Source organism: Notamacropus eugenii, chromosome 1 (genome assembly GCF_028372415.1).
Source record: "Notamacropus eugenii isolate mMacEug1 chromosome 1, mMacEug1.pri_v2, whole genome shotgun sequence".
NCBI classification, from domain to species: Eukaryota; Metazoa; Chordata; class Mammalia; order Diprotodontia; family Macropodidae; genus Notamacropus; species Notamacropus eugenii.
The window spans coordinates 7,113,010-7,225,769 of record NC_092872.1 but is presented as its reverse complement, the minus strand read 5'-3'; the positions used below and the strand labels follow the sequence as shown (position 1 = coordinate 7,225,769).

General features: G+C 50.1%; 5 protein-coding genes and 2 long non-coding RNA genes across 18 annotated transcripts; 2 read left to right on the top strand and 5 right to left on the bottom strand.

The window, feature by feature from the left end:
• Positions 1–6,110: 6,110 nt before the first annotated feature.
• On the bottom strand, positions 6,111–11,233 carry LOC140532730 (G-protein coupled receptor 22-like). Its single transcript, XM_072651530.1, has one exon. It carries the CDS (start codon positions 8,579–8,581, stop codon positions 7,283–7,285), a length of 1,299 nt encoding a protein of 432 aa, XP_072507631.1. The 5' UTR covers positions 8,582–11,233; the 3' UTR covers positions 6,111–7,282.
• A 5,155-nt stretch (positions 11,234–16,388) lies between these two features.
• USP19 (ubiquitin specific peptidase 19) lies at positions 16,389–43,810 on the bottom strand. 4 transcript variants are annotated; one of them, XM_072651471.1, is made up of 27 exons: positions 41,781–41,986; positions 39,087–39,346; positions 38,338–38,394; positions 37,998–38,129; positions 37,623–37,756; positions 37,193–37,501; positions 36,833–37,076; positions 36,435–36,591; positions 36,270–36,341; positions 35,889–36,004; positions 35,275–35,489; positions 34,986–35,181; positions 34,751–34,884; positions 34,128–34,286; positions 33,919–34,029; positions 32,287–32,397; positions 32,081–32,182; positions 26,793–26,933; positions 26,533–26,651; positions 26,139–26,276; positions 25,706–26,034; positions 24,923–25,033; positions 24,566–24,782; positions 21,017–21,169; positions 20,500–20,663; positions 19,588–19,766; positions 16,389–17,009 (listed from the first exon to the last, which is right to left on the bottom strand). In XM_072651471.1, the coding sequence occupies exons 1-27, from the start codon at positions 41,918–41,920 to the stop codon at positions 16,878–16,880; spliced, it is 4,332 nt and encodes a 1,443-aa protein (XP_072507572.1). In that variant the 5' UTR covers positions 41,921–41,986; the 3' UTR covers positions 16,389–16,877. The 4 variants fall into 4 exon arrangements, with proteins under 4 accessions (XP_072507572.1, XP_072507580.1, XP_072507568.1 ...); XM_072651479.1 differs by lacking the exons at positions 16,389–17,009; positions 41,781–41,986 and adding exons at positions 17,244–17,839; positions 43,546–43,810; XM_072651467.1 differs by lacking the exon at positions 16,389–17,009 and adding an exon at positions 17,244–17,839 and having other exon boundaries at positions 35,275–35,483; positions 41,781–41,989.
• Positions 37,076–38,074, top strand: LOC140532726 (uncharacterized). The gene is made up of 2 exons (XR_011976650.1): positions 37,076–37,156; positions 37,587–38,074. It is a non-coding gene; the product is annotated as an uncharacterized lncRNA (long non-coding RNA).
• Positions 43,811–46,279: 2,469 nt separating the features above from the next.
• Positions 46,280–66,802, bottom strand: LOC140532679 (laminin subunit beta-2-like). The gene is made up of 33 exons (XM_072651459.1): positions 66,520–66,802; positions 65,940–66,112; positions 65,471–65,603; positions 65,165–65,238; positions 64,590–64,778; positions 64,381–64,444; positions 63,658–63,860; positions 63,399–63,519; positions 62,584–62,772; positions 62,316–62,495; positions 61,750–61,862; positions 61,501–61,580; positions 60,970–61,102; positions 60,728–60,886; positions 60,167–60,294; positions 57,229–57,355; positions 56,824–57,016; positions 56,588–56,731; positions 55,784–56,015; positions 55,529–55,692; positions 54,934–55,158; positions 54,453–54,670; positions 54,073–54,169; positions 53,519–53,891; positions 53,153–53,337; positions 52,387–52,628; positions 49,927–50,130; positions 49,683–49,827; positions 49,399–49,606; positions 48,629–48,770; positions 47,579–47,755; positions 46,967–47,126; positions 46,280–46,617 (listed from the first exon to the last, which is right to left on the bottom strand). The coding sequence occupies exons 1-33, from the start codon at positions 66,590–66,592 to the stop codon at positions 46,481–46,483; spliced, it is 5,385 nt and encodes a 1,794-aa protein (XP_072507560.1). The 5' UTR covers positions 66,593–66,802; the 3' UTR covers positions 46,280–46,480.
• A 449-nt stretch (positions 66,803–67,251) lies between these two features.
• On the bottom strand, positions 67,252–100,145 carry LOC140532658 (laminin subunit beta-2-like). Of its 7 annotated transcripts, none has more exons than XM_072651390.1 (36): positions 100,092–100,145; positions 99,899–99,935; positions 99,366–99,509; positions 98,841–98,950; positions 98,510–98,691; positions 98,010–98,285; positions 97,339–97,527; positions 97,187–97,250; positions 95,327–95,532; positions 95,000–95,120; positions 94,720–94,908; positions 94,327–94,506; positions 93,678–93,790; positions 91,312–91,391; positions 91,045–91,201; positions 90,502–90,699; positions 90,219–90,377; positions 90,011–90,132; positions 89,777–89,897; positions 87,399–87,591; positions 86,628–86,771; positions 86,293–86,524; positions 85,982–86,145; positions 83,786–84,025; positions 83,387–83,607; positions 80,793–80,889; positions 80,101–80,473; positions 79,739–79,908; positions 79,422–79,657; positions 78,883–79,050; positions 78,594–78,732; positions 77,338–77,527; positions 76,374–76,515; positions 70,273–70,446; positions 69,720–69,876; positions 67,252–69,063 (listed from the first exon to the last, which is right to left on the bottom strand). In XM_072651390.1, coding segments are annotated over exons 3-36 (5,643 nt in total). In that variant the 5' UTR covers positions 99,368–99,509; positions 99,899–99,935; positions 100,092–100,145; the 3' UTR covers positions 67,252–68,929. The 7 variants fall into 7 exon arrangements, with proteins under 7 accessions (XP_072507491.1, XP_072507510.1, XP_072507516.1 ...); XM_072651409.1 differs by lacking the exon at positions 100,092–100,145 and having other exon boundaries at positions 98,010–98,083; positions 98,171–98,285; positions 99,899–100,057; XM_072651415.1 differs by lacking the exon at positions 100,092–100,145 and having other exon boundaries at positions 90,550–90,699; positions 98,010–98,083; positions 98,171–98,285; positions 99,899–100,057.
• LOC140532718 (uncharacterized) lies at positions 68,596–69,538 on the top strand. Its single transcript, XR_011976643.1, has 2 exons — positions 68,596–68,718; positions 69,259–69,538. It is a non-coding gene; the product is annotated as an uncharacterized lncRNA (long non-coding RNA).
• Positions 100,146–100,157: 12 nt separating the features above from the next.
• On the bottom strand, positions 100,158–111,998 carry CCDC71 (coiled-coil domain containing 71). 3 transcript variants are annotated; one of them, XM_072651506.1, is made up of 3 exons: positions 111,920–111,986; positions 105,178–111,151; positions 100,158–103,606 (listed from the first exon to the last, which is right to left on the bottom strand). In XM_072651506.1, the coding sequence occupies exon 3, from the start codon at positions 103,553–103,555 to the stop codon at positions 102,431–102,433; it is 1,125 nt and encodes a 374-aa protein (XP_072507607.1). In that variant the 5' UTR covers positions 103,556–103,606; positions 105,178–111,151; positions 111,920–111,986; the 3' UTR covers positions 100,158–102,430. The 3 variants fall into 3 exon arrangements, with proteins under 3 accessions (XP_072507607.1, XP_072507590.1, XP_072507597.1); XM_072651489.1 differs by lacking the exon at positions 105,178–111,151 and having other exon boundaries at positions 111,920–111,998; XM_072651496.1 differs by lacking the exon at positions 111,920–111,986 and having other exon boundaries at positions 105,178–111,695.
• Positions 111,999–112,760: the final 762 nt, after the last annotated feature.

Sequence of the window (112,760 nt, the reverse complement as noted above, 5' to 3'; positions counted from 1 at the left end):
CTAAGGACTGTATCCCCAAGAGATCGTGAAAATGGGAAAGGGTCCCACATGTACAAAAATATTTATAGCAGCACTTTTTGTGGTGGCCAAATACTGGAAATCAGGGGGATGCCCATCAATTGGGGGATGGCTGAATAAATTATGGTATATGAATGTAATGGACTACTATTGTGCTATAAGAAATGATGAACAGGAAGACTTTAGAGAGGCCTGGAAAGACTTACATGAACTGTTGCTGAGCGAAAGGAGCAGAACCAGGAGAACATTGTACATAGTAAATGCAACATTGTCACATAATCAACTATGAATGACTTATTCTCAGCAATACAATGATTCAGGATAATTCCAAAAGATTTATGAGAAAAAATGCTATTCACATCCAGAGAAAGAACTGATGGAGTCTGAATGCAGATTGAAACATACTACCTTCACTTTCATCATTTTTTGTGGTTTTTTCTTTTGCTCTGTTTCTTCTCTCACAATGTGACTAATATGGAAACTTGTTTTACATGATTGCACATATATAACCTATGTCAAATTGCTTACTGTCTTGGGAGGGGGGAGGTAAGGGAGGGAGGAAGAATAGTGGAACTCAAAACTTTTAAATGAATGTTAAGATTTGTCTTTACATGTAATTGGAAAAAAATACTATCAAAAATATTTATTTACTTATTTTAAAGTACTGCACTCAGTATGGCAGTAAATTTATAAAACTTAGCAGTGGCCACTGGATTGGAAAAGATTAATTTACATCCCAATCCTAAAGAAGGGTGATGCCAAGAAATGTTCAAATTACTGAACAATTGTGCTCATTTCACATACCAGCAAGATTATGCAAGCTAGGCTTCAGCAACTTGTCAAAGAGTCAGAGGAACCAGAGACCAAATTGCCAACATTAACTGGATTATGGAGAAAGCAAAGGAATTTCAGAAAAACATCTACTTCTGATTATATCTACTTAATTGACTACACTTAAGCCTTTGACTGCATGGGTCACAACAAAACGTGAGAAGTCCTCAAGTAGATGGGAATACCAGATCATCTGAGGAACCTGTATGGGGCCAAGAAACAACAGTTAGAACTGAACATAGAACTAATTGGTTTAAGATTGTAAAGAAGTACAACAAGGCCATATATTTTCCACCTTATTTATTTAATTTATATATGCAAAGTACATTGCGCAAAATGTCAGCTCAAGGAATCAAAGCTGGAATTAAGGTTACTGGAGAAGTATCAACAATCTCAGATATGCAGATGACATAACTTTGAAAGGAGAAAATGAAATGGAATAAAGAAGCCTCTTGATGTTTGATGTTTGAGGATGAAAGAGGAGAGTGTAAAAGCTGGCTTGAAACTAAACATTAAAAAACTAAGGTCCTGACAACTGATCCCATCAGTTTCCAGCAAACAGAGAGAGAAGAAATGGAAGCAGTATCAAATTTTATATTCTTGGGCTCAAAGATCACTGAAGATGGTGATTCCAGCCAGGAAATTAAAAGACTCTCCTTGAAAGAAAATCTATGGCAAATCTGAATGGCATACTAAAAAGCAGCTGACACAGGGCCATAGAGTTATAACTATGGTTTTTTCAGCAGCAACGTATGGCCATGAGAGTTGGACTAGAAGGAAAAGCTTTGCATTGCAGAATTAATGCTTTCAAATTGTGGTGTTGGAGAAGACTTTTGAGAGTCCTTTGGACAACATGGAAATCAAATCAGTCAGTACTTAGAGAAATTAATTCAGGCTGTTTACTGGAAGGTCAAATACTGAAGCTGAGGCTTAAATATTTTAGACCCACAATGAGAAGACAAGACTCATTGGAAAAGACCTTGATGTTAGGTAAGATTGAAGGCAAAAGGAAAAAAAGGAAGGCAGAGAATGCAATGGATAGATAATATCACAGAAACAACAAACATCAACTTGGACAGACTCTGAGAGATAGCGGAGGATGGCATGCTGTAGCACGCCATAGCATGCTATGGTTCATAGGACCAGGAAGAATCAAGCACAACTAATGTACAACTGAACAACAAAAAGGTGTTGAAGCGTTCTCCTGGCTTCCTATGAGCACGGGTATGAATTATTTCTATGTCCTCTACCCTAAAACCTGTTCAGTGATTGATACCTTGTGAGCCTGAGAGCTCATACGGTTGTTGTTTTTGCGTCTTTTTGGAGAATACCAATGACAGCACGTAGTAGGTGAAGCCGAGTTGCATTGTTGTCAGCCTCACTTTCTCTTTCAGAGTCATGGAAGTCCAGTGACAAAACAAAACTCAGGATGACTGGTGATGGCCAGGGTGCAGTGAATGAGCTTGGCATCTTTGATGTCTGTACCAAGCTCTAAGCACTCCACGGTAACTACTTTATCCGCCTTCATGGCCATTGGAACAAATTGTTCTCATTCACCCATTCCAACCAGAGGAAGTCTTCACATGCTTGGGGCAGACATCCCTCAATTCACTGAAGGCCCTCACCTGGGGCTCCAAGAATCTATAGCATGCCTAGCAGCAGGCATACCCTGGTAAAACCATCTTGGCAGATGGGTTTAAACAAGGTTGAGGGTAACCAATGGGCCTCAAAATCCTTGTACGGTAATGCAAAGTTGATAGCTCCCCTCAGGTGATTTCTGCATACAGGCATATCTTGGTTTTTTGTGCTTTGCAGATACTGTATTTTCTGCAGATTGAAGGCTTGTGGCAATCCTGTGCCAAGCGAGTCGCTCAGTACCACTTTTCTAAAAGCACGTGCTCACATCATGTCTCTGTCACATTTTAATAGTTCTGCAACATTTCAAACTTTTCCATTATTCTTATATCTGTTATGATCCATGATCAGTGATCTTTGATGTTATGGTTGGAATTATTTTAGGGCACCAGGAGCTGAGCCAATACAAGGCTCTGATCACTCTTGTGTGTTTTGACATCATCCACCCCCCTTTGCAGTCTCTTCCCCTCTCCTCAGGCCTCCCTGTTCTCTGAGACACAATATTGAGATTAGGTCAGTCCATAAGCCTCCAATGGCCTCTGAGTGCTCAGGTGAAAGGAAGGGTCAATCAATGCGTTTATCTTTGTCTTGTTTTAGGAAAGTGCTGCAGTCACCCCAGCCTTCAGCAACCGCTGCTCTGATCAGTCAGCAGCCATCAACGTGGAGGTGAAACCACGGGCAAAAAGATCATTACTCTCTAAAGGTTCAAATGATGGTTAAGATTCTTAGTAATATAGTATTTTAAATGAAGGTATATACAGTTTTTTAGACAAATGATTACCGCACACTTAATAGACTATAGTATGGTGTAAACATAACTTTTATATACACTGGGAGACCAAAAAATTCTTGTGACTCACTTTATTGTGATCTGGAACAAACCCGAAATAGCTTCCAAGCATGGCTACCCTGGCGTTGCCAGTATCCACCTATCTGAGAGGAGTCAAACAAGCAAGAAAAGTGAGAGAAAGATCTCCCAAGTGCACTTCGTGTCCAGAGGAAGCGTCCAAGGTTGGGACACACACCGTGATTATCTTTGTTATTCTTTGCAGCCTCAGCTCTTTCCAATTTACATCACAACTAACACTATTCTTACAAGAAGGCTGGGCTTTGTGCTTATCTGACATTTCCTACCCTTGTTTCCCTCTTATGTCCCTGTCTTTTATTGGTCATTGAGTTCCCTATATATGTGCCTACATTTCTTTTGGCAACTTCTTTTCTCCCTCGTAGACATATTTTATTTTCAAGTCTTGGGGATTTCATTTTTGAGATCTTCCTGCTTGTCTAAGGCTGATTTTCTTTGGGTCTTTGCAGGGCACAGGAATCCTACCTTTCAGTTTTATGTAATAGAATCTTTTCTGAGACCTGAGGAGGAAGGGGAGTGGGATTATACCTTCTCATTCAGTTAGTTCAGGAAAAGGGGATTTCAGTAGTTTGCTAGAGGGCAATTTCTGCTTCCAGGGCTCAGACTCAGAGGAGGGTGGCAAGGACTTCAGAAATTCACAGACTTAGAGCTCAAAGGGACCTTAACATTTACTCAACTCCCTGGAAATTGAGGTCCAGAAAAGCGCACTTGTCCACCCCATACAGGTGGATTGCTTTTTCTCAGGCTTTGGGTATTGTTCGCAGGGCCATTTTTAAATGATTAAGGTTGCAAAGCACTTTCCTTCCCTAGGAAAGTAGGCAGCACAAAGAGTATAATCCTCATTTTGAGACGGAATTAAAGCCCAATGAAGTTATTTGTCCATAGCTCCACATCTGACGAGTCTAAAACCTGAAATAAAAACCCAGCTCTTCTGACTCTAGGTTCGGTGCTGTTGATGTTTTAATGAGCTCCATAGCTAATATTTCTTGCTCCGCTGCTCTCAGTTTCCATGGTAGTCTCTTGGCCTAGGAGGTCATGCTCAGTTGTATCCAGGTATCTGAAAGCTATCTTAATAGATGTAACTTTCCCAGCTTCATAACCCCAATCCCTGTGTTTAACATACTTAGAACCTTTCGAGGAGTTTCTTGGAACTTTTCCCACTGAAAAGCCTCATAAAGTACCTAAGACACCCGACCTTGTGCCCTCAAGACCCATTATCCAAATATCTATAAAGTGTTTCCTTGAGTGCTGGAGGGAGATGTGAGGAGCTCTAGACCTGGTTACTTACCTAATTTTCCCTGTCCCACGCCCCTACAAAGTGGCTGAAGTTCCAGGGTCAATGTGACTTTCTAACAGGCTTCTGGCAGGATTTAGCTTCCAAAGAATAGGGCTCTAGGGAGTTGGAGTACTTAGTGATTCCAGTTCTACAGAAACCCATCAGTCTGGCAACGGTTCTTGATTGTGCCACAAGGGTGCGCCTGTGTGACATCTGTGGATATTCGAGAATCTGAGATGGAAAGGGGTGCCAGAGATCATGGTCCACCTTCCCTACCATCCAGGAATCCCCTCTAAAGTATCCCTGTTGGAAATCCTGTGGCCTCTGCTTAAATGTCTACCATGATAAGATACTCTCATTTGGGATGGCTGTTGGGACATTTTTCCTGATGCTGAGGTGAAATACGCCTTCCCATTCCCTATAGTTCTGTGTAGGTGTCTCCCCTCCTTTCCTCTGCTTTCCCTCCCTCCTTTCTTCTCCTCTTCCTTCCATCTATTCATGGGATATTACTCACCTCTAGGCACAGAGCGAGGGGGAATGGTGGGAGAACGCTAGGGCCGATGGGATTCAAGATTCATTCTTACAAACTGGATTCATCATGAAATATTTTGTTGGGCAAGGGCAACTTCTCTTTGCAACCCCCAGCCCCTCTTTTGCCCTCCTTCACTTTCTAGGTCTTCCTGGAGTGTTTCAGCTCTCACTTTTACCTCTCCTGAGGCAATATGACTTGTTTCAATTTAGCTGCACAGTTGAGTGACAAGGACATTGCCTGGGGATGAGTTTAATCTCAGTTCTTCTACTTAGGTCCCCCATGACCTTAGACATGTCACATTTCAGGGGCCACAGTTTCTTCATCCATAGTGAGGAGCTGAAATTGATGGTCTGCAAAGTCCCTTCTAGTTATCAACCTTTATCCCTGATTACATTTTAACAGGAATCTGCTTCTTTCCATTCTAACTCAGAGTAAGCAGACCTGGAAGATGAGGTGGGGTGCAAATTCAGGACCCACAAATGGCTATATAGTTTATACCTTCCCTGCCTCTGGAGGCCCCACTAAACTTCCAACTGGACCTTACCTATCCCCAAATCTACTTCTTCCAGACCATTCCCCAATGTCCTGCTGACAAGTGACTTTCCCCTAGAACAGTCTGAGATGTAGTGGCAAGAAGGGTCTAGAACCTAGAACTTCTGTCTTGACCAGAAGGTTCTTGAGAGCAGAGTTTGATCAACAGGATTTGAATGGGAAGTGGGGCAAGAGCAGCACTGACTGAGACCAGTGAAGAAAACTGTTGGGAGGAGGACAGCTCAGGTTTCTATCAACATATGCAAATTATTTTCAAAACAAGTCAGCTCCTCAGGTTTCATGGAGCTATTGTATGGTAAGTACTGGTTCTTTGTCCCCTCACAAAAAGGGAACCAATTGCCTCTATATTTTCCATACCACACCCCAAGGACCCAGAGAGAGGACAGAACTTTAGAAGAAGGGATGGTGATCAAGTTTATTTAGTTAAGAGGGGAAGGAGCAGATCCTTTGTAAGTATTTTGCAGAAAGACCTGGGGCCACCTCAGTCACCAGGGGAACTGAACACGACCAGAAAAGTCACACCAGACTGGACAATATTAAAAGTAAAAACTACATGTAGGGATAGAGTACTCCCCTAGGGCATTTACTTTTCTGGCCCAGATAGGGGAAGCAGCTGCCAAAGACCCTGGGCACCCCCAGTAAATCATACCCTCGAGGATTTGTACTGAGAGCCAGTCTTTAACCCTGGCAGTTTGGCCAAAGCAAGAAGGAACTTTGACCTGCCGCTATGTTGTTTTCCCTCCCACCATAACGGACAGCACTGCACCTTTTCCTTCTGGGGGGTGGGGGGTGGGGTGGTGTTGCTGGCAGAGAGAAGACAGATACCTGGCCCCTCTGGGACAAGCGAACCAAGGACAAGCGGGAAGACCAGACAGGATCTCACCCTCTAGCTAAACCTGTGAATGGGGAAGGGGTGACTCTAGGGCTGGTGACTCTTTGGGGGCAGGGATGGGGTAATTGAGGACCTCCACCTGGAGTTATTGCTGTGATAAGCCCGATCAGGGCAGTGGGTCTCCTGTGGGGTTTTCTTTTCCCTAGCCCCATTATTGCCTTAATGGTGTAGCTAATAGGGGCACCCCACCATCCCCCGGAAGCAGAGCACTACGTGGTGGCTAGGGACTTGTGAAACAATGGAGACTGTGCTTTCTTTGGTGATGGGTGATGGGGCTGTGCTGGCAGGAGTTAGAACTTAGAGGATGCTCTCCTCCAGCTCCCCTGCAGGTTCCAGGGGCCCAGGGGTGGTGGGTGCTGGTGACAAGTCCTGGGCCCCCCAGGCCACTCAGGGCAGGAGAGCAAGGAAAGTCTCCAGTCTGTGCTCATCTGCAGGACAGGGTCGATGAATGAGACCTTCAGCCAGTGGGCATCCACCTCCAGGGCAGGGACATTGGGCTGTGGCCCTCAGTCTGTGGGCACCTTTAGGTCAGAAAAGCCAGATGAATCCTGGGCATTCGCAGGGAAGATGCACCCAGATGAGGCTGTTAAGTCCATGGGCACCCTTGACCCAAGGATACTGGGGAAATCAGTTACCCTCACTCCACCGAGGCCTGCAGGGCAGAGGCAACGGTTGAAGTCCTCAGTCCGGGGGCTGTCCATCCAAGGCCAAACCATGGTCCCCGGCTTCCTCTGCCCTGCCCTGGCCTTTGCGCGTTCCCAGCCAGGAACTGCGCACAACGGCAGCAGCCGGAGCGGGCGGTTCGGGCCGCAAGGCGCACACGGCGTGCCTCCGGCCTTGGCTTCGCAGCGCCCGGCTGAGCGAGCGCCGAGGGAAGGCGTAGAGCAGCGGGTGCAGCACCGTGGTGCCATAGGCCGCCGCCAGGCAGCACAGCCGCAGGCGTGCCAGCCGCTCGCTCGGGCCCAGGCACAGGAGGAGCAGATTGCCCACGGACAGCGGAGCCCAGCAGCCCACGAAGGAGCTGACGATGAGCAGCGAGCGGCGCAGCACCCGCCGCCTCCGCGCCCGCCGGTCCCGGTGCCTGCGCACGGCCCGCCGCAGCGCCAGAATCACGGACACCGACGTTTGCAGGGCCGGCGGCGGGGGCGCGGGGCCCGGGGGCGGCGCCATGGGACTCAGCCCGCGGGCCTGTGCCGCCCCGGCTCCGCGGCCGCAGCCTCGCCGCCTCCCCCTTCTCCTCCTCCGACTGGCTCGCGCCCCGAGGCCCGCGCTCAGCGCATGGAGGACGCGCGCGTAGGTCACCAGCAGCCCCACGAGAGCCGCCAGGAAGGCGGGGATCTGCACCAGGAGGTGCCCCCTGCCAGCAGGCGCCCCTCGGCCGCCCGTCCCCACGCAGGACACGCCCGTGCGGTTGTCGTGGTCGGCGCCCGAGGCCTCGTCCCCCGCCCCCGGCGCCAGCCCGGCCTCCACGAAGGGCAAGGTGAAGGCTGCCAGGGACAGCAGCCAAGCGACGGCCAGGAGCACCAGCGCCCGGGCGGGCGTGAGGCGCCGGCGAGCCGGCCGCGCCGACATGTCGTAGCGGTCCAGGCTCACAGCGAGCACGCCGGCCGCCGTGGCCACGCCGCTGAAGGTGACCCCGGCCTCGTGGAAGCGGCAGAGCAGGCCGGCGGGGCGCGCCGAGGCCGGGGCGCGAGTGGGCATCGTGGGCAGCAGGAGCACGGCCACGCTGAGCGGGACACAGAGCGCGCAGATCAGAGTGTCCAGCACGTGCAGGCTGAGGGTGAGGCGGGCACTGGCCGAGGCCCGGGGGCCGGCCCTGGCTCGGTGCAGGAGCAGGGCGGCGGCATTGCAGCCCAGGCCCAGCGCGAGCTCCAGGAGCAGCACCCCGGCCAGCGACGCCCGGAAGCCCCCAGGGAGCGGTGCCCCTGCTCCCGGTCCGTCACTCGTCTCCAGCCCTGGAAGGTCCGAGTGGGGCTCCATGGGCCGGGCTCAGCATAATCCCGGAGCCACCTGGAAGGAGGGAAGAAGGGTAGGAGAGGGAGAGGGAGGGGAATTTGGCAGCACTGAAGCCCAGGAAAGTGGGCGCGTTCTTCCCCCTCTCCATCCCAGGCAATCAGTAAACACTTCATGGCTCCTGCATGAAGGCACTGTGCTAAGGGAAGTTCATGCTGGCGGTGGCTTAACCTTGCTGAACCAGAGTTTCATGTGTTGAATGACTATTGTGAGGAAAGTGGTTGTCAGCCTTAAGTCTTATTTAAATGGGAGTTACTGCTCACTGCAAAGAGTATTGGGAATTGGGAACCTGGCTCTTCCATTCTTTATGGTCTTTATGACCAGCTGCCTGCTTGCCCTCTGAGCCTCAGGCCAACTGTTTACCTAAACTGTAGAGCACAATGCTCTAAACAGAGCCCAAGGTGCTTAATAAATGAGCTGGACTAGCTTGATTTTTAGGTCCTTTTCTCCACTGGAAACTTCCTCCAGGAAGGCTGGGAGGAATTTCTATTCCCCTCATCCAAACGTGGACCTTCTTTTATTGGATTCTGACTTGGAACTTTAGGAGAGAAGCAGCACAGTGAGTGAGAGTCAGGAGGCCTGGGTCAAATCACAGTCTCTGAGAGTATCTGCAAAAGGGGGTGAAGATATTTTCATCACCTCACAAGGGTGTTGTGAGGAAAGTGCTGAGTAAACAATAAAGCTCTGTAGAAATGGGAGTTTGCTCTGACTTCTGCTTCCCCTCAAGATGGAAGCTCTCCAGTAGAGAAGCAAGGCCTCCCCAACCTTGTCTCAATCCTTCCTGAAACAGCATGCCTCCTGCTCTGGGAAATGAGAATGTAATTAAATGTCTGACTTCCTTTCCTTTGGCCAACAGCTCTGGGCTGCCCCCCTTCCATGGACCCTGATATCTGAAGCCACCTTTTGCTCTGAGAAAGGGGGTGGGCGTAGGACAGTGTGCTGTCTTGGAATTTTGAAACTGGTTGGCCTAAAAACCTCTAATTTTGAGTCCCAACTTTGCTACTAACTACTTGTTTGAATCTGGATGAATTATTTAACTTCTCTGGGTCTCAGTTTCCCTATCTGTAAAAGGAGGGGGTGGAATAGATGATCTTTAAAACTCTTTTCTACTTCTAACATCCTATCCTATGTTCTAAGGTCTATTCCAGTTCTAATGTTATAATTCCAGTGAAGGAACCAAGTGTCAGAATTAGGGAACATGCAGCAGCTGTTGCCCCATCTGGCAAGATGACTAAGTGACTCCAACTCCACCCCACCAACCTCCCTGCCCTGGCTGTCAGTTAACCAAGGGTAACTGGAGTAGGTATACTGACTTTGTCCTCTCTCCTCAAACACACATGGTCAGTTAGGGGTGGGAGGAGGGAGGAGAAAGACTGAGAATAAAGGACTGAGCTCCGGTCCCACCCACATCCTCACCTACACCTCAGATTACAGGCCCTTTTCCTCTAGTTTGGGGCCTCTCAGTGGGGTTCGATAAAGGCAAACCTGTCCTGGAGGAGGCAGCTCTCAATCTCTCCTGCAGGGCTCAAAGAGAGTATGTGTAGTTCTCTCTTCTGGCACTGCTGAGGGTGAGATGCCCTTGATGCATGGCCAAGGTCAGAAGATGATTCGCTCCTCCAGAGGCTCTAGTTTAGACTGGGTGTTTGTAAACAACCAAAAAGAGACACAGTTTCCAGTAGCCTTCTTTAATGGTATTCCCAAAGGGGCTCCCTTTGGGAAGCATCTGACTCCAAGACTACCTCTAGGGACATGAATTCAGAGCTGAGGGAAACTCAGGGCTGATTTCCTCCAATCCCCTTATGACCCAGTCAGGGAAACAGATCCAAAGAGAGGAAGAGACTTATACACAGCAAGTAAACGTCAGAGTCTGGCTAAGAATCCAAGTCTCCTTGACTTCCTGCCCAGGGTCCTCAGGATGTTTCCATTCCACTGAGCTGTGTCTAATAGATGAATTCCCAAAAGATTAGCCTCATCTGAGTTTGTGTTGGACATAAGCTCTCCCCTATCAACCTGTCTGGGTGATTCACCTCTCATTTCAAATCCAGATCAGAGCCCACCTCAGCAAAGAAGCTTTCCCTCATTTTCCCAGAGGCACCTTTTCTTCTTTCTCCCTTAAGCTCTTATCTGATTAATGAATCACTTCCTACTAGTTTACATATCCTGATCTCTAACAAAGAAGGGACCTACCCAAGGGTGGAGTGGTCTCTGGATCCTTACTCTAGTCTCTTTGGCTCCCTCACTCTTCTACAGCACCAAGGCAGGGTTTCCTTCTCAGGGGCAGAGGAAAAGATCACTTGATTTAGAAACACAGAACTTGGATTTAAATCACTCACTACCTGTGTGACCTTGGCAGTTCTTCTCTGGCTTCTTTCCTCATTTATAAATCAAAGAGTTGAACTAGATGGTCTGTAAGGTCTCTGCCAGTTTGAAAATCATAGGATCCTATGCCCTGAGTTGTCCCCTAGAATAGAGGTCCTTGTGCCCCATGGGTACCATCTTTGGGGTAGGGTTACCTTGGAAAGTCTCAAACTCAGGCTACTTACTATCCTGGTGGCTAAGTATCTAGGGCTCAGGCAAGGGGTTCACTCACCTTCCTTTCTTCCAACAAAAGAATGCTGCCTTGTGACTGGGGCGGGGGGGGGGGGGGGGGCGGGATTCTGAGAAATCAGTTTCTCTCATAACTAAAGATTGGGACATTTCAGTGGATGCTCCCCACCCAGCCCAGCGACCATTACACCTGGGCCCCCTTCTCAGCTGAGGCACATTTTTATTTATCCTTTGGTCACAACATAGGATTTCACACAACTACCCCTAATAGATGGGGCTCAATACCTGGGTCGGGGAAGGGACGCCTTAGACACGGGACAGGCAGCTCCTGATGATTGCTTAATGGTCCCCAGCAAGCTGGCTGCGCAAAGGGGCAGGAACTGACTTCGCATCTGGGGATGGCTCGCTAGGGGGATGGGGGCCCTCTCCTTGCCTTTGGTACAGTTCCCCCAACCCCTGTCCGGGGTCTCACCTGGGCCCACAGGCTCAGCTTCCCGCCGAGGCCAGTCCCGCCGGCCCGGCCCGGCCGCTGCCCACCGGGGGCTCCGGCGTGCCCTGCCTTCCTCTGGGCTGGTTCCACGGCCGCTGCGGATGTTCCCCCATCTCCGCTGCTGCCAGCTCAGCTCCGGCCTCTTGCTCTCCTCCACTCGCGACTCTCAGCTCCGGTTCCCTTCCCCACTCCGCCTGCGCTGCACTGCGCGCAGCCCCGCACAGCGCAGCCCCGCACAGCGCAGCCCCCGCACAGCGCAGCCCTTGCGCGCCCCCGCCCCTTCCCTGCGCGTGTCCGCGTCCCCGCGGCTCCCACACCACCCCTCCAGGTATTCAGTGCCCACAGAGCAGACAAGCACCTATATCAAGCCACGCCCCCCCTGCGGTTTGTGGGATTGGGGAACTGGGCCCTAGGAGCTTTGGGTTTGTTTTTCCATCCTCTGGGTGCCTTCTCCAGATGCTTAGGGCATCTTCCGCAGAGGCTTGTTGCTATAGCGAACCCAACCCTCCATCATTCATTCATTCGACACTTGTTAAGTGCTGGCTGAATTCGGAGCCACTAGCTGGGGAACAGAGAAAGCTTAGATAAGGCAGGACGACTGCTCTGAGAGTTTACAAGATGAGTGTGTCTAGCTCCGAGCCTCAGTCCTCATGAAGCTCAATCTAGTAGAGAATTCCGGACTTAGGGACTGTCTTGACGACAGCTTCATCATCCTGTGAAAACAGGGCATAGGATCAAAGGGCCAGGCCAGGCTTGGCCTTGACAAGGAGCAGGGACCATCTCACCAGCTCCCACCGGAGGGGAGGAGGTAGATGAAGATTGAGGGGGTTTTAAGTTTGGGAGCAACGAGGGATTACAGGTCGATGGTTAATCTTTTCAGTAAAGACGAGGTCTTTTGGTGATAGGGGTTGGACTGGCTTCAGGGAGAGATTTGGAAGAGCTCTACAGGGATGTGACAGGGAAGGGATAAGAGATGAAGTCATCGATCCTCTGACCTGATAGGGACCTCAGGTGGTTCAAATCTCTCTCTGAATAGGAATATCCTCGACAAATATCGAAATCCCTGATCATCTAGCCTCTGCTTGAAGACCTCCACTAAAGGGTAATTTACTACTGTGGTTACCCATTCTGTTGCTGGACAGCTCTAACCCTGGGAAGCTTTTCCTGACTTCAAGATAAAAATCTGTTTTTCTTATCGGGCTGTAGTTAGCATCCTGTTGAAGTCAGATAATATACTCTGGAAGTTACCTTTGGCTACAAGAGGTGAGGGAGGGGGGAGTTCAAGATATTCAGTTAACTTAGTCCAGCAAATTCCACCCTTTTCCTCTTTCTATTCCCCATTACAAGCCTTTATTACCATCTGGACAAGCGCAATACATTCCTACTCTTTCCAATTCATTCTCTCCATGTTATTATTCCTAGAATAATTTTTAAATTTCATTTGAAACTATTGAACTGTACTCATTCTGAATAACTTCTCACAAAAAAACCCCAAAAAACCTGTCCATGTCAGCCCTATGCTCAAAAATTTTCAATGACTTCCTGTTGCCCGAGTTAATTCTTTTGCCAACACCCTCCAGAATCCAGCATTCCCCTACTTTTCTAGCCTTACCTCACATTATGCCTGTATTCATTCTCTATACCAGAAAAACTGAACTATGTGTTCCCTTTCCAGACCCCTCTCCTGTACTTTCCTGAGGAGATGCCTTTGTGCCAAGAACTAGAATGTTCCCTCCCCTCAAATATCATTTCCTCCACTGAGCCTTCTTTGATTCTCCTCTCCTTCAAATTCAGCAACTTTCTCCCCGCCCCCCCCCCCCAAGTCTTCACGTATTTTGTCTGTCCTTTTCTAATGTGCACTAGACTGTGAGCTCCATGTGAACAGGGACTGCCCTACCTAAACTTTTCCCCTCAATGACCATCATTGTTCTTAACATGATTAATGTTTATTGAATGACTTTGTCCAGTTGAGCTCCATGACACAGGGAAGAGAAGCAGAGGAGACAGGGTAACGTCAAGGGGGCTCAGTCTCTCCTTTTAGTTTGTCTGGAGTGATCCACAGATGATGAATGAGGGGAAGGGAGTTCTCCCAGGTCTATGACCAACAGAGAAAAGCATCCCTAGTCTACATCCCTCCCTCCAAAGCCCACCCCACTTACAGCACTAATCACATTCTGTCTTTTACTGTAGTTCTGTCCTCTATCCTGTCTCTACCTAAACTGTGAGCTCCCCTAGGGCAAGGACTTCTCTGCCCCCAGCTCAGCACCATGGGAAGGATCAATGAATTTTTGCTTAATTAAAACGTACCCTGAACTCCCACTTTTGTTCATACATGTATGCTAAGCAGAACATAAGAACCTTCTCCCTCCTACTCCCATAAGCTGACCTAGGGTCTACTCCCAGTTTCTAAGAGCATCAAGCACAGGACTGGGAATGGAAATGGCAGTGAGGAAAAATAAATGCTTGTTTGCCTGAGTTTACCTCTCCCCCTAAACGCAACCCATATATCTGACAGATTTGTATATGCAAAAAAGCTTTTTATAACCAAGCAGTCAGTCACCGTTCCCACTCAACTCCGCCCAGTCTCCATGGACTGACTATACATATGCATGGCCACAGGAATGGATGTATGAGTAAGTTTCTCCTAACCAACACTTTTAAAGCAAATCTAAATCATTCAATCTTATCATTCCATACCTGTAATTATATATAAATAAAAATTAGCATTAGTTCTCAAAATTGAGAAGTTTGTGCATGCAGAAAGAATGACCAGCTTGGGACACTGAAACTAGACAAGACTTGGGATTATCACATTTAGACCTAGAAAGGACCTTAAAGGTAGTTAGGTGGTGAAGTTTATTAGAGGGCTGTGCTTGGAGTCAAGATACAAGTTCAAATCCTGCTCCAAATGCTTACTGTGTAACCCTGGCCAAATCACTGCCTTTGTTTGCCTCAGTCTCTTCAACTGTAAAATGGGGGTGATAATAGCACCGACCCTGAGGAGTTGTTGTGAGGAGCAAATGAGGTATTTCTGCATTGTTAACACAGTCCTTCCTTCTTCCCCTCTCATTTAGTTCAAGTTCTTTCTTTTACAACAGAGAAACAGGACCAAAGAGTGTAAGTAAGGAGACTGGCCAAGCTGAGATGCAAACCCAGGTCACAGGGTCTTCACTGTCTTCTGCCTCTGCCCCAACCTCTCATGTGCCCTGCCTGGCTTCCCTCAGGACCCCTCTTTAACACTGCCTTCTGCACAAGGCCCCCAAACGTTAGCTCTTTGTAGGGGTTTTGTGTAGAATCACAGACACTATGCTGTCTGGGCTGTGGAGTATATGCTTCCCAAGGGCAAGGAGTATTTCACATTTGTCTCCATATGCCCAGCATCTAGCACCTAGTGCACAGGAGCTAAAGAATATTTGTTGATTGACTTAATCACAAGATTTGAACACATAAAATCTATCCAATCCCCTCATTTGATGAATGAGAAAACTGTAGCCCAGAAAGATGAGGGGATTTTTCACCCAATGTCACCCAGGGACTGGAGTTATGGAGTTGGAATCTCAACCTGGGTCTTGTGACTACAAATCCATTCCTCTCTCCACAAAGTCCTGCTGCTGTAAGGAAAGATGTGCAGAAGATTCCTTCATAGGATGGAAGGTGGAGGTGGTGGTGGTGTTCTGACCCCCTGGGACCCCATTTAGGGTTTTCTTGGCAAAGATACTGCAGTAGTTTGCCATTTCCTTCTCCAGCTCTTTTTACAGATGAGGAAACCAAAGCCAACAGGGCTAAGTGACTTGCCCAGAGTCACTCAGCTAGTGTCTGAGACCACATTTGAACTCAGAAAGCTGCATCTTCCTGACTCCAGGCCCACTGCTCTGTGCACTATGGCACCACCGAGCTGCCAAGGTAGAAGGCAGAACTAGACAAACTACAAAAACCCCATCAGACTTGGGAGTCGAGAGATCTGGGCCTCAGTGCTGGACTTTGGCTACCTGTGTGTGATCATGGACAAATTCTTTTCTTTGTCTAGGACTATTTCCCTGCGAGGGAAAACGGACCAGAATATCCAAAAAGTCTCTCCCAACTCTAAATCTGATGAGTCTAACATACTACAAGGAACAAGTCCCTAACTGGGCCGGGCATCCCATACTCAAGAGCTCCTCCAATCCTTCCCCACACATAGCCTGAGGCACCTAGTCTAAGCTCTGGTTTGGGGATCAAGAGCTAGGTGTGAAGTTTGACTCTGCTTCTAGTAAAATAAAATCCCTTTTGTTCACAGCTTCTTAGCACAGTGCCTGGCACGTGGCCAACATTCCCCCTGCCCTTCTCCTACTTGGATCACTTCAGACAAGTGGCTTGATTTCTCCATGAAGTCAAGGAGTGACAGCAGCGGGTCTCAAGCCTTCTGAGTATGAGTATTCACTGACCATCAAATGATAGTAATTAAAATGTCACCTGCCCCCCTAGCCTCAAAGCCCCTCTCCTCATCTGTGAAGTGGGGTTCGAATAAGGTAACACACATGAGGCACTGCACACAAATATGCAGGGCACCCACGAGCCTTCCTGGCTCCCCCTTATGCTAAAGGGTGGGGTCATGCATGTCTTCTTTTCCACCCTGACCCCAAAGATGCTGGATGGAACCAAGGTTTCGGGAGAAGCTTGGAAGGAGGTAGGAGCAGGTGGTCCCTGGTGGTCTGGGGATGGGCAGTGCCAATGCAGCTTCCACAGAGGTTACAATAATTGAGGTTTACTTATTTATTGTTTAAAATATATTTAAACAGCAGCAATCACTTCCCAAATGCAAAAAAATTACAATATTTCAAATAAAATTAAAATGCAAATCGGAAAGAACTGAAAGTACAACTGGGAGAAATTAAACACAGAGGGCACAAGGGGCTGGGCTCGGAGCCAGGGAGGAATCCAGGGTCTTATTCGGGGGGCTGGTGTGTGTGTGTGTGTGTGTGTGTGTGTGTGTGTGTGTGTGTGGACATTGAGACGTGCAGGCTGACTGCAGGCAGCCTCAGAAGCCCCAAACCCTCCCACCTCCACCCCCCAAATGGAGCCTGGGTCCCAGTTAGAGGAGGGAAAGGCTGAGGGAAGCTGTTAGGAGCTAGGAAGGGGGAAAGCTGAGGGTGAACAAGGTGCTTGGCATAGAAGAAGGCCAAAGCCAGAAAGCCCTGCTAGAAACACCCTCCCCCCACCCAGGGCCCCCCCCCACCCAGGGACCTGCTAGTCGACTTCCTCCATGTTGCTGTAGGTAGGGGTGGGGCGATCCGTGGGGCGGGGGAACAGCTCTGCGGGCGTCATCGGGGGGCCCCCCTCAGGGTCCAGACCAGCCGTGAAGGGCGCAGGGCCCATTCCCTGTAAATGGAACATAATGCTGGGAGGGGCAGTATGGAGGAGGCAACCCCTCCCCCTCCAACAGTACCCAGGATCCTCTTCCTTCCCTAAGGTGTGGGCCCTCCCCGCTCCCACCAGTGAGCAATCAGGGTACATGAATTTCTGGGGATACTCTAGTACATTTTGGGGACATTAGGCGCGCATGGGGAAAAGACGCAATAAGAGGCACCAGAGGGAGGAGATAAGACACTGAGCCTGGGAACAATTTCACTTTATTGACACATTAAATACAGGAAAGTAGCTTGGGAATAGGGGGCATGGGAAGGGAAAAGATCTGGGGCTGGGCCTCATAGATGGAAGGCAAAAAGGGAGAACAGGATCCCTGCAACCTCAGGTTGATGCTTATGGCCCAGGGCTAAAGGTGGGGCCCAGCAGGCAAGTGGCCCAGGGGCACAGCTCAGGGTTGCAGGCATGAGGAACTGGCTGGGCAGAAGCCTATTCTCTCCTAGGGAAAGGTTGGCAGGCAGCCCTGAGATGTGAGTATACACAACACAGCCAGGGCCCTGAATCCACATTGGGGTCCAAATCCACTCCCCAGAGGGGCCAGCCTACAGGCAGGCAACTCATCTCCATCTGCTCTGGGACACCAGTGGATAGAACACATTGAGGACGAGTGCCACCAGGGCAGCCATGGTGCCCAGGACGAAGTAGCGGAGGCAGCCCTCATCTGGTGCGTCAGGGGCCCTCCTTGGTGGGGCTGCCCAGCCTCGGGGCCCCCAGTGGCCCAGGCGTCCTGAGGCCTCTGGCCCCAGCTCTTCCTCTGCTTCCAGCTCCTGCCAGATCCGGGAAGCCTGCGGTGTGTGGAAACTTGAGTCAGCACCAGGGAGCGGGAAGACAGGACAGGATGGGATGTGGCCCCTGTTGTCCCCACCCCCCAAAAGCCCTGAGCCCCACCCTGGCCACCCCAGGAATGGGTGCTGGGGCTGTCCACCTGCAGTCCCAGGGTCAAGCAGTCACAAGATAGGTGGTAGCCAACTGTAGTGATCATCTGAGGTGAATTTCAAGGGGGGCACAGGGCAATCCTGGAATGACTTTCTCCAGCACAATGTGTCTCACTCAGACAGTCAGAGTTCAGCTTTCCAGCCCCCAAGATCAAAAAGGATCCAGTAAAGCACTGCCCAGTTCTCCGGATGAAAGGAGTCTTGCTCACAGGAGACATCCCAACACAGCACAGCTTTTCTTCCCTGACCCAGATAATTTGGTCAGCCAGTCACAGTGTAGCTCTGCCCCATGCACTTGCAGGGCTTAAACAATCACAGCATGGTTTTCTTTCCCCCATAAGCCAAAGTTCCAATGACCTTGAACTATCATTGGTCTCTTCAGGTAGAGTTCTTGTTCTGCCCACATCTGGAGTTTCTCCTATGTGCCAGGCTTGGTCAGAGGGGATGGTCCCCTGGCATTCCCATGGAGCCCAGCCCAGTGAGGGAGGAGGTGGAGAGCAGAGTTGACGGATCAAGTTGAAGGACAGATTATGCCCACTGTACCCGCATGCTGTCAGAAGTGGCAATGTGTTGATGGCAGAGATGGTGAGTTTAGGCAGAAGGCTGGTGCCTCCCACTCCAGAGAGAGCTCAGATAGATCCCCTCCCTGGGAGGGAGAGGGAGAAAGCCCAAGGCCTCCCATGATCATAGCATCCCTATTCCTTAGAGCTCTGGCTTCAGGGCCTGTAGACTGAGGCTACTTCTCCTGGAGGCTGAGCTCCATGGGACTGAAGGATGTCAACCCCAGAAGGCTCAGCCTTAAGGAGCAATACTCAGGGTAAGGAAAGCAGGTACTCACCTCTGAGCAGGGGCAATCAGTGTGAGCGGCGTATGTGTAGACTAGTATTTAAACACTGTGTGTGTGAGTGTGTACGTATATGTATGTGTTGGCAGAACACATGATAAACATTTCAAGAGGTGCTCCAGCAGAGGCTGGATACACATGAGCATCTAAGACTGAGAGTCTGAAAGGACTGGAGTAATTTAGTCCTAGAAGCCCATCTTCCACCTGGGAGAAGTCTCCCTGAGTCAACATGGTCAGAGAGTGCATGTCTGGTGTGTCAGCGTGGGCGCATGAATGCACTGGCTGCCCTGCCAGGGGTCAGGGCTATTGGGAGCCTGGGCCCCTCAGAAGTTCTGCTTTCCTCTGTGGCCAAATCCCCAAGTCTGCGGCATATTCAAGGGCTCACTGGGGAGTACAATGGACACACAACCTAGGTCCCTCAACCCCATCGGGGATGCAAAGAAGCCTCTACTGCCCAGTGCCAACAGGGATAGAGCTGAGAGGATAGGCCAGGGAAAGATGAAATGAGAGATGTTTTGTCTGTGAATCAGGTACCAAAGCTCAATAGAGATCCCCAGGGCAGATGTCACTGCCCATCAGGCTCCCATCACCCCACCCATCAAGAGCAGGGCAAGACAAGGAATGATGTGGTCATCATATACCCCCCATCTCCTTCTCCTGACCTTCCCCATACACACACACACACACACACACACACACACACACACACACACTCTCACACACACACACCCCATCTTGCAGCTTCCCCTCTCACCTGGCTGGTGGCTGCCTCTGTAGCTGGGCCCAGATCAGGGTGGCGTTCACTAGAAGGGGCTCTTGGAGGCCTCTCCACAGGAGAGTTTCGCCGACGATAGAAGAGGACATAGGCATAGCGAGTCACTACCTGGCTTTCATCTACTGTGGTCACTGTGCTGTCATCAAAGAGTCTCCAGCCTTTGGGGGTGGGGAAGAATAAGGAGGGATGACTAGGAGCTGACACATCCCGGAACAGAGAAAGTAAGACCCACCTCTGATCCCTTTCCCAGGATATGAGAAAAGCAGTTCCTTAGCCCTGCTCTGATTCACTTTCTCCTTCTGAAAAAGGGGCACATGTCAGACTTCTGGGAAATGTCTTTCTTTATGCGGCAAAGACCAGGCAAGGGTGTAGGAGGCTCTGAATGAGCCTAAGTGGGAACCATGATACCTGGTTCACTTAGAGGGGCAAGAGACCTGTAAGACAAGTCATGTAATGGAAATGAGGGTTTGCTAAAACCTGAAGGAAATGGGTGAAGCAGTGGATAGAGCACTGGGCTGGGAGTCAGGAAGAGCTGACTTTAAATCTGGCCTCAGAACTTACTAGCTGTGTGACCCTGAGCAAATCACTTCACCCTGTTTGCCTCAAGTTTCTTCATCTGTAAAATGAGCTAGAGAAGAAAATGGCAAACCTCTCCAGTATCTGTGTCAAGAAAACCCTAAATGGGGTCATGAAGAGTTGCACAAGGCCAAACAACACAAACCCCCCAAAGCTGAGCCAAGGTCCCGTAAAGTACCAAAACATCAAGGCTTGGGGCAGATGGATGGAAGAGGATGGAAGTTCTAAACTACATCAGGGAACCTGTTCAAAGCCTTGGCTGGACCACTTTTGGGGTGAGGGGGTACTTCTCCTTAGGAAACAGGATACTCTCACCCACGTCACTTCGCTGGCTGTTCTTGTCACTAGGCAGGCGGGCATAAGCGGTGTAGTGGCCCCCAATCATGCCCCCGTAGTGGTTGATGACTGCATACAGGTCATAGGTTGGAAGCTGCCGGTCATCCTTCTGGCCTATGCAAAACTTACTCAAGTCTAGGTTCCTGGGATAGTAGAAAAGAGGTTGCCATGATCCCATGAGATGATAAGGAGCAGCTGGGAGATTTCTCAGACCCTTCCCAGAAGAGCTGCCAAATTTGACCTTTTCCTCTATTCCTTCATGACCCAGAGCCTGCAGGGGCTCTCTGGTCATGGCCAAAAAGCCACATTTTGCTATTTCTGTCCATGCACCATTCAGTCAAATACTTGGTAAATGCCTACTATGTGCAAGGCACAATTTCTCCCTGTGCTGCCTGATCCTTCGATAAGAGACTTCCCCATCCTGAGACAGAGTAAGTGCTCGAACCCCTGAGGATGGGATTCTGCTTCCTCCCAACTATGCCCCAAGGTTCTTTACCTGAGAGGGAATTCCACCATGTCATTGATTTTATCCCTCCAGATGAAGCTTCGAAAGGAGAAGCGCTTCAGCTGGATAATGAGTACATTCGGAAGGCGCCACAGCATTAGCTGCTTGGAGGCCTCTCTGTGCTGCTTACACTTGGGACAGTACCTGCAAAGAGGCAAGCGGAAACAAGTCAAACAATGCAGAGAGGCAAACATTGAATATTTACAGCCATGATGGGGTGGGCAATGTGTGTCCTAGGATCATAGGGTCATAGCATGTTAGAGATCACTGAGAATTCAACTCCCTTATTTTACATCAGAAAAAGAGACCCACAGGGAGGATAGGCTTTGCCCAGGGTCATGGAAGCAAGACCCAAACAGTCCAGTGCTCTTTCCACAATATTATATTGCACTCCAACACTTTACTCAAGTGAGTTTTCCTTCTGATTAAAAAAATTAAAACTTAGAAAAGAAAATGTAGGGGAAATCACTCTCCCCTCCACAAGTTAAAATTTTTTCTCTGGACAGGCTGATACCACAGACATAACAGGAACCATCATTTGAGGTATTTGTAGTATGCTTTAAGGTAGGCAAAATATGCAGCTCCAACCCTGAATTACTCTCACCTTCAGCATCCTTCATTTCTAAGTCACATGTTCCTGAATGTAAGTGCAGAAAAGCTCAAAAGCAGTCTGTGTGGGTTCGCTACAAATGTGGGTGACCCAATCCCCACTGGTGCCTCACTGAGGCAAGGCAAGCCTTCTGATTTCTCCCTAACTGATCTGTTAACTCATTCTCCACACCTTCCAAGCCTCTTCTCTCCCTTCTTCCCACTCTCTCAGCTAAGGACCTCACCTCATACTTCAATACCTCCAACCAAAAAAATGAAAATTGTAGCCATTTGGCTTCAAGCTCCTTCTTCCCTTCTCATTTCACATTCCCCTGACATCATCCCCCCACTGTCTTTTCCTTAACTCCAGACTTGGAAGAAAAGGTGGCTCCTACTGCCAACACCACCCCTTAGTACCACCTGTAGCCTTTATTCCATCCTAATCTATCTCCTCCGGCAGATTTAATCTCTTATCTACTGGGGCCTTCTCCGGTGCCCACAAACACTCCCAAATCTCTGCTATCCTTAAAAAAACCTCACTTGATCCTACCATACCCTCTAGTTATGGTCCCATAATCTGTTTTCTCATTGGCTAAACTCCTTGACATTTGCTTCTCTGCTTCCTCTTTTCTCTATTTTAAATTCTCTGCAATTTACTTTCTGATGTCTTCCTCCAAAAGAAACTGCTCTCTGCAAAGCTGCCACGTTCTCTTAACTGACAAACCCATCAGCCTTTGCTCACTCCTCATCCTTCCTGATTTCCCTTCATCCAGCATCTGGTCCTACTGACCCACTCTTCCTAAGTTCTGGACTTTCGTGACACTGTACTGCCACTTCTCCTCCCCACGTGACTCTGCCAGATCATACCTCCTTGTCACCCGGACTGGAGCTCTCCTCGAAGCCCCCATCTCAGCTCAGGAACTATCTCCTGGACATTCCACAAGCGTTTCAAACTCATCCAGGACAGAACTTGTCTTTACCATCAAACTCATCCCTCTCCAGAACTTCCCTAATGCTTACTGTTAAGAGGGCACTATGAAGCTGAGTTACCCAGTTCTGAATCCTTCATGTCAGCTTCTCTTCCTCGCTCAATAGAAGCCACCAATTGCCAACTTTTGTCATTTCCATCTTCCATTATTTCTCTCATATCTATTTCGTCTCCCCTCACGTAGCCACTGCCCTGATTTGGACTCTCATCACCCCAAACCTAACCATTTCCTTATCTCAAGTCTCTCTCCCATCCAATCCATCCTACAGAGAGCTGCAAAAGTAATCTTAAAACCTAAGTCTGACCCACTCAAAGCCCAATGTTTGGCATTTAAAGCCATCCACAACATGGCTCATTCCTGTAGTTGCAGTTTTCTTACATATTACTCTTCCTCCACACATTCTACAATCCAGCTGTTGTGGCCTGGGAGCTGCTCTCATACACGGAGGCTCCATCTTCCAACTCCATTCTCTTTTTAATGGCTATCCCTCATAGCTTAGAATCCCTGGCCTTTTTCAAGACAGAGCTTAGCTGACACTTTCCTAAGGAGGTCTTTACTGCTAGTGCTTTCCCATCCAAGATTACCACGTATCTACTTTGTATCTATCTTGCATATCCCTACATGTGCAGCCCATTAGACCAGGGCCCTTTGAGGGCAAAGTCTGCTCACTCTCATTTCTGGATGCACTAAGCTCAGGTCAATGCCTGGAACAGAGTAAGCACTCGATGGATGTCTGTGGCCTGCTTCCCTGCTTCATACCCGATATCTCATTTGCTTCTACCAGCAGCTGAGAGGGGTGAGTCACACCTGGAGATCATGGTCTTCATACAGTCGAGGTCTCTAGGCCAAGCCCCTTCTCTACCCCCACCCCCTACTGCCTGTCTCTTTTCTCTAGCACACTGCATATATGATGTGCCTTGTGCTTCCAAAGTTAAAATGACTTCATTTCAGCTGAGTCAGAAGACATTGGCTCAACTCCCGGCTCTGATCATTAGCTGTGCAGCTACAAGTCGAGGTACCTCTGGGCTCTTTCCTCATCTTTAAAATGGAGATGATAACCCTTGAACTCTCATCCTCCTCAAGTCATCGTGAAGGAAGTGCTTTGTCTTCTTAAGCACTAGGGCAATGGTGGCTGGGGTTACAGCACAGAGTAGTACACAAGATGAACTCAAAATATAGAACTGCCCACGCTTGTCAGAACCACTCTTGAAGTGAGGTGCTCCCTTTCCTGCTATGCTCTTTGTGACCTTTCCTTCTCTGGGTTCAAATTTTCTCATCAGTACAGTAAGATTCTATGGCCTTTTCTAGTTCTAAAAGCTACAATTCACTTTTTGAACCACATTTTACTCTACCTTGTCTATTCCCCCAACTATTCCCCTGGAAAAACTTTCTGCTGTGGCTTCATATGACCATTTTTCCTCTGACTAGGCTGTCTGTAGCAGGTCAGGTGTCCCTCAAGATCCCCTGCCAATCCGCTGCTCTCAATGTGCTTTTGAAGGGAGGGGTGCAACACATGGGAGTCCCTGGATAGTCCAGTCCATAGAGAGCTCCTCCCCCCAGAACATTTGCTAGAGAAGGGGGATTCAGATAATTCTCAAAGCACAGGAGCAGAAAAAATGTAACAAACACAATTCCAGAGACCCGGGCAAGTCCCAGCTCCTCAAAAGACCTTAGTTTCTCTATCTATAAAGTCAAGAGGTTGGTTTGGATAATTTCTAAGATTCCTTCCACATCATGCATGTTCTAAGGTCCCTCCCATGCTCTATCGTCTCTTCCAGCTGTTTTCTATTCTAAGTTCCGTCCCTGTGCATGTTCTGTGCTCTTCTAAGCTCCTATTTCTGCCATTTGTGTTCTAGAGTGTTTTCCAGTGGTGTCAGTCTGTGTTCTATGTTCTAAGATCCCCTTCCAGTTCAGCTCCTCTGGGCCTGGAGTTTCCAAAACCTCAATACCTTCCCACCCTTACCAGGCTTCTTCTGGGGCTAGCACCTCAGGCTTGGTGAAGAGATTGAGACACTGCTCCAGAGTAAAGTGGCCAGCCCTGGCTGCCTCACTGGCCGAGCTGGGATCTTCCACACACTCCAGCTCTTTGGAGCCAACCAGCACAAACTCCTTCAGCCGTTCATTGTTCTTCCACACCAAGGCCAGGCTGCAGTCATCCCCCAGCTCCAGGGGAGATTCACCTAGAGAAGGAGGGGTTCTGCATAAACTTTCTTAGTTTCCCTATCTTCACCAAGACCCCCAGTCTCTGCCCCAGGATTCCAGGCCTTGTCTGCTCCCCATCTTCTTCCCAACCCCTGGCCTATTTTGAAGCTTCAGGCACCTTTGTCTTCCAGCTTTTGTTCCTTATTGGTGGCATCAATTTTGTTGATAAAAAATGGGGGTGGATGGGCGCTCAAGACCTCAGCTGGGTGCTGGTAACCTGGCACAGCAGCTGTCAAGAAATTACACATATGAGAAACCAAAACCCCCAGCCTAATGTTTCATCTCTGGGACCCCAGGATTCATTAGGACTCAGCCTCACTCCTTTCAACTTCCACTACAACTGAGCTCAGGCTGCTCCTATCTTCTCTTACCTGGTATTCTCACCTCCGCTTTTCAAACTCACCTGCAGAGGTCATTGGAATTACCTTCCTCATGCATTACTAGCATCATGCCTGCCACCTCCTCACTCAAAAACCTTGAATGTCTCCCCACTGCTTCCTCAAGTGTAAACTGCTAATCTTGGCACTGAAGTCCTTCCAGAATTTAGGTCCAACCAATGTATTCATAATGACACTATTCTCTCTCATTCTCCATCCAAACAAGATTGTACACTCTATCCTCATCCTAACCTTTTCCTTCTCAGGGCATTTTTTCATATTATCCCCATATCTAAAACAGACTCTTTTCTCCATCTTTTCCTATCCACTGAAATTCATCTGTTAACTTTTGTCCCTTTGAGATGCAATCCAATTGATGCTTGCCTCCATGACGCTCTCCCTGAGCTTACACTAAGGTGGTATTTATCTTTAGTTATCAAGAAGATCCTTCTCTCAAATGAGGAAATCATTTCTCTTCTCCCAAGGCCATGGAATAAAGTCCTTCTTACTCATGAGTCTCTTACCTTCAGGTCTGAGCAACCTCTCCCCAGCAGACTCCTTAGAAAATCCCCCCTCGCTGGGCATGCTGACTGTTGACTCTGAGAGGCCTGTGTCAAGATTGGGCACAGAACCCCGGTCAGGGGGTGCCCGGCTCCTTGAGGCACCTGTGTCACCAAGCTCAGCCACTGTAGGGGACACTTGGGATTCTGGTGAGAGTCTTAAGTCCCGGTCCCCACCCCCTGCCTCCAAAATGCTCGGCACAGGAGGTGTAGAGCTGTTTAGCACCTGGGGGCTTTGTTCTGGGGAAACACGGCCTAATTGGAAGGGTGGCTGGAACACGCTCACTGAGTACCTAAAGAGAGAGTATGAGAAAAAAATTCAAAATTCATCACTCCAAAAGGCCTTGCTCCATCATCTCCTGACCTAAATGCACCCTGCTGGGATAGATGTACTCACCGAGCATAGCCCTCCAGCAGCTGGGCAAGGCGAGCATAGGTGAGGCGGGACTCAGGGACACTGATGAAGAAGGGGAAACCAATATTCTCTGGACGGCACAAGCCTTTGTGATCTGGCCAATGAGTCTTCTGACAAACCCTATGAAAAGAATAGGACAATTCTGAGTGCCTCAGTCTCATTTACCCAGGGAGGGAAAAGGGCAGCTCTCAGGTGGGAATGAATGTGATTAAACCCAGACATGTCTCGGGTGAAGAACAGAAGCAGAAGCCCTAGGCTCAGTGGGAGGCATCACCTCTGGGAAGGCCCAGGGGGCAACTTTGTTCAGACAACCAAGGTCAGCAGTGGATGGAAGGGGGCTGAGTGAGGGCCAGGTGGGGGTAGAGGGCTGCCTCACTGGTTGCAGTAGCCGACACGGTAACAGCGGGTACAACGCTTCAATTTCTCGTCTTCAGACTGCTGCTTCTTCTGGCAGGCAGCACACTTGGCAATGGGCACGCTGGGCACCTGAGGGCGCTGGAGAAGGATACACAAGACCCTGTCCTCAGCCAGCTCCACTTGTGGATGTGAAATCCCAATCTAACCTCCTTTTTTTTTTTTTCCCCCAATTAGATTTTTAATACCCTCTCCTTCTAACTGGGTAGTGGGCAAACCAACCTGCTGCACCTGCAGGACTACCACCCGCTCCTTGGCCAACTCTGGGGATAGTACTTCAAAGCAAAGGAGCAGATCAGTGGGAGAGACAGTGTCCAGTGAGTGTGATGGCAGGAATACACGGTGGAATCGGTTCTTAATCACCTGGTTCAGAGCAAGGGCAAGAGCACAAAGATTTCATTCAGCAACCCTACAGCCTCTCCCCAAAGCTACCAGTGTGGGGCAAGGCAAACCCTGATCGCCCCTAGGAACATGGACAGGATGGAACTCAGACTCAGGGATTCCAGGGACTTAAGAGCAAGGGAGGAGAGAAAGGAGGAAGGAAGGAAGCAGACACAGATGGAGAGAGAAAAGGAGGAAGAAGGGAAGGAAGGGGAGAGGACAAAGAGAGGGAGAGGATGCAGAGGGGAGATGGAGAGGAAGAGAAAAAGGGGGGAGGAGGGAGAGGGAAGAAGAGGAAAAGAAAATGGGGAGTCTCAAAGAGGAACAAGTATCTGTTAGAAAGTTGGCTGGTAATTTCTCATTTAGTTTGAAGCTGAGAGCTGGGATTCCTTTTTGCAGCCCAAACATTACAAAAGCAGATCATACTTCTATAATGCTTCAAAGTTTATCAAACATTTTCTTCCCACCACCATCTTCTGAGGTTGGTAGTGCAAAGGTTATCTCCATTTTACAGATCAAACTGAGGCTCAAGAAAGTTAAATGATTTGGCCCATGTTACACAGCTACTAGGGCCTCCAGTGAACTCTCCACTACACAGGGCTGCTCCCTGTCTCACAGTGCTCCTAATTCGTCCTAATGGTCAGAGGCCTAGGTAAGTTCCACAGTCTTATGGCTGGCTAATTCCCAGAACAGAATGGGGAGGCGGCAGAGGACAGGAGCATGATCCCTGGGTTTGAAACCAGGCTCTTCTATTTACAATCTGCATAACCTGGACTAATCCCTCCTTGTGTCACAATTGTGACACAAATCGTGTCACAATTTCTTCATCTAGAAATGAAGGAGCTGGATTAAATGATCTCAAAGATCACATTCAGATCACAAACTCAACTGGGAGCAGAAGGTACTCCAAGGTGAGAGTGTCAAGTCAAACTTATTCTGGGGATGGGGGAGTAACATGGTATGTGATGTCACTGGGACACCTGGATTCCAACAAAGGCTTTAAAGATCACTTCAGATCCCACCTCCAAGAAACCATTATGACCTAATCTCAGGGGAAGGCGTGGGGAAGGGAGGAATCACTAATAATTGATACAAAGTGAGACCTTTCTCGTCAAAATATAGCATTCTGTTCTGCATCTCTCTAATACACTTCTTAGTAGTATCACGCTTCCACTAGCTTCTCCTTGATGCTCTTTTCTCTAGATTCCTGCAGCACTCACTCCTCTCCCAGTGTTTTCCTGGCTATCTGCTCCTTCTGTTTCCTTTGGTGGTCAGACTTTGATCTAGGTTATACCCAATAACTGTACGACAGGTTCCCCAAGGTTCTGGCCTAGGCCTACTTCTCGTCTTTTTCTATACTATTTCACTTGCTCTCATCAGCTTCCATAGATTCAGTTATCATCTCTATGCAGATGACTCTTCAACTCAACATGTCCAAAACTGAACTCATTATCTTTTCCCTCCAAAGCCTCCCTTCTTCCTAACTTCCCTATCACAGGCAAGGGTACCACCCATCATCCCAGTCACTCAGGCTCACAATCTAGATGTCATCCTCAATTCCTTACTTTCTCTCCTCTCTTATAAATCAGTTGTCAAAGTCCTGTCATTTTTGCCTTCATAACATCTCTTGAATCTGTCTTCTTCTCTCCTCTGGTGCTGCCACCACCCTGGTACACAGCCCTCATCACCTCAATAGCATGCTGGTGGGTCTGCCTTCCTCTAGTCTATCCCTACTCTGCTAGAGAGTATGGGAGAGTATGATATATTAGAGTCAGTTCCTTGAGTTCAGATTAGCTTAGACCTATGGTATTTCTATAGAACAACCTCCCCTTAACCTTACTGAAGTGACATCATGGAGGACATCTAGCTTTGGCAGTGAGGCCTTACTGATATCTATCTAGCATCCTAGTGGAACCAGTCCAAGGTACTTTTGTCTTTGGCTGCCAGGTCTTTACTCATCAGTACATGCTAAACCTTCATTCATCTCTAACCTCCAGCCTCAGGCTTTGGCCTTAGGGACAGACTTTTAACCCCTAAATACTTTTCTACCCTTTTCTTCCATTGCCTCTCTAACTAGACATTCCTATATGGCATCCACTCCTTTTTTTTCTACCCTATCACACTATACATGTCACAATAGTATATCTTTGCTGATTTATTTACATGAGAAAAGAACAGATATAAATTCAGAAATGAAACACAAGGAAAGGACTAGTAGGAATGTATAGGAAAAAAAACTACTCAATTCTAAATTCAAGAGTACAACCACATAATCTCAGGACTGAGGGACTTTAGAAACCATTTAAGTAGAACTATACTTGAAGATGAATTACTCCTTCAACATTCCTAACAAATGAATATCCTGCCTCTACTTGAAGACATCTGGTGACAGGAAACTGCCACTACTTCCAGCAGCAATTCATTCTACCTGTGAAAGAATTCTAGCACCTTTTTCCTTCCATGTGGAGCTCAAATCTACCTCCCGGAAACTTCCATCCATTGTTTCTACTCTTGCTTTCTAAGCTGAGCTGAATAAGTCTCATCTGTTTTCTATATATTAGCCTTTCAAAGACATGAAGACAATAATCACATAAAGTCCAAATCTTCTCTTCACCAAATTAACCATCACCAGTCCTGGGATGGGACGGTCTCCAATCCCTTTACTGCCCTTACTTGGATGCCTTTTAGTTACCAACATCCTTCTTGCTCTAAAGCTCAAGTTAGGAAACAAGTTTCCAGACCTACCATGATCCATGGGACCATGACAGAAGACCAGATTGTGTGACTAATGTTTTATCTGTTATTGTACAAATAAAAAAAAATGGATGTTCTTTTCTTCTGAATCACATTCACAAAACAGAGTCTGTAGCAGCCACAAGCCAAGATTCTTGGATTTCTCAGCCTACCCAGTTGGATTTTATGGGTACAGGAAGGTTGAGAATGATCCACTGCTACCTAGACCCTGTCAATCAAAAGTCAATATAACGGGGTGAACAAACTTGTTTTTTAACAATTGGAAGCCACAGGATCACAGAACCTTAAAATATCAAGTCTGAAGGTCTCTTGGAGACCATTTACTCCAACTTCCTCACTTTACAAGGGAGGAAACTGAGACCTAATGAAGGGAAACAACTTGCCAATGGTTACATAAATAGTTAAGAAGTAGAACTGAGCTCTGAAATAAGGTCCCTCTAACTACAAACCAGGACTTTTTCTCCTATATGATCTGAGAATTACACTGATACTAGACCTGCTGGCATAGACAGGGTAGCACTGAGGGGGATGAGTAGAGGGCTTGGGAAGGCTAAACAGTCAAGATCAGTCATAGCAGGCACTGCAGATAACAATAGGAACAGAGTATCTCTGTTCTAGGTCAAAAGACACAAAGCACAGAGAAACTGAAACACATTATCACTAGGACATGGAAATTCTTAAGCCAAATCCAGAAAAATGAAGGTCCCCAACATAACATGACTCGAGAAGAAGAAACCAGTCATTTTCTGGTGGAACCTTTCATACAACAAAACTTGCTTATCTTCGGTAAGAAGTCAGCAGAGATCCCACAGACTCAGACCCTTCCTGAAAATTTGCAGGGGCGCCTGGGGAGCTGGATGTCTGGGCTGCTACCTTTAGAGGGCTGATAATGGCGTCCTCAAGTCTTTCTCAGCTCAGGAATTTTAACTCCTATTATTCTTATGGAGAAGAATGAGATATGGATGAAATGACAACACAATTAGACGGCTTTAGAGCCGGTAGGACGGTCAAACCCAAAGCAGTAGCTGTCAGTGTCAATGTTAATGTGGCAGAAGGCTTCATGCATGCCCCAAGGATCAAACATTTTATCAGTAGCCTGAATCAAGGCACAGATATCATGCTCACCAAATCTGCAGATGGCACAAAGTTGGCAGTATACCAACAACACAGAAAATAATGGCATTAGGATCCCAAAAGGTCCTGGACTGGATAAAGCAAGAGTTACTCATTTTTTAGGTCAAAAGACCCCTTGGGGATAGGTTTCAGGGGGGTCTGTGAACTTAGAAAAAAAAATTGCATCTTTATTTACATTAATCTCCAACCTGACATATTTCCTTCCACTATGAATGTATGCAACAAAATGGTTTTTGAAAAGGAGTCCACAGGCTTCACCAGACTGGCAAAGGGTCCATGCCACAAATAAAGGAAAGAACCCCTAGACTAGAGCACTGGACTGATTTTAATAAGATGAGATTCAATAAGGATAAATGTAAAGCTTTACACCCGAGTTAAAAACAATCAACTCCACAAATATAATATGGAGAATATAACAAGAGACAAAAGGGATTTTGAAAAAGATATAGCTGGGTTTTAGGGAACTGCAAGCTCAGGACAGCAGGGTGATGTGGTCAATCCAAAAAGGATCTACAATCTGGAGCCCATTAATAGGCACACAGTTACCAGGAACAGGGAAATGTTAGCAACCCTACACCCTTCTTGATGTCTTCAAGCAGAGTTGGGACAACCACCTGTGAATTAAGCTATTGTGATGATCCCTTTCATGTATGGAGGACAGACAGCATGGCAGCTGAGATCCCTTCCAAACCTAAGTACCTACAATTCTGTGAATTGACATCTAACCCACCCTTCCCTTCCCACACCAGCCCTTCTCTAGTTCTCAGTCCCATTAGAGGTTTCTTCAGTCTTTCTTTATACATGTCAGAAGTCCTGTCCATGGTTCTGATCACCTTCTTCTTCCTTGGGACTGTTCTTTATACCCACTAATCATGCTATTAACTAAGGACTGGGTTCAAATCCAGATTCTAAACATTTATTAACTGTGTGACTATGGGCAAATCACAATCAATAGGCCTCAATTTTTTTATCTCTAAAATAACAGTGACCTACCTCACAGAATCACTGTGGAAATAACAGTTTTAACACCTGTAGTTTGCATCCTATTTTAGGAAGATAAGGGATGCTCGTATGGAAATCCCAAATTGCTAATCTCAGAGCTCCTAGCCCCAAACTGAAATGGAAATACCCAAATATATTTCTCAAAGGGAGAAAAGGAATACCTGGGGGGGGGGAGGGGGCATTAACCTGAGGACAAGGATTACTGGAGGAAAGGCAGGGGGAGTTTCTTTAGGCCGAACCTCAGCTAGCCGAAGGCTCTCAGGCTTCACATGAACACTCTGGGCCAGGGAATCGAGCACCTCCATAGCACTGGAGTTCTCTTTGCTGATGCTCACCAGGAACTACAAGGAAAGAATACCAGAGTCAGAGATGGAAGGAGACAGAAGGCAGCATGGCTGGGGTGAGGGACTCTGGGTCTTGGAAGGGGGCTACAGAAGCTGCTCACCTTGACAGGCTTCTTGTGTGGCTCCTTGGCAAAGTAGTACACAGTGAGCACCTTCTGCTTCTGAGGCAGGGGGACAGGCAGGTACAGGAATGGGTCAAAAGTGATGGAGACCTGAAATCACCCAGTAAATATCACTGAACACCAAGTCACAGAAGCTGCTGCATGCGTGGGAACGGGCACGTCTTCCCAGTCTCTCCAGCACGCCCAGCGTATTCTTCCCGAATGGCATTCCTTGACTCAGGAACCCAAGATCTCAGAATCGGTGGGTTTAGAACAGAGAAGGAAATCAAGAGGCCATCTAGTCAAATTCCCTTAGTTTATAGAAGATGAAATGAAGCACAGAGATGATGATATTACTAGCTAACATTTACATAGTGCTGACTAGGTGCTGTATAACTGCTGTATAACATCTGATTCTCACAGCAGCCCTGGGAGTTAGGTGCTACGATGATCCTCATTTTAAAGATGAGCAAACTGAGGCAGACAGAAGTTAGCACTTTATTCGGGGTCACACAGCTGACAAGTGTCTGAGACTCAGCACTCAGTGCTCAGAGAGGCAGGCTGCCTTTTCAAAGGTCATACACAGACTGTACATGGGATCAGAATTCCAATGCTCACAACCCACTGCAGTGTTGACTCCCCCATGGCCACGCACTGGAGGCTTGGTGCTATATGGCCCTACCTCAGCCCTTCCTGTCTAGTACCCTTTGCTCTAGCAGGCCTGCTTTCTTCATTCCCCTCCCTGCCCACTCACAGTGTGATTTCTGCCTCCAAACCTCTTCTTCGGCTATTCTTACCACCCAGATATAACATGGATTAGAGCCCTGGATTTGGAGTCAGAGGAGCAGGGCTTGAATTCAACCCTGTACTTATGACCTACACACTTAGGCAAGACACCAGACCTCTAGGGCTGTTTCTTCCCTGTCAAATGAAGGGATGGGACAAGATGACCTTTAAGGATCCTTTCAACTCTACATCCTAATGATGCCTTCCTCTCTCTGCCCAGTCAAAATACTATACATTATTTATGAACTCTTGTCTGTTTCATTTTCTCTGTGAAGGTGTCACTGATGCCTGAGCCACAATGACGTCTCCAATCTCTTAGGATCACTGGACCTTAGATGTCAGATGACATCCAAGGGAGCTAACAACTCTAATGTTTCTTATTTTACATTTTTTTACTCCCACAGAACTTTTAAAACTTTTTTTGAATTAATGAATGTTAAGTCTTTCCATCCCACTCCCTCCCACCTAGGTGGTGTGGGGCGGGGGAGGAGAAAAAAACAAAACCTTTGTATCAAATATGTATAATCATCAAAAATTCCTATACTGGCTATGCTGAACATGTATGTCTCATTCTGCATCTTGAGTCCATCACCTCTGTGAAGAGGTCAACACTCCTCATTTTACAAAGGAGAAAACTCAGGCCTGGAGAGTTGCCCAAATTTAGACAGGTCCTAAGTGGAAGAGTTCTCTGACTTCAAATGCAGGTTAGCAGAGTGTCTTTCTACCTCTCCACAGAGAGTTGGGCACAGAACAGCTTAAAGTAAAATGCTTAAGTGCCTGACTGACTCTGGTCAGACTGATCCCAATCCCCTACTCTATCTAGACTCTTTGGTGAACCCTGCCCACCTTGGAACACACAGGGCACACAAGCTTTGACTTGTACTGTCCATGGAACAGATCCACAATGAATGAGTCATTCCTCATTTTGTGCCGTTGCCAGGCCTCCTGAGCAACCACCTGGAGAGAGGCAGAAAGAAGAGGGTTCAGCTGTAGGGTCTCTCCAGGTTATTCCCCCACACCTCACTCTTCAGTTCCCTGGCTGCAAGCACACTCACCTCATCAGGACGTCCATCAGAGTCCACAGTCTCTGTGTAGGGTTTATTCTGGATTCGGTTCAGGTCCTCATGCAGCCCATCCAACAGGAAGGCCATAAACTCCTGAGCATCGTGCTGAGCATAGCCAGTGAACTGGCTGGCCTTGCTCGCCACAATAGCCTTTGAAAGGAAATGCAAACTCTATTTCTGTTCCTTTCAAGACAACAAAGCCCTCCCCTTATAAGGGAGCCAGTGCAAAGGTTATTAGCCCCATTCATTTTATGGATGAGGAAACTAAGGCTCAGACAGGGGAAGGGAATTGTCTAAAGTCAAAAAGTTAATAAGCAGCGGACTCAGGATTCAGACCCAGCTCTCCTGGTTCTAAGCCAAGCCTTTTTTGTCACGCATCATATTGTGCCTTAACACAACACGATAAGCACAATCTCACTGCCAACATCAGGGTTAAACCAAAGCTATGTGGGAAAACAGTTAGGATAAGACCTGCCCTTTGCTTAAGTCACACAACCAGTAACGGAGAGCAGAGCCTCTCCTGTGGCTCTTTTGTGATTATCTTCCATGGGGTATATAAGAAGGGCGAGGGCAGATCACTTCGAGGCCAGAGGTCAGGGCATGGGGGAACTCACCTTCAGCTTGGAGGGCTGAAATGCATGGTGGGTGCCCTTCCATAGCGCTCGCAACAGCACTGCAAAGCCAATGGCCAGTCGGCCCCCTGTGCCCAGAGGATTGCTGTAGTTTATCTCTGCCTCAAAAGAGCGATCTAGAAGCACCAGGACAGAAGAATTCGATGAGGATCGTGAGGTAGAGCCCACAGGGCCCAAGATCTCCTACACCTCAGTTCTCTCTGTAGCTTGGCCTCACCATGGAAGTAGTCCCGCAGCTCTCGGGTATTAGACAGGGACTGGATGACACTATTCATGAAGCAAGTGTTGCCCAAGTTGACAAGGCCTGTGAAACCAGGCAAGCACACCTTCTTCTCTTCTTCCTCCTCCTCTTCCACACTCTCACTGCTCATAGGGCTGTGAGGCATGGGGGGGACCATGCAAGTGGGCTTGGGCTACAAAGGACAAACCAACAGTGTGATGAGCATGGAAGATCTCCATACTACAGGCTGCCACTGCCCACTACCACCATCCAGTCCCCTACTCACTGAGGCGAGGGGGGGCTCAGGCTTCAGGGCCACATGCTCTGGTGGCGTGCGGGCTGCCACACTGTCCAACCCTGATTCTTCAGTTCGGGCCTTCACCTTTTCTTTCTCCCCAACTCGAGCTTCTTCCTGGCTGGCCAGTGGGGAGCCACCAGGTGGGGTTGCATCCAGGGGGGTTGGGCCTGTCGGCATGGCAACCTTTGCACCACCCACTGCACCTTAAAAAGGGGGAATGGGGGGCTGGTGGTTAGCAGCACATGGAGGGGAGGGGAGCAAGGTCTTTCACAATAGTCACGAAGATCAGGGAGACCCTGTTCCCCAGCTGCCTGACACAAAGAGTCGTATTCAGAACAGTTACAGGAGCTGATGAGGGGAGACAAGAGTAAATGAGGGAAAGACAGCAGCAACTTAATGGAGGAGAGGCAGCACAGAGGTAGATACAAGAGCAGAGGAAGCCAAGTGGGAAAGATGGCGGTACACAGAACTAAGAGATGCAGGAGAAATCAGACTTGACGATAAGGGGCAGGAGAACTGTGAGAGAAGAGCAAACTAAGTGAGTGTTTGAGGAAAGCTATGCGAAGGGCAGGGGAGACACGAGGGGAGCTCGGGGTGCAGACCTCGTGTGGCTGGGGCCTCAAGGCCTCCCCAGCGCTGACTCTGCCGCTTCCTGAGGCAGATGTCAATTCGTGAAGATGTGAAGTGATACACACACTGCTCTGGTTGAATCATGTTCCTGTTCCACAAACAAAAGGTGAGGTCTGTAGATCTCCCCTCAGTTGCCCAGTCTCACCCAAGTACCAGGCAATACCAGTCCTAATACCACTTTTCCCATGCCTCTTCCACCCTCTCAAAGGCCCCTTAATCCCTGGGGTAGAGACAGAAATGAGGTTGGAAGTTGGAAGCTCCATCAAAATGCCAAACCAGGGGTCATGGATGCATTAATCCTCAGTCCAGCCCACCCTGAAAAGACAGGGTGTGTGGGGAGGGTGTGACTATACCTGAGTTTCACCTGCCATCGGAAGATAGTATGTGGTCCACAGTCTGGGTGCAGTCGCAGAAAGTTCACATCACTGGAAAGGCATCAAGATAAGGGGACGATCTGTCTATGTCCCTCTTATTTCCCTGTCACTGACTGCCTCCCTCAGCCACCCACACAGACACACCTGGTTTGGAAAACAAGGGTGAAGTCTTGTTCACGAAACAGCACTCGAGAAGTCTTGCGGCAGATCTCCTTTACATACACATGGACCACCACTGAATCTGGACCTTTCTCATAGGAGTCATTCTTCACAAATGTCAGGCTCACCATGGGCTCTGGCTCTGTGCAGACCCCCATAATTAGACTTGCCACAGATTTTCTCTGCCCAACCACTATCACAATCACCACCAAATTCTACCCCCATCCTCTCAGGTCAAAATTAAGTTCCCTGCAGGCTAAGTGTAATATCTGAGTCTCCACAAAAGCCAAGAGTCACTCCGAACATCACTCTTCCTCAAGTGCTAAATCAAGTCACCTGTGTCCACATCCCTCTGAGTCAAACCCCAGAATGTCTCACTGTACCCTCAGCCGTAGTTTCCAAAGTTGCCGTTGCTGCCTCCTCCTTGTTCTGGTCCCCTTCTCTACCCTGGGAGAGGGCTGGGTAGGCCATCTCATTCTGGTGGGGTATCTTCTCCCCTTCCAGGGTACTCTCTAGAGAAGGGGCCTCTTTAAGATTTTCCTCTTGACTGGACTGGTGAGTATGATGAGCCATCAGGGATGGATCCTGTGGCTCTCCAACAGGTGCTTTGGATTCTGTTGAAACAAGCTGTTCGTGGGGAAAATGTGGATCAGCACTTAAAAGCCATCATGGACTTAACCTCAGTGCAGGGGAAAGAGAGCTCAAAGGTAAAGACCCACTCTCCTCCATCCTGTACCCCTCACCTGAACTGTGGGTTCTGCTGAAGATGGAGAGCCATCACCTCGAGGACCTGGGGTGCCCCTGGAGGCCTCCCCCTCAGTAACTCCCCGGAGGTGCACTGCCCGCTTGGCACTGGGCCCTGCCTGGGCTCCAGGACCTATTCCTGTGCCCGCTTCGCCTCGGCCCTGAGCTCGCTTCTGATTTCGTGGCTCTTGCTTCCCTCTTTGAGGCTCTGGGCTAGATCCGGGATCCAGAAGATTAGAGGGTAGCTCTTGTCCATTTTCTTTGCAATGGGCTCCAGGTCCTAAATCCTGGCTTACGGGTTTCTTTTTCTGCAAAAGACATCTAAATATTAGATGCCTTCCCCTCAAGAGTTTCCTGATTTCACTTCCTTGCACCCATTCACTCTTCCCCCAGGTAGCAGGTTTCCAGGTGCTCAGCTGAAAAGCTTACCAGAAGGGAGGGCCAGGTCCGAAGTGGAATCTTCTTATGCAGTAATAACTGCAGGACACCACCCTTTCGGGCCTGGACCTTGCTGCAGGAACTTTCAATCTCCTCATAGAAGATGCAGCTCCACTGCCGGCCATCTAAAGGGAACAAGTAATAGGAACTACTGCTACTTCCAGACCTCCCCCTTTACTCTGTTCAATAGCTCTGCTCCCCCTTAATTTCTCAGTTAAAAGCTCTTGGTAGTAAATGGCACAGGGAAAAGGAAAAGAGAAGAAGGCAAACAGACATAAGTGGCCTGTCTCAGGAATAAGACCTACTTCATTCTGTGCTCATTACAGAGATACACACACCCACACATGCCAAGCCTGTAGGTCATACCTGGTAACTGCACCACACAGTCTGTATCCGTGAAGGCCGCATCTATCTCTTCTATTCGCAAGGGCCCAGACCCCACATGCAGCTTTACAATCACTTCATCTGCATTTTGCTTCCAATCTAGTTGCAGTTCAGCTAGAGATAAGATCAGAGAGCCTCCCATGGGTTTCCAGAAGTACCAGGAAAGGCCTATTGCTACCCCAGACATTATGTGCATCTCAGATAGATGGTACATTCAATCAAAGCAGTCCTTCACATCCATATCTTTGCACCTGGGCTCTGAGCACATTCACAGAGGGCAGGTCAAGTGAGAAGTCAAACTCCTCCTCCCTCAATTACTCACCTTCCTTGAATTCTGGCTCCTCTCTAAGAGGATGTGTTTCCAACCCTGGAGCAGGCACTGAAAATAAAGGCAAGAGCAGGGAGGTAAGGTCAGGAATGAAGGACACCTCCCATGTGTCAGGTGTGTGTGGGGGTGAAGGTCAGAGAAAAGAAGAAGAAACAAAGGCCTAGCTGAATGCCTGCTCTCCTTCCACAAGGACCCCTCTGCCCCTCACTGCTTCTGGGGCTACAGAGTCACTCAATCCCGAAGCTTAACTCCTTCAAACCTGCAATGCAGGATCAACCAATAACTCCTCTCTTCCTCTACTTCACTACAAGGTAGACGAATCCTTGGTGGGGGGGGAACAACTTTGGTACAACTGTTCCCATTTCTATAGGACCTGAAGGTTTACATACATTTTCCCCTGGTATGGCCCTAGTAGGAATGATGACTACCCCTATTTTACAGATGAGGACACTTAAGGTTCAGAGAAGAATAGTGAATGATCCATGGTCACATAGCTAAAATTTAAGCTCAATCTCCTGACTAGTACCCTTTCTACTGTCATGCCAGTTCTCTGTCCCACTGAAATGAAGTGAGGAGTTGGGTTGGTTTTGAGGAATGATAGACTCATGCTATCACCAACCACTCATTTAGGGGATAGCTCATAAATCAATAAATGGAGAAGGGCACCTTAAACCTACTAGCTGCCCAGTTTCCAGGGGCCCTTTTTGGGGGACACAACAGCATTTCCCATGTCTGGTTCCCACCTCTTTTGGGCTCCCCATCTTTGCTCTCCTGGTTCACACGATCCTTCTGTTTTTTCTTGTTGGTGGCATCCTCCAGCCCCTGGGGGCATCTTCGTTGGCCTGTAGCACTAGCCCCTCCGGACATCTTGAGCCTCTTGCTTGACACCCAGAATCCACCGGGGTCAGTGATGGAGTCTGGGTCAGGGGTTCGACGTTTTCTTCCTGGCCCAGCTATCTTGGCGACTCTCAGTGGCCAAATTCTCCAGTGAGGAACAAATGACCTAAAGAAAAATGGCCCTAGTCACTCACTGCTAAATTTCAGAAGGTAGTTTTAATACCACCCACCAACGTAGGGAAGTATCCCAACTTTTATATGGCTTTTTGTTGGGGCATTCTTCAAGTTTCTGTCCTCTAGTATTCCCTTGAGTCTAGCCCAGAAAACGGATAAAAGAGGCAAGGGTGATAAGCAAACAATGTGGCCCAGGGTACACATTTGTATGGGGCTGGATTGGATGTAGGATGGTTTTGCACAGGGCTATTCTGAGGTGCAGGTGAATGATACAGGCAGCTGTAGGCTCCTTTGGCTGTCGCTCCCAAACTGGCCAGTGCTTTGGCTGTTTGATTAAGGTAAGGCCTCCAGCTTCATCTGCTTCCCTTGCAGATACCAAAAGCTGCTGCAGGAGCAGCAGAGAAAAGAGGCAAGAAAACATTAACTTCCAGTCCCTGCAACCCTGAGTCCAACCTGACCACAAGAGCTCTAGGATCTGTTACCTGGTCCCTCTTTCTTGGCCAGGGCTTCACTCCCCAATAAAGAGAGATTGCCTCACAAAGGCAGACCACACCCACATGGTATTCCTCCTACCAGTCTGGAGAACTCCTCAGGCTCTGACCGGAACTCCACTTCCACACAGCCCACGGAGGGGGATAAGGAGTGGGTGTGGGGAGCACAGGAAGGCCTCAGGGTCCATCCTGTTTCAATTTTACTCTGTTGCCTAGTCATCTACAGCACATGCCAACTTATCAGGAGGAGTGGGAGGCCCAGTTTCCACTGTTAAGAAGTGGTTAGGCCTGGGTGCTATCTCGAAGCCCAGTAGAACCAGTAGAGTAGGCTGGGGTAGAAACATGAACACGGCATTCCCTGCACCATTCTACAAGAGACCAGGCTACAAATGTACAAAAAGATGTTCCCGGACATTGAGCATGAAAGCCACTTAAAGCTCCAGAACACAGCTCTCATTACAAAGCAACACCTCAGCATCAGGCCCACCCACCTCACCTCCCTCTGCAGCCCATTCAGAGCCTTCTTCCTGTTTCCCATGAAGTGTTTCTCAGGCTTCTGAAGTGATGTGGGGGTGGGAGAAGACAGGAGAAAGTAGGGACCACAGCAAACTACTTGAGGTCTAGGCAGATAAGACATTGAGCTAGAGGGAACTAGCACCTTTTCCTTCGAAGAACAGGTTTGCTCCCCTGCCCAGCCCAATACCTCCAGGACCGTTCATAGTACTCAATGCTCTGTATGACAAGATGACCTTTGCCATTCCTTCCAACTTCTTGAGATTCTAATATTTGGAGATCCTTTCTTTTTCCTTTCCAAAGGAATCATCTGGTGCCCAATATATCACCTTTGGGCCCTCAAAGCTCCTTCTCCCACTCCTACAAGTTTTGATAGCTCCATGTAGCCTGCTCTTCCCCATCAGAGAGCCCCCATCTTAAACCACATCAGATGCCCAGAGAGGAACAGAACAGGGCAAGTCCCTGGGGGTCTAAGCAACAACCTGAAGCCTTCTCACGGCACTTCCCCCTCAATGTACTCTAGCTTCTAATTATTAAAACTAACGCCACTACTTAGCAGACCCCTCAAACCACAATACAAAAGGGCAAAGTCCCAGATTCTGTGCCTATCACTCAGCCTCTTTCTATGCTGCCTCTTTCAAGGCAGATGTATTTTGGGGGAAGCTGCTGATCCATAGATGCAACACAGGGTAGAGGGAGTGGAATCTAAAGAGAGGGCATTTATTAGTACAGGTTTAACAATATGAGAAACAGTGGCACATATGTTACCACTCTCTGCACTGATAGCTGCCATCCTCCCCACTCCTGCTCTACTCCTCATTAGCCTCATCTGCCTGGTTCCCTCACTCATTCAACAAGCATTTACTAAGCACCTACTATGTGCCACACATTGTGCTGGGCTCTGGGGATACAAACGCAAAAATGAAACGGTCCCTACCCTCAAATATTTTCTAATGGTTCTGATTCTAACGTCCCTAGTAGAAAGCATCTGGAACCTATGATATGACTAGTGTACTGGCTGGCCCCCAAGACTGGAGTGCTCTGCTGCCACTTCAAGATTCACCTCAAACCCTACCTCATGAAAGAGGCTCTTCCTGGGCCTCCTCCTCCACATCCATCAGACTACCCACTATCTAGTATGTACAGTTACTTACACGTTGTCTCCTTCAATAAAATGTGAAGTCTTTGAGGGGAAGAACAATGTATTTGTCCTTTTCTGTATCCCCAGTGTTTATATCGGTGTCTGGCATACAGTAACCAATTCCTAAATACTTTCTGACCATGTTTTTCATGTTCATCAAACAAAAAACAATCACTGATGCAGGATGACCTGGGTTGAGAACTGCCTCCTGACATGACCAATTAGCATCCTTTCTATCAATGACCTATTCTCCCCTTCTATCAACGTTGCTCCAGACTCACCTCTTGTGGGTGTCCCCTGATCGTCCCCCAATTACAGTACTCAATACTTCTTTTCTTCTAAGTTTCACCAGATACTTAATCACAGGGTGCCTCTTCACATAGCTAACTCTGTATAATCTTTGTCCTGGATTTGTGCCCATACTAATGTCACCCGTTTGATATGCGGTTCCTGAGAGTTGTCCCCATCTTCCAGATTCTTTCACCAATGCCCAGGATGGGGCTTGGCACACACGAGAGAACACCGCACCTAGGGTGGCGGGGAGCCTGCCTACTCCCGCACACCACTGCTAACCCTGCTCTCCCCAAGGAGAAGGAGAAAGAACACAACAGTTCTGGCTGAGAGGAAACAGCTCAAGGCCTGGCCCCAGGCCGATCTCCTAGGGAAGCAGAGGAAGAGAAGCCCAGAGTGAGGATGAACCCGGGGGCGGGGCCGGGGGAGGGGGGACCCGCCGTCAGCCTGGGAGCCGGGGCCCGGAAAGCCGGGGGGCGCAGAGAGCCGGGGGGAGCAGGGCCGGGGGGAGCAGGGCCGGGGGGCGCAGAGAGCCGGGGCCAGGAAAGCCGGGGGGAGCAGAGAGCCGGGGGGAGCAGGGCCGGGGGGCGCAGAGAGCCGGGGCCAGGAAAGCCGGGGGGCGCAGAGAGCCGGGGGGAGCAGGGCCGGGGCCCGGAGAGTCGGGCGCGCAGAGCGCTGGGGGGAGCAGGGCCGGGGCCAGGAAAGCCGGGGGGCGCAGAGAGCCGGGGCCAGGAAAGCCGGGGGGCGCAGAGAGCCGGGGCCAGGAAAGCCGGGGGGCGCAGAGAGCCGGGGCCAGGAAAGCCAGGGGGAGCAGGGCCGGGGCCCGGAGAGCCGGGGGGAGCAGGGCCGGGGGGCGCAGAGAGCCGGGGCCAGGAAAGCCGGGGGGCGCAGAGAGCCGGGGCCAGGAAAGCCGGGGGGCGCAGAGAGCCGGGGCCAGGAAAGCCGGGGGGCGCAGAGAGCCGGGGCCAGGAAAGCCAGGGGGAGCAGGGCCGGGGCCCGGAGAGCCGGGCGCGCAGAGCGCTGGGGGGCGCAGAGAGCCGGGGGGAGCAGAGAGCCGGGGGGAGCAGGGCCGGGGGGCGCAGAGAGCCGGGGCCAGGAAAGCCGGGAGGCGCAGAGAGCTGGGGGGCGCAGAGAGCCGGGGGGAGCAGGGCCGAGGGGCGCAGAGAGCCGGGGCCAGGAAAGCCGGGGGGAGCAGAGAGCCGGGGGGAGCAGGGCCGGGGGGCGCAGAGAGCTGGGGGGAGCAGAGAGCCGGGGGGAGCAGGGCCGGGGGGCGCAGAGAGCCGGGGGGCGCAGAGAGCCGGGGCCAGGAAAGCCGGGAGGCGCAGAGAGCTGGGGGGCGCAGAGAGCCGGGGGGAGCAGGGCCGGGGGGCACAGAGAGCCGGGGCCAGGAAAGCCGGGGGGCGCAGGGCCGGGGCCCGGAGAGCCGGGGGCCCGGTGTGTCTTAGTGATTGTTACTAGGGCCCGCGGCGGCCTCCCTGGGCCCTGACTGCCCCCTCCTTCCTCCGGGACGCCCGGCTTTCCTTCCCACCGCTCGGCCCAGGGCGGAGGAGGGGGCGGGGACGGCGGCGGAGGAGGGGCCGGCCCCGCCCCCCCAGCTGGGGCACAGGGCTCCCGGCCTCCCGGTCCCGGGGCCCGCTCCTCGTGACCTTGGGCCAGGCCGGAGCGGGCGGGCGGGAGGGCTGCACGGCGACGCGCCGCGGGCGGCCCCGGCTACTCCGCCCCGGGCGGCAGGACCTCCCTCACTCCCTCACTCACCGAGGCCGCCGCCGCCGCCAGCCCTGCTCTCGGCTCTCCGGGCCCTTGGCAACCCGCTCCCGGTTCCGGTTCCGGCGTCGGCGTCGGTTCCGGTTCCGGTCCGCCCGCTTCCCTACACCTCCCTCGATGCCGTCCCTCCCCCCCCCGCCCGGCGCCGCCGCGGCCGCCGCTTGTTTTGTTTCGACTCGAAGTTGCGGCGGCGGCGGCGGCGGAGGGAGGAGAGAGCGAGCCGGTGACGCACTTCCGGGAGCGGTGCGGAGGGGGCTGGGGGCTGAGGAGGGGCGGGCAGGGCCACGTGACCCGCCGGCGGCGGGGCGTTTCCCGGCAGGCCGGCAGGTCACGTGGCCGTCGGGCCGCGGAGGCCGCGAGGGAGCTTCGCGCTCGTCGGAGCTGCGCCGGGCGGCTGCCTGCCCTTCTCATTCCCGGCCTAGAGGGACGAGCCTTTGGCTGTCCGGTTTGGAACAGGCGCTTTTGGAGGACCTCGGAAAGGCGGGCGAACACATCCATTGTGGGTGGAGCTGCGGCCTGTCCTCGCCCTTCTGAGAAGCGCGCGAGGATGCCTTGATCAAGCCCGGGGTCCGGGCTTCGGGGACGGGACGCGGTCGGCAGACCCCGTGCAGACCGCATCCCACGGGCCCCATGTGCGAGGGACGAGACGGGCCGAGGTTCGGGCCTCAAGCGCCGAAGCAGTTGGCCAGCGAGAGCTCCGAAGAGGCGCCCGATGAGGAGGCCTCCCGGGATGCCGAAGGGATTGTTAATTTTGATCCTGCTCAGAAAGGTCTGCACAAAGGAAAGCAGAAAGCTGGAGAAGGAAAGGCCGCCTTTCTCCAACGTAATAGAGAGGTGGGTCAGATTTGTAAATCCAAGGCCTTTCCCTGTGGATAAACGGTCAAAGGGTATGAATGGGCAGTGTTCTGACAGAAACCATCCAAGTATCTACGGTCCTATGACAGAAGGCTCTAAGTGCGATGAAAACACCTCACACCTTTCAAGGTGGCTGATATGACGGAGAGGAAAATGGTCCATGTTGGAGAAAATGTGAAAAAATTGGGACACTCATATTCTGTTGGAGTTGTGAACTGATCCAGCCATTCTGGAGAGAAGAGAAATGAATCTGCCCGAGCAACATCACCACTCTGATTCCAAAGAGATTCCAAGAAAAAGAAGCTATTTGTACAAAAATATAGCAGCTCTTTTTGTGGCGGCAAAGAATGGGGAATTGAGGGCATGTCCCTTAATTGGAGAATGGTTGAACTACTTGTGGTCTATGAAGATGATGGAATACTATTGTGCTATAAGAAATGAGCTGGGTGATTTTAGAAAAACCTGGGTTACATAAAGGGATGAAAAGTGCAGTGAAGACAACATTGTACACAGTAACAGCGATATTGTATATAGTGATCAGCTGTGAATGACTTAGCTTTTCCCAGCAACACAGTCACTCAAGTCTATTCCAAAGGACTCCTGAAGAAAAATGCTATCCATTTCCAGGACTGATGGATGCTGAAGGCAGATCAAGGCATACTATGTTTCATTTTTTTGCGGATTTGTGTTTTGAGTCTGTTTTCTTTCACAACATAACTAATGTGAAAATAGGTTTTATATGATTGTGATGATATATAACCCTAAATTACTTACTGTATCAAGGAGCAAGGAGGAAGAAATGGAGAGAATTCGGAACTCAAAAAACTTCTAAAAGAATTTTAAAAATTGTTCTTCCATATAATTGGAAAAAATATTATTAAAAAAAAGTATCAGAGACAAATCAAAGCTGAATTGCACCTATCCTCCCACCCTAACTAAGGTACTTCATTCATGCTTGGGGACTGATGATTACTCCAGAGATCCCCCCCTGCTCCTCATAAGAGTATGTTAAACACAAAGAAAGGTCACCTATTTAAACAGAATATTGACAGCAACCCTTTCTGGGGTAGCAAAGAAGTAGAACTAAGTGAGGTGCCCACTACTAGAGGAAGGCAAATAAACTATAATGAAGCAGCTCAGTGGTCCAATGGTTATAGCCCTGGCCCTGGAGTCTGGAAGATTCTCCTTCCTGAATTCAAATCTGTTTTCAGACACTTGCTAGCTGTGTGACCCTGGGCAAGTCACTTAACCCTATTTGCCTCAGTTTCCTCATCTGTAAAATGAGCTGGAGAAGGAAATGGCAAACCACTCCAGTATCTATGCCAAGAAAACTCCACATGGAGGTCATGAAGAGTCAGACACAACTGAAAAAAACACAACAACAACAACAAAAACAAATTGTAACCTGGGAACGGGACTGAATTTTAGGTGTGGTAAAAAGCTACGTGTGTGAGGAATAAAGAGAAACCCAAATGGACTGAAGCAGAGTAAAGTAAGTTATACCAGTATAAACCACCAAAAGGTCAAGGGGAATGAACCCCAAAATGAAGCGAAGCCCTGTGTGATTGTAATGATTGTCATCTTGGCCTGGAAGAAGGAAGGGAGACCCTAACCCTCTATTCCCTGGAGCGGGGAGAACCATGGACACTGAACATGGCTTATACAGCTTGAGTGCTTTTCACACTTAATTGTTTTCCTTTAGGTAGAAAGAAAATCTCATTGGGGAGAGGAGGGGAATGAGCACATCTACAACTGACTAGGATGTAGAAACAAAAGGCATCAATGAAATGAGTTAAAAACAAAGAAATAGAGGTTGAATGGCCCCCAACTACTTTTCCTCCGCCAAAACAAAATCAGAAATATGTACAGATCAGCTTGACAAATTCAGATTTATCCAATGGCCTGGGAAGGTCTGAGAGACAGAGCCACAACACTCCCCATCCCACTGCCCAAACCCTAATCGTCCAGCTCCTTGAGCCGGGCACCAGTCAGGAGATGGTGATGCAGCGGATGTGTTCCCATCCATCCAGGGGCTCCTACCAGGGCAGCCCAGGGGAAGGGAAGGGAGGAGTCACTGACAGGTGTTGTAGATCTGAATCTGTTGGTTGATGGACTGAAGGACACCCTTCATCTTGGCCTCCAGGCCATCCAACTGAGCTGCTTTGCCCTCCAGGGCCCGCTCGTTCACTTCATATGTCCCCTCCAGCTCTGAGGACAAGCACACATTTAAACTCCCCATTCCTGGTCCTGGCCTTTCCCATAACTCACTGACCTCTTACAGCTCACCCCAGTGGTGTCAGCCCCACCTTGCTCTAAAGGTCACATACTCCATAAAGCAACAGCAGGACACATCCACTAGCAGGCCTTCTAGGTCTAATTCTACTTATCTCTGGTCACCTCAAGCTTTTCTGCAGTCTTGTCCACCCCTGCACATACCACATTGTCCGAGCAGATATTTGTACTGTCTCTATCTCCCTGCTCCTCCAGGGGGGGCTCTCTGAAAGCTAGGGCTGTATTTGCCAGCTTCATCCCTTACCCCCCTTCCCTCTGGTCTCACCATGCAACCTCCGGAGTTTGTCCTGAGCGTCCTGTAGCAGTCCCCGGGCCTCGTCCCGAAGCCGCTCAGCCCTCTCCTTAGCCTGAAGGACACCCTGGGCCTTCCGATCAGCAAGATCTCTCACTGTCTGGTATCGGTCACCCAGCTGGCCCTTCAGCAGCTGCCCAGGAAGTGGGGAGTGAGAATACCGTGCTAGCAGAGACACATCCTGCCACCCCCTCCCAGAACCTGCTGTCAAAGCTGCTATTTTCTCTTTTTTTTCTTCCTTGTAGTTTTTCCCTTTTGTTCTGATTTTTCTTTCACAACATGACCAATGTGGAAATGTATTTAATATGATCATACAAGTATAGCCTATCTCAGACTGCACGCTGTCCTTGGGAGGGGAAAGGAGAGGGAGAGAAAAAAAATTTGGAACTCAAAATCTTATAAAAATTAATGTTGAAAACTCTTTTTGTGTAATTGGAAAAAATAAAATACTATTAAGTGGGTGGAAAAAAAAGAACCTGCTGACCTCATATGCCTCCAGTCAGCCCCTCCTCTCTGCTGCATCCTCATGTTCCCCAGGGCAAGTCTCTGCATGTCAATGCCTCCCAGCCCACCTGTCCCCTGTACCTTCTCAGCCTCCTGGGCCCGGCCCTGGGCACTGTTAGCTGTCTCTTCAGCCCGTGTGGCTTCCAGGCTATTCCCAGCCCTCTTCAACTTCAGAGCATCCAGCTGAGCATCCAGTCGCTGGGTCCGCTCTGCTGCCATGCTCAGGTCCTGCTCTGCCTCAGCTGTCTTCTCCCGAACCTGTGAATGAACTGTTAGGCCTCAGTACAGACTGCCTTCCTGCCACTGTCAGGCAGCAGAACCAAAGGGTTCCTGGGCTCACACATACCCATTCCCCAGGTACTGAGCTCATAGACCCAAGTAGCCTCCCTTTAGTCTTCCTGCTCCAAAGTGTCTGTCCTCAGTCCTCCATTAAACAACTAAGGTGATTTTCTTAAGGCATGTATCTGTCTATCCCTATGACCATCAGCTCCAATAGCTTCATATCCCCTCTGGGATCAAATATAAACTCCTTTTTTGGGCATTTAAAGCTGCTTATAACCTGGCCCCAACCTACCTTTCCAGCCTTGTTACACATTACTTCCTGCATAGCCAAACTGGCCTTCCTGCTCTTTCTCACACAGGAGTCTTTTCCCATCTCTGGGCCTTTGCATTGACAGTCTCCCATCCCTGCAACGTTCTCCCTCCTCACCTCTCTGAAACCCTGGTAATCTGTAAAGCTCAGCCTAAGTATCACCTTCTCCACAACCAGATTCCTCCAGGTCCCAGTGCCCTCTTACCCCAGAATATCTTGTATTTATCTTGTATAGCTTCTGAATATATATGTTTTCTTCCCTGCTAAGGACTATTTCCTTTCTATCTTTGCATCAGCCTTTCTCTGGAGTCAGGGAAGTAGTGGTATTGGACTTGGAGGCAGAAGACTTATGTCTATAGCCTGAGTGGCCTGGGTTACCACCTCTGTGACTTGGGCATGTCACTAAACATTTCCGGGTCTCAGTTTCCTTTACTGTAAAATGAGAGAATCAGACTAGATGATCTCTAAGGACTCTTCCTGCCCTAAGTCTATGTTCTTATAGCCTGAGCACCCTGGCAGTAGGCCTGGTGGGGGCTCACCCTGCCCAGTGTCTGCTCAGTGCCCTCGGTGTCAGCAGCTGCCCCACGGATAGCACCTCTGGCTGCACCCTGTGCCCGTCTTGCTTCCTCCAGAGCCTCCTGCACCATTTCTGCCTTCTGCTTCTCATTCTGGGCCCGGGTCCTGCACAGAGGAGTTGGGAATTAAGATATCAGAGAAGGTGATTGGAGCATCATGAATGGATGAGTGTTCCTTCTGGATGTCATGACTGCATGTTGGGGGTCAGAGGATGGAGCTGACCTTGCCCTTATAGCATCAGAGGATTTAGGTCTGGAAAGGACATTATAAAGCATAACCTCACTTTACAACTGAAGAAACTGAGGCCCCCAAGAGTGAAATTACTTGTCCAATGTTACAAAGCTAATCAATAAAAAAGCCAGTCTTCAAACCCTTTCTATTCTGGGGATTATAATTAAGTATTAGAGTCAAAAGTCTGAAGGCCATAGGGTCCTCAGGATATGATTGTGTGTTAGAGATAGGGCTGACTGTCTTCTGGGTGTAAAGATTCTGCTTGATGATTGGGGTCATGCCTGGGGTTGACCTGCCTGCTAGGGGTCATGGCTGTATCATGGTCAGGAACAACTGTTGTAGATGTGTCAGGGTTGAAGGATGGGGACTGACTGGGATTTCTGAGCATTATTATTTTGAGATGGGTTCAAAAGGCTAAACTGAGCCATTTGGGTATTGAGGGGTTAGAGTTAGAGGTCAGGGGTTAGAACTGACCAGGTCCTTGGCAAGGGTCAGAACTCACCGGGCCCGTTGGGCATCCTGCAGAAGCTGCTCAGCCTGGTGCACATCCCCTGCTGTGCGCTGCAGAATGGTGTCCACATCCCCAAGGCTCCGTACTCGCTCTGCAATCTCACCTGCCAGATGGTGGATCTGAGCAGGTGATGCTGGGATAGACAGCTCTAGTACATGGGTGGCTACTGTCTCAATGCTACCAGGGTCAGCTCCCTCTTCTGCAGAAACAAGGATACAAACTCAGACACATGCTCAGCCAGTTCCTGGCCTTGCACAACTGGTCCCCAGGCTTACGGCTCAAAAAGTCCTTGACATTTTGAATCAGTTCACGAAGTTCCTGGTTTGCTCTTTCCACTCGGTCCCGGGTCTCATTGGCCTTTTCCAGGGCTGCCTGGGCCCGCTGCCGGGCCTCACCTGCTTGTAGCCTTGCCTCTGCCACCTAAAGGCAAGGAACAAGCTTGGTTCTGTCCATGACCCTTCCCAATGCTTACCTCATCCCCTCCTCACTACTTAGCAGCCTCCTAGATCTGGTGCCTACCTTGCCCACAAGCCCATCTGCATCTCCCAGGGTCCGCCGCAATTCTTCCTGCGTGTGACGGGCCCGGCCCAGTGCATTGTCTGCTGTAGCTGCTGCTCCCTGGCAGTTCAGGCCCCCACAGCGGCGCTGTCCATCCTCATCCCTGCATCCAGCTCCTCCACATGGGCTTGTGGCACAGGGAGCATCCCCAGGGGCCCCGCATACCTGGCACAACACAGACAGTTAGGGCACGCACAGGTCCTACCTTCATTAGGCAAGCCCGGTTGTCAAGAATGAATGCTGCTAACAGTAGCAGGCCTAAGATTACCACTATGGAAACAGGGACTCAGAAATCTAACCAAGTCACCCCTTCAGTGCTTCCCTGTCACCTCCAGAACTAAGTATAAAATGCTTTATTTGGTATTTAAAGCTTTTACGACCTGATCCCGTCACCCCCTTTTCCCCTCTTCTCACATTCTACTCCCCTCTTCGCAGACTCTCAAATCCTGCCATGCTAGATGACTCGCTGCCCCTCCACAGACAACTTGGTGCCATTCCTACAATGCTCTCCCAGCCTCTGACTCTCAAAATCCCTGGCTTTTTGAAAAGACTCAGCTCAGGTGCCACCCCCTTCAGAAGGCTCTGCCTGCTTCTCCCAGCTGCTTGGCCATGATTTGTAAGGTACCTTCCTTCTACTCTGTATTCATCCTGTACGCCGTGATTTATGTGCTGCTTTCCTCATTAGAACAGAAGCTCTTTGAGGGCAGGGATGTATCATCAGGACTTAGCAACATGCCTGGCATATCGTGTTTGACTGATTGATTAATCCTGACCAAAATCCAATCCTACTGTAAAGGCCCCTTCTGAGAAAATCACTGCATAGCCTAATGGAAAGAGGAAAGGATTTAGAGTTGAAATCCTGGTTCTAACACCTACTAACTGTGTTACTTTGGTCAAATCCCTTAGCCTTCCTGAACCTTAGTTGCTTTATTTTTAACATCTGGTAGTTAGTTAGCTTAGAGTATAGAGCTCAAGGTCTGGAGACAGGAAGACCTGAGTTCAAATTTGGCCTCAGACTTACTAGCTATGTGACTTTGGACAAGTCACTGAACCTCTGCCTGCCTCAGTTTCCTCATTTGTAAAATGAGAATAATAATAGCACCTACTTCCCAAGGTCGATCATATGCATTTAGCAAAGTATCCTATATGCAGCCAGGGGGCGCAGTGGATAGAGTGCCAGACCTGGAGTCAGGAATCAGCAAGACTCATCTTTCTGAGTTCAGATCTGCCCAGCTGTGTGACCCTGTTTGCCTCAGTTTCCTCATATGTAACCACTTTAACCCTGTAACCCTCTTTTGATCACTTTAGCTCTGTTTTGCCTCAGTTTCTTATCTGTAAAAGACAGAAATGGCAAACCACTCCAGTATCTTTGCCAAGAAAATCCCAAATAGAGTCACAGAGAGTCAGGCGAGACTGAAAAATGACTTATCAGCAGTTTCTGAAAGTGTCCTATAAATGTTGTGATTATTATTTTACAAGCCTTAACAGCACTATAGAAATGTGAATAACTTCTGGGACAACAGCCTTAAAATACAGAAAGAAACATGCATTTTTGGATATGGCCAAGTTGGGACTGATTGGGCTAGACAAGGCATATTTGATATGAGGCTTTTTTTCCCAGTTCAATCTGGAGAAACAGTGGGATAGATACTCATAAAAATAAATAAATAAATAAATTTGAAAGTTAGTAGCTATTATTGTACCTGTTTTGAAAAATTCATAAAGGAAAAAAGCATAATCTCTTGAAAAAGCTTATCTGTCGCCTCCTCCCACTCTTTTACAGAAGTTGGGGAAGTCCGATGTGTGAAACATTGCATATATTGCTGGATTTTTTTCAATGTATTAGTCTTAGTGCTTTTTTTTCACTCTTCTTTTTATTTTTTCCTTCAAAAGATTATTTGTTACAAGCAGTGTTACTCTGGGGATGGTTCTTAGGGATATAAGGGGAAATAGATTTTAAAAGACAGTGATAAAAAAAAATTACTTAAATAAAAAAGAAGCAGTCTATGTTAAGAGGCCAGGCCTTTCTAAAATAGGACTTGGGAGCCCTTTTTTAAAGGCACAAGAAAGTTGCCAAAGAAACTCTCTTCACGATTATGAAAGAACAGTCAGGAGCCATAGACCTACTTCACTTTGCTTCTTGCCACCCAGGAATGCCCATGAAAGAAAGACTCTTCTCTTCTCTCCATATCAGATGTCTGGGAGTTGTTGGGACTCTCCAGACAGACTTTTTGGGGGAGGCTGCCTTATCTCCCTGCTTAGCCCTTAAGCAGAATCAGAGAATCTCAGAACTGGGAGCCACCTAAATGGACTCCCTCCTCTTACCTGGACCTAAGCAAGAATGTCTCCTAAAGCACCCTTAACAAGCCTAGCTTCTCCTTGATGTCCTCTACTGCATGCCCTACAACAACCCCAGCTCACCAGCTCATTGATGCCCGTCAGGCTGAGGCTGTTGGTCCTGGCAGCGAGTTCACCCAGAGCCCTCCGGTTGGCCACATTCCTCCGGTCGAAGATGTCTCTCTGGCTTCCCATCAAGCCTTCTGCCTGGCGCCGTGTACCCGCTGAGTCGCTCACAGGGCTAGGTACAGCCAGGGCTGAGCGGTTAGCACGATGTTCTGCCTGAAATGACTGGGCATGGGACTGACGGATACTGTCATAGGCCCCTGAGAGCAAGGCAAAAGGTGAGAGGCCACAATATATTCAGAGATACCCACTCTCTGGCCTCCAAGCCAAATCCACATCCCACCTTTGCCTCCATCTACTCATCCCTATCCTCTCACTTTCTGTTCCCCCAGGATGACAGAATCATAGGAGGTAGACCTGGAAGGTACCTTAAAGCTCATCTAGTCTAACCCCTTCACTTTATGGATGAAGAAGCAGGCTAAAGGGACGTGCCCTGGATCACTCAGGGAGAAAGTAATAGACAGAATTCCAATCAAGGTGTTTCCTTTACGTTGCAGTACAGTACAAAGAAGGTTGGTTCTCGGGTCAGAGGACCCACCTGGATTCACATCTCGCCTCTACACTAAAAGCCTGGGGGACTTTGGGCAAGTCACTTAGCTCAAGGGCCTCAATTTGCTCATCTGCTAAATGAGGGGCTTGGATTAGATAGCCTTGGAGGTCCCTTCCAGCCATAGCTCAGTGATCTTATGACCCACCCTTCCCTCCCTGCCCACCCTATACTGACCCAGGAAGTTGGAGTGTTTCAGCACATCCAGATGCTGTCCCAGCTGCCTCAGTGTAAGGTTAAGAGCTCGGCCATCCCGTTCCAATCCACTCAGGGCATGATTGGCATTGAAATTCTCATCCTGGGCATCTGTCAGCTCTCCCTCCAGCTTGGTCAGTTGTCCTGTAGCTTCCTCAATATCGTGCCTGGGGCAGAGAGGAAGGAAAAAAACATGGCCCTACCCTCTTCTATCCCTGGGGGAGAGCAAGTCCCCAGAGGCAGGTGTTAAGTCTTCCCATTCAGACTAAGGGCTCTAGGAATACAGAACAAGGGATGGAGAAATGGGATGAGTCCCCCCTGTTCCCACCCCATTCAAGCTCCCCGCACCTCAGGTCCTCCATAGTGGCCATAAGCTGCAATGTGGCAGCAGCTGTGGCATTGCGGGCATTCACAATGCCCTGCACAGTGCCTAGCTTCTCTCCTAGGAGGCGGAAGTTCTTCTCAAAGGCCCCCAGGGCCCCCAGCTGGTGCAATTCTCGAGCTCGTTGTTCAAGTGCCCGGGTACGAGAAGCCAGGCCTTGCACAATCCGGTCCCAGTCCCCAAAGCAGGTGTGGCAGGGCTGGCATGCAGGGAAAGCTCCAGAAAAGCCTCGGGCACACTGGTCACAGCGCACTCCTGCCACACCTGGCCGGCAGACACAGTGTCCTGTGGCGTGGTGGCACTGAGGGGTCTCAATGCCTCTTGGGTCACAGTCACAGGCTGAGGGAGGAGGGAGAAGAGGCAAAGTCAGCAAGGTCAGTCCCCTTTTATGGGCATTTTCAGTTGTCCCTTGTCCTGCATACCTTACGTAAGGTATACTTTGTGCTTCTGACCTCCCCCAATTCATGATACTTATTCATCCCGCTCATTTTTTTGCCTTCCCCAACTGTCATCTGCTCACCCCGACACTGCAAGCCGGGATCTCCCCAGTGATTCTCCTGGCATTCAGTACATGTGCGGCCTCCGAAGCCCACTCGGCAATGACACTGCCCTGTAAACTATGGGGAGATGCTATTTGTTAGGCCTCAGACAGCCTATGAAGCACAGCTCCTCCACACCAGGATGAGGCCCTGCAGGAAACACCATGACCCTCCTCCCTACACCCCTGCCTCCTGGTCTGTGGTCTCCCTCACAAGAACCCACAATGCTCCCCAGAGAAAACATTGTGACTCCCCTCCCCAATGAACCCTCGAGGTTGAAGGGGTAGGTCAAGGGAAGGGCCTCCTGAGGATAAGGGAAGGGGAAGAAGGCTTAGGTTGTTAGTGCCAGGGGAGCACCAACCTCATTGCAGGAGGGGCTGGTAGCATGGCTGGGGTGGCAGGAGCAGGGCTGGCAGCCTTGCCCGCTGGCCAGGTTCCAGAAATTGGGGGCACAACGGTCACAGCTCTGTCCCTGGATGTTGGGCAGGCATGGGCACTGCCCACTTCCAGGGTGACAGCGGCATTTGTCTTGAGAGGGGCACTGACTGCGCTCTGTGCCCAGAAAATTACAGGTGCACCCTGCCAACCAGGAGCCCAAGTCATGGCCAGAGCAGGCACTAAATTGGGCAGAGCACTCCTGATGGCACGGGATGTATCTTCCCTCTCAGAATAGGGGCTCCCTGATGTCAGGGACTGTTTCCTCCACTTCAGACCAGACACTCCCAGAAAGCAGGCATCTCATCTCCCCCACTCAGGCTAAGGGCAGGGCTGTCCTTCCCAAAATTCCATTCTAGCTGCCCCTACCCCCACCCCGCCTCTGTGCCTCCAGGGCCCATACTCACTCCGGCAGTTCTGGTGGGCAGCCTGCCCATAGTATCCAGAGCGGCAGTGGGCACAGCGAGGCCCCTCAGAGTTATGCAGACAACGCAAACACTGTCCAGTTCGACGGTCACAGGCCTCAGGGTCCATGGGATCAACGTTGTTGCTGCATTCACATGGCTGGCACCGGCCCCCTGGCCTCAGTGGATCCCCGAAGTGTCCAGGGGCACACTCCTCACACCGTGGGCCTGCCAGACAACAGTGGTGAGGACCAAACCACACAGGGTGTATAGAGACACTCTAGGCCTGCCATGGGTGCCCTAATGAACTCTTGTGGTTAGAAAGGGGCCTTACAACATTCACTATAAGAGGCAGAGAGCCTCTAATCCAACTCCCTCATTCTACCAAAGCCTAAGTAACTTGACTCACTGTGGGTATCAGTATCCCCAGCAGCTGGCCAGAGCCTGGCCCAACGCTGATTAAATGTTCGTTGACTGACCGACTGTCCAAAGTTACTCACCTTGGAGCAGTAGAGTCACAAGCTAGACTGCAGCTTTAGTGATCTTTTCTCTCCATTCCCCAACAACTCACCTGAGGCCTCCCCTCCCCCCTACTCACCAGTGTAACCAGGCTGGCAGTGGCAAATCACTTGCTGGGAATGCCTGTCCTGATGGCAGGAGGTAGCAAAGTGGCGCTGCCCCCCTGGGCCCTCGGGACAAGGGCAAGGCCGGCAGTGGCCACCGGACGCCAGCACTGGGTTCCCATAGAAGCCAGCCATACACCTAGTGACAAAAGAGGGTGAGGAAAACATTTGGTTTTAGGACCAAATGATCTCCCCCTTCCTTTTCTGCCTTTCCACCCTTGGGTTCCTACCTTTCACAGTGGTCTCCTGCTGTGTGGTCTCGGCAGGCCTGGCAAGACCCAGTCCGTGGGTCACACTCATTTGCATGCCCATTACAGTGACAGGGGCGGCAGCTGGGGAAGCCCCACTGCCCAGGCTGGCACCGATCACAGCGTGGCCCAAAAGCTCCCGGCCGGCAGGAGCACTGCCCACTGGCCTCGTGACACAAGCTGCTGAGGCTGCCTTCAGGGCTGCACTGGCAGGCTGGTGAGAGATATGGAAGCTGAGGCAGTGGGCATGGGGCAAGCATGGAAGAGACCCTGCAGTATAGTCTACAGCTAGAACTTCTACAAGACTTTATAAGTATTATATCTCATCTGCTCCTCACAACAGCCCTGGGGGAGGCTGGTGTGATTGTTTATGCCCACTTTACAAATGAGGAAACTGAGGCCAAGGAGATTTGCCCAAGGTGACAGAGCTAGTCACTGTCTGTGGCTGGATTTGAACTCAGGTCTTCCTGACTCTGGGGCCAGAGCTCTGTGCACCATGGTGCTCCCCAGCTACCGAATGACTCCCATCTCTCTAGCAGTGACAATATCTTTACTCACAATAATCCCATGAAGTCAGTGGTGGCAAGTAATATTAGACCTATTTTATAGATGAGGAAACTGAAGCTCTCCGATAGTCATTTGTACCCAGTCACACAGCTGGGAGGTTTCAGAGCCAGGCAGGCTCTCTGGCGTTTGTTTTAGGGAGGTGGGAGTGAAAGGGGAGATGAGACTGGAGAAGACAACAGAGGTCAGAGGAAGGGAAGAGGCAGGGAAAGTAGGGAGTACCTCTGCAGCCTGAAGGACCAAAGCCAAAGGTTCCTGGAGCACAGTGGTCACAGCGTCTCCCAGCCACGTTGGTCTTACATGGGCACTGTCCACCGTGGGCTTGGCACTCAGAGCTTAGGGAGCCCTGGGGGTCACACTGGCAGGCTGAAGAGAAAGCAGTGAAGTGAGGTCATATCCTAACAGCTTCATAGCTGCCCTCCCCTGTCCCTGCCCCCTGACCATGGGCAGTGACTCACCCAGGGCCCCGTTGTAGAGCAAAGCAGACAGACTGCGGAGGAGAGGGGCGCAGGCCTCTGGTGGGGGGCCCTTTGCTGGCATCAGGCCCTCCTCGTGGCAGCGGTAACGTTCAAAGGTTGCCCGTCGTTCCAGGGCACTGGCGTCACCTGCACTAAACATCTCCAGGGATGACCATCGGGGCAAGAGCACCAGCTGGCGTTGTGCAGAGAGAGTTCAGTTAGGCCACCCTATCCTTAGGCCCAAACCACCCACCCCCAGGCACTACTGGGATATTGACAGTCCTTGGGTACAGGCTACCCTGGTTATCCCCCCCAAACACTGGGCATCTCTCTGGACACTATCAGTTATCTCCTTGGCACTGCCAGCACCCAGGTTACCACCTTCCCCTTCGTCTAGGAACTCACAGAATCAAGGAGCAGGCTGGGAGCAGGAGCTCCGGGGCGAGTGTCCCCTCCAACCCGGGTCAACTCCAGGCGGATAGTGTAGGAGACCCTGGGCTCCAGACACACAGGATAGGGCAGTATCACATATCTGAGTGAAACAAGAACAAGGTCAACTCCAGTCATTAGGGTCCTCCTCCCCCACCGGAACGTAGGCCTCTGGTTGGCACGGCTCCAACCCAAACCATCTAGTTCTCTCAGGCTGTGCTTCTCTCTTTGTCTCTTCCTTGAGTGTCTCTCAGTCTCTCCTAGTGATTGTGCACATGGCAGGGGGGAAGGAAAGCCCCTTGGGTGCCTGGCAAGATGAAGGGAATGGGAGGGAGAAAAAGGCAGCACTTGACCAGTAAAAATTCCCTGGTACAATAGAAACCTTCCATCTTCTTCGGTTCAGTTCAAGGCCAGACTATGTCAGGAACACCCTGTCCAGTTCAGTTCTAGCCAAATGCCCCAGATGTGTGGCATTGTATTGTGTCCAGTTTATATCCACCTCCAGCTAGACTATGTTTAGGGAGGTACAGATCACATCTGGATCAATGTCCCCAGTTCCGATGGGACCCCACCTGTTTGGGCCAGACCCAACAACCACACGTTAAAACGGAGGCATACATCTAGAGGAGGGCAAATGAAATGGGAAGACTACTGGAATCTAGTCCATATGGCTATATTAAGGATCACAGATTTAGGGAGGGCTGGGCAGTGAGCAAAGAGAGCTCAGTGAAGCAACCCTGTCGTTAGGCACTAACCACCCCCAGGCACTCCTTGGGTACTGACAGTCTTTGGGCACAGGTCACCTTGGGTATTTCCCTCTCTAGGCATCTCTCTGAATAGTGAACGTTAGAATTCATTTGAATTTGGGTTTTTCAAACTCCCAAGCCTAGCACTCAGACATCTGAATGGTTATCATGTAGATGACCTCATTTTAAGAATCCTGCTTGGCCTCAAAGGGCAGAATGAGGAGCAAAGGGTGGAAATTATAGGGAGTCAAATGTCAGTTCCACTTAAGCCAAATCCATGATCATCACAGCTGGTTTAAGCTGAGAAGGGCTGCCTCAGAATTTCCCCATTGCTGGAAACGGCTATTCTAGAGGGGATTCTGATGAGGGGGTGGGAGCTCAGGCCCCATGACCCTCTGGGTCCCTTCCAGTTCTGAGCATCAATGATCCTACTCCCTGTCATGTACCCTATCTTCCAGCCAAAATGGATTAGTCACCATTTCCTGAGCACACCCTGTGTTTTCCTGTTCCAGCTTACACTGTTCCCTTTGCCTGGAATGTGCCCTCACTCCCACCTGCTAAAATCCTACCCGTCCTACATGGCCCAGCTCAAACACCAGCTCCCCCAGGAAATACCCTCCTGGCCCTCCACAACTGGGAGTGATCTCTCCTTCTTCAGAGGCCCCACAGCCACTAGCTGTGTCTGGCTCTGTTTATATCTTGTCTGATACTAGAATTATTTGTGTCTGGGCATCATCAGCATTATTTAGACACACAGCCCACAGTTCTCCTAAGTGTGCCCCCAAACAAGTTCAAATGTAATTCTTATCTGTGATATATTTATGTATTAGTTAAAAAAGGGATATACAAACGTGGTTTTGAAGTCAAAATGCGGCCTTTGGGGATCGCTACGTTACTGTTAATTGGCTCCATTTCTGTCTGAGTTGGACACCATTGTACTAGCCCATACACTCCTGTAAGGTAGGGATAGGGTCTTTTGTATTTTTGCCTCTCCCAGACCACCTTCGTAGGACTTGGTGTCCAGTAGGCTTGGGAAATGTATATGAAATGAACTGATGACAATAATCCCACACACATCAGGACTTTATAGGTCACAAAGTACTTTCCTGTTCACCAATCGAAAGAGGTCATGACCTGAATGTTCAAACCCTAGCTCTGAAGTTTACTAACTACATGGTTACTCGGCTTTCTGAGCCTCAGTCTCCTTATTTGTAAAATAGGGATAATGGTACTTGCAAAAGATACTATGAAGAAAGTGAATGGGTGAAGGATGGAAAGGCTGACTGTGTGCAAAAACTTAGGAACCTCATAAAAACTACAAACGTCCTCACTGCTTTCCATCGGCAAAACAGCCTAGGAAGCCACCGGATCTAACCCCTGTATCTTAGAGATGAGGAAACTGAAACCCAGAGAGATGGCCTGTCCCCCAATACATAAGGAGGGCCCAAATCCAGCTCCATTGTCTCCAAATTCCATGCTCTTCCTCTGTTTCTAAATTCATACGATCCTCTGACTTAGAGCTGGGAGGGACCTCAGAGGTCACATCTAGGTCCCTCAGTTTACAAACAGGCAGACTGAAGGTGAGAGAGTTTTGAAAAAAGGACTTGCCCAAAGATATCGAGGAAGTTGGTGGTGCAGTAGACAGAATGCTGAGCATGGAGTCAGGAACAGCTGTGTTTAAATATGGCCTTAGCCATTTACGAGCTGTGTAACCCTGGACAAGTCACCTCACCTCTCTCTACTTCATAAAAACAGCACCCACCTTATAGGGTTGCTGTGAGGGTCAGATGAGGTAATATTTGTAGGCACATGTTAGGCACTTTAGAAATGCTTATTCTCTCCCCTCCCCCCTTCCCAAAGCAACACAACAGAGAGGGAGGGAGAGAGGGAGACAGACAGACAGACAGACAGACAGACAGATAGACAGAGACAGAGAGACAGAGACAGAGAGAGAGATACACACACAGAGACAGAGAGACAGAGACAGAGAAAGAGAGAGAGATCAGGGCTGTGATCCAAACCTAGAACTCCCCTACTCTGGAATTCAGTTGGGAGAAGAGGTAGGCCCCTGTCTGATGACCCCACATATACACAGACACACGAGCCCCACGAGGAACCCAGGTGAGCACTTATACTTTACGGAGGAGACTCCCCTTCCATTCCCTCACCTGGCACCAGGTTGCAGCATCCCCCGAATGCGGTCATCCTCAGGCACAGTGGTGCCACAGGGGCTGCTAGGAGATATAGGCCCTGGGCGCTGCACAGTCAAAGCCACTTCTGCCCACTGCTCTGGGACCTGGGTGGGGAGGCAGAGTTAGAGTTCAGCCCATGGGGCCTTCTGATTTACCACTTTCCACAAAACTACCCCGGGCTAGTAGGTCACACAAGCATTATTATCTTCATTTTACAGACAGGGAATCCAAGGTTCCGACAGGCTTGGTCACTAAGGTCAGAGCCAGGATTTGGAGCCAGGTATCCTGACAGGAAGTCTAGTGCTCCCCAATTTTCCTGCAGAGATTGCCCTTGAAGATGAGGGAGATGGAGTGCTGGGGTATGGAAAGTCAGATAAACTCCTGGGGAGGTCTGTCACCTCAGGCATAGGTGGGTGAAAGGGGACTGATTAATGGGGGGAGTCAGAGGTCTTTGTAGGGTGTTGAGGGGCCAAGAAGGAGGTGAGTCAGAAGATCATGGCACCTTGGGACCAAAGACCAAAGAAAAGGGGATCAGACCTGGGGTTCATATCGCAGGAGCAGTTCATAATCCATGGCCTGAGACACCGTGTCCACCAAAAACTCAAGGGTCTGACCCTCCTGTAGCCGCACAAAGCCCATGCCTGTCCAGGAGACTGCCATCCCAGGGTGTGCTATTCGCTCCACCACTTCCAGGGCCTGCCAGGGAGGTAGTTTGTTTAGGGGGCCTAAAACACCATTTCCCCACCCCAGCCTCCCCCCATACCACCCTTGGCTCCCACCTGCCCACGGGCAGCCTCAGCCTCAAAGGTGAGATGGTCCAGATATGGCAAGAAGTATCCAGGCTGCACCTGGTCACAGCGTCGCCCAAACATGTGTCGGCGACATCGACACTGCCCTGAGTCCTCGGCACACCTGGGGATTCACCCCACTTCCAGTGACTGACTGATATCCTCCCCACATCAACCTTTACCCCCAGTCTGCACATCGAGACCCATCCACATTCCCCTCACCCCCACCCAAGTCACAGACTAAGGCTCCACAATACCCGGACCTGGACCTCCCCAATACCTAGTCACAACTGACACTCTTTTCTAATCACAGACTGGTTCTCCTGATTCTTTTTTTGATGGGGGAGAGCAAGGCAATTGGGGTTAAGTGACTTTCCCAGAGTCACACAGCTAGTGTCTGAGGCCACATTTGAACTCAGGTTCTCCTTACAGACTCATTCTCCATGGGAACTATCTGACTCCAGATCCCATATAACATGTCTCTGAATTCCCCAGCATTAATCCCCCTAGGAAAATACTCACCAGGGTTCCAGGGCACCTCCCACGTCGCAGTCACAGGGGCGACAACCAAGTAAATCATGGCCCAGACCCCAGTGGTCTGTCTGAGGGCAGAGGAAGGAGTCACGCAGGTGGCAGACCTCTTCCCAATCCCTACGTACACATGTACCTCCACCATCAGTATCTTCCCCCTATATGCTCCCTCTAGTAAACTCCCCTGGGCATAGCCTTGGCCCCCTTCAGGCAATAGCCACCCCTATCTCAGGGCCTCACCAAGCATCGGTCACAATGCCTCCCGGTCACCAGGCGTTTGCAGAAACAGTCACCACTGTTAGAGTCACAAGGAGGACCCCCTGGCACCGTGCCCCGGGGGTCACATTGGCACCCTAATGAGGCAGGAGTATGCCCATCAACAACAATCTCACTATTATCTCTAGGACCCAGATGGGCAACATCAGGGGCACGTATAGTCAGGGATAGGCAGGTGAGACAGTGCCGTGAGAAAGGAGGAGACAGAGGAGAGGGTTGGTTTCTGGGGAAATCAGGAAGTCAAAAGCACATGGTGGGGGGGGGATGTGGGGGGGGAAATCCAGGGTCAGAAAGTGGTTAGGGTCAGTGGAAGAATCAGAGGTCACATCAGGAGAACAGGAGATCTGGGGCCCATCATTTGGGCTCAAGTGGAGTGGTCAGTCTATGGGCCCAGAAGTCTGGGGCAGCAGAGGGACAGTGAAAGTTTTAAAGAGGCAGAGTAAAACTTCAGGGGCTTAGAAGGCCGTGCAGGACCCAGGTGACAAAGGTCACTGGATAGTTTGGGGACATCAGGGGTGGGGAGCACGTACTCTGGCAGCCCTGGGGGTCAGTGGTGCTGAGCCCAAAGTAGCCATCTCTGCAGCGCTGACACCTGGGGCCTACCACATGTTCTTTGCAACGACACTGGCCAGAGACAAGCCCCAGAGCAGGGTCATCATGAGGATCACAAAGGCCACCATCCCGGGCCCCAGCAGGGTCACAATCACATGCTGCAAAGGCAATCAAGAGGGTCACCCCAAGACCCCCGGCTTCTTCCACGAGCCTCCCTCCACTTCCTATTTGCCATCCCAGGCTCACGGCGGCACACAGCTGGGTCCCGCAAATCCCTCACAGGGTCTCGATAGTAGAAAGGCCGGCAGATTTCACAGTGGGTCCCAGCGGTGTGGTGCTGGCAATTGTCACACACTCCTCCACTTGTGTTGCCAGAGGCCAGAAACACAGCCATGTCAAAGTGGCAGGTCCGGGAGTGTTGGTGACACTCGCACTCTGTGGGAAGGAGGGGAGATGCTGGGAGAGAAAATTTCCTCTGGGCTTCCTCCCTATGGGACTCAGTGGCAATGCTCCCCGAGGATGCCAGAGGGCACTGTGTCTTGGGCAAGGCCTTTCCCTGTCTCTCTACCCGGTTTCCTCCCTTAATAGGCAATCATATTTTAAGAGTGCACAAGTTTAGCTAACATGCTTCTGTCACTAAGAGAGCTGCGCACAGAACGGAAATAGAATCCTAAGTTACACTGGAAACTCCTTGGTTTGGTTTCCTGTCCTTTGTACCACTTTCGCCCTTGACCCACAATCACAAGATCCAATGATCTTTTTCTCTCCCCCATTAAATTTTAATTTTATTTTCAATTTCTGGTTCTCTCCCTTACCCAACAGCTCTCCTACCCGTTGAGAAGACAGGAAGAACAAAACCTCTGTGCTCAACTCCTGTCCTGGCTAGCCTCTCAACACCGTAGTAAGACTTTCTTAGACTAAGTAGTCACCAGGAAAATGTCCTCTCTGCCTCCATCCAGAGGTAGGGGTAGGGGTGGATTTTTTGGAGGGAGAAGTGTTAGAATTACAAAAGGCTGGGGGTGGGGCACACTAACTGGCAAGCTGGCTAGATAGGGACTCACTTTTACAAGCATGGGAATGGCCATCCTCAGCTGGGCGCCAGGGCAGGTCATGGAAGAAATCCTGGCAGTTTTCACAGTTTAGACCCTTTGTGTTGTGTTTGCAAACACAGGCACCGTGTACCTGGAGGTAGGGGTGGAGATAAGAGGTCCTGGGCTGCTTTGAAGGATTCTTCTCTCCTAAGCACCGAAATCTTTGGTGCTCCATTACTCCCATGCCCACATCCTTCCACCCCCATATTTACTGAACAGCCATTCTCACCATGCCCTCAGCATGAGCTGGAGCACCAGGAGCCCGAGCACACTGGGAGGCGTGACCATAGCAGAAGCAGTTTCCCCGGACCACCAGCTCATAGAGAGCATAGTAATATTTTTCTCGGATCTCCCTACGGGGGTCCAGCAAGTTGTCCCCCAGAGTGTGTAGCCGTGTCAGGTTCACCCGAAGGTTTGTGATCTTCAGTAGGTCTGGGATAGGGGGGCAGCAATGGAGGGATGGACACAGAGTCCAAAGCTCCCCATGGCCCAGCCCAGAGTGAGAACCCTCTCCCTGGGATGTAGAGAGAATGGCACTCTAGTGTTCTGGGCTCCCTGACACCCTTGGAGGTTCTCTAGCCAAGCCCAGGGTGAGAACAGTCTCTCTGAGGTCCATGGTGGTTGGCGGTGGGGAGGAGGGATCAGGTAGGGAGAGAAGGGAAGAGACCCTGGTGTCCTGGACTCCCTTTTGTTCCAATCAAGGGCAGACTTCCTGGAGACAGAGGCATCTGGGGTGGGGACCTCAGCTGCTGCTGTCATGTTCAGAAAGGCTGCTCCCACCCAGTTTAGAGCTAAACCAAGGCCGTAGCACCTGCTCTGGGGGATGCAGGAAGATGCCAAAATAGCCCTTGCAGCTCTGAATAGCCACCAGCCAGATACCAGATTGGGGCCCATGGGAAACAAGGAGGAGGTCATAAAGGAATCTTCCACATGGGGCCATTGCCACACTCACCCTGGATCCGGGAACTATAGGGGTCTGTGATGGGGATAGCTGGGTCCAGAACACGGTAGATGACCTATGGAGTTCCTGAATCTGAAGGGGTGGCCAGGACTGACCAGTCATGTCCCAACAACCCTGAGGCTCCTTCCCCTGGACCCTGGGGACACCCTCATCCTACCCCATCTCCCTCCTCAAAGTAAGTCTGTAGACTGGGCTCTCACCTCCCCCTCAGTGGATGGTTCAATTTCCGAGTATCGAGATTCGCAGACCACATCATCCACCCGATGAGGTGGAGCCAGAGGGATCCCAGGGAAGTCAGAGCCACAGTCGTAGGAAAAGTAGCGATAGACACGCCAGGTCCTCCCAAAGTCTGAGGAGCGTTCAACCAGCATTGCAGCTGGGCGGAACGTCTAGAGTTGTTCAGGGGAATGGGAGTCATGAAAGTGGATCAAAGGGCCGTCATGCATGATCACAGGGAGGTCACAGGAACTATAGGGTGTCACTAGGGGGTCACTGAGATCATAGGACTGTAATGTGGAAGGGATCTCTAAGTCCAACTCTTTTATTAATGAGGAAACTGAGGCACAGATTGTTAGTTTGTCCAATAAGTCCCAAGGATCATAGGCTTTTTACATGATGGCCATGGGAGGAAGAAGGGAAGGGGTCATGAAAGGTCACAGGGTGGTTGGCTATCATAGGAGTGACAGAAATGGGAAAAGTCACAGGTCACGGGGTCCTGGACCCAAGGGAGTTCAATCCTTAATTTCCATCCCTTCTGCCTCAGGAACCCTATTACCTTGAAAGTCATAATAAGGTGAGTAAAGTGGAATTCAGCCTCTAAGTCCAGCTGGATGGTGACAGTGGACACTCCTAGTGGGAAACATTGGGAGTAGCCAGGCATGAAGACTCCTCTTTCCTCCCCAAAGACTGATAGCTGCCAGATCACCCTTTTGTGCCCTCTAAAGCTGGTTGGTCCCCAGGGCTCAGGCCACCCTCCCTCAGGCCCTCAGTAGCCAGCTCTACTGTCTAGACAGTTAAACTCTCCCCACCCCTCAGGCTTCCTTCCCAAGTTACCCAGTGACACCAGCCCAGGTGGTCTCACCATTTTCTGATTGCCACCAGGCTGATCGTCGTTGCGGGGCAAAGCTGGTGACTACATTCTGAATTCGGTGGCTTTGAGGGTGGCGGGCAGAGAATGGATGCCGAGAGTCACACAGGAAACACTTTTTCTCATCCTGGAGGAATCTCCCCCCCACCCCGCCAAGATCAGTCATAGAATCAAAAAATATGAGAACTGAGTGGGAATTATAAAGAAAAGGGAGGAAGAGGAGGCAATGACTTGATCAGAGTCACACATGCTGTAAGTAGCAGAGGCAGATTTCAAACCCAGGACCTCTGATACCAAATCCCAGGGCTCTTCCCACACGATCTATGTATGTCTTAACACTGTGTGCCTCTTCCCAAGCATGCTCACCCAGCCTGGGGCATGGGTCAGCACCTCAATCCAGCTCCCCACTCTTCCATAGATGTTTCTGATCCACTCTTCCCCAGCGCCCCCCACAGAGACCCACCTGCAGGTGACTGACTATACAATACGGCTCAGGACCTCTGAGCCCACAGGTGGACGAGGCTGTCAGTCTGTCTGCTCGGCCAACCAGGAGGTCTCCCGTGGCTGGGTAGCAGCTTCCCCTGGAACAGCCAGCTGAAGGCAGGTCGGGGTTCTGGACCAGAGCCTTGGCCAGCACTAAGGGAGGAGGGGGGCTGAAGTTGAAAAGGGTCAGAGAGGAAATTCCCCCCCCCCCCCAAGGCTCAGATTCATCAGGGATAGGACTGACATTCTCCCCGCTACTTCCCCATGACCCCCCCATAAAGGCCTGGGAATGGGACAGATATCCCCTACCCCCAAAAGCAAAGTCACCTACCAACATATATCAGTTTCTACAGATTAAGGGTACCTCCTGATACCCCAAAGCCACAACGGACCAATGGAGGGACAAGGGGATGGACCAGACCAGCTATTCCCCAAGAACAAGGGGTCCGGGTTAAGGCCCTCAGGTATCCCAGAGGCAAACCCTGTAGGAGGGCTCCTGAAGATATTCCAGGGGTCCCAGTGGTGGGGATCGAGGCTCCCTTCCCCCATCCCTCCTTTACCGATTAGCACCAGCAGCAGCCACAGCTCCAGGCCCCTTGGGCCCCACCTTCGATGCCCCAAGATCAGTCCCATGTTGGTGGCGGGTGAAGAAGACAAGGAGGGAGGTGGGTGAGTTACAGGGGTGATTGGCACTTCCCAAGATGCCCCCCCTGCAAACCAAGCTCCAGCCCTGACCCCCTAGGAGGTACTCTGGCCCCTGGAGGTACCCTTCAAATGCTGGGGGCCCTTGGATGGGGGCCCTGGCTCCAGTTTCGACCCCAGCCCCTGGGCTCCCAACTCCCTCAATCCTCCAATCCTAACTTGCTCTAGTTCGGGATCCCTCCCGGCCGACTTTGGAGAAAGTTGGGAAGGGCAGCTGCTAGAGAAAAAGTCTGGCCTGGAGTACGGCAGGGCCCAACCAGGACGGGGCAACCAACTCGACCTCCCCCTCACTCTGACTCCCTAGCTAGCAACAGGTGGTTAACAGGGGACAGTGGGTTCGCAGGGGATCCATACGATGGATCCCCTCTTCTGTCCTCTTTCTGCAGTTCTGGAGTGTGGCAATGTGAAAAGTGCACTGGACTTGGAGCCTGAGAACCCCTCTGATTCCTGCTGTTTATTATGGGCAAACCATCTAACCAATCATCTTTAAAATAAGTGAGGTGGGTCTCTAAATGTTCACTACTATATCCCCTGACTCACAAATTTGTATCTTCTACTGATGGAACTCGAGATACAGCACAGAGACCAACCAGAGCCACCAGCTTTATTTATGCCCCCCACCTCCCGCCAGACCCTGCAAGGATTGAAGTGTGGCAGACTTGGATCTCACCCTGAATGATGGGAAAGGATTGGGAAGAGAGTTTAGAGGTTACTATGTGGCTAGGTAAACTGAGGGTGGGATGAGAGGCTTCCTGGGGTAGATGAGATGAGCTAAGCCTTGAAAGACAGGAAGAGACTGAATAAGGAGGTGAGGGAGCTTGGAATGGAAGCAGCCTGGAACCTAGTCCTGGCTCTGTCATGGACCAGCTGTGGCCTTAGTAGATCTTTCAGCTTCCTGAGGGCTTCAGGTTCATGTTCTGCAGAACATGGGGTTAGATCCTATCTCTTTCAGTCCATGTTCTCAGATTTGATGTTCTATGAAGCTGGAATTAGATGACTTTATTCTGTGGGCAAAGGAGAGTCACTGAAGGCTTCTGAGCAGAGGGTGTCAGAGTAACACCGTAAGGTGGAATGCTTGGGCATTTTATACATGATGGACTGGAAAGGAGCAATGAGATTAAAGGTCTGGGTGCCCAAGTGAGAAGGTTCTGGTAACTCTCTTGTGCACTTACGACGTATTGTGGTTATTCACCCAGGTGCAGTGGAAAGTACACGGAAATGGATTTTAATCCCGACTTTGTTACTTCTCAGTTATGTGATCTCGGACAAATTCAAACAGACCCCTCCAGGCTTCCTCTCAAATGAAGGGGCTGATCTGAGCTTCCTTCCAGGCAGGTTTAGGCTGTCTCATCTAACCTCTGTATTTCCCTCAAAGCCCAGCAGAACTGGACATAATAGACACTTTATCATGTTGGGTAAATTGAACTGCAAAGTTTCATGTCTGGACCTGGCTCGGTGTTAAAGGGCAAGGGAAGGAGATCAAGGGATGGACAGCAGTACATAGAGGAACTGATGCCTGTTCTCTTCAGCCTGGGCCGGGTGAGGAAGGCCTGGGGAGGGCTGAGCGCAGTGGTGAGGCCGGAGGAGTCCAGGGGCCTGCCTTCTTCTCCGGGATGGGGATCCAGGGCTGGGGAAGGCTATCATCCCCATTTTGCACAGACACGAAGCTGCCTCGGCCTCCCGGACGGAGGGATGGGTGCAGCAAACGAGATAAACGGGGACGGCATGGAGAAAGAACCATGCAAAGACTAGGCACGGCGGGAGCTACGCCTGCGCCACCAGCACCAGGGATCCTGGGCCAGGGATCCGCCAGGCCCGGCCCGCTGTCCGCCTGATCCGCTCCGGACTTTGCGGTGGGCCGGGCGCCACGGTCCGGAATGCGCGAGACCGAGCGCAGGAGCGCGCGTGGTAGGGAGCGCCCCGCCCTGTCCCCCGGGGGGCTCCGGGGGCGGGGACCCAGAAGTTGGGCAACTTTCCTGCAAGTTTAGAGACCAGGGGGGAGGGAGAGCAGCGAGACTGGGCTGACCGCTGGGGATGGAGGTGGCTGCAGATCTCCGGTGAGCGGGGTGCCCCCTTCGGAAGGGGGGAGGGGGGTGTCTTGGGGGACCGGGGCCGGTCCCTCTGTGGGGGGTCTTGGGGGCTGGGGTCTCGGATCTTCGGGGATTGCTGTTGTGCTTCTGGGGCTCAGGGGGTGGTGTGTATCCCAGGACTCTGGGACTTGTCTTTCTATTGGGGTGGGGGGTGTCTGTTTTACTGGGGGTCGCTGCATCAGCAGGTGGCATGGGCACTGGCTTCCTGCCTCAGCTGCTCCAGCAGCCCCAAGGCTCTGTTCTCCAGGACCCGAAGCTCAGCCGCCTTCTCTCCAAGTGCCTGTTCATTCCGGGCAAAGCGTTTCTCCAGCCCTGGGAAACACCAGATACCCAAGGCCCTTTAGAACACGCATCTCCAGATCCCCTAAACATTCAGAGATCCCCTGGAATCTCCAACATTCAAGGCCACTGAGCCCTCCCCCCTCCCCAAAATCTCATACACTCATACACCTTGGGGTTCCCCAACAGCAGAGGCCCTAACACCCCATGTCTGTCTATGATCCACAGATACCCCTGTTTTTCATCTGATTGCTGACTCCCAACGGTTCAAGGCCTCCTGAAAACCCCAAATATCTGCTGTCCAAAGATCTCCAATATTCAGACAACCCTAAAAAAACCCTAATACCTACTACCTAGCTTAGTAGCCCCTGTACTCGGGACTCTTCTACAACCTTCCCCAACCACTCTGATCTTCCTGAGATCTCCAACAATCATGGCCCCTATGGGCCCCCCAGTGTCGAGAGTTCACTTGAGAATAAAGTCCCCCAAATTTCCGGTACTCAAAAAACCCTCTGTTAGGGTTCTGAATCTCTTCTAAACAGGTGTCCCTGAGAAACCTGCCTCAAACACTCAGGGTCCCCAGAAACTATAAGCTTTCTGGTACTCCTTGAGTCCCCTAAACACCCAAGGCTCCCCTGAAATCCGCGGACCCTCAGCATCCTACTGGGTGCACACCCCCACAGCCTCACCCTCCAGACGGCTCCAGCTCCTGTTTGCTTTCTTCAGCAGCTCTTTGGCTTCTGCCTGAATTTGCTGCAAACGATCTCTGGCCCCATTCACCTCATTCCCAAGGCCATTGATCCCTGACTGCAGCTCTGAGAACTGTAGCTTGGCAGTCTGCAGCTCCTGGAGGAAGGGGAACCAGGTGGGAAGAGGGAGGTAAGGACAGGAAAAGACCAGTCACCTTAGAACTCCCACCTCCCATCTCAGGCTCTTCTTGCACTCAAGACTCCCATTCAGGCACCAGCCTCCACAATCAGAACCCACCACCCACCTGGGAATCAGTCCCTACCATAGGCCTTGGTGCCCCAGTCCTCCTACTCCCACTTGGGAACTTTCACCCTAGGCCTCCCTCTCCCCCTCCTGGGACTCAGAAGACTGAGACCTTTCACCCCAAGGACAACCTCCCTTCCATTCCTGAGACATCCTGCTACTTTGGTATCTTCTAGTGTAATTCCCTTGTCTCCCAGGACACATCATCCTGTAAACCTCAGTAGTGATTGAGAACAAGGCGGGTCTCACCTTGCCCAAGTTTGCAGCTATGTCCGATGCCTGTTCTGCTTGTCCCTGGGCCTCCCTCAGCTGTAGCTTATTTTCTGACACCTGGGCCTGCAGAGCATCTGCTGTCCCCAGGAGCTGGTCCAGGGTGGCACCCACATTCAGATCACGAGTGGCCTGAACCAGCCCTAATGCCATCTGTGGTCAGGGGCCAAATGAGGGGGATGGAGAGAATAGGAGTGGGGTTAGGGTGGGTTTTTTTTTGAAAGGGAGAATCTGAGCTTAGGAATCCCAATTGGCATTATGAGACAGTTTCAGGATTTGGGGGCTCAAAGGAAACATGGGGGAAGTTTTCTGATGATTTGAGTTTTAGGGGACATTGGGGAAGTTTTATGGGGAATTAGGAGTTCAAGGGTATATTTGGGGATGAAGGAACACTGGGGAGCTAGGGGAATGGGTTCCTTTTTGACAGACCCAAAGATAAAGGCAGGGGAAAGATAGGGTTGGTGAACAAAATGGACATGAATTTTCTGGGTGTGTTAGCAGTCCTAGGTTAGATTCAAGTAGGTCCAGGAGGTGCTGGCGGACACAGGAGACACTGGGTGCACCTTCCTGGGGTGTCTGGATACATAAGCTATTGAGGGAAGTATAAAGAGTGCAAAACACATGGGAAGTTAAGGGAGATTTCCTGGGGTGTTGGGAGATACAAGAGCTTTTTGGGAAGGCTTTAAGGAATACTGAGGGACACAGTGAACATTGGTGAAATTTTAAGGAGTATTTTAGTGCACAAGGGTACGTAAGGAGATTTCTTGGAGTACTGGGGTTTCAGGAATGTTGACAGGGGACAAGAGACAGTGAGTGATTTCTGAGCAGTGTTAGAGGTCGCAGGAATTCCAGAATCCCAGAGTTTGAAGAATGCCCACAACAAACTATTCAGGAAGGGGTCATCCAGTATTTAAGAAGAGCTCCAAAGATAAGGAACCTATCTCTTCCCAAGGCAGGCCATTGGGGATGGTTCCAGAAACTGGCATTGTCAGAAGTTTTTCCTAACATCAGTCATAAACATCCTTCTTTGCATCTTCCACCGTGCTCCTGGTTCTGCCCTCTGGGGCCAAACAGTACATGTGACAGCTATCAATCAATCAATCAATCACCTAGTCTTCCTTTTCCACAAGCTAAACAGCCCTAATTCATCCAGCTATCCTGGCAGTCCTCATCCAGATGCCCTCCAGCTTATCAACGTCCTTCCTAAAATGTATTAGCGAGAACTGGACACAAAACCCTGCATGGGCCTTCTTGACTCTCGGGAGCCCGATTCTAGTATTAGCATATCCAGTTGCCATATCACTCTGTAAGTTCATGTTGAGACTGCGGTCCACTAAGACCACAGATCTTTTTCAGACCAACTACTCCTTAAATATTCTTGCATCTTGTAGGTAGGAAGTCAGTTTCTTGAACCCAAAGGTGGGACTTCACATTTATCCCTACTCAATGTCACTTTATTAGATACCAGCAAATGTTCTTGCCAGCCAAGCTCTTCTGCATTTTGATTCTTTTTAAACAGCGTGTAAGCCAAGTCTCCTGTCTCTGTCATCTGCGAGCTTCATAAATAGACCATTTATGCCCCGATGCAAGTCCCTGAGAGAACGACAAGTCCAAACACAGCTCGGTGGGCTCTCCCTCCCCTGGAGACTTCCTTCCAAGCTGACAATGAACCTTAATAACTATTTTTGTCCCAACATTTAATGAGTTCCCAATTCATCCAATGATACCATCTCACACACAACTCTACATCTTTTCTGCTAGAGGAGCACATATTATTTAATTCATTGAACACTTTCTCCTGCTCTATCAGTTGAGTATCCTGTCAAAAAAAGAAAATAAACTCAGTTTGGCAAGGCTTGTAGAATTCTGAGGAGACTATACTGACTCTTGGATCACTACTTCCTTATCAAGATTTTCATTAACTATCTCTTCAATAATGCATTCTAAAACTTTTCCAGGAATCATAATCAGGCTCACTGGCTAGTTTTCATACTCCATTCTCTTCCCATTGCAAAAAACGGAACATTTGCCCTTCCCCAGTCCTATGTTACCTCTCATACCTTCCCCTCCCCCAACATTCTGAGCCAAAGACTTGACCTTTAAGAAAATTAAGGCCATTTGACCCAATTTGGTTCAAGAATTCTGTCTTTCTCCTTCAGCTCATTCCCAAATCCCTTGATCTCTCTCTCTCTGTCTCTCCTATTCTGTGACAATGAAGTGGCTTTTCTTGCCAAGTCCAACCCCTTTAACATGCATCCTTGATCTCCTCCGTTCCTGTCTTCTCCACCTTAAGGACCCCTCGATCATCTCCCCTTTCTCTCTAATCTTCAGTCTGCAGCTAATGGTTCCTTCTCTACTGTCTTCAGACATGCCCAAGTCTCCCCATCTTAAAAAAAAACAAAACTTCAGTAAACCCAACCTTTCCTCCGAGCTCCTGTCCTATCTCTTCTCCCTTTCCCAGACAAAGCTATCTATATTCATTGCCTCCACATCCTCTCTTCTCACCTCTTTGCAGGGTTTTCTGACGTCATTGACCACTCAGCTGAAATTACCCTCTCCAAAGTTACCTATGATTTCAATGGTTTCTCCACCTTTGTCCTTGATTTCTCTGCTGCATCTGACACTGCTGGTCACTCCCTATTTCTGGAGATTTTCTTGTTCTCTCATTTGTTCGACCATGGATTCCTTCTAAGCCTCCTTCTTTGTTTCAACATTCATATCATTCCCCCAACTGTAGTTGTTCTCCAAGGATTTTTGTCCTGGGCCTTCTCTTTTCTCTTCTTTCTCCGTGTCTCCCCCCCCCACCCCCCCCTTCTCTCCTGGCAAATCTTATTTCTACTTCCCCAACATCTTTTGCATCCAACCTCTTCTCCACACTGACGTAACCACCATCTTAGTTCAGAACTTCATCACTCAACCAGACCATGATAAGAGATCCTAGGTGGTCTCCCTACCTCAAGTCTATGACCATTGCAGTCTATTCTCCAACAGCTACCAAAGACATTTTCTTTAAGCAAAATTTTACCATTTTATCCCATTGATCTATTACTCCATAAACTCTAGTGGCTCCCTACTGCCTCTAGGATCAAATATATACTCTCTGGCTTTTAAAACCCTTCTTTATAACCTAGCCCTAACCCATCTGTGCAGCCTTCCCACACTCTACCATCTAGAAGGCCAACTGGCCGCCTCTTTGTTCCTCACAAACGGCACTCCATCTCCTGTCTCCACTCCTTTGCATCCTCCATGCCTGAAATATATTCCCTCCTCCCTTGCACTTTTCACCTTCTACATGAAACCTTTTCTAAACTGTACCTCTCAAGTGCTTGTGCCCTCCCTCCTTAACTCCCTTGTATTACTTCTGTACATGCTTAGATATACGTCTACATGTTGTCAATGCCATGATGGAATGTAAGCTCCTTTGCACTGGTAGCTCCAACACCTTGAAGCACTGAGGAGCCATTCCATAGATACTGTGGCTGCTATCTCCTTGTTTAGAGTGATTATCCATTTCCTATCAGACATCTTGTTCTTTCAAGTCCAAAGGAGATTTTGCTTGGCAGAGAAAAGAGCTCAGATGAGAGCTGAGAGGCTTGGCTTTCTCTCGATGGTCAGTTATCACCATTCCACCCACACTCCCCCGAGTTCTTTCCCTTCCTTGATCTTATGTTCCCCCAAACAGCCTTTAAAAACCCATCTTTCTTTAAGTCTTTATCTTTCCTCAGAGGCCTCAGTTCACTCTGAGCATTAACCGTATGCAACTCCGCGATGTTTGCCTTGATCCTGTCACCATACCAGGCTGATTTGCTTCTGACTTCTACACTTATCTTTTGAAAATTCAAGCTGGGTGGGGTGTTCTATTTTTGCTCTCTTCAAGCAACTACCTTTTTACCTCCTTATCAGAACTGTTTCCCTTTGTGTCCTCAGAATTTCATTCTTGAGAGTCCCCCATCCCTTCTGGGTAGAATTTTATTTTAGTTCATGGAAAGGTAGTTTTTCCTTCCTCTAAACTCTGCTTTCCCAAGATTGAGGAAGCATGTCAGATGATGCCCAACCTTGTTCTCCTTCTCAGTCACAAACTCTACAAGGCAGTGCCTTCCTCTACTTCTCGGGAGTATTATTATTTCCACTTCAGGAACTATTTTCTTCCTTGTAACTGAGAAGTAGAACGAGAACAGAGTTTTTTTCTCTCTCTCTTGGTTCCTTCACTTCTTGAAGCATGGAAATATCGTTAAGCTAAGTCAAGAGTGCTCTGCTTTAGGCAGAGTTCCTGCTGAAAGCTAGACTGATGACTCTCCCCTCAATCATTATCACTCCCCTTGCTATTTCCGGCTTCAGTTCCAGGATGGTGATATGTGTCCTGAACATGCCCACACCATCTATAGTGTAGTCCCATGTCAAAATCCTCTGGTTCCCAGATTGCTACTCAGGAGAATGCCTTCTTAATATACAATGCTACTACATTATAGTTTTACCTACCTTGTTTTGTTTTTTTTTCTATAAGGAATAATATTCCAGAATCATTTTTCAGTCATGGGTCAAGTCTCAATGAGAACTAGGAGGCCAAATTTGTCTTCCTAGAACCTCTAATTTAATTTACTTGTTGCTTATATTTTATCTGTCACCTGAAGTTGTGGGATTCACTACTGGCTCCTCTCTTGCATTCTGTCATCTGTGGACTTTAGGGTGTTTCAAACTGCTACTTCTTTTCCTACAATGTAGGTACTCTCTATGGGCTCTAGCTTGAATATATGCCAGTAATTTTTTCCCTTCTTCCATTATTTTTACTGTAAAGCCCTTCTGATTAGATTTGTACAACACAAGGCAAAGACATTCTTAGCCACCTTTGTTAGGTAGGCTTCATCCTTGTCTAGAGGTCTGTTGTTCCTCTATTTTCAGCCATGACTGAGAAATGAAAATCCCATTCTCGAGCATCATTTACTTAATTAGCTGTTCTCTCCTGCATTCCCTGCCTTCAGAGGGTACAGATCAGAAGAATACCACCTGGGCCCTTTCAGCCTCCAGTTTTTTTGCCCAGGACTTTATAATCTTTGATAATACTTCATAAGCTCCTTCTAGCAACATTAGTTGTGCCCATGTGAATCACCAGAAGTAGATATTAGTCATATGTTTTGACAAACCATGGGAGGTTCTCAGTTATGTAATGAATCCATGTGCTATCAAGAAAATAACAAATCATTCTATGGCTGTTAACAAACTGACTCTGAACAAGGAGTCACTAGTACTACTCTCATCTGCCTCTGACCATTAGTGGACACTCACACCTGACAGCCCCACAAGTGGATGAGCTCCTGCTGCTTCCACAAAGCAGGCTCTTCCAATTTTTCTACAAGAGCCTCAAACTTGTTTTTTATTTCAAGTATGCAAGAGTCTGTCTTCTCTTCCTTTCCTGTGTGACATTTTTCTACTTTCCAATATCCTGACACAGGACAGGTTTCCCCTCCAAAGACCTTTGTTTTGACCTTTTCCCCTACATTGAAGGCCTGCATCTGTTCTTTTGGAGGGGGACACTGGGGACTTTGGGGAGGTGATAGGGGATCCAGAGGTCACTGGGGGAGGTCTCAGGAATGTTCAAGAACACAAGGGACACTGAAATGTATTTAGGGACATTAGGATAAGTTTAAGGATTTGGGAGGACATTGGGAAAGTTTGTATGACTGAGGCCATGATATATTGGGATTTTTTAAATTTGGGATTATTCTTAGGGATATTGTAGGAGGTTTCTTGCATTGCTGGGGAACAAAGGAAAAGTTTACAAGTGTTGGGGTACAGTGAATCATGAGGGATTTTAACGGTGTTGGGGGACACAGAAGACATTGGAAAAATTAATGAGTGTGGGGGAATATAAAGTTCAGTGAGGTAGACTTAAAGAGTGTTGGGGAGTATTAATACATAAAGGAAAGAAAGAGTTTTCTGGAGTGATAGGGGCATATGGGACTTTGGGGAAGGTTTCTTAGACCACTGGGAGGTGCCAAATGCTGAGAGTATCTGGGAGGAATCTAAGGGTTCTAGGAAATATGGGACCTGTGAGAGAGAAATGGGAACCCTTGGGATCTCACCTCCTGTGTCTGAACCTCTAGGCCCCTCAATGCATGCTTTGTTTTCCGAAGCTCTCTCTCAGCTCTCCCTACATTGTTCTGGGCCTCAGCGAGGGCTCGCTGGGTCTTCGCAACATTGTCCTGAGTTCTGTCTGCATGCTTCCTGTGAGCAAAAGGAAGGTCAGCTGGCTCTGGACCCAACCCTGAGTGCTCAGTGGTCTCAGGGAGGGCCTTGTCAGCAATGCATAATGCATAACACATAATGGATGGTGAGCTGGATTTCAAATCTTATGATAAATGAGAGCATCTCTGACATACTGCGGGTGACCTCGGGCAAGCTTCATGGTCCTCCTTAGCTTTAGGAATGTAAATGTGCCTTCAGGTGCTCTGCATCTGGAGGGCCTGACTAGTCTCTAATGCTCTATGTGAGCAAATCAAGAATGGTCCTCCTTGGTCAAAGGAGAGCTGCACCTGGCATCATAAAACCCGGGTTCAAGTCCTGGCTCTAATATAAACTCATGTTTGGCAGATAAAGCCCTGCACAACCTGGCTCTTCTCTCTCACTCCCTTGCATGAAAGATAAGATCCAGTGACTTGGTGCCTTCCCATGGGCTGGCTGTTCCCTATGCCTGGGAGGCTCTCCTTCCTTACTTCTGCCTACAGGCTTCCTTCTGGGCTCAGATCCCATTCTGCCCTCCCCACGGCCACACCCTGTGCCTTCTCTCCATCTTGTACAGACACTGCTATCTGCACGTTGAATCTGCCATTAGAGTGGGAGCTCCCTGAGGGCAGGGACCATGGTCTTGTTTCTCTCCGTATCACTAGCACTTACTTATCACAGTGCTGGGCACCCAGTGCACACTTTAAAAAATGCTCATTAACTGAATGCTGCCATTGCTTCACTGTGGGACCTTGGACAAGTCCTCTAACCATTCCAAGCTTCAGTCTCAGATCCTCTCTAAGCTGGGAAGTCCCAGATCCTTACCTGACCCAGTGTGCTTGCTGAAGGAGGCCCTGGGCTGAAGGCAGAGCCCAGTCCATACTGTCTGGGAGCTGGAGGGCATCTTGGATCTCCTCCAGCAGCTGTTCCACTGCTCTCTGGCCCCCTTGGGGCAGAGGGATTTTCAGAACCCTCTGGGCCACCAGCTCCACACTCTCAGGGTCTGCTCCTTCATCTGGAGTGGAGGGAAAGCAAGGGACTGATATCAGGACTACACACATGGATTCTGATTCTTGAACTTCACTGGGAGGGGAGGAAAGGAGGATGGGGAAAAGAAGGGAACAAGCATTTTTAAACCCCTACAATGTGCCAGGCACTCTGCTAAGCGCTTTACAAATATGATTTCATTTGATCCCTACAACAACCCTTTGCCAGGTTTATTATCCCCATTTTACAACTAAGGAAACTGAGGCAAGCAGAAGTAAAGTGACTTGCCAAGGGTCTCACAGCTAGTAAGTATCTAATGCTAGATTTCAACTCAGGTCTTCCTGACGCCAGGCTCAGAGCTCTGGCCACTATGGTGTCCTCTTGCTTTTTGGTTTGGTCTGGTTGTTGTCCTTCGTCTTCGAAGAGGACCAAAGTGACGCCACCATGATAAAGTGAAATTTCAGTGTGTCCGACTGTGGCTGGTCAGACCAAGACCAGCTGACTAGGGAAACGAGATTAGCAAAAGTTCCCATTTCTATCATGCTCTAAGATTTACAAAACACTTTCCTCAGAATAAAGATCTCTAAAGCTCTTCTACATCCAAATCCCATGACCTAACCCTGGGAGTAGGTAGCATATTATAATACCCATTTAACAGACAAGAAAACTGAAACTCAAGAGAAGAAAATCCACTTATTTGAGGTCACATGGCTACTAAGTATTGAAGATAGGATTCAAATCTAGGTCTTCTGAACCCAGCTAGTATGTTTTTTAGTTCAGACCCCCCAGGGCTGACCCTAAACTCTGCTTTACCTGGGTGAAGGAAATCAGTACATCCATGGAGAGAAGGAGAAACCCCGCCCCCCCCACTATCATCTTTCAGTTGTGACTGGCACAAACTCTTACTTCCTGGTAGCTCTTGATTAAGACCCTGACTTGTCAACTTTACTCTTAACCTAGACTCTGCCTGAACCCTGATCATGAGGGAGAGGGTCTGCTGAGCTCCTGGGCTCAGAACTCTTCATACCCCAGCTTGGGGGTCTGAATGGAGGGGAGGAAGGTCATTATCTTATTCCCCTCCACCTTGGTCTTACTTGTAAGGAAGGCCCGGATCCTCTGGATGGTGGCCAAGATGGGACCAGTGCCAGCCCCACGCCATGTAGCTTGAGCTCGGCTCAGTGTCTCCTCAGCCTGTGAGTGGGCATCCCCTGCCGTGGTCCCAACCCGTTGCAACTGGGGGAGTGGAGTGAATTGGTAGGACAGGTCCTTCTTAACTATCTTGGCCCTACCCTCATCCCCCAACAAAATCTCACCCTGTGTGCCCATCTTCCTCATGCTTCTAATTCCAGCCCTGCCATCCCCAGCAGTGTAGCTCTTCCTTACCCGTCGATGAAGCCTCCCCAGTCTGGTCCCTGTAGCACTCAAAGCATGGGATGTGTTGTGAGCAGTCCCCAGTGCCCACAGGGAAGTGGGCAGTGCTCCAGAACAAGAGGCTGGCCCACAGGGGAAGTGAGCACAGGCCCTCCCTGCAACCCATGGCTCCCCACAGACCTGTAGACACAGACAATGAGCCCAGAGTGCTGGAACTCAGCAGATACCAGAGACTCCTGACCCCACAGTCACAGAAACACAGAGCCCAGAATGTCCAGATTGGAAGGGGTTGGAGAGGCTAGTTAGTTTAACTTAGTAATTTTATAGAGAAGGAAACTAAGGCCACGAGAGGCAGGAGGAGAAAAACTCACCCAAACTCACAGAGGTGGGAAGGAAGAGACTCTAAATCCAGGTTCTTCCAAACCAGAAATTCTGTCTGAGATGTCTGAGTCCCCCCAGAGATCTCCTTACACTAGAGATCTTTCCTAGGGCCACAATCCCCCATCCCACTCTTAGAAAGTCCTCATCATTCCTGTCCCAAAGGCTCTGACCTTGAGCTGGGCCAGGCTGGGGCTCAAGGCCCAGGAGGCATTCACAAGTCCCTGGAGCTGCTCCCCCCAGGCGACTGTCCTGAAGGGAGGCTTCATTTCTTGCAGCAGCCCCTCTGTTCTGCTTCGGACATTGTGGGATTGGCTCAGGGCACTCTCTGTGTCCATCAAGGCAGTTGTGACTCCAAACTCAGCCTCCTGGGAGATCAGAACAGCCCTGGAGACCAGGGAAGCAGCATCTGGGGGAAACAGCATAGAAGGACTAGCCTCCTTCCCAACAGTCCCCCTAGAAGCAGCACCAGCATCCCTTTAGGCCGTACCCTGGGCTCCTCCTGGGGCCTCCTTGAGTTGGGTGGTCAAGTGGTTGAGATGTTCCACTTCTTGTGTCAGCTGGCCTAGGCGGGAGTGTTGAGCTCCAGCCCAGGGACCACTCACACCCACATTCCGCTCCACTGCACGAAGTGCCCGGCCCAGCACTGACACCTCCCTCCTATAAAGAAGATGTGGAAACATTCAGGGATGAAGACCAGCCCTCAACTCCAACAGACAAATCCTTGACATCAGAAGCTGACTTCTGACTTCAGAAAATGGCCTTTAAAGGCTGGTCCCTGATTCCCAGTTCCTGACAGACCCTAAGATCCCGACCACCCCTCTTCAAGCCTGTGGGGCTCCCTGGTCTTACCTGAGTCCATCCCGCTGTTTCATGAGTTGCTGCAAGGGCCCCATCAGGGACTGGGTGGACACCAGGACTCCCTGGACCTGCCCCAAGGCTGCCTCCAGGGCCAGCAGCTGCCCTCCACGGCCCTGGTCAGTAGCTGCCTCACTCAGGGCATCCCTCCCCTGAGCCAACGTGGCCAGCTGCTGCTGGAGGGTATCCAGTTGTCCATCCCATTGAAAGAAGCAGGTTGGGCAGGGACGGCAGTGGGGGAAACTGCCCTGGGAACCCCGGGCACAAGCCTTGCACTGAGGGCCTGAGATGCCATCGAGACACGAGCAGGCCCCTGTCCTAGGGTGGCAACGCAGAGAGACTGAGCCTTGAGGGTCACAGGCACAGGCTGGTAAAAAACCAAAGAAGCTGGGATCAGCACAGGGAACTGATTTCCCTCGTCCCTAAATCTACCCAACCTCTCCCACACACACTTTGTTTTGCTTAGGACTATAGATCCAGATAATCCAATCCCTTTATTTTACCTGATGAGGTAAAAACCTCAAATGGGAAAAGAGTTGTCTAAGGCCGTGCACCTGATACACAGTAGGAATAGAACTCAAACCCAGGTCCTTTGTTGGCTAATCTCAGACTTTCCACCACACTGCGCTGCCTCTACCACATCCCCTCACCCTCAGCCCACCTTCTCCAGGCACTGTACTCTTCACCTCTGCATTCCTTCTCTGGGTCCCCCCAGTACCCTTCTTGGCACTGAGAGCAGGTACGTCCCCCAAATCCTTCCCGGCATGAGCACTGACCAGTGACCTGTGGGGACATGAGACCAGGACCCAAGTCCCTTCACTGGGGGCTCTTGGAAGGACAAAGACATGGTTCACATACACAGAAGTTCTCAGTGGTCCTTCTATTGCTCTCTGTAAACTCCCTTCTCTTGGACAAGGGTGATCATTCTCCAGTCTACCCTTTCGCCCCCACCCCCAATTAACTCATCCCCACCCGCCGACCTCTTCCAGGACCTCAGTCACTCTCATGCACCTGTTCAATCTTTCCCTTGTTACTGGCTCCTTCATCTCTGCCTCAGCCTTTGGCTCTGACACAAGCCATGTAAATCATTTCCCCTCTCTGGGTCTCACAGCCCTTCTCTGTAAAATCAGAAAGTTCAGTGATTGCTAAGGCCCTTTACTGACCTAACCCTTATGAGCCCATGATCCCAGCATCCCAGAATTTTAGAGATGAAAAGAACTTTAGAAGCCGTCCATGCCCCTCAAAGAGTCCTCACTATAACACATCCCATATATGACTTGACAGATGCTATTCTAATACGTCATATATTTTATGTGTCTATTTAGAACACATAATCTATATATGCATTTATAAAGCAATTTCTACGTGCCAAGCACAATACTGAGCACTTTACAATTACCCTGGGAGGCAGGTGCTATTATTACCATCCCCATTTTACAGAAGAGGAAACTGAGGCATATGGGTTAAGGTAGGCCGCATCTGAGGCTGTACTTGGATTTGGGCCCTCCGAGCTCCACACTAGGAGCTCTGTGCACTATGGCACCCCCTAGTGTTCTCAACACACATAGCACATTGAAGATCGCGCCGGAGGTGGACCATTCCACTTTGGGACCGTTTTAATTGTCAAGAATTTTTTCCTTTCCCAAAGACTCATGATGGAAGATGCTGTCCCCACCCAGGAAAAGAACTGTGGAGCATGAAGGAAGATGGGGCATCCTATCTTCTTTTTCTTTTTTTGTTTTTTCTTTCTTGTGGTTTTCTCCTTTGGTTCAGATTCTTCTTTCACAACATGACTAAAGTGGAAACACGTTTAATGATTGCACACATAGATTCTATATCAGACTGCATGCTGTCTTGGGGAGGGAAAAAATTTGTAACTCAAAATCTTATAAAAGTGAATGTTGAAAATTATAAATAATTAATTTTTTAAAAAAAGAATTCTTTCCTGAAATCAAGTCTAAATGTCTCTCTCTGCAACTTGCCCCCAATGTCACTGACTGGGCTGCCCTCTGTGGCCAAACCAAACTAGTTAAATCTATCCTCTCCTGAGTGAACCCCTCAGAGTCTTGTAGATGGACATCCCAGACACTTTGAGTCTGACTTAGGCCCAAGGACCTGCTTGTGCTCTACCCTAACAGAGCCCACATGAATCAATGTGTGGACCCAACCTCCCTTTGTAAGAAGCTCTGGGACTTGGATGTGCACCCCAGCCCAGCTGGGTGACCCTGGACCTGTCACTGGACCCTGGATACTGATCTGGGTCTCAATATCTCTCAGTGGTAAAATGGAGATTACATTCCATTGGAGACAAAAGATTGTCTCTAAACTTTTTAGAAAAAAGAGGATAATACTTTTTTTTTTGCACAACTCACCATAGCTTACACTATAAACTCCTTGAGGATGGGAAGGACCTGAGACTATCAATTACATCTTCTTTATTTGACAGAAGAGGAAAGTGAGGCCCAGAAAAGGGGAGCATACACAAGTCATACACAAGTACCAGCTGGCCCCAGAGTCAGGGTTGGGCCCTAGGTCCTCTGACGCTGGAGCCAGGGCTCACCTCACTGCACCATACTGCCTGAAAGCAATTTGTCTTTGGTCCCACAGCTGCTGGTGCCAGAGCTAAGACTCGATCCCAGTGTTGCTGTCACTAGCTGGCCCCACCAAAACTAACACACCGAGGGTTCAAGCATTACTGTCTTTTTTACAGATGAAGAAACTAAGGCCAAGCCAATAGGCTTTTTTTAAGGGCCTACTATGTGCCACTGTGCTAGCTAAGCGCTGGGTCACAGGGTCTCCTGACTTCCAGCAGTCCACATGTTCTTTTCACGATACCCACAGCTGCCCTGACACTCATCTAGAACGTCTTGCTGACTGTAATTCTAGGATATTAGTCCAAATTTCGTGTGCTAGCATTTGAGGCACTCTGTGATCTGGCCCTGACTTATCAACTGCTCCCCTGCCTCCTCCTCCATCCCTGCCAGCACAGAATTCTCACTGTCTATCACCAGATACACCTGCTCACCCAGCACGCGCGCACACACACACACACACACACACACACACACACACACACACACTTGCCCATACACATGGCTGCATGCAGACATCTACAAACACATACAGCTGGACACACAAGCACAGACCCCACACAATCACACCTACATGCATGCAGGCAAGCTTTCAAACATGTCCACAGACACCCAAGTGTCATCCCCCAGGCAGCCATACATAAACATTCACTCAAGCATATGCGCACAAGCCTGAAATCCTCCCTTACCGGATGACAGGTTAGCTGCAGTGAGTGCTGAATATGACAAGCACACGGCTCACAGCCCCGAAGCCCTCCCAGGTTCCAGAACTGGGGGGCGCAGCGGTCACAGAGCCGCCCTAGGACATGTAGGCGGCAGGGGCAGTGCCCACTGAGCCTATCACAAAAGCAGATGCCACTTTCAGGCAGGCACTGGGCAGGTACTGTGCCTTGTAGGTCACAGCTGCAACCTAGAGGATAAATAGAAATGAAAAATGTGAAGGCTCAAAGGAGGAGCTCAGTCTTGGATAAGGTTGGAGCTGGGGCAGGGACTAAGAGTACAAGCAAGACAGGCAGGGGTGGGGGTAAGGGTAGGGGTCCACCATCTCTCTCTCTCTGGCAGTCCCCCTCCCATTCAATCCTACTCACGCCGGCAGCCTCGTGGCCGGAGGGCATTGCCGTAGTAGCCAGGCTGGCAGTGTGAACAGTGTGGCCCATGGGTGTGGTGTAGACAGCGCTGGCAGTGACCACTGAGAGGGTCACAGGCCATGGGATCACTAGGGTCAATGTTGTTGTTGCACTGGCAGGGTCGGCATGGTGCTCCCCCCACTACTCCCTCTGGCCAGGGCCGCCCAAAGTAGCCAGCAGAGCATCGGTCACAGCGAGGACCTGAAGAGGGTGCAAGAAACTATTTCATTAACTCCTGTACAGAGCCCTAGGCCCAAAGCCCAAGGCTGAACTCTGACACCAGCTGTGTGGCTGTGGGCAAGCTCCATCCCAATGCTGAGACCAGTAAAATGGGATACCAGTACTTCCCTCACAGCAATCCTGGGGGTGGGTGGGAGGGGAAGCATTCCATAAATCTTAAAAAGCCCCCAAGAGATAAGTGACCAAAGGACACAAACAAATCTCATGGGAAGGAGGGCAATCTATTAATTCTCTTAGTCTACAAATAGGGACGATAGCTCCAAATAACTAATAAAAAGAAAAATGAAAATGAAAACTTTAAGGTTCTCATCTACACCCTGCAAAATGGAAAAGACAGAAACAATGCACACTGGAGGGGCTGTGGGAAGACAGGTATACTGATACACTGTTGGTGGAACTGTGAAATGGTCTAATCATGCTGGAAAATAAACTATAACTATGTGACAAAGATGACTGAACCACCCACATCCTCACCCACATCCACTGCACCCAGGGATTGCACTACTTTGTAGCATACATGCTAGTGAGAACACCAGAAAGTCCCCCTAAGTACAAAAATATTAACAGTAGCAGCACTTCTGTGATAACAAAGAACTAGAAACAAAGTAGGCTCCCACTGAGAGAGGAAAGTCAGACAAACTGCTGTATGTGAATATAGTAGAATATTCTCTCATTGTAAAAAACAAATATGGAGAATTAAAAAACAAGGAAAAACTTTATGAAGCTGTGCTTGGAAAGGTCAGCAGAACCAGACAAGCAATAAGAATCATAACAGAACTATAAATGAAAAGAAAAATGAGACCAAACTTGAAGACACAGTATAGTCAGAGTCTCAAAAAGAACTTCCCATCTCTCCTTTTGTGGGACTGAGGGGAAGAGGTGTGCAATGCCGCCAGTGCTATCAGAGGTGGGTCATGTGATGGGGGATTTTGTTTAAATGGCTTTTTTTCCTTTTTCACAAGGGACAGCTCACTGTGGAAGGGGGAGATAGGAGGATGATGAGGATGCAAAATCAAAATTCACTGATAAAACTTTTTTTAAAAATTCAATGAATAAAAATTTTTAAAAACCTTAAAATGCTGGATAAATCTAAGCAATTATTGGTGCTCCATATAACCGATGATTCTGGGCCTCAGTTTACTCATCTGTAAAATAAGGAGCTTGAACTAGTTGGTGTCTCTGGCCTGCTCCCCCAGAGCTCCAGATTGGTCATCTTCAATCACTTCCTGTTTCCAAACTTCAGTTTTCCCATTTATAAATCAGGAACGATAATACAACATTTGGGCTCCCTAACTCATATAAGGCGATGGTTAAGGACAGGTCTTTACAAGTGCTGAAGTTGTAGGAAATCACTATTATCCCATCAGCATCACAGTTAGCACCAACGCTACCATCAAAACAGTGATGACAAATCACCAGAGAGAAGACAGCTGGTTTCCTGTGCTCTCTCAGTTTTGTCTTTGTGAAAGTTTCAGGCCTCGGACCAGGGACATGTGGTCAGCGCAGCATGTGGGAAACGCCCAGCTCTGCCATCAGAAGACCTGCCACTTAATACATCATTTTATTTCTCTAATGCTCAATTTCCTATCAACAAAATGGAGAGAATTATGCACTACTTCTCTTACAGGCTACTGCAGGGAAAGTGCTTTGTAAACCTTAATGCTGCCACGAAACAGGAATTAGTATTATGAGGGGGAAGATGGTCAAGCCTTAATGCCCACTACTACCACTTAATACATCATTTTATTTCTCTAATGCTCAATTTCCTATCAACAAAATGGAGAGAATTATGCACTACTTCTCTTACAGGCTACTGCAGGGAAAGTGCTTTGTAAACCTTAATGCTGCCACAGAAACAGGAATTAGTATTATGAGGGGGAAGATGGTCAAGCCTTAATGCCCACTACTACCACTTACCTGCATAACCAGGGGCACAGAGACACAGGATTCGTTCACTCCCACCATCTGCCTGACACGAGGTCCCATGGTAACTACCAGAGCCTGGGAACCCAGGGCAGGGACAAGGCCGGCACTGCTGTCCTGAGCCCAGGACAGGGTCTCCGTAATAACCATCCTGGCACCTGTGGGGGTAATGTGGTGCTAATAAACAGGTTGGGTGCCACCTACCTCCACCATCCCAACATTGCCCAGCAAGCCCTGAAGATTTGCTAAGGATAGGAGCCATGTATCCTTTCTTAGGTAGGACTTTAAGAGGAAGCTTCACTCACCTTTCACAGTGACGCCCAGTGGTGGCATCTCTGCAGGCCTGGCACACACCTGTGTGTGGGTGGCACTGCTCTGCATGACCATTACATTCACAGGGCTGGCACTGAGGGAAACCCCATTGACCAGGCAGGCACTGGTCACACCTTTGTCCTGTGATGCCTGGCTGGCATGGACACTGTCCACTGGAAGGATCACAGGCCAAACTGGTGGACCCCTCAGGGGAGCAGCGACACTCTAGGGGAAGCAGTGAGGGGTCAGGCTGGGGGGGGTGGAGTCTGCCCCAAGCCCATCTCCATGCCCACCCAGTGCTTAGCCCAGTGTTTGTCTCAGTCCTCACCACTGCAGCCTGCTGGGCCAAAGCCATATGTCTGGGGCTCACACCGGTCACACCGCTGACCAATGACGTAGGGTCGACATGGGCACTGGCCACCCACACGGGCACACTCAGAGCTCAGAGAGCCCTGTGGGTCACACTCACAGGCTAGAGGTGGGAGAGCAATGTCTGGATGAGGCAGGTTGAACTCAGCCCCTGTTGCCTGATGCCCAAACACCCTTAAGACTCAGCCCTCATAGAAAACACTTCATTCCCCCAGATTCCTTGTCATTCCTGTGTCTACAGTCTTTGGTCATGCCCCCAACCTTCCGATTTCTCTTACCCTATCCCTATCCCATGTCCATTTTCAAAGTCAGATCTCCATTCCAGCCCAGTGGTCCTTCTAGGTAGAACCCAGGGAAATGCTAAGATAGGGAGATGGCTCAGTGCCCAGAGGGCTGGACTCAGAATCAGGAAGACCTGACTTCAAATCCTGTTTCAGACACTACCAAGCTGTGTAACCCTGGCCAGGTCACTTAACTACCCTCTCTGCCTCAGTTTCCTCATCTGAAAAAGAGGATAAATGAAAAAGCACATGCAAAGTACTTCATAAACAATAGACCACAACATAAAGGGGGGCTGTTATTATCATCACCTCCCCTAGGCCTTCCCTAGCCACTCTCTCTCACTTCCTTTATTGACTCCACTGCTACTTCTCCAGCCCCATGAGCCACCCTAGTCCTGATCACTCTCTTACCCAACATTCCCTAGTTCCAGCCCCTCAGAGTCACTCACCCAGGCCACCACCATAGAGGAGAGCAGAGATGCTACAGACCAAACGGGCACAGGATTCTGAAGGGGGACCCAGGAGAGGTGTTCTTGCAGCTTCAAGACACTGAGCATGACTGAATTCTCTCCAACGCCCTGATGCCCCAGGGTCCCCCCTTCTTAGGCCTGGAAGCTCCTCCACTCGAGGCAGAAGCACCAGCTGTGGAGAAAACGGGGATTGTTAGGGACAGGCTAGCCTGTGGGGAATGGTATCTATCCACAGGAACTGGGCAACTGGCCAGATCCAGATTCAGAAAGGGGACCTCTCTGAGAAATGAGAAAGAGATTGGGAGACCTCAGGTGGGTCGCAGGAAATCTGAAAATCCCAAGAGACTTTGGAAAGTATACTAGCCCTCAGCATTCCTATGTCCTTTCTTGACTCATCCACTTCCATGGTTTCTACTGTCCCCTCAATGCAGATGACGCCCACATCTCTCTCCGTTCCCAGACTCTAGTTCCAGCCAAACTGTGCCAATCACTCTTCCTCAATTTAATCCTCCCTTCTTGTCTCCATGAATCCGCACATTCCCAAAACAGCTTCCCTCCCCATCCTGGCTCTTTCTTCTGATTCTCCAGGCTAGGTACTTCAGCCCCAACTAGGGCACTTCCTTAATGCCTTCAATTGAAAGTTTTGTTAGTATTCTGGCTGGATCTTGCTCTGGTCTGTTTTACATTCTTCCTTGCATTATGTGGATCCGAGGATCCACGTACGCTGTGTGTTCCTTGAAGCCAGAAATAGTCTCTCTTCTTCCTTCAAGCAGAATTCCTTGCATACAGCAGGCACTTGGTGAGCAAAGAATTAAAATGAACCTCCACCTGCATATGTCCTTGGCCTTATTTGTTCAAAAGTGAACTGATCCTCTCCCATCCCAGACCGGGTCCTCCTCCTAGCCTCCGTATTTTAGCTCAGGATACCACCTTTCTCCTCATGATCTAGGCTCAGAACCTTAGAATCCCTGCTGACTCATCGTTCTCCACATCCCCACACCCAATCCATTTTTATTAAGCTTGTCCTTTGGGTATTTTTCACTGGCAGCCCATCTTCCTCGTGGCTCTAGGGCTCCCTCTCTTTCTCTGCAGAGACTACAAGGGACCTTGGAAACGTGTCATTCCAGGATAGAAACTGACAAGCCAATCTCATCCCAGCTGCCCAGTACTGCCACTGCTCTGTGGGGATGAAAGGCTGGATGGAGGATTTAGAACTCAGCCCAGCATTCTGCTAGGAAGGCCCCACTCACACTGAGTCCTCTCCTCTGACTCAGTCTCCCCTCATTCCCCCTTTCCCTGTCTCCCATTCACAGACTTGTTTTTCCTATTCCACATCCACACACAAACCAGGAGCTCTCCAAGACTCTGTCATGCCCACCAGACTTTGACTCCTTCTCACTGCAATTCTCCATTTTGGCCCAATTAGGCTAAAAGCGAGCTTGTTCTAGGTGCATGCACCACGCCCCCTTCCCCACATCCAAGATCTGGTTTCTCCTATCCACTCCTCAGACACCAGTGACAAGATTATGTCTCACTGTTCCTTCAGTCAGCCTGGGGAATGACTGGCAGCTATAGGCATGGACACAGAAAGATATCTGCCTTTTCTCAATCACCCCAGGCCGAAACACTGCCTCAGCATACAGGGAAGCCCTCCCTCAGCCCTCACTGTCTCTCTGGATAGTAGTAATAGCCTCCTAAGCGATCTTCTCTTGTTTCTCCATCCGCAGATTCATCCTTTACACAGCCCTCAAGTTAAATGTCTGACCATGTCACTGGTCAAGAAGGGTTTAGTCCAAACTCCCCAGTCTGGGACCCAAAGCTCCTACACTGTCTCTCTCTCTCCCTCACCCCATTCTAAGCTTATTTCTACCTCTGTTCTGAATCCCCTGCCCAGAATGCAAATCCTAGCTGTCTTTTAAGGCTCAAATGAGAGGCAGCATAGGACAATACAAAGTGTATGATAGCTGGATGGCTCAGTGGATAGAGCACTGGGCCTGAGGTCAGGAAGACCTGAATTCAGACACAGACACTCACTGTGTGACCTGTCACTGAACCTCACTAGGCCTCAGTTTTCTCATAAGTAAATTGAGAAAGCTGGACCAGACGACCTTGGGGGTCCCTTCCAGCCCTAGATCTGTGAGCTGATGGCTAAGTAGGTCCCTGCTCACGGAGGCTCTCCCTCCCGGGGCTACACAGGACCCTTCATCTCCCATCTGTCCCTCCTCAAAACAAAGAGCTCCCTGAGGGCAGGGCCCAAGCTTTCTCTTTCTCAAACTCCGACTGTGCTGAGCCCAATCCTGGGAACAGAGAGGTCCAGGGAAGCCTTAGAGAGGGAAGAGATGTTCACTAAGCCTCACTGAGTCTAGCAGGATGGTTCCCATGGGGAGGTTCCGTGCACTTGCCCCTCGCTGCAGTCTCAAGGTCACCGTGTATCTGGTTCCAGGTTCAAAGCAGAAGGGTCTAGACAGAACCACGGCTCTGGAGGGAAAGGGGCATTAATGAAGAATTGGTGCCTGTGTTCAATCACCCTCCTGGTGTCTTCCAAATCTGCACCCCCTAATTTTCCAGATCCCCTTTGACTGAACTCCTACCTGTGCCTGGAGGGTAGGGCCACGTGATAGAGTTGCTCTGAGGGCAACACATTGGCACAACGAGTGCTGCTGGGCAGGGAGTAGGCACGGACACTGACAAGGGCCTCCCAGTCCTCAGGGGCCTGGGAGTGGCAAAGGGTCAAGGGTGAAAGAGCTTCCCTCCCTACTCCCCCAGCTCCTCCATAACCCCATAGTCTCAGGGCCTGACCTGAGCTTCATAACGCAGCACAATGTCATATTCCATGGCTCGTGGCACTGGAGGGGCCTGGAACATGAGGCCAGCCCTGTCCTCCACCCTGGCAAACCCAGGGCCTGTCCAGGAGGAGGCATGAGGGCCCCTGCCCCAAGGCCGGGGCCCCACAGCAGCCTAGGAATGAGACAGAAATAATACTGTGAGATCTCAGGGGAAAATCTGGCTCTGCTTCTTCTTTTTCTCCCTACAGACTGGGAGCTCCCGAGGGCAGAAGCCAGGTCTATTCTTTTCCTATTACCCTGGAGAGCCTTCTTTCATCCCCAGGGCTTTCCCATCGACTCTTCACCTTGGATGGTTGGTGACTGTGATGTCCACGGCGAGTAATGTAGGGAGGGCAGGGGGTGCTACGCTGGCGCCGGAGCCGGGGTCTAAGCCTCTTCAGCATAGGTCTTGTGGTTGGCAGGCAGTTGCGGGGAGCACCAGGTAGAGGGGTTCCCTGAAGGACAGCAGGGCCGGAAGTCCATGTCTCCTCCTACTTGGCTCTACCTCCTTTGGCTAGCTACTGCTTCAAAATACCAACCCCACCTCATTTCCTTCAGCTCAAAGACTCACAAAATCTTTAAGCTAGTTGGGCCTCCCAAGGGCATCTGGTACAATGTGTCCATCCTGACAAGTGGTCATCCAGTCTCCATTTGAAGACTTTCTGTGGTGGAAAGCTCACTGTCTTCCAAGGCAACTTATTCTATCCAGAACCCTCCTCCAGAAAGCCCTCCCAGACTGCTCTGGTCTTCTGCCATCTCTCCCTTCTCTGAGCACCCACATTTGGAGCTCACATACTCACAGGTAGCCGGGGGTCAGAGGGCTTGAGCCTCTGTCCAAGCTCCGCCTCAGCTATGGCCTGGTCCAGGGCTGCACAGAAGTAACCAGACTGGAGCTCAAGGCAGTCTCGGCCTTGTAGGTGGGGGCGACAAGGACAAAGCCCCTCCCCTGATGAGCACCTGGTGATACAGGTAGTGTAAGGGGATAAGGTTAATCCTCCATTTCTGGCCCTGGCACTGCCCAGAATCTTCCTCTCCTCTAGCTTCCAGGCTCTTGACCAAGCCCCCACCTGTTGCTGTAGGCTCCACCAAAATCACAGTCACAAGGCCGACAGCCAGTGAAGTCACTGCTCAGTCCCCAGAATTCTGGCTGCAGGGAGAGAAGAAGAATCATGAATGACAAGAGTCATATTCCTGAAGGAGTTCAAAGCTTACAAAGAATTTCCTTCACAACATTCCTTCCAGGTAGACAATATGGCTACGATTGCCCCCATTGTACAGACAAGGACACTGAGGCTCAGGAAAGTTAGGACACAAAGACAGGCAGCTGATGTCAGACCTAGCTCTCCTGTCTCTAAACCCCAGGATCTGACACAGAGTATGCCATGCTGCCTCCTCTCTGGGAGCTACGGAGCAAGTACATGATGAGGGATCATAGTCAGAGTGCCAAGGAGTGGCAGAAGTTGATATTTTAGAAAAAATTTTGTCAAGTTTTCTGTCTAAATTTGTTGATTAAATACAAAGTCTATCTCCATTCAGAGTAGCAGCTACGGTGTTGCAACCAGAGCTTTTCCATAGTGCTGACATGGCAGGGAGCATATATTTCCCCTGTGGCAGTCAAGAGATCACCATCCCTGCCACCATCACCTGCATGCCACTGCTGCGGTACTCCTTCCTACTCTTCTCCGCAGTCCCTATGGGGATACTAGCCCACTTACAAAGTGTTTACTAGGGGTTACTAGGTTTCTCCAGAAACCTAGTCTCTCTGAAAAGAGGCTGTAAAAAACAATGGGACTGAAGAGCTATGGGACCCAGTGTGGGCAAATTTTAAACACAATCTCAAGTCAACAGCCACAAAGCTGTGTTGTGAGGAATGCTACCATTTCTTTGGGAGAATAAGGGATGATGATCAGGTAGAATCCCCTCTGGGAACTGGTTGTGCCAGGTGGAAGAGAGAGGATTTAGAGGCACCAGTGGAAGTACAGAGAGAAACTAGCCCTCCGATGACTCAGTCTCTGTCTACAACTGAGCCAGAGAGAATCAGAGGGGCTGCTGACTCCTGCAGGCCCAGGAGTAATCTCCTAGGCCCAGCCAAGGTCAGTTGGCCCCTCAAAGGAAGGGGCCTTAGAAATGACCTTGAACAACCCCCTCGTTACCCATGAAGAATCAAACTTCCAGGTCCTTTCTCAGTCAGGTGTGTAAGTCATGGAGTAAGACTTCAAAGTTAATGTTGAGAGTGAGTTTAAAAAGAACAGCATAGGGGCAGCCAGGTGTCGCAGTCAGGACCAAGTGACTTCAGATCTGTCCTCAGACACTTGACCCTTAGTAGCTGTGTGACCTTGGGCAAGTCACCTAACTCCAAATGTCTTGCTTTTCCCCTTCAAAAAAAAAAAAAAGAACCACATGTAGCACCAGCATCCTTTGGGAGGTGGGGGATGTGAGTTCAAATCTCGGATCTCCTCATGTCTCTTTGTGGCCAAGTTTATTAAACTTCTCTCAGCTTCAGTTTCCTTGTCTCTAAAAGGAGGGGGGCTCAGCTCAGTGATCTCTCAATCTCTTCTGACTCAGTTTTAGGATTGCCTAGTCAGGTCCAAGTTAATCCAATGAGAGCTGACTGGCAACAGTGGTATGGAATGGTACCTTTTATTTCATTTTCTTGAAATACTTGTACTCTGAGTATCATCTTTCAGCTTAGTGTATGGCGATATTTAAATTTAATTTTCCAATAAAAAGAATTACATTGAAAGTATTATTAAAATAATAACGGGGAAGATATACTAGTCTAGAAGCTGTGTGACTTAGCAGAAAAAGTGCTGGATCTGGAAGACAAAGATCCAGCTTGTCATCCTGTTTCTCCCACAAACTTGCCACGTGACTCTGGCGAAGTCCCCTTCTGAGAGGGTTTCCTATTTCATACCATAATAATTCACATGAAGGCATCCTGCTGCCACTTCAGCAGACAAAGTATCTTGGGGAAAAAGCAAAAGCTTATTTAGAACCTTAAAAATCATCGACCGTCAAGAGCATGGAAAACAGAATTTCAGATGTCAAAGGGATCTAAGAATGGAAAACATCACTTAATCAGTGCTGGAAGGAACCTTAGAACACAGAACACAGAATGTCACAGGGCGCAAGGGGATTGCTGAGTACAATCTTCTCTTTTTTAGAGATGGGAAAGCTGAGACCTGGAGGTAAAGACACACAGCAGAGTAGCTTCACGTGTGTTGAATTTGCTAGAGTAAATGAAAGTTATTCCAAAAGTAAATGGACAAAGAGCCAAAGACACTGAGTAAAGGGACAGACTGAAGGGCTTGAGGGTCTTGGGGACAAGGATTAGGGCTCAGAGCTCAGTGCTGGGGTTCGAGGTTGGAGACAAGGTTTCAGCATCCAGGCTCAGGCTAGAAAAAGAGGGTCTGAGGTCAAGGTAAGAGCTCACCAGGCACTGGTCACAGTTCTGGCCAGTGACAAAACGTTTGCAGTAGCAGTCACCACTGTTGGAGTCACAGGGGGTGTCACCTGGGACTGTGCCCCTTGGATCACACCTGCAGGCTGGGAAAGCAAAGACAGTGTCAAAAGGTGATGGAAAGGACAACATGGAGAGAAACTGAGGAGGGAATGGTGACAGAGGCTGATCCTCAGGCTGAAATCATAATGTTCTGGGCTAAGAGTCACAGAGTTGGGGGGTTAGAGAGTTCCCAGGGACATGGGATCATTTACACAGACAGCCTTTAAGTGGTATCCAGTTAGTCAGAGTAACTAGGTATACCAGTTTGGGGTCTCTAGGAGTAAGTGGATGTCATGAAACCCTGGATTTGGGGGTCACTCACACAGAATTCCTTGGGTCCAACTGGACTCAGGCCACAGAGATGGAGTGTCTTTTACGGGTAGTTCCAGGGGTCATGGAGTCCTGAGTTGTGTCAAGGGGTTCAAGAAATATAGACTTATGAGGTTGGGGCTTCCTAAATTCTCAGGTTAATGGGTCACAAGACTGGCTTTGGGCTACGTAAAATTCAGGCTCTAGCGACCAGATATCCTGAGTCGAAGGGCTTGGGATCCAAAGTCATGGAGTCTCTGGGGTCACTCACACAAACAACCTTCAGGTAATGCTGGACTCAGACCATAGTAACCAGGACGACAGGTATCACAGCGCGGGCCCCACACATGTGCCTTGCAACGACACTGTCCAGAGAGGAGCCCCCGGACTTCATCTGTATGTGTGTCACAGAGACCCCCATCCAGGGTGCCTGAAGGATCACAGTCACAAGCTGGGGATACAGAAACAGAGTTGGAACAAGTGGTCAGAAATTATGAGTGAAGTCGGAAGTTAGGATTGGGATGAAATGGCAAACCACTCTGGTATCTCTGCCAAGAAAATCCCAAATGGGAACACAGAGTTGGACAGGACTGAACAAAACCCTGGCAAAAACCAGGGTTAGTTCATAGGCTTAGGTTCTGAGGCTCGTCATCGAAGGACTTACGTTTACACGTATATGGAGAGCGGGGATCTTCACGGGGGTCCCGGTGGTAGAAGGGTCGGCAGATCTCACAGTGCCTTCCAGCCGTATGATGCTGACATGCATCACACACGCCTCCACTCACATTGCCCGAGGCCACAAAAACAGCCACATCAAAGTGGCAACTCCTGGCATGGTGGTGGCATTCACACTCTAGGGCAAAAGAAAGGGAAACTGGTGGGTCAGAGATAGCCAGGGGAAAGCAAGGGCAGATAGATTGTGGAAGGTAACAAGCAGCACACACCTTGGCAGGCGTGAGGATTCCCAGGCTCGGCTGGGCGCCAGGGCTGGTCATGGTGCAGGTCCTGGCAGCGCTCACAGTGGGGTCCAGCTGTCCAGTGCTGACACACACAAAGCCCATGGACCTGCAAATGGGAGAGAGCAGGTATAACTTTGGAAACACTGCCTCAGAAAGACTGAAAAGATTCTGAACCCTATGAAGACTTTGGAGTCCCCAGAGAGACTCCAGAGACTCAGTCCTCAGGAAGCAACATGTTCCTGCCCCTCACACCCTAAAGAGATACCCGTCCTTTACCCCTGACCTTTCCTGCCCTCAGAGACTTCCACTCACCATGCCATCCACACTAGGTGGGGCACCAGGAGCAGGCGCGCACTCAGAGGCATGTCCATGGCAAAGACAACTTCCTCGGACCACAAGCTCATACAAGGCATAGTAGTAGTGAGGCCCACGGTGATGGCCCCAGCCCCCCAGGGGCCCATCTCCCAACGTGTGGAGTTTGGAGAAATTCACCCTCAGGTTGGTAACTCGAAGCAGCTCTGGGGAGAGTGGGGTAGTGACAGTGGGTGGGATGGAGATATCAGCCTGAACAACCCCCTCTCAGTCTTCCTCTATGTCCCCTGTTCATCTTTCTCTCCAACCTATTCTTCATACATGTGCCAAAATAATTCAGGGATGTGCCTAGGTTATTTCCTTGCTCAGAAACCTTCAATGATTCCCCAATGTCTACAGGACATTTGAAACCATTCGTAATCTAAAGACAAACTCCTTGATTCAGTGCCTTAGGGCTCGCACATCATTCTAACACTGTATGAACATTAGCATTCCTGTTTTATAGCTGGAGAGACAGCACAGTGTATAGTGGATAGAGAACTGGTCTCAAAGACAAAGCTGAGTTCCAGTCCTCTCTCTGACATCCTGGTTGTATAAGCCTGGGTAGGTCAACTCAACCCCTCAGGGCTCTGGGCAGCTCTCTGAGGCCCCCCTTAAATTGCAGGAAAGATACCAACTTGCATTGGTCAGGAGAGTGTCTTCAACTAGGAGTGTAGGAGGAGAAAACCTAGGTTCAGAGAGGGTAAATGACTTGTCTTTGGCCACAGGTCTAATGAATGGCAGTGTTAGGACTTAGCCTATGCCATGTGACTGGAGCCTGTGCTCCAACAAAGCCCAGCTCCTCACTGGAACACATTAAGCGCAGTCTGGCCTCCCATCCTTTGTTCTCTCTGCCCACAATGCTCATCCCCTGGCTCCTTCTGTGTAGGCCTCACCAAATCACACTGATTGATCATTCCAGGCACAGCTTAATCCCTTTGCTAAACAGCCCAAGACAGTTGAGGTGGCTCAACGAATAGCATGCTGAGCCTGGAGTCAGGAAGACTCCTCTTTCTGGATTCAAATCTGGCCTCAGACACTTACTTACTAGCTGTGTGACCCTTGGCAAAAGTCACTGAACCCTGTTTGTCTCAGTCTCCTCATCTGTAAAATGAGCTGGAGAAGGAAATGGCAAACCACTCTGGTATCTCTGCCAAGAAAATCCCAAATGGGACACAGAGTTGGAAAGGACTGAGCAACAAATAGTGCAGCCCTGTTTTTTTAATCCCTGAGGGATTCTGGTATATTGGCAAGGACACTGGGTTGGGTTCCCATCCCATAATTCCCTTCCTCCCTCTATTTCTCAGTTTCTTCCTTTATGGGGTTTGGAGTAGATGATCTCTAAGGTCCCTTCTAGTTCTAAAAATCAACGAATCTACAAGCCTAATCTTCCCAGAAAGATGCCACTATGGAACTGTATTTAGAAAGTGTTCGTAGTTTTCCTAGAAACAACTGTTGAAAATGTTCGAGGAAGGAAAAGATGAGGCCCCTTTAAGAAATATGCTCTGTCTGCTCTACCATTTCATTAAATGCCTTTACTTTAGGGAAGAAAAAAGAAAAATATATACTGTGTTAAAAACGTTGTAAAAGCCTGGATCGAGGCAGAGCAGCCACAGAATGATTCGGTTGTCAAGGAAACCTCTTTCTGACTAGAAGACCTTGTCTGGCTGCGTGCTCCTCTGAGGGAGGGTCACACAGAATCATGAGGGGTGCCTACCCTGGGTCTCAGCTTCTGGGGGGGATGTCCCAGTGTATGGGGGGAGTCTCAGGGTTAAGAGGTTTCTGAAGTCCATGGGCCTGGGCATCTGAAAGGTCACTTACCTTGGATCTCTGGACTATAAGGATCCTCCACAGGGATGGCTGGGTCTAGAACTTTGAAAATTACCTGAGATGGGGGCAGGAAATAGGACCTGAAATTCTGACCACAACCCCCCAACCCACCCCTCAGCCTTCTTCTTTACTAAGGGACTGACCTCACCCTGGCTTGATGGTTCAATGTTTGAGTAACGCTGATCACAAACGAGGTCACTGACTTTGCGGCCAGGTGTAAGGGGAATCCCAGGGAAAAGGCCAGAGCAGTTGTGAGCAAAGTATCGGTAAACTCGCCAGGAACGACCCCCATCCGCTGAACGCTCAATAAGTAGACCAGCTGGGCGAAAGGTCTAGGGAAAGGTGTATCAGGGTGCACAGGATCAATGAGTGAGGTATTAGTATGGTCAGAGGTCACAGGTTAGGAAGTAACTGGACTTGGAAGCATAAGGCCAAGAATCACCACGGTTAGGTCACTTGCAATAGGGTCATTTGTGTTAATAATAATGGCCAACAGTTCTATAGCTCTTACAACGTGCCAGGTATTGTGCTCAGTACTTGCTTTATGGTTACCTCATTGGATCTTCATAACAACCCAGAGAGGTAGGTGCTGTTGTTATCCCCATGTTATACATGAGGAAACTGAGGCAGACAGAGGTTCATCGACTTGCCCAGAGTCACAGGGTTAGTAAGCATCTGAAGCAGGATTTTAACTCATATTTTTCTGACTGAAGATTCATCATCTATCCACTGCCTGCCCCACCAACAGGTCAAGAATCACATGAGAAAAAATACAGTGGTATCTAAACCTGAAAGAGAGGTATGTGTTCAGTACCTTGAAGGTCATGATTAGGTGGGTGAAGTAGAATTCGCCCTCCAAGTCCAGCTGGATACTGACATTCTCCACACCTTGAACCAATAAGGACCCAGTCAGAGCGACCCTGATGCCCATCTTGTGACTCCTCCCCAGTGGCTCCCAAGTCCTTCCCCCCTCACCACTCTCAGCCTGCCACCATGTTCTTTGCCCATCAGGTCCACTCAGGGAGATCACATTCTTGATCCTATGGCCTCCCTGGCCCCTTGAGTCACAAAAGAAGCATTTCTCAGAGTCCTAGGAGGAGCAAGGAAGGGGTCAGGGTCTCCAAACAGCCTCCCCTCAGAGAAGTCCCTACGTTCACTTCTGCTTCCAAGGGAAAGCTCCCCAGAATGCCCTGCAGAAGCTTTGGGCTCCACTATCCTCAAAGGTCCCTTAGGAGACTTTGGCCCTCCTCCCCCTGGGAGTCATGCCTCATTATCAGAGGCTGCTAATGCAGAATGCCCCAACCCAATACACACCTGCAAGTGGCTGACAATACAGTAGGGCTCAGGCCCTCTCAAACCACAGGTGGACGAAGCATGGAGACTCTGGCTCCTGCCCACAACTAGATTGCCAGTGGGAGGGTAACAGCTCCCTCCAGAGCAGCCAGGTCGGGGAAGAAGGTCAGGTACTTCATGGGCATGGGCATAGGGTATCTGTACTGAGGACCAGAAGAGAGGCAGGACGCTGAAGAGAAACTTCCAACCCATCTTTTCAATGACTGCCCCCACCAGGGAACCCTCAGTCCCCCCCAAAGGGACAAAATCCCCCCCAGTTCCTGCCTCCTTTCTCCTTGGTCACCCCCTTTACTTAGCAGCAGCAGCAACAGCCGGATGAAGCCCACATGGCTTGTGACTGAGAAATGTGGAGCAGTGGTTATCCAGTATAGATGGCTCAGGCTACCCACTCCCCTGCCAGGCCTGGGGAGGGGAGAGGGGAGTGCAGTTAGTGAAAGAAAACTTGCCTAGGAAACAGGTAGTGGGAAAAGACTCTACCACCACCAGGCAGTTCCCCTTCAACCAACCCCCTTCAACTCACATCTTGGAACCTATTATGTAGGAGTGGGGTAAACAGAGAGCATGAGTGAGGGGGGTGGAGATCAGACTTGCCCCTGCATCAGACTCCCCCCACAATCCAAGTTGGGCCTCCTGCAGTTCAGACTCCGCACCTCCAGATAGGCAGAGTGGGGGGAGAGGTTGGGGGGAAAATGACTTCACCCCACTCACTCCTGGAATTGAGATGGGGGGCAGGAGGAAAGACTTCTCCCCTCCCTGCCCTAGCCTCCTCACCCCCACTCTAGTCCACTCTCCTCCCACACCCCCTCAGGGTACTCACATCTTGGAGCCCAGCACTGTGAGATCCTGAAGGACTAGGTTTCTGCCTACGAGTGGAGGCTAGGGCTGCGGAGACACCAGTGCGGCCAGGGCAGGTGCTGGAGGCTTCTCACAGACTGCCGCTTCCCATCACCCCGCCCCAGCCCTTTGGGTTGAAAAGAGCGAATTCTCATTCAAATCAACCCCCTCCCCACCCAGCCCAGAACAGCAGCGTCTCCAGGCACCTCTGGGGAATGTCATTCAGAGCTCGGGGCCCAGGGGGAGGGAGGGGAAGCTGAGCAGTGAGAGGTCTGGGGCCAGGGAAGGGGATAGGAGGCAGGGAAAATTCTTCAACTGCCTCAGAAAGGTCTAGTGTCTGGGTGGAGACTGGAGGGTGTGTGTGTCGGGTGGCTCAGAAGAATGGAGGAGGTAGAGCTGGGGTACTCCTGCCTTAAGACTAACTCAACCTTCTCCCTGTGACCCACCCCCAAAAGTTCCTGGGCACAATGGACCCTGCAGCTCCATCCATGACCCCCCATTCTCCGGGGTTCCTACCTCTAATGGGCCAGTCCATGGGGATCACCTGCCATTCCTCTAGGGAGAAAGAGAAGTAAGGGTCTCCCATGCTTTTCCTGAAACCCCCCAGTCTTACATTGTCTTTGAGGATAAACTGGAGGGAAAGGGATATTCCGAAAATTTCTACTTCTGCATTCTTACTTCTCATTCCCAGCAGGTCCCCAGCCCCCACCTTCAATCCCCTCAGATTCCAGCTCCTCTCCGGGAAGGTATGGGAAAAAGTAGTCAGACACAGATGCAGAGGATGAAGCACCATTTACTGAGGACAGCAGAACAAGTGGCCTGCAAGTGGTCAATAATTCCCATTTAACTTAAATGCCGGCAAGACCTCGGACCCCCGGGCCTGAGGGCCTTCCCCTGAAGTCAGTCACTCTTCACAGGCCACAGCTGCATACCGAACATCACAGATCCGCATCCGTGGAGACGTCACAAACAAACCAATGACCAATGAACACGCAGCAGGGATGAGGGTCTGGTCCTCGAGTTTCCCAAAGTCACAAAGGGCACCAACCAGGGAAGAAATGGTGGGTGACCTGCCTTCTTGGCTCCACCCCCACCATTGCCACTATGGACTCTGAGGGACCCACAGGCAGCAGAGGGCAAGGGTAGGGTGCATGGATTGAGGACAGGATAAAGTGGGAAGGGGACACTGTTTGGATTCAAATTTGAGGGGGGGAGTGCCAGCACAGCCCCCCATCTGAGAGTCTGGGGTCCAGTTGGGAAATACTCTCCACTGCCATGGAGGTGAAAAGGTCTTTCAGTCATTACCTCATACTCCCCAACTTCTATAAAAGAGAGAATAGTGGAGAACTTCCCCTGAAGGCCCCAAACCTACAACAACCATCCACAGAGGCGCTCTTTGCAGCCACCATTTCCTGACTGGCACTAGGGGCCAATCCCCAGACCCGGAAGGGGCATGGCTTGACCTGGCTCCACAGCTTCCAGCTCTGTTCCACAGGCCCACAATGGGGTCTGAGGTGGATTAAGGCCTCAAAGTCTTGGTCCTGAGACACAATGACCATTGGTGCGCCAGGCCATTCCTTCTTCCAATCATCCTTTTGTTCCAAATGGGAAGAGCCTGAAATCTCTCCCCACTCCCTCCACACACACTCCCAGAGCCAAGACCCTAGAGTATGACCGGTAGAAAGGGGAGGGGGGGATGACCAAATTCTGGGGAAGGATGAAGGGGAAGAAAGGAAGAAAGACTGGGGCTAGACAGCCACAATTCCTCAAGGTCTAGCTGCAGGGATTTAGAGATAAGGCCCTAGGGGGAAAGTAGCAGCCAGGAGGGAAACAGCAGCCCTGAGGAAAGGCCTTGAAGTTCTGGATGGTTGCCCACAGATTCATGGTGTGCAAGGATGGGAGACAAGGAGTCACTGTCTGGTTCTGTCCCCCTGGGAAGAAGTAGACCAAAAAAAAAAAATCCTCTTTTCCTCTCTTTGCCTAGATATCAGCTGCAGGGTCACAATCCTGCCCTCACTCGCCTTATCTTGCAGAAAGAAGGGCCCAGCCACCTGACTCTCTCCTCTTTGCTCATGAGGACTAATCCCAGGCTATCTCGGGACAGGAGAGTGAGTTGGCCTCTGTCCAAATTTACCCACAGAAGCATACTCCAAGGCAGCAGAGTCTCCCATAAAGGGGAGACCCAGAGGAAGTCAGAACAAATCCAAAACACTAAATTACCTACCAGTTTATACGATGGCTCCCCCTACTGCATTCCCAACAGCACTGAGGAAATAGATGCCTCACTGAAATCAATGGACTCAAGGTATTTGGACACCTAGGAAGGCAGGCAGCAGGCCTGCCCCCTGGCACTAGTTTAGAAGGACAGGGCCAGGGGCTGTCAATTAACCTGTTACTGAAACCAGTCAACTCTCTATTCCTTCAGTGGCAACTTTCCTGGAAGCATGGAGAGAACTCAAAACAAGAGGAGTTGTATATGCGTTCTAAAAAAAAGGGAAGAAATCCCAAGCTCTGGTCCTGATGGAGGAGGCAGATACTGGGGAGGGGAGGGAGAGGGGTTTGGGGGGCATATAAAGATATAAAACGTGATCAAAATGAAATCAGTAAACATAGAGCTTGGAAAATAACAAATCACAGTGCATCACGTCATGACAAAACTGCCTCCCCCAAGGGTTTGGGGAAGGTCTGTTGGGGTAAAGCCATACATGGCTCTTTGAGAGCAGGTAATAAGAGCCTGCTCTCTCCCTTGGGTTGGGGGAGGCATCTCCCTGCATTTCTGAATGTGGCTCAGAGCCGGGCAGGCAGTTCCAGGGGCCTGGTGGTCAAAGAGCCTGAAACAGGAATAGAGCAAGCTGCCCAGAGTTTGCAGGTATCAGCTAACACACTGTCACCCAACACCCATGCTGCTCCAGCCACCAGCAGGAGAATCAAAGTTTCTCACTCCCCATTCCCACAGGGGAGGGTGGATGAGTCAGGGGGGAGGGGGGCAGTGGTGTGTGGACTGGCTGGGTCAGAGGGAAATGGACCCTGGACTGGACCTTGAGTCAATCAGGAGACAGAGGGCGGCAGGGGCTGGATCCGAATCACCGGAGACAAATTGACTCTTAGGATCTTCTGTGCTCTCTGCCGTACCTCTTCATCAGAGAATCGCTTGTTCACTTTGATGACCCGGAACTTCAGGAGGTTTGGTGAGCTGGGAACTAGCCTAGCTTTGCTCAGTCCGGGCCCTAACTTACTCTTCTTCTTGGCTGGGGTCTCTTTCACCTCCTCTGACCTTTTCCTCTTTGGCCCTGTGGCTTCGGGGTGGCTGCCTCTGCCACCCCTCCAGGCAGTCCTGGCCCCGCTCTTGGAAGTCTTCACCGGGGTCCCCTTCTTTCGGCGCCTACCATTTAGGATGCCTGAGGCCTTGCAGGCATTGCTCTCCCGAAGGACACCACCACTGGGGCCCCGGCGACCGCCCTTGGAGAGAGTGGCCCGGTCTGGTGTTTTCCGGATCAAACACCGGTGCCCTTTGTTAGTGGTTCTGTTGGGAGCTGATTGCCGAGATCTCCCTGAGCCCTTCAGCAGCTTAAGGTCTGAATTTGAGATCCCCAGAGGCTTGTACTTGGAGTTTAAACAGGATGCCGTAGCCTTTAAAGGGACCAAGGCTTCTAGAACAACAGAGAGCCGCATAGCCGGGTATACCCCAGGGTACATGTGAGTGGGGAAGCCCACAGATGAGTTCTTGCCACTGCCTGAGCCTGACTGTTTCAGGGAGTTCAACAAAAGGTTGGTCGAACTGGTTTTGATTATTGGGGAACTAGAGACCTTAGAAGACTTCCCCAGGATGGTCCCTGGGACAGCCAGCAGGCTCCTGGAAGTGGCTTTGGGAACGTCCGAGGGCAGTGGTTTGGCCTGAGCAGCGGGGCCAACGTGGTGTTTGGTTTGGCTGGGGGGGTCAGCTGTGCAGGAGCTATAGCCATACACATCTTTGCTCCGAAGGATAGTGGGCTGGTAGCCCTCCTCCCGGAGACCTTGGAGAAAGGCCACAAGTTGGGCCTCCGTGTCACTGAGGTCCTTGGACATGGGGTTGAAGACCAGGAGTGCTTCCTCCAAGGCTTTCTGTCCTGCAGAGGAGATTCTGGACCATGAATGGACAGCTTTCTCCTCCACATTATCCACCTCCACATTCATGGCATTAGGCTGTGAAGAGCTGTCCAGGGCCCACAAACCAGTGCTTGACACCTCAAAGAAAAAGAGGAAGCCCAATTAAGGACGACAATCACTGCCTCAGTGCAGCCTTCAGAAAAGATGTCTTCAGAAGATAATTCACCTTAAACACTAATTATCTGCTGTGCTAGGCCCAGCCCTAGGGAAAACTGAAAACTGACCCAGGCCCTGCCCTGGAGGGAGCTTACATTCTGGGGGAGAGGCAGGGAGAGGGAATCCCATGCCTACAGGCCCAAAGGCTTGCCCTCCTTACCTGTTCAGCTCAGTGCCTTCTCCTTCCAGAGACCCTCTCCCACCCCCCAATCATTATGGCCCTAGTTAATACCTATCTCCTACGCATGCAGCCATGGACATGTTGTATTCCCAGTAGAATGCCTGCTTTCTCAGGGCACAGACTGCTTCTCTCACTATCCCCAGTGCCAGGCACTTGACAAATGTTTTAAATTGCTTGATTTAAGATGTACATGCTCTCCAAAGTCTACATCCTCAGCTCAAATCCCATCTCAGAAACTTACTGGCTGGGTGATTAACTTCTTGGTGCCTCAGTTTCCTCATCAGTAAAACAAGGGGGCTCAGCAGCCTTTAAGGTCCCATCCACCTCTAAATGTATGTTCCTGGGATGTCATCTCCCAGACCCAGTGACACAGTCTTTATTTCACTTGCACCCTCCTCCCTAAGCTTCCTTAATGCAGCTCTTCGGTTTCTGCTCTCACTGCCTGACAGCTGCCCTTGGTCTCCTTGGCTGGATCATCTTGCCCAGCGCACTCTGGGCATCACTCACGCCTATGTCCCGGACACTCTTCTCTTCTTTCTCGACACTCTCCCTTATCAGCAGCATGGCTTCAACTTTCATCTCTATGCAAATAACTCCCAAATCTGCATATCTAGCCCTGCTCCCTCTTCTCAACTCCAGTCTTCATAATACAAACTAATTAAAATGAGTATTTCCACATAATAGCAGAACACCAAAGAAATACTGCACATGAAACTTGAAGCTCTCCAATACGTACGGTTTTGTTTTTCTTTTTTAGTATATGTATTGAGGACATTCAAAGAGGCCATGCTTCTGGCCTTCCTTCTGTTCTCTTCTCTGCATTTAAAAAAAATATGCCTCATAACCCTTTTTGTTTCTCCAGTGCACCATTTCTATAACAGAGCTCCTAATTTCCCCCTACACTCTGCCTCACAATATCCCTACTTCTATTAAGGGGATCACCAGGAGTAATAGTCACTTGACCCTTCCTTATCTCTCATGCTCGGCATCCAATCAGCTGCCCAGGTTGTTGCTTCTACACCTTCGGAATCTGTCACATCATTGTCCTCTCTATTCACATAGTCCCCACCCTAATTCACGTGCTATACCACCTACACCTATACCACCTGGCTAACCTCCTAATGGCTCTCTCTCATTCTGTTCTGTCCCTTTTCCAAACTATCCTTCATAAGAGTGGTCAGATCAGGATTCCTAAAATGCATGTCTGACCATATCACGCCCAACTCAAAAGACCTTCAAGTAGTTCCCTGTTGCCTCTAGGACTCCTCAGCCTAGCACTTAAAGGTTTCAAAAGAATCTAAATGCTTCCTACCCTTTCCAGTCTTATTTCATGGCACTCCCTTCATGAACTTTCTACTCCACATCAGTCTAGTAGCTGTTGCCTGTACATGATGTTCCATCTTCTTCAAACCTGTGAACATATGATCCCCAAAGTCAGGAATGGACACTCTCCTTGAATCTGCCTCCCAGAATCCCTAGCTTCCTTCAAAGCACAGCTCTGGAGCCAGCCTCTCCCTGAGGTCTTTCCAAGTCACCGCAGCTGTTAGAGCTGTCCCTGTAGACATGACTTTGTAAGACTTTCTGCTTATTTATCTGTGTACATGGCATATCTTTCATTAAATTATAAGACCCCTGAGAAGAGGGACTTTTTTTTTCATGAATTCTCAGGACCCAATAGGGTTTCTTGCATAGAGTCATATCTTTTGACTTTAACTAACATATACAGGGGTGAGGAACCTGCAGCCTCAAGGCCATATGTGGTCCTCTAGGTCCTCAAGTGCAGGCCTTTGGCTAAATCCAAACTTCATAGAACAAATCCCCTTAATAAAAGGACTCATAATAAAACCTGGACTCAGTCAAAAGATCTCACCCAGGACTCAGAAGGCCCCATAATACAAGACAGAGAAGAGATCCAGACCACATACTCTTGGGAAGATTTGAAGGAAAGAACACTTTTAACTGGAGAGATTCAGAGAAGACTGACACCTGAGCTAGCTTGAGGAAAGAAAATAATTAACAGGTGAAGAGCAACGAGGACAATTCAAGGCTAAAGCAAGACAAGCCAAGACTAGAGAACAGTTAGTCCTCCAGCACAGCTGGATTTTAGCTGGAGTGTGTGAATGGAAACAGTACTGAGGGACTATGGGAAAGCCCAGTGGTAATAAAATTATGGAGGGTCTTCGATATCAGGGTAAATTCCTCTTTTGTCCTACATGCACTAGGGAACCCCTGAAGGTTTTTGAGAAGGGGAGTGAAAGGTCAGACCTGTCTCACAGGAAGGTTATTTGGGAATCTTTAGGAAAGATGAACTGAAGAGAAAAGCCATTTAGAACCAAGAAGATTGGGAAGGAGGTTATCAATAGGACAAGTGGGGGATAATGAGCAATGGAATAAGGTGAAAATGCTTACAAGCAGAAAAGAGAGGAGACGTTGTGGAGGCTGAATGGAGATCTCTGCTCCTATTCAGGTGCTGCCGGCATCCACTACAGATCCAAGTTATTTAATCTCCCTTAGCCCTCAAAGCAGCAAGGCAATCCTCTGACTCTCTTGATTCTCTACTGCACATCCCCAGGAGACAGATGTTCCAAATTTAAAGCTCTCATACCATTCTTTTCTCATGCCTCTTTGCTCTTCTTTCCTTTCCTCTGTCACATAATCTATTGATAAAATAGGGGGGCAGCTAGGTGGTGCAGAGGATACAGCATGAGTCAGGAGGACCTGAGTTCAAATCTCACCTCAGACACTTGACACTCATTAGCTGTGTGACCTTGGGCAAGTCACTTAACCCCAATTGCCTCAACAGCCCTCCCTCACTCAAAACAAAGTCATGTGCAAGTCATGTCATTATTTCTCTGATGGCATGGTCTTCTTTGGCAATGAAGGACGAACACATACAGGATAAAGTAGAGTTAACCTGAGCTACCTTTTCTATCTCACACTTCCCAGATGTTATGCCCCATTTTCTTTTCCTCTGGTCCAGTCTCTGATGAAGAGGTGTCCCTTGTCCTTGCCATGGCCAATCCTCCTGCTTGTAACCTTGATCTAATACTTTCCTGTCTCCTCCAGCAGCTTCGTCCTATAACCTCTCTTAATTTTCAATCCCTCCTAACATACTGACTCCTCTACTGCCTACAAACATGCTCAAGTTTTTCTCATCCTTTATAAAAAAAAAACCTTTTTTCTGCCAGTTCCCGCATTTCTACTATATATCTCCACCTGTTCACAACTAAACCCCTAGAAAAACTCAGTCTGCGGTCTGCTTACTCTGCTCTCATTCACATCTCACCCTTTTGAAATCTGGGTGGCAACCACATTACTCAAAGGAAACTGCTCTTTCCAAAATTACCAGCGATTTTCTTTTGCAAAAATATGTCAAGATAACTAAGGCCCCTACTGCTTCTGCCACATCACACCTTCATACCTCGTTTACAATCTGAACTCTGCCTCTATTTCTTCTTTCTGTCCAAGTGTCTCCAGTATGGAAGTTGTCTACTGTCACATCTAATGAAGTCTTCTCAGTTCTCATCCTTCTTGGTCTCTAAGCAGCACTTAACATTTCTGACCACCCTTCTGTCCTGGATATCTTCTCCTCCCTGGGTTTTCGTGCCATCTCTTTCCTGGTTCTCCTCGTACCAACTCGGCACTCCTCTTCAGTATTTTTGTAGGCTCATAGTCCTCCTACATGTGAATGCATCCTAGGTTTCTGTCCAGGGCCCTGATTTCTTTGCATACTCCCAGTAAATTCATCAATTCCTGTATGTTCAATTGTCATCTACTCCTATATGACTCCAAGATCTACAGTAGCCCCTCATAAGTTCCAGTCTTGGGTTACCAGCTTATCCATCGGACAACCGCAAGGAGGTGCCTCAGTAGACATCTCAGGATGTCTAATACAGAATTCACTTTCTCTCCCCCCACACTCTTCCCTTCTCCCAACTTCCCTACTTCTGTTAAGGGCACCACCATCCTTCTACTCACTTAAGTTCACAACCTCCAAGTAACCCTCAGTTATTCTCTCTCTCACCCATCTCTCTAGTTGCCAGATTTTATTTCTACCTCCACAACATTTCTCAATTCTATCCCCTTGTCTTATCACCTCTTACCTAGACTAGGTAATTGCCCTCCATGCCTCTAGTATCTCCCCTCTCCGATAGAGCTGTCTAATGCTCCTGTAAAGCAAAGGGCTGACCTGCTCAAGAAAACTTAGTGGCTCCCTATTATCTCAAGGATCCAATACAAACTTGTCGATTTGGCATTTAAAGCCCTTCACAGTCTAGCTACAGTCTATCTTTCCTTATTAGATGTTATCCTCTTTTACCTGTTCATCATTCCAGCCAAACTGGCCTAGCTACCAAGGCCATCTCTGCCCCTTTGTACAGCTACTATGCAGCTGAAGTGCCACCTTGTAGGTGAGGCCTTTCCTGACCCCAGCCCCAGAGCCAGGTCCTCCCCTGAAAACTGTACATACTTTGTGTACACTTCCTAGCACTCATTTGTGTTCAGGTTATTTATTTCCACTAGAATATAAGCTCTTATAAGGCAGGGATGGTGTGTCTTCATCTTTGTATCCCAAGCACAGTGCTGGGCATGCTGTGGACATTTAATAAATACTTGCTGAATGGACTTGAGGCCTAAGGGAGAAGGCAGTCAAAGCTGGCTCTTAAGCCTTGAGTGAGGGGAGGTGCCTAACAGAACGGTGGATGGCAATAGGTGGGCTGGGACTTGGGAGAAGGTTACAGCTTGAGGAGGAAGCTGCTTACCATCTGTCAACCCAAGAAAATCCATGCCTGGAGGTACCTGGAGGGAAGAATGTAAGAGGAGTCAAGAATTTAGGGAATGGGCCTGGGCGGGGGAGAAGAGGTGATTGGATGTGGGAGAGAAGACACCAAACTGGGAACACTGAGGGAGGTCACATTCCCCAAAGTGCTGTGGGTTGGAAAGGGCATCTAATCAAAGACCTAGGTGGGAATCCTGCCTCAGCCAGTTCCAGAAGGCTGGCTACCAGAGTCTTGAGAATTCCATAAGGAAATTTGGCCAGCCGCATCTTTCAGGCTGTGTGCTTACTAGTTGTGTGAAGTTAGTCAAGTCGTTTCCCCTCGGTGGGCTTCAAATCTCTAATTACAACTCATTCACATGCTGCTTTAAAGCTGACAAAGTACTTTCCTTACAACGATCCTGGGAAGGAAATAGTTTATGTATTATCCCCATTTTAATGATGAGGAAAGTGAGGCTCAGAGAAAAATAACTTGCACATGGTAACATAGTCAAGATTTAAATCCATGTCTCCTGACTTCAGGTTCAATGCTTTTTCCACTAAAGCACAGTTATTTCTATGACTCAAATTTATTCTCATGACACCCCTGGGAGGTATGTAGCATGAGGACCAACAGACCCATGGGATGAAAAGAGGCCCCAAGGGAGGCCATCTCTTTAGCAGACTCCTGTCCCCTCCTGCTATCCCCAGGGAAAAAGTGATCTCATGGGATCAATAGATTTAGAGCTGGAAAGGACTTTAGGAAACAGCTAGTTCAACCTTTTCCTTTTTTCAGGAAGGAAACTGGGACCTACAGGGAGGAAGTAACCTGGAGAATCATAGGTCTTAAAGCTGGAAAGAATATTGGGAATTCTAGTTTTGTTACTTAAAACCAGAGATTTTTTAAAGAGATTTTAGAGAAGTCACTTGACCCTATGGCAGAGGGTTGTGCTAGATGATTTCTGAGAAAGAATACTAGCTGGAAGTGTTCAAAGGATAATAAATTTAGGTTTGGAAGGGGCATTAGAGATACAAATGAGGAAAATGAGGCCCAGTGAGGTCAAGTAACTTGTATAAGATCAAGCAAAGAGCTGAGATCCAAACTCAGGGCTTCTGACTCTTGCTTGGCTGTTAAGCATGTCTCTAAGTCCCAATACTTAGGTTTTCCAGAGCCTGGCCAAAGGGATCGTGAAGTCAAGGCTTTCTTATCCTTAAGGATCCCAAAATTACTTAAAGGGTGAATGGAAAGATAAGAACATCTTTCAAACCTGGAAGAAACTTAGGAGTAAGTACCCTGGCACTTCCGCCTAGCCCCACCAGTCTAAGCCTACATTTTGCCTTTTCACCCCTCTCCTCTGATGGTATCTAGGGAAACTGCCACCCCATTCCTCCCAAGAAAGCCAGAAGAAGCCAAGAGAACTACAATTCACCCCATGATTCACAGGTTCCTTCCCAGAGAGAGGCATGTAACCAGGAAACTGTTTTCTCAAACCAAACCTCCCCATCCTCTTCCAGGGCAAATTCAGAGCCAGGGAGACAATCAAAGGGCAGTTCTTCCAAAGCCTGGCAGGAAGCCCTGGGTCTGGGTTTGGCCCAAAATCCTTCGTAGAAGAGCCTCCTGGGGCCCAGTTGTTGGGATAGTGGAGTCAGACTGAGGCTTTCCTTTTCATTAGCAAATAGGAAATATTTCCAGACTTCCGCAACTCCTCAGACCTCAGGTGGCTTTCATTACCACCACTCATCCACTCAGATAAGCACCAGTGTTCCTGGGGGCAAAGGGGATCCCCACCTACCCAACTGTAGCCTGGGCACTGCTTGGAGTGACTGACTTCTTCAACATTGACCACAAACAGACACAGCTTCCAGCAGGAAGGGAAGGGGAAGTATTTGTGCAATACCACTGCTCCCAGGGGCCTAGGGACCCAGGGACAGCAGCAACCTCCCCAGCTGCAGCTAACTCATTAAAAGATCAGTAGCAGCTTAGTGCTGTGTGATCCCAGGCAGAGCCCTAACTAAGTAGTATTCCCTACGCACACCAATACCAGGAGCTGTCTCTCCAGCACACACATACACTTCCCACGGTCCTAATGGGCTCAGGTAGCAATTGGAAAACTCCTGGTAGATTATCTTATTCCCAGAAGCAGCCATTGTCACCTCTTTGTTTAGAAACATTCCTTCAGGCTCAGGCAGCAGCAGGCTGAGCCAGGGAGTGACCCCCACCCCCATTAAACCACAAACAATGTTTTTTTCCTTCACAGGACCTTAGCCCTTTATTGGATCTGAATTTGGAAGTGGAAAAAAAGGGAAGGTTCAGGGTCCTGGGACCGGGCACATGGAGGGAGAAGGGGAAGGAAGGGATTCTGGGGCTTGCTCGGGTGCTTTGTCTGCCTGACCTTTGGGCATCTTCTCACTGCGGCTGGTTTGGGGGGGACCCTGGTTATCGCAGGCTTCAGGGGCTCTCCGAGAAACCCCAAGCAGAGCTCACTCCAAAGCCTTCCCACCAGCTCTGCCTCCAGAGGGGAAGGGCGGGAGCCTGAGGTGTGAACACGTGGGAGGACGCAGTTAGGGGCCTACAGCAGACAAGAACCGGGGAGACTAAGAGGCCCGGGCTTGGAGCTGGGCAGGTCCTTCGAGCCCCTACTTACTTGCCCAAGGTCACAGCGAGGCAGGACTGGGGAAGGCTGGGGGGACTGGAGAGGGGCCCGGGGACCCCACGGGGGAGGGGCTGGGGAGGCGGCTTCCAGGAGCCTTGGGGAGAAGCGCGCGAGGAGGACGCCGGGCCCAAGGTGCGGCTCTGCCGGGTTTGGAGGGGGTGTGACCTTGGGGAGTGCGGGGTACGGAGAAGCCTGAGGATGCGGAGGGGGCACGGGGGGGCTGCGGGAGGGTTAGGGTGCAAGAAGAGACGGGAGGGGCCGGGGGGCAGGAGGGAAAGCGGATGGGGGGCACCACTGAGGCCCAGGGCTTCGGGGGGCGTGAAGAGGGGGAAGGAGGGGAATAAAGAGGGTGGGAGGGGCGGGAGGGACCCGAAGGGAGGCAAGCACGGGGGAGCTGCGGGGGGAGCGATGGCCGTGGAGGGACTCGGGAGGGGGAGGGCGCGGGGCGGGGAAGGGAGGGGAGGCCGGGGGAGGGCGGGCGTGGGGGAGGGGCTCCGAGGCGCCCCCCCCAGCCCCGCCCCCTCGGCGCTGCCTGCGACCCGGCCCGGCAGACTGAGCCGCCGCCGCCACCGCCGCGGCCGGGCCCCGGGCCCAGCGCCCCCTCTGGACGGCCCGGGCCGGCTCGGCCCCGCGGGCCCAACACCTACCGGCCGCCGCCGCGGGGACCCGGGACCAGCCTCTGCGCCGCCTCCGCCGCTCCAACATGGCCGCCCCGCTGAGGGCCGGAAGTGCAGCTGCACTTCCGCTTCCGGCCCCCCCACCCCGGAGCCCCCCCGGCCGGACTGGGGACCCCCGGCCCCTCCCCTGCCCCCAGGGTCTCCGCCCCCTAGGGTCTCCCGCGCCCCCACGTGGCGGCTCCCGGTGCCGTCCTGGCTCTAGCCCTGGTCATCCAGATTTGGGGGAGACGTTCCTGCCCTCAGGGCGCCTCCAGTCTGAGGGGAGAAGCCCTGCGTCCTGCCCTCAGGGCGCCCCCAGTTTGGGAGAGAAACCCGGCCTCGCCCTGCGGCCCTCAAGGCCTGCCCTCGTGGCGCCTCCGGGCGGGGAAAGCCCGGCCCTGCCCTCAGGGTGCGGAGCTCCAAAGCGGCCTGGAGCAGTGTCTGATCCGAGCTGGAGACCCCTGGCGGCCTGGAGGGGAGCCTCCAGTCCGAGCCCGGTACTGGAGCCCGGTACTGGAGCCCGGTACCGACCCGACCCGTGTGTCTGGAGTCCGGGCCCGGTACCGACCTGTGCGTCTGGAGTCCGGGCCCGGTACCGACCCGTGCGTATGGAGTCCGGGCCCGGTACCGACCTGTGCGTCTGGAGTCCGGGCCCGGTACCCACCCCTGCGTCTGGAGTCTGCAGACCCAGTCCTGTCCTCAGGGGGTTCCCAGCGTGAGAGGGGGAGTCCTGGGGTCCACCCTTACTACCCCTTACCACCTCTGATCGCTGTGGACCCAGGGAGCCTCGTGGTGGGGGCTGTCTGACACCGTTGACTCCCTTTCCCTCCCC

Bases quoted from the DNA above. Each gene is read 5' to 3' on its own strand.
- USP19 (XM_072651464.1), bottom strand. From the start codon at position 41,920: ATGGGCACAAATCCAGGACAAAGATTATACAGAGTTAGCTATGTGAAG. The intron at 39,347-41,780 runs GTGAGTCTGGAG...ATTTTTCTTTAG, and splicing joins TCAGGGGACACCCACAAGAG to GTCATTTGTTCCTCACTGGA. The intron at 26,652-26,792 runs GTTGGTTTGCCC...ATCCTTCTCCAG, and splicing joins TAGTCCTGCAGGTGCAGCAG to CGCCCTCAGGTGCCCAGCGT.
- LOC140532679 (XM_072651459.1), bottom strand. From the start codon at position 66,592: ATGGGACTGATCTTGGGGCATCGAAGGTGGGGCCCAAGGGGCCTGGAG. The intron at 55,159-55,528 runs GTGAGTAGGGGG...GTTGTCTGGCAG, and splicing joins CTGCCAGCCTGGTTACACTG to GCCCACGGTGTGAGGAGTGT. The intron at 53,892-54,072 runs GTGAGCAGATGA...CTCCTCCCTCAG, and splicing joins TCCCGGCTTGCAGTGTCGGG to CCTGTGACTGTGACCCAAGA.
- LOC140532658 (XM_072651390.1), bottom strand. The intron at 86,146-86,292 runs GTGAGTGAAGCT...TTACCCCCACAG, and splicing joins ACTGGGCGTCACTGTGAAAG to GTGCCAGGATGGTTATTACG. The intron at 79,658-79,738 runs GTACGGCCTAAA...TGTTTCCCCCAG, and splicing joins GGCCCCAGGAGGAGCCCAGG to ATGCTGCTTCCCTGGTCTCC.
- LOC140532730 (XM_072651530.1), bottom strand. From the start codon at position 8,581: ATGGAGCCCCACTCGGACCTTCCAGGGCTGGAGACGAGTGACGGACCG.
- CCDC71 (XM_072651489.1), bottom strand. From the start codon at position 103,555: ATGAATGTGGAGGTGGATAATGTGGAGGAGAAAGCTGTCCATTCATGG.